We start from the raw sequence: 123,044 nt of genomic DNA on the forward strand, positions 1-123,044 counted from the left end.
CTACAATTCCCAGCTGGCTGGGGCATGTTGGGAGTTGTAGGACTTCTTTCCTGTCTAAACATGCATAGGATTGCACCTTCAACTGATTTTCCCCAATAAGAAAAAAAAAAAGATAGAAGTGGTAGGAAGGCTACAAGTGGAAGCCAACATCATCTGGACTGCCCATAAAATTCTGTGGATAATGCAGGGTGATGGCGCGATAAAAAGCCTCCTCTGGAAGCACCTGGAATCCCACTGAGCTCAGCAGGACTTCTGAGTTAACACGCGCGTACCATAAAGGCCGTGAGTATAAAGGTAAATCCACCACCTCAAACTTTCCGCTATAATCAACAGTCTCAAAGAACAAGGTCTCCTGACTTGTGCGATGCATACCGTGGACAATACGTTCACAATTTATTTATTTACAAAATTTATAGGCGGCTCCGTATCTCGCCAGATTCCTGAGCGGTGACCAATAACGAGCGCACAAGAATCCAGACGCAGGATAACAACGTTCAAAGCCAGGCGATAGCCATCCTTGGCCGTGTGCCGATGTATGATCTCGCTGATCTTTCCGATTCTTTTCTTTCCCTTCAAGCTGTCAGAATCGTTCTAGGCGTAACTGGATTATCGTTTTTGTTGTTGTTCAGTCGTTCAGTCGTGTCCGACTCTTCGTGACCCCACGGACCATAGCACGCCAGGCCTTCCTGGCCTCCGCTCTCTCCCGGAGTGTGCTCAAGTTCATATTCATTGCATCGGTGATGCTATCTAGCCATCTCATCCTCTGCCGTCCCCTTCTCCTTTTGCCTTCAGTCTTTCCCAGCATCAGGGTCTTTTCCAGGGAGTTTTCTCTTCGCATTAGGTGGCCAAAATATTTGAGCTTCAGTTTCAGTATCTGTCCTTCCAATGAGCACTCAGGGTTGATTTCCTTTTGTTGTTGTTGTTGTTCAGTCGTGTCCGACTCTTCGTGACCCCATGGACCATAGCACGCCAGGCCTTCCTGTCCTGCGCTCTCTCCCGGAGTGTGCTCAAGTTCATATTCATTGCATCGGTGATGCTATCTAGCCATCTCATCCTCTGCCGTCCCCTTCTCCTTTTGCCTTCAGTCTTTCCCAGCATCAGGGTCTTTTCCAGGGAGTTTTCTCTTCGCCAAAGTATTGGAGCTTCAGCTTCAGGATCTGTCCTTCCAATGAGCACTCAGGGTGGACTTCCTTTAGGACGGACTGAGTGGACCTCCTTGCAGTCCAGGGGACTCTCAAGAGTCTTCTCCGGCACCGCAGCTCGCCGTTCTTCGGCGCTCAAGGCAATGCAAAAGCAAGGCAAGACACACCACCTCATCTCTTTTGGTTTCCAAGTCTCCCCGCGGGGTCTCCGCCGCCGCGCCGCCCCGTCCACGTGTGAATGGGTCGGGCCTTGCCCTCGCATGCTGACGGGCTTCCATGGGAAACGGGGCCTTGGGCCGCCCCGGGCCCGGTCTGTTTCGGCCTCGTCCAGCCGGGGCGGAGGGCCGGGAGGCCGCGCGGAGGAGGCGGGGGCGGGGGCCGGCCGGCGGCCCGCCTGTGGCGCCTCGCTGGGGAGGGGAGCCGGGCTGCTGGGCCGCGGCGAGGGCTGCGCGGAGACGCGGGAGGACGGGCCGCTCTGTGGCCTCGAGCCCGGCCCGGCGGCGAGCGGGAGCGATTGCGACGGCCGGCGGCCCCGCCCGTTGCAGCGGCGGGAGGAGGGCGGACGGGAGCTGCCGGCCGGAGGGCTCTCCGGAGGGCTGCCCGAGCCCCCGGGCGGGGTGCGGAGCCACGGCGGGATAGCCCCGAAGCCAGGGGCTGCAGCCCGCGCGGACCCCGTGGAGCTTGAGCTCTCGGAGCTCTAGGTGGCTGCTCGGGCGCTCCTGGGGGAAGCGCCCCCGTCGCGCCTCCCAGCCAGGGGGCCCCCCTTTCGGTAAGAAATGTCGTGTCTTGGGGGCGACCCTCTGCGCGCGTCGGCGGAAAACGCCCTGTAAGGCACAGCGCTGGAGGCTGCCGGGCTCGTTCCCGTATAAACGGGTTTGTATTTTATTGGTTGGGTTTCTGAATCGCCCATCTGGCCGGTCACCCGGCCGCTCTGGGCGACGCGCGCCGATGCAACAGTTTTGCAACAGTAAGATTCGACGTTGGAACGTCGCGTTTGTAAAAATGCCCGGCCCCCACCCCCACCCCCACCCCAAAGGCCTGCCTGAACAACCGAGGGGGCATGGCGGAGTTCCCTAGGGAGGGAGTTCCACAGAGTGGGGGCCACCACAGAGAAGGCCCTTTCCCTCGTCCTCACCAGCCTAGCTGCCCTGGCTGATGGGACAGAGGGAAGACCATCCAAGCATTACAGAGGGGGCATGGCGGAGTTCCCTAGGGAGGGAGTTCCACAGAGTGGGGGCCACCACAGAGAAGGCCCTTTCCCTCGTCCTCACCAGCCTAGCTGCCCTGGCTGATGGGACAGAGGGAAGACCATCCAAGCATTACAGAGGGGGCATGGCGGAGTTCCCTAGGGAGGGAGTTCCACAGAGTGGGGGCCACCACAGAGAAGGCCCTTTCCCTCGTCCTCACCAGCCTAGCTGCCCTGGCTGATGGGACAGAGGGAAGACCATCCAAGCATTACAGAGGGGGCATGGCGGAGTTCCCTAGGGAGGGAGTTCCACAGAGTGGGGGCCACCACAGAGAAGGCCCTTTCCCTCGTCCTCACCAGCCTAGCTGCCCTGGCTGATGGGACAGAGGGAAGACCATCCAAGCATTATAGAGGGGGCATGGCGGAGTTCCCTAGGGAGGGAGTTCCACAGAGTGGGGCCACGACAGAGAAGGCCCTCTTCCTCGTCCTCAGCAGCCTAGCTCTCCTGGCTGATGGGACAGAGAGAAGGCCATCCAAGCGTTAAAGAGGGGGCATGGCGGAGTTCCCTAGGGAGGGAGTTCCACAGAGTGGGGCCACGACAGAGAAGGCCCTCTCCCTCGTCCTCAGCAGCCTAGCTGTCCTGGCTGATGGGACAGAGAGAAGGCCATCCAAGCATTAAAGAGGGGACATGGCGGAGTTCCCTAGGGAGGGAGTTCCACAGAGTGGGGGCCACGACAGAGAAGGCCCTCTCCGTCGTCCTCAGCAGCCTAGCTGTCCTGGCTGATGGGACAGAGAGAAGGCCATCCAAGCATTAAGGAGGGGGCATGGCGGAGTTCCCTAGGGTGGGAGTTCCACAGAGTGGGGGCCACAGCAGGTACATAGGATTGCACCCGGAGTTGCTCTTGGGCTTGGAAAGTCCCATGTCTCATTTTTTAAGGATTGTCCCATTATTAAATATTTGGATAAACTCTGTGTCTCCCCCACCCCTCTCGAAACTGCAGAAAAGATTCCTGTTCCTGTGTGGAGGCAATGGGAAAACGTCCCCCATAATTTTTTGGAGTGAGGACATTCTGAGCCCCTAACTTTGTGTTGTGATGGTGGTGTACTTAACCACTTTTTTCAAGGATAAACTCGAGCAGCCGGAACAGCTAAGTAGAATTAACCTGCCCCTGCCATGCTGAAGTGTGTTTGTTTTTTTCAGACAAGGTTTCTGTCCCTTTAATAATTGCTAGGTGGAAATCCAACAGGCGATGCCTTTCTTTTGGCCTGTGGACCTGTTGGATTTCAGCTTGCCACGCTGCTCTTCAAGGCAATGGAAACACAGCCATACAAAAGGGGAAAGGGTTCCAGGTACTTAGACCTCTATGAGTGAGATGGGGGGGGGGTTGTTTGGCAGTAGCATGAAACAGTATCAGAAGAAAATGATATTCTATAAGTTTATGTGTATTGTGAGGGAATTGGGGCTCTTTCTCCACCCCCCACCCCACATTACTTTGCCTCTATTCTCAGTGTACTCTTTCATTTGAACTCATTTTCTGCCTCAAGCTCTCACTGAGGTTGAGAGTTTATCCATTTGGCCCTCTCTCTCCTGTCTTTTCAGCGCACCCTGAGATGGGAAAATCTCTTTTGGAGCAGTAAATTGGCTCCCAGCCGCGCTTCTTAAAATCTCTTCTCTTGGTCCGTTGGTTGCCTTTCCCTCTGGAGGGGGTACAGCACAGGTAAAGTGTGTCAGCTGCCTCTCTCTACGAAGTTGGTCAGTCAGGCTTTTCTTTTTTGTCTATTCTTATTCTTCTTGTTGCATCGTGATCCCTGAAGTCATGCAGAACTTAAACTCAGCTGGTTTGCAAAGCGCCTGGTGCTGAAAAGCTGGCGTCTTGCTGCTTGTTTATTTATATGTTCTTAAGCTGCGATTTTGGATATATTTTTTCTTTGACTTATCATCAGAGTCTGGGTAGTTGTGATGTCACCATTTGGCATTCAAATACAAAAGAGCCTGGCGTGATAAATAGCCCGCTGTCATGGGTCAAAATAGCACCGCTAATGTCTTCTGTTTTTAGTTACCAAGTCAAACAGCAGTTCCTGTGACATGTCCCTTCTTAAGAAATAGGTAACAGGCTGAAGAAATGTCTGCAGGGTTTTCTGTGGTTAAAATTGTGCATGTTAAGCCTGGCTGCCAGTACCGCTGAAGTACTGACTTCAAAAAGATTACCTAGTGTAGGGCACAATCCTATTGGGATAGGCGGCCACCTCCAAACTCGGAGGCGACCACCTATCCAGTGCAGGGAGGAGAAGCGCAGAGGGGATCGTCCCCTCCACGCTTCAGCCGCCCTGCATTAACAGCTAGACAGCCGATTTTGGGCTGTCTAGCAGTGGGACCTTGGAGCGTGAGAAGCAACAGCTGGACGACACATAGGATGTGTCGTACCAGCATTTCCAACTTCCTTGCCCAGACATGCCCCGGGAACTGACCTATCAGTCTAGCCGCTGACTAGCCGCCACAGGATTGCTCCCTCCGTCAACAGAAAGATGAATTAGATTTTTGTTTGGGGTTGTTCTTTAGGATTCAAGAACAAAATGCTGGTTTGCATCTACTGGATATTGGAAGAAAAAGAATCAGTGTGATAACTTGCATGTATTTAGGTTGTTATCAGTTTGTGAACTATACATGTTAGGGAAAACTGTAAAATGAAGAATGCAACTACAGAACAATCACAAGTGGCATCTCAATCCTAAACACATTTGCATCCTTATCTTAAGATAGTTTACTCAAACATAATTCCCATTACCCATTGTTATTTAATTTTCACAGCTTCCATTTGCAGCCTCCACTAGGATTTCAGTGAATCATTCATTTTAATTTCCTTCAGCTGTGTGTGCTTAGGAATGGAGCCTAAGAATTCATAAAAAGGAGTGTGGTTTATCTTGGGAAATTAATGAGGAATTTAAGTATGACCACAAGCTATAGGTTCAGATAAAACATCCCGTGATACTTTGCCAACTTTTTTCTGGAAGAGCTTGTGGTCCTTTAACAGCAGTGTAACAAGCTGTTTCCTGGTTTGCAGACCAGTTGTAGGGGGAAATTTAGTGTTGATTTTCCTGTTGTCATGAACTTATTAAAGGCACAAGAGCCCTACTTAAAAAAATAGTAATCCTACATGACATTGATTTATAAATGTGGGGAGTTGGAACAATGGTGATAAATTCCACAGGGCAGAACAGGTACATGTCTTTTAGATTGGTTTGTATTTTTTTACCAGGTTAATATGTCCATATATTGATTTTTTAAACTGATTTAAACATTCAAATCGGATTAAGTTAACATGGTTTAGTGGTCAGATTTGCACCACTGTTTAGGAAATATATGAAGTGGCATTAATGGGTAACTGATTTACATCATTGATTTAAATCAATCCTCACCGATTGCAGCGATACTCAAACTATATTTTGGGGAAACATGCGGTTCCTTGGAAGCTAATCAGGGACTCCTCAGTGTGAAGTTCAGTAATGACAGACAAGGGTCTCTGAATGAGAACTTAATCAGTGTTCGCTGTTGCTGATCTTCTTGGAGAGTGTTGGTGGATTCAGTCTGTGTAGTGTGGGTATAAACCCTAACTGGCCTCAATGGTGCCCCCTGTAAACTGAGGGTGTGCGCTACTAGAAGATGTTTCACAATCCACTGAAACTGAAAGGGATTTTTTGGAAGGCAAAGACAGCCTTGCCAGGGTTCCTTGACAGTAGGCAGTTTGAAAACCACTGGAGCATGATGTTGCAATATTGTCACAATTTCACAGAAAGGAGTTTGCGTAACTGTCTACATGCTCCCTCCAGAATTCATGAGGAAACTGTTCAGCTTTCTGTTCTGACCAAGGTTATATTCTGATGCATGCTGCTTCAAAGGGAGTGAGTATCTGTGAGCAGAATGGCATTATCTCAGCAAATGTGTGTTCCCAAACCTGCTTCGGTTGAGACAATGGGGGGGGGCACTTCCAGGGGAGAATGGATAGTAGGAAGAGATGCTTAACTCCTCCCATGCCCCTGATTCTGAGTGTCATTTCCCCCCTTCTGAGCCTTTCAGTGTTTGGGCAAGAAAATAAATAATTGAGGTCAGCAGGGCCGGCCCTACCATTAGGCAGAGTGAGGTAGCCATTCCAACCAGTAGATGCTGGGGGTGGGGGCAGGAAGCAGCAGTGAGGTGTTGGACGGATATTGCAGCATTCAAAAGCTCTCTGTCCTCCTCTGATAGGCTAGGAATGTGTGTTTTCTCCAGAAAATGTTTTCTTGGATTTCCAGACTGAGATTGAAAATTCTTCTTTTATATTGTCAATTTGGTTTTAGATTTGTTCTGATTTCTTTCTTATAGACCATACTGTATTCCTTTGGTTTGGTTTTTCTGACTTGAAATGCCAACAATTTTCCTGGCTTCATATTTCTCTCAAAATATTTCTGCTTTGTATAAGCCAACTGATCTTTCTGTTTTAAAAACATCCAGTACATCTAATACTTTCCTTAAAATCCTAAGGGTGCAATCCAGTCTGATCCACCCTGGGTACTCGTAAGCCTCCGAACTCAGTGCTGCTCTGCATTTTAGCTAGACGGGTGATTTCACTTGTCTATTGGAAGCTTCGGGGAGTGGGAAGAGAAGGAAGCTGGCGACAGCTGGGGATACCTTGTATCTCCACATCCCCAGTCTCCTCCCCTCCCCATCCCTGGGAACACCTCCTTTTACCCCCTACAGTAGCAGCGGCTGTCTCCACGCTGGCTGTGAGGGGGCGAGGAAGGAGGCAGGGAGCATGGTTTCCTGGCTCCAAGCTCGGATACCGGAAACCAAAATATCCTGTGTCTCCCAGATGCTGTCTCGGGGGAAAGGATTGCTGTCTAAGTTGCCTCTGATTGATCCATCTTGTATTTTTTCTCTAAATAATTTAGCTGTGTCAGTATACTAACCCTGTGTTCCCTTCATTTTTTTAATTCTTAAAAAATGCCCCTTTTAAATGAACCACACAATATATTTCTGTTGTTAACTGAACATTTGGCATTTCATTTTCCTGAGAAAAGTAATATCAGCCACTAACTTTGTTCTAACATCTGGGTCTTGTAATAAAAGTGAATTTAATCTCCAGCTGAAAGTTTTATTTTTCCTAATATAACACCAGTCAGTGATCATTCGGGCATGGTTTGCCACTTCGACCAGCCCCATCCTCGCAGACTTAAGCTTGGTCTTTTTAAACAGGCTAGGAGTGCTGTTCACATGCGTCTCACCGATTCCAGCTGGGCCCGCTATGGTACCAGCTGCAGAGATGGCTGTGACCCAACAGAGGTTAGCTTTGCGGTCGAGTGGTATACCCGTGGGATTAGCCCAATTACTCAGGGCCAACTTTTTATCGGTCCAAGTTTTTAAAATTATTAAATGAGGTTAGCTAACGGGGCAGCCCTGATTAAAGCCTACTGAATCCTTGCATTATTATTTCAGAAGAGCGGGAGACATGGATTCAGCAGAAAGGACGACAAATAAAAGTGAACAAAAATCAAGGTGAAAAAAATCTTTTAAACGTTGTACTATATGAGGATTATTATCAGAGATGATTTTATATAGCACTTTAAATGTACAAAGTATCTGTCATTTATACCTTCACGACAATTCTGTGCGGTTCACTCTGGTTGCCATTTTACAGATGTCGTGGTCCATTTTGTAGCTATTTGCTTGGCTGAAAAAAATGTTCTATCGGAATACGTTTATAGATAGATGAGGCACAGTGGTGGCTTCCACACTAGAGGTCTTTCGTGCTTCTGTGGCATTGCCTTTCCGCAAGCAGCTAGAAATAGAATTAAAATGGCGGTTCCCCACAGCACCTAATATAACACTATTGTATCCATCAATACCTTCCTCACTGTCCAATATCCTTCTATAATGTTTACTCAGTCATGTTCAGCAGAGGTCTTTTCCAGTGTTAATTAAAAGCAGACTTCCCCAACCTGGTGTCCTCCAAATGGTTTGGACTAAAATTCCCATCATCCTTGGCCATTGGTTATGCTGGATGGGGCTGATGGAAGTTGTCCCCCAAATCATTTTGGGTTGGATCCAGCCATAGGTGCATGAAACTTGGCTGGCGGAAGCAGACTTCCCCACTCCCTCCTCCCCATGGCAGACCTCCACCCCCCTGAAAATGCTACACCCTGCTGAATGGGGTGAGCTGTGGTGTTTTGTGGGGGAGGGGGATCCCCCCAAATTGGGCAGAGGCACCTTATTTGACTGTTCTTCTGTTCACAGAAGGCAGATCCTGGATCTAACCTTTAGAGGGCACCAGGTTAGGGGAGGCTTTCAACGCTTCTCAGTTACTCTGTAATGTCAATTTCTGTGGTGGGCAGGGGCGGGGGCTTTCACTGATAAAAAGTTTTTAGTTTATTATTCTAATAAGTGATTAGATAACTGCATAATTACATGATCAAAATAGACTGTTTGACTTCTGCTTTCTAGGAAGTTTCTAAAAAGCCTGATACGGAAGCAGCCCCGGGAACTCCTGTTAGTAATTGGAACAGGAGTGAGTGCGGCTGTAGCACCAGGAATTCCAGCGCTGTGCTCCTGGCGGAGTTGCATTGAAGCAGTCATTGAAGCAGCTGATCAGCTGGAGGTGCTTCATCCAGGGGATGTGGCTGAATTCCACAAAAAAGTGGCCAAAGACCGAGACTTGCTTGTGGTTGCACATGACCTAATCCGGAAGATGTCGCCGGTGAGTGTTTATCTGTTTCTTTACAATGGTACTTAACAAAAGTTACTCCTGCTTTGGCAATGAGGATATAGTTGTACATGTATGCTAGGAGTCTGGCGGAGAGCTCGTCCATGCCTCTTGAGAATTGGTATGCTGTGAGATGGTAGTCCTTTGTGTATTCGTTGTCCCTTATGTGGGCTAATCTAAAGAACGTACAACAAGCAATGGCTCAGTCACGGCACAAGATAATCTAGGATTTGTGAGTGCAGATTTACTTACCTTGTGGAGCTCTAGGGATACCATCATCACCATAACTGCACTTGAGTTCTTGTCCCCTTCACAGTCTGGATCAGTTTAAAGCAGTCTTTACAAATAGTCATTTAGTAGGCGGTCAACCAATTGGTTCAAAATTGGGAAAGGAGGACGACAAGGCTGCATATTGTCGTCCTGCTTATTTAACTTATATGCAGAGTACATCATGAGAAACGCCAGGTTGGAGGAATCACAGGTCGGAATTAAGACTGCCAGGAGAATTATCAACAACCTCAGATACGCAGACGATGCCACCCTAACGGCAGAAAGCGAAGAGGATCTAAAGAGCCTTTTGTTGAGGGTGAAAGAGGAGAGTGCAAAAGCTGGTTTGAAACTCAACATTAAAAAAACGAAGATCATGGCATCTGGCCCCATCACTTCCTGGTATATAGAAGGGGAAGAAATGGAAGCAGAGACAGATTTTATTTTCTTGGGCTCCAAGATCACTGCAGATGGTTACTGTAGCCATGAAATTAAAAGATACTTGCTCCTTGGGAGGAAAGCTATGGCAAACCTAGACAGCATATTAAGAAGCAGAGACATCACCTTGCCGACAAAGGTCCGTCTAATCAAACCTGTGGTTTTCCCAGTACCAACATATGGCTGTGAGAGCTGGACTATAAGGAAGGCTGAGCGCCGTAGAATTGATGCTTTCGAACTGTGGTGCTGGAGAAGACTCTTACGAGTCCCCTGGACTGCAAGGAGGTCAAATCAGTCGATCCTAAAGGAAATCAACCCTGAGTGCTCATTGGAAGGACAGATACTGAAGCTGAAGCTCAAATATTTTGGCTACCTACTGCGAAGAGAAAACTCCCTGGAAAAGACCCAGATGCTGGGAAAGATTGAAGGCAAAAGGAGAAGGGGACGGCAGAGGATGAGATGGCTAGATAGGATCACCGATGCAATGGAGAGAGCGGAGGACAGGAAGGCCTGGCATGCTATGGTCCGTGGGGTCATGAAGAGTCGGACAGGAATGAACAACTAACGACTGACTTCTTGCAGAAAACACTGCCCTTTTGAAGACTCTTTGAGAGCTGGTTATGTAGGGTGGGTGTTTTGTGATTTAGGCTGCAATCCTGTATCCATTCTCCTGGGAGTAAGCCCCATTGAATGCAGTGGGACTTCTGCGTAGACATATATAGGATTTTACTATTAATGTGAGGAGTGCTGTACCTTGTGGAGGAGATGTCTGATGGACAGTGTTGCATTTTATGAACTGTTGCTTTGTTATTGCAGTCCTGGAGGGCCGTTTGCACTTTCTTCCTTTCTTTGTTTTGTTCTGGATAGGGGAAGGGTGGCAGTGGACAGAATTAAGCTCCTTCATCACGTATTCAGTAAATATTATCCACTATTTATAGGGGTGAAAATCATAAAGCCCACTAAAGTCTAATTTTATTAGTGCAGCATGATTGAACTGGAAATGGTGAATGCGTTTTCCCCAGATTCTTCCTCAGCAGTTTCAGTGTTAATCGTTCAGCATGGGGAATTCCATTCAAAACCAACCCAATTTGGCACATTTGTGTCATAAACAGGGATTTTTGAAATTTTGCAGTCATTAGACATGTTGAAATGAATCAACAGCCATTCTTTCCTATCCCTGGAGGCAGAACCTGAACGTTTGTCAGAGATCACATTTCGCATTACATGTGTGCTTACTCTTTTTGCCATAGAATGAGATGTGCTCTGCTTCAGTCCTTAAGGACTTATTTGGAAGCTCAGGTTCTATTTAAAAAATGTAGAGTGAAATGCAGAGTGAACACACCTAGTCAATATATATTAAAATAATTTAAAAATATAATGGTTTGGAATGTCAGGATGTTTTTTCTTGGAGTTGCTAAACACATCCTAAACTATCAGATAAATGCATTTTGAATACCTTTGTATCTTGAACACACATTGATTTTGGGGTGCAAAGTGGGGCTGCAAAAGTGGGGCATTCTTGCCCTTCTCAGAAATTTAGCATTCCCGTATACTATGTGTCTGTGAAATGTGCTGGGTGAACTGATCACTAGTAGGTGAATCAACATAACCAAAGCCATTGCTGGATCTATTGATACACAGGAGATAATGGAAGCAGAAATGCCTGAAATGAGTTTTTTAAATGTTTGGCCATCAGTTACTGCTGTATTCTGCTTATTTTGGCATATCTACGCTACATTTCTAAAATAGACCCTAAGCTTCAAAATGAGCCCTTGATGACTGTTATAGGTATAGAACATTAGATAAGCACAGCTTTATGGCAAACGTGACCTTACACAAATTTGGCGGGGGTGTGGCCCTGCCCTCAGTGATAAAATTAAAACGTTTTTTGGTCTGAAGATACATTTCAGCGTGTATAAAGCGGCTTCAAAATTTCACGAAAAAACATGACCGTGAGGCAACCGCTGTTTGCGATTTGGAAATATTTTCACTCCTTACAATATTGAGAAAAGAGTGCTTATCTTCATGTGGAAATATCAAACCGTTGCTGAGGAAGATTCTGGTCAGAGGGTGTTTAAGAGGTTCTTTGGGTCAGTTGTGCTGCATAGGTGGAATGGGTGCTGTTGGATGGACTTAGACTTTGAATTAACTGCTTAGATGATATTCACACTAGAGATGGTGGAGCTCCCCAAATCGGGGAGTAGCTCAGTTTATTGGCAGTCTAACTCAGATTTAGCCACCTAACCCGCCAGCCCCAAGCGGTCGTTTGCAGGCAGGGATTGTGGAGACCTGCAACCAGGTTCTGTGGTCCTCGGTTCCTGTTGGCGGGAGCTGTGCTTGGCTGTGGAACTTTTGCTGTCAGTGCAAGACCATGGGTACACACAACAGCACTGATCTCAGGCTGCAAAAGAGCTCTCCTTGCTCAGGACAGTCTGACAGGGGCTGTTCCTTGCTCTGTGGGGAGCTGGCTGCCCTTTGCAGCCAGAGACTGAGGGTTTTGCATGTATGTCGGACCTCTGGCTGACTTCAGTTCAGATGCGGCCTGTGGCCATGTGAAACCTCAGCAGGCTGTGCACAGCTGTCAGAGGCAGCCTCTGTGATCCTGGCTGACTTCAGATTCTTCATCTGGCCAAGAGAAGCCCCGGTGGGATCTCTTTTGGCTGTGTGAAGTTTTCATTTGGGAGCTGAGTGTGAGGGAGGGGGTAAGCTGCGGATGCTTCTTCTGCCTGAATTTTCATCCTGTGTATATTTCTGGTTTGTTCTCTCAAAAAGGATATCCTAGAGCTCAAACGCATAGGAAGATGATTTGTACTCAGATCCTAAGAATACTTAATCAGAAGTAAGTTCAGTCACACTTGCTTCCAATAAAATGTGCATAGATTTGCACCCTAAAATGATCAAAGGCTTAGAGAACCTTCTTGTGATGAAGGCCTAAAACTTCTGAGACTTTTTAGTTTAAAAGGAAAGAGAACTGAGGGAGAGGGTTTGCTTGACGTTTTATCAAATTACTTATAGCTGTAGTATACAAAGACATTTTTCTCCCATTTTCATAATACCCGTGTCGGGGACATCCACTGAAGTTGGGCAAAATGTTGAGGCCTGACAAAAGAATTACTTCACGCGGTGTTTACGGACTCCTAAACATACAGTGATAGCCAGTAGCTTAGATGGCTTCCAAAAAGGAACAGAGAAATGCAGCCTCCATGTTCAGAGGCAGCATATCTCAGCATACCAGATGTTGAGGGTGAAACAACAGGGCTTGACTATTGCTAGAAGTATTTGACTAGCAGTTTCTGGAGCAAAAATCTTGATAGACTTTGGTCTTAACCAGCAAGCCAGTTTTTACGGTTTTATTTGCAATCTTACTGAGATGAGGTTCATTGATAAAATAATCTGTGTAGAGGCTGATAGGTTTGTGGGCCTTCCTTTGACAAATGCCTTTGGCTTCTTGGAATTCTGAAGAGTAAGTAGTTCAGGATCATAATCTGAATTAGCCAGACATTGCTGACTGAAATGTTGCATTGTTACCCTCCAGTCATCATGTGAAATAGAAATAGAAATTTTTACTTTGAAATAGAAACTTCAAAGTGGAGTACAATTCTGTTACCTTAGCTTTGTGTCTTAGCCTGCTGTGACACTTTGCAGATAAAATCGATCGTATCCATGCTAACTTGGATGCCATAGTTCATACAGGTCTAGTGGATGTAACTTTGGTTCCTGCTTGTCCCATCACAATGGATATTTTTTCAGTTTGTACAGCCTGAGGATGTTGACAGGATCCTTGGAGACGTGACGCTTACAACTTGTATGCTGGACCTTCCTGGCTTATAAAAGCAGCCAGAGGAGAACTAGCAGAGTGGGTAAGGGTAGAGGTGAACACCTCTTATGGCAAGGCGTGATTCTGTCGTGCCTAAAGGAGGTGGTGGTAAGACCTTTGTTTAAAAAAATCCCTCCCTGAACCCCGCCCTATTGGATAATTTCTGGCTGGTCTCCAGTATTCCATTCTTGGGCAAGGTGCTGGGGCGTGTAGTGGTTTCCCAGCTCCAGGGATTTCTGGATTAGATGGCTTATCTGGATACATTTTAATTTGGCTTCAGGCCGGATTATGAGACAGGGACCGATTTGGTCACCTTGATGGGAAGTGGGCAGGGGGACTGTGGCCCTGTTAGTTCTGTTGGACCTTTCGGTGGCTTCAGTACCATTGACCATGATATCCTTGTGAGGCATCTGTCTGAGGTGGGACTGGGATGCACTCATATATGGGGGCTCCGGTCCTTCTTGGAGGGGTGATCTCAGAAGGTGGTGCTGGGGGATTCCTGTTCAATGCAGGGACCTTGTAGTGCCCCTCAGGGGTCTGTCTTGTGCCCCATGCTATTTAACATATACATGAAACCGCTGGGAGAGATTCTCCCGTGTTTTGTGGCTTGGTGCCACCAGTATGCTGATGGCACTCAACTGCTTTCTAAATCCAGCCTCTCCTATCTCCATCCACAGAAGCTGTTCTGTTTCTAAATCGGTGCCTGTCATATATAATGGACCGGATGAGGGCAAACAAACTGAAGCTTAAACAAGACAGAGGTGCTTCTGGTCAGTTGAAAGGCAGATCAGGGAACAGGATTCAGCCTGTGCTGGATGGGGTGACGCTCCCCCCGAAGGCTCAGGCATTTCCGGTGTACTCTGGGACTCGGCCCTCGGCCTGGATGTGGCTAGGAGTGCATTTGCACAGCTGAAGCTAGTGTACCAACTGTGCCCGTTCCTAAAGATCTCCGATCTGACCGTGGTCACGCATGCCTTGGTTACATTCTGCTTGGACGTAACATGTTCTACATGGGCCTGCCTTGGGAAACCGTTCAGAAACTTCAGCTGGTTCAGAATGCTGCAACCAGACGGTAGACCGGGGCCGGATACAGGGAGCACACGACTCCCTCGCTACAGCAGCTTCACTGGCTACTGGTCTGTTTCTGGGCAGAATTCAAAGTGCTGGTTATGACCTACAAAGCCCTATAGGCTTGGGGCCAGGCTACTTTCTCCCATAGGAGCCTGCCTGGTTCGTAAGATCTTTGCAAGAGGCCGTTCTTCTGAGACTGCCGCCTTCAGAGGCATGTTGGGTGGCGACCTGAAAGAGGGCCCAGAGGGCCTTTTCGGTGGCTGCTCCCAGGCTGTGGAATTTGCTTCTAAGGGAGACTAGGTTTGCTCCTTCTCTGTTGTCCTTCTGCCGGCAGGCAAAGACCTTTTTATTCAAGCAGGCCTTTGGCATATGATGGCCTTGTAGGCCCCTTCCAACCCCACTATTCTATGATATCAGTGGGTCTGTTGGGTTGGGTGCTGTTCGTTTGTTTTTAAATTGTAATGCTTATGTTTTTATTGTATTTTATTGTTTTATTATTTTAATCAATTTTTATTGTGCCTGTAAGCCACCTCGAGTGCCATTTTTTTGGTGGAAAGGCAAGGGTAAAATAAAATCAAATAAATAATGTAATTTGTCTGAGAGAAGCAATTTGCAGCTGGAGTATTAGTAAATACTAATATGAGTATTAGTAAATGCATGAGATGGGAGAACTCATTCCAGAATTCTTTCTTCTCTTGTTCTCCAGTGGTTACTTGGGAAACATAGTTTCCTTTGCTTGCCTTTCTACTGGTGGGGAGAGAGAGACCCTTCCATACTGCCTCCAGCTGAACCCCCCTGGTTCTGAGCTTCTAATTATTGGGTCACTCATTTTGAACCTTTAACAGTTTTACTCCAGGTTCAAGAGATTTTTGATTTGAGTTTCAGTTGTTTCACCAACCATCTAAGGTGGTGGTGGTGGTGGGGGGGGGGGTTGGTTCAGGTTAGATTCTACTCCCTACTTCCAGGTGCTTCCCCCCTCCCCTCTTGCATTTCTAGGCTAAGGCTGTTGAAAAATGCCTTTCCCCAGTTTGCTACCCCATTTGCAGGGGGTGAATTGGGAGCAGGCTTGTTGCCAATTTCCGGGGTGGGGTGGGGAAATATTTGAAGTGGCTCAGGAGGGAAAGGTTGTGCTTTCACCTTAGGTCAACCTTCTCCAACCTGGTGCCCTCCAGAAGTTTTTGACCACAACTCCCAGCGTTCCTGACCATTGGCCATACTGGCTGGGGCTGATGAGAGTTGAAGTCTGAAATCTCTGGCGAGCACCAAGCTGGGGCAGGCTGCCTTAGGTGTATGTAGCATGGCAAATGGCAGCTGTACCTTAAATGCTATATATATTGGTGGTTCCAGGGTTCAATGTACCATGCTACCAAAGGCCCCTGGTATATTCTTGTCTCTTTGATGTTCTTTTCTTTCCTCCCTCAGCGCACAGGAGATGCCAAGCCCAACTTTTTCCAGGATTGTCTGATGGAGGTTTTTGATAACTTGGAGCAACATATTCAGAATCCTGTTGTTCTGCAGTCAATCCTCCGACTAATGGAAAGAGGCACAATAGTGCTGACCACAAATTATGACAACTTACTTGAAATCTTTGGCCAGCAACAGAGTAAACCTATGGAGTCTCTTGACTTGAAAGATAAGGACAAGGTATGGTAAGACCACTACATATGCTTTCAGAAGCTGTCCACCCCCACTGTGTTTACAGAATGTGAAACGTTTCACGCTAGTAACAGAAGGGCACAATGCCCCAGAGGCCTGTCCTGGACAAACTTTATTGAAATGAATGGGAGTGGTGCGAGAAACCCATTTCAGTGTGACTTGTATGGGAAGAAATAGCCGATGGATTGTGTTCAGGACTGTGTTTCTTTTGTTTTGAACACTGCATTCTTATGATAGTGGGCGGTAGATTCCTCATGTAAGAAAATATTCCTTAGATATACAATGTTTCTTACAATACAGAAATGTTGTTTAGTCTAGTGATGCTGGATGGTTTTATCTAAAGCTGTGTGGTTTTCTGTATTTTTGTACTACAGTCATTTTATTGGCCTTTCTAGTTTGAAAGGGCACAAATCATTTTAAGATCCTATTTTATAAGCATCTAGAGAAGGTGGCACTGTTGGGTTTGTGTCCTGGTTGTAGGCTTTCTAGAAACGTCTGGTTGGCCACTGTGGGGACAGAATGCTGGACTAGAAAGGCCTTCGGTCTAAATCCCACACAGCTGTTATGTTCTGAAGTCTGTTCCTTTGCAGTGACAAGGCTCTGAGATAGTTCCGTGGGTTAGCACCGTCACGGTATTATACAACAGCTTGTCCTGTAAATACTTAGGATGTGCATCGGATTTGAGCCACTTCTTTCCAGAACGACCAAAACTCAACCTGGACCCTGCATGAGGCTTTGTTCTGGATCTGAGTTTCAAAAGGCAGACAGCATGTCTCCGGAATAGTCTTTTGCTTTCTTTTCTCTAAAGCTGATGGAGGGGGATTGAGTAACTGCAGACCTATCTTCTAATCATAGGGCATGCTTTACCAGGAGCTCTTCAGCCACAGGAGGGCAGGAGTGGGACGATGAGATGGCCATTTGTCCAACAGCACCAGCTTTTACTATGAAAAAAGCTCTAACTTTGCATGTTTCTCACCTGGAAACACCTCGACGTAGTATGCTGTTTTCATACAAATCCCCCCCCCCAAAAAAAAACCCACAAGGGGAGGGAAAGGGGTGTTGCAGAGTAAATTTTGTCAGATCACACTTGAGACAGAAGACAACTACCAGCTTTAAACAGGACCTTTACTTAATATCAACAGGTATCTTTTTACAACTAAAAACAGCAAAGTAAGATAGGCAGTGGTGAAACCAAAACCAACAACTCCTCAACTCCCTGCATGCATTAACTATTTAGTGGCTTTTCAACCAGTCATCTCCCCCTCCATATGGTGAGTTTAATTAATGACTTGCTTATTCCAACAAGGGGAAGCGAATAACACAGACACAGTTGAGGGCTCCTCTTCCACATAAAGTGCTACATCTACAACTTTGTAGGTTTCCTGCTTATAGCCACCTGTGTGCTGTCTGTCATTTTCAGAAGAATGGTCCACAAGGAACGTAGGGGATAAATACCTCCTTGTGCTGTCCTTGCACAAACATCCATGCATCTGTTCATCTGAATCATGGCAGGCTTGATCCCATAAGAAGGAGCAATTATCCCTGCAAATTTCATCCAATTTTGCCTAGAAATAGAGCAGTTACTGGCAGTTTCTCTTAAAAAAACAACACCAAAATATAAAAGCACATAGCACATGGCCTTCTCTCTGTCCCATCAGCCAGGACAGCTAGACTGATGGGGACGAGGGAGAGGACCTTCTCTGTAGTGGCCCCCACTCTCTGGAACTCCCTCCCTAGGGAACTCCGCCATGCCCCCTCTTTAATGAGCTTCCGTCGTGCATTAAAAACGTGGTTGTTCAGGCAGGCATTTGGGGTGGGTTAGGGTATTTTAGAAAATGCTTTTACTGTAGAATTTTATTGTTTTAAACTGTTTTGTTATATGCTTTGTACATCACCCAGAGTGGCTGGGTGACCAGCCAGATGTGCAATTAATAAATTTAATAAATAAATAACCACTGCACCTATTTTTCTGGCATTTGGCAGGCGTAATCCCCTCATAAGGGTCCAAATTGGGAGTCCAAGTCAAATTTTGTGGTTGGTGCTTCTAGTAAATACATTCCAGTGTTCTTAGTTTAGGCAGGAGCTGCCTGTGGACTTGGGACTGTAGAATCAAAAGTGACTCCGTTGCCCCAAAGCAGCCAGCTCTGTGACCCAAGGTGTGCTGTGCGCCACCTCGGACAGCACAGCAGCCTGGGGGAGCAGACATGTTTTGCAATAGAAACAAAGATTCTCTGGACTGGACATCACAGAGCCTATTTCAAGCCCGAGGTAAATTGAAACAGCTGGTTAAGGAGGCAAGACACAGTTGACAACACTCCATTACCCACCTAAAGTGGATCGTTTCTGTGGGAATTTGTGTTGTGTTTATACGGGAACACCTTAGAATGTTGTTTTATATTCCCTAGATGCCCTTTCAGTAACGGCAGCTCCTCAACAAATAGGGTGGTGGTAGTCGGGGCATTGTAGCCTGCAATTGGGGCATTTCTGTTCATATTTAGATGATTAAAAAATCCTTTGTGATAATACTGTCATCAAAATGAATAAATCACTTGTCCTTTTGGGGCCTGGCCTGGCCTCTTTCTGCCTAATACGTAGTATATTAATGAATGGTTTGGCTTTCTTCAGGTTCTCCAGTGGGCGAAAGGACACATCAGATATGGAGTTCTTCACATTCATGGGTTGTACACTGATCCCTGTGGAATGGTGTTGGATCCCTCAGGATATAAAGATGTTACTCAAGACCCCGAGGTGATGGTATGTGCACCTTGAAATTGGAACGGTTGACAGAGTTGTACAGATTGTTCCTGCCTTGTCTGAGCGAAGCCATGCCTGCACGGCCCCTGCCATAGTGCACCCCTATAGCCCCCTGAGGGAGAGGCCTGTCCACTCAATTCCGGGGGTCCCACAGCAAGGGGGAGTGGGCAAGTTTAGAACTCTGTTCCCAGGCCGAATACTCTCCCCTGGCTTCAGCTGTATATGGACTGCAAAGCTCTGTGCTGGTTAGGGACGTCTGCCCCAAGTGGCTAAAGATGTACTGAGTCTTCAACTGCATGAACGCATTTAAATTAATTAATGCATTTAAAAGGCAAAATAACCCTGAGGTGCACACCCCTGGGGCCCCCTTAGAAAGCATGCCAAGTTTCAGGTGTCTAAATTTCACGGTCTTGGCACTTTGGTGCTGATGGACAGACAGACACACATCCTCTTTTATAGATTACATTCCAGCCTTCCTTGAAGGAGCTCAGGCCAGTATGTATAACTGTCCATGTTGTTTTCACAACAACCCTGTCAGGCAGGCCAGGATGGGAAATCGTGATTTGCTCAAGGCTGTTCTTTGAGCTCCATGGCTGAGTAGGGATTTGAAGCAAAGTCTGTCTGGCCCAAGTCTAATACTCTAGCCACTATAACATGCTGACCCCCATGAAATTCTGGTGAAGTGGATGGGGCAGTATTTCCATATACCTGGGCAAGTAACATCTGGTCATGCTACCAAATTCCATGGCCATAATAGCAGAAAGGGTTATATCAGCTACAGCCTTCTAATAATTCCACAAATGTTACTAGCCTGTAGAAATGTTGCTAGCCCACATTTGCCATTGTAAGTTATTTGTAGCATAGTGACAGTCTGAAAGGAGAGGAGAGGGTGGGGAGAGAAACTACTGTCTTAAAAATGTGAAAATTTCCCGATCTGGTCTCTTGTAAGCAATTTTGATTAACTACAGGCAGTCAGGCAAGTGGCTGCTTATGAACCTTGGTTCTATTAGTAATATCCCTTTACAACAGGAGTGGGGAAACTGTAGGCCTCCAGATGTTGGACTCTAATTCCCATCAGTCCCAGACAGCATGGCCCATATTCAGAGATGATGGGCATTGCAGTCTAACAACATCTGGAGGGATACATGTTCCCCACCTTTGCTTCTCCTGTGTCTGTGGCCTGAATGCCCTACTGTTGACTTATGGACTACATGTTCTTTACAGGAGGCTCTGCAGAACCTGTACCGGACAAAATCTTTTCTGTTTGTGGGCTGCGGCGAGACCTTGCGTGATCAGATATTTCAGGCCCTCTTTCTATACACTGTCAAAAACAAAGTGGATCTAGAACATTACATGTTGGTGCTTAAAGAAAACGAAGACCAGTTTTTTAAACTCCAGGCAGATATGCTTCTACATGGCATAAAAGTAGTATCCTATGGGGATTGCTTTGAAAGTTTCCCAGAGTATGTTCAGGATCTCACCACTCAGATCTGCAAACAGAGGAGTCCAGGTACTGTGTACGGTATAAATGTTGTGTCCAAACATTGTTTTCTGTTCTCCATATACCTGTAGTTCTTGGTTTCAGATCTTTCAGGACATTGCTTTAAGTCTGTGCATGGATACGTGGCATCAGAATAGAATCATAGAATAGTGGGGTTGGAAGGGGCCTACAAGACCATTGAGTCCAACCCCTGCTCAATTCAGGAATCCAAGTCAGAGCATCCCTGACAAGTGGCTCTCCAGCCTCCTCCTGAATGCCTCCAGTGTGGGGGAGCCCACCACCTCCCTAGGGAGTTGGTTCGATTGTCATTTGATGTTCAGCAGGAATCTCGCTTCCTGTAACTTCCTGTATGCCACATATATAAGATCAGTGTTATTTGCTCTGTGAATTAATTTGCAACAACTACTGTCTGTATCACCAGTCATTAATGGGTATTGTGATTTACCCACAAGCATGCTCTGATAGGAAAAATATTTTGCAGTTTTAACTGCTCTGATCTGGAGCATCCAATCTGGAGGGTGTGCGAGCCTAGTGTTCAGATGGTTGTTGCCATGTCAGATCGAGTGAATATAAGGGGTAATGCAAAAGTTTATCTTAATTGGGTATTGTCAATTAGCACATGTGCAGATCTGAAGAACCCTATTGTCCTTTCCTTCATCTCTGAAGGCACCTACAAACTCTGGCAGGGATCACCATCCTGTACTCTTAAGGAGCCTCTTATGGGCGGGAGGAAAGAAAGAAAAATGCATTATCCAAAGGCACGCTGTTATTTTGATGCACATCGATGTCTTTATGGCAACCCTTGAGGTAAATCTCCTCCTGAGTAGTACTGCTGCTCCTTAATTGTGCCTTAGCAATGGAGCCTCTGACACAGCTGCTGTCTGAGGCCAAGTCATAATCCTGAGAGTGCCGAGGGTAATGCCACCTGTATGTTAGTCTCAGAACTACTTTGGGGTGAAGTTTTAAATCCAATAAGACTTAACAGTGCCATCCTGTTTATGTCTGTTCAGAAGTAAGTCTCATTGAGTTCAATAGGTCTTACTCCCAGGTAATTGCAGCTGAAGTCAATCAGATTTCACTCTCAGGCTGAATATTGGTGCTGCCATTCCCCAGACCTGCCTTTACCACTAGGCAGTTTGGGCCTTCACAAACCGCTAAAGCTTTAGCTGATATAGATCCCTGTACCAATATATTAACTTAATTCCAATGGCGTTTCAATTTGATGCTTATCTCTCTTCTGTGTTACATCAGGCTGTCATCCAACAAGTGTAGATGGCAAGAACAATCTAGGGCAAACAATGTTTATACAGAAAACGACATGAATGAACGTATCTAAAGAAACATAAAATAGCAATCCTAGTATCAGTAGTAGTAGGAATAACTTATAGAGCCCTACACAAACTAATGAACCGATTTAGCAAAGGTGTTAAATGCCACAAGTTGAAGTATCATCCTCAGATTTACGACGACTCTGCAGGTAAACCTAGATTATGCTTGTAGAGTCCAGTCCAGTATGTATCTTAGCCGGCAGTGACTGTCCTCAAAGCAGGACACAGCATGCTTCTGTCTCCCATCATCGAAATGACATAGTTGCTCTTTGGGCAGGAGTGCATATACTCTTGTTACATGGAATTTCAATGTCTGAAGAAACCTGTGTAACTCACAAGCTTGCATTCCACTGTACCAATTTTTTTTTTAAAAAAATGTAAGTACTTTTTATATGAAATGGAAACATCGAACAGTGAGGCAAAATAAAAAAAAGAGCTGGTTGCATGGTCACTCAAACTCATTTGTCCTCATACTGTCCCTTTGCTTTTGTGGTTAGCAAATTCCATGTGGGGTTCTAAAAGGAGCACCATCTAGGTATTTAAGGAGGGGGAAATGGTTTGATTTCAGTTATGTACTGATTTCTGTATTTTTGTTAAAAGCTACGATTCAGCCTTGCTAGGAAAAAGAGACTAAGAGAATTCTCTTATTCCCAAAGTATCTCCAGTATGCTTTCATGTGCTTATAACAAATTAAAAACAACCTAGGCCACTACATCATGGGAAATGTAACTATGATACAGCAGAACCGAGTATTTTAAAGGAGACAATTGGACCAGTGAAACCATGAATTACACAAAAACCTTTGCTTGCCGTTTTCCATAGATGAAAAGCAGTCTATTATATAATACGGGAATATTGCAAGAGGTGTCTAAGCAGCATGTGAATAAACCCCCAGATAAGAAGGTTCCGCGTGTTTAAAGTGTTTCATTAGTAATTTTGAAAAGCAAATTTATAGCTTGTTTTAAATTAAACTAAATTCTATCTGGTCTGATCTGTGACTTAATCTTAATTTTTTCTCCAGATGCAGATCAGGTGGACAGCACAACACTTTTGGGTTAAGTATATTTTTATTTGCATGTATGTCCTGTAGTATTGAATTGGGGTGGTGTCTTGGGAACAACTGGATGATTTTACATTCATGAGACATTCCCCAATTCGAATGTAAACCTAGGGTGCTTCATTATGTAGCAATTCTGTCTATTTTTCCTTAATAAATTTTCTGCGGTAAGGAAAAAGTGAGAAAACATGGGAGGGTTACAAGCAGATAATGTTGTCTGGATCTTGTGTAAACTTCTGTGAATGAGGGACGGTGATGGTATCATAAAAGCCTCATCTGGAAGCACTCATATTGGGTTGGATCTAGACTGATTTAGTCACACCTTAGTCCTAGTGATTGCAATGGGACTAACATTGAAATCAATGGTGCTTAAGTTAGTCACTAACTTGTACAATTTACTTCAATAGGGCTAACGTGACTTAGCCTGGATCCAAACTATTGTGTGTAGTAATACAGAAACTTCCCTCTCCAGATCTGAAGTCTTGCACCTACTCCAAAATAGTTTGTCAGTGAATGAGCACTCTTGATGATCCTTAAATCTTTGCTCACTCGTACAGATTATTCCACATAGGTGCTCTGCAGTCATGAATGCATCACTTTCATGAAAGTAAAAACTGCTTCCAACTAGTATAGCATGCCTTTTAAAATTGAATAAAAAGTATGCTAATTGTTCACCAGAGAATTATGGTAAGAATAGTAGTGATGGTGCTGTAGATTTGGACCAAGTCCCAGTTGTTTGATGCCAGTACTTTCTTGAAAGTCCTTCGTTTAATTACATGTGCTCAGTCTGTAACACTGTTTGTTCTTGCAGGAACATCTTGTGTGGATTGTGCAAAGCGAAGGCTGGGGGAGAGTGGCAGTGACCAACCTAAGAGAGCAAGGCAACCTGATAATGGTAATCCTAATTTACAGTTATTTTTAATTTTCCAGGGGGCATGTAAGAAGTAGGTTTTATTGGGCAGTGTTCAGACCGCCATGCCTTCACCAAGCATCTTGCCAAAGTACAGCTGAATAAAAACTGAGATAACAATGAAATTATCTGATTACTCTAAATGCCAAATATTATTTAAAATGAGATAGGACACAGCAAGTGGAAAACTTTCTAAAAAACTTGTCAAGTTTATATTTACCTTGATGCTGTTATAGGTGTTTGTTTTTGTCTTAATTTTATGCCTTCCCTGTTCTTCCTTTTTAAAATGCAGGGCAGTTCCCAGAAAGCAGAATAATGAGTATTATTTACATCACTTATGGTTGTTCGCTATAGGAATAATTGTTTTACATAAATTGTGGCATGTTTGATGTTCCCTCATATCACATGTAAAGTTATTATATCTTGTGTGCTGCCCAGAGTATATTAGCATTTCCCCTGCTAGTAGTGTGGGAAGTACCAAAAACTCTGGGCAACCATGTGACATGATTAGGGTTGGGTATTTGACCAGTCAGATAATGGCATTTTTTAAAGCATCCACTGTATTAGAACAAAAAAGACACTTTGATCATCAACAGGTTTGGGTGTTTATGCCAATTCACAACAGTAGACTAATTTGTTTTTGTAAAAATGTTTTTTTTTACTGGATTGTAACTTAAACAATATTAGCTGAGAGCACTCACATCTTCGCTTGTTGCCTGCTACGCTATCAGTCTGCTGTAAAAAATACATCTGAAATTCTCCAAGGCGGTTTCCTCTCTACCCAAACTTGATTAAGGGAAACAGCTACTTTTGCCACTATTGTGCAGAATTTTCAGGTGCATACCCACAGCAACTACAATTTGACTTGTGCTGACCACACACACAACTTAAAAGAAATCTGATTTCTCATTTTTTTAAACAGAATTAACTTACTCTGAGGTTTTTCTTAAACAGGTACTGCTGAAGAAGCTGTCTCTCTGTGAATATGTGAGAACGTAACTTGAAAAGCAGCTATGTGCTATGACTGTGCCATGTACATCATGACAAAGACTCAAATAGGATTCTTTCACTTCATATGCATTGAAAGCAATTGAGGTGGGGGGCCCTTAAGAATTTTGTAGGAGTGGACTCCTACACAACACTCCTGTACATGTTTTCTGAATATAGGTTTACATTTCAGAGGTATCCTTTAACCAAGACTGACTTGCAACTACCTCAAGGATAAAATAATGCAACAAGGGATATATAGCTTCTCACCTGGCATTGTAATCTGCAAAATAGCATTTTGCTTTTTAACTTCTTTGAATCTGACTAATCTTGTTTTCACCCATTGTGAGTTAAAACAGAGGAAGGCATCTTCCTCTCACAGAAGGGCTGTTTAACATCTGACATTACAGCATTGCATGAGAGAAGTGGAACGAAATCTGAAGATGTTTTTTTGCGTGCACAAAGAAAGATGAGAACTGCGATCGAGCCTACATAGGACAGCACCATGAGTTCTTGTGTAGGCATTTGTGAACAGCACCAGTAGTTACTTTCCTTCTGCTCACAGTAGTGTAATAGGCTTTTGTACATTTTGTAAATTTTTAAGAAAAAAAGATGAATGCAATAAGGGCTCTTAATTTCTGTGTACTTTAATTTTTAAAAACCCTCAGAAGCAAATATTCTTATCATTATTAGCTCTGAACAAACATGGGCCTGAGATGAAAAGGTAACAAAACACCAAAATGTAATGAATATAAGATAGTAAGTAATAACTGCTGGTCAGTGTCATTTGTATCGATGTCACCTAGTAGAACTGCACTATTAAGACAGCATAAAGCCTACTGCACAACTCCAGCCTGGAAATAGAAGATTAGATGATTACTCCTCCATATAGAGTAGACTCAGAGCACATAGGAAACTAGAATTGAATAACATTTATTAAACTACTTTCAAATACAAATTTAGACATGTTAGACAAATTTAACGTTCAACATGAATACTGTTTTGTATAAGAAGGTATCATATTAAATTCCCAGTGAACGCAGTGTCAGTATTATAAGCTGTCTTTATAAGCTTTTTATTAGTAAATGGCATTGTCTCCAAGCTCGTCTGAGCAAGGTTAACATTCAGCTGAAAAGCACCAAAAATGACAGGACTTGTGCTATAGTAACTCAGGCCAAAAGCAGACATTACATGTAGATGGGTGTAAAGTTATTCAAATGGTCCAGTTTAAACAGGAACAGGCACTGCTGGAGGGAGAATCAGGCTTGGCAAAGTGGCCAAGGTAGTGTGCTAAACGCTTTCCACAGCTGCCTGTTCTCTGCTCTAAATTCCCTTCCCCCACCCCATGACTTCCCTCCTGTGGGGTTCCACACATTTTTGCACTTGCAAATACATATTTGAAACCTCTCAGGATAGTGGTAAAGCCATGAAGGAGGGAACGGAATGGAGAAATGGGTAATGATATTTCTCTGCCACTTCTCCAATCCTGATTGCCCCTCCGGAATTATCATTTCTATTTGGTTCTCTGATATTGCAGTTTTAGGAGTTAACTTCCATATAGAACAAGCATAAACCTCGGGGCGTGGTAAACATATTTACACAGCATAATGCTGAACAACAACCAGTTCTCATACTAAATGCTTGAAGTTAGTTTTAAACAGTGCTTCAAATAATACACATTAGGAACATTCAAACCTGTCAAATCAGTGGTTAAACTTCTCAAAACAGCAATAAATTTGCTCTACATCCTATTTCAACACGGAGCTCTTTCTCCATTTTTCTCTTCTTTCATTCTCATCAGAGTTTGGATACCGAGTAAGATCCAGCATCAGTACTTGACTAGACATAATATCACCTTTCTGAGAACAAAAATGATCAAGAGTTAGCATAGTACACCTACCTTACTGTAGAGGCATAGGTATTTAGTTTTCATTGCATTTGTGCCACCCAAACCCTCAAAATCATTAGGGATTCAGTTCTACAGAGGTACAGACATATGCCATTAAATGGGGCAGGGGGCATAACCACCCAAAGTTATATTTACCTGAGGACATACTCCAACTAAAGCATCTGCTTTAGAATAAAACTCTTCCTTTAGAGAAATAACTAGAATCTGAAACTTCTCTTGGGACTGCTGCCTAATGAAGCTTGATACCTTTTGGGGAAGAAAAAACACAAGAATTTGGAATAGGGTTTGTTAGATTTATACAAAAATACACTGATTAGAAAGGAAGCTTACTTTATAGGTTTCTAGAGGTTAGCTGTGTGAGGGCACAATTTATGGGGATGGCCGTAAGCCTTTGAACTCAGAGGCTCTTCTGTCCCCCAACCCTGTGCTTAGAATAGTCATAGAACAGTAGGGTTGGAAGGGGCCTATAAGACCGTCGAGTCCCCCATCAGTAGCAGCTTTCAAAAACTAAGAGAAGCTTAGGACATCTTTATGCCTAGATACTACCCCTGCATTCTAAGATGTGCTGTGTAGGGTTTGAGATGACATCATTCACAGACTCCTCACATCAGCAGGAGGTTATCCCTTCAGGCCTTAATTAATTTTTTTTAAACAAGGAAGACTAAGTATATTATCATAAACCATTGTGTCAAAAAGTGAACAAAAGCTGCCTTCAACTTGTCTGTATGTACAATTAGCTTGCTTCCATTTCAAACGGCTTGGTCATCTCTCTGAGAGAATTAAACGGTTTTCTATTTTTTCTTCTCTGCTTCAGCTTAAAAATATTATTCTGATATATAAGAATAAAGAACATATTTCCGGATGGCATGTGGATTGTTCCTTTTTAAGGAGAGAGACAGACAGACAGAGATGGGTAACTTACTTTGCCAATGTTTGTGTTATCTAGTGCTGCATCGACTTCATCCAAAACGAAAAAGGCAGCAGGCCTAAAACTAAAGGAACAAGGTAAAAATCAATTAAAGTAATTTAAAATATGTCCAGTTGTGCCTTTAAGATGGTCCGGAAGCTGCAGCTGGTACAGAACACGGTGGCTTGCCTGATTAAAGGCAGCTGCTGGCATGATCACATCACTCTGGTGCTGAAGGAGTTGCACTGGTTACAAGTTGTTTTCCGGGCCAAATTCAAGATGTTGGTTTTGACCTTTAAAACCCTATATGGTTCCGGCCCAGCCTATCTTAAGGAGCGCCTCCAGCAACACCAGACAGACCGCTTAACAAGATCAGCCTCGGATGGCCTTCTCTCTGTCCCATCAGCCAGGACAGCTGGTGAGGACGAGGGAGAGGGCCTTCTCTGTGGTGGCCCCCACTCTGTGGAACTCCCTCCCTAGGGAACTCCACCATGCCCCCTCTTTAATGAGCTTCCGCCACGCATTAAAAACATGGTTGTTCAGGCAGGCATTTGGGGTGGGTTAGGGTATTTTTAGAAATATGACGTTTTAAAGTAGAATTTCATTGTTTTAAAATTGTATTGCTGTACATCGCCCAGAGTGGCCAGGTGACCGGCCAGATGGGCGATCAAGAAATTAATTAATTAATTAAATAAGAAAGAATATCTTTGTAGTTATCATAGTAAACAGTACTTTTGTCTTCTTAATGTGTGTATCTTAAGTGCGTGATCTGCATATTTGGGGATGGCTTGAAATAAAAAAAAAAAGAATAAAGACAGGTTGCTATGTATAACTGTAGTTCTTCAGGTAGTCATCTGTGCATTCACACATGTGCTCTGTGCCCATGCGGAGCCTTGATTCAGGAAGCTTCTTTGTTGTTGTTCAGTCGTTCAGTCGTGTCCGACTCTTCGTGACCCCATGGACCATAGCACGCCAGGCCTTCCTGTCCTGCGCTCTCTCCCGGAGCGTGCTCAAGTTCATATTCATTGCATCCGTGATGCTATCTAGCCATCTCATCCTCTGCCGTCCCCTTCTCCTTTTGCCTTCAGTCTTTCCCAGCATCAGGGTCTTTTCCAGGGAGTTTTCTCTTCGCATTAGGTGGCCAAAGTATTGGAGCTTCAGCTTCATTATCTGTCCTTCCAATGAGCACTCAGGGCTGATTTCCTTTAGGATGGACTGATTTGACCTCCTTGCAGTCCAGGGGACTCGTAAGAGTCTTCTCCAGCACCACAGTTCGAAAGCATCAATTCTTCGGCGCTCAGCCTTCCTTATAGTCCAGCTCTCACAGCCATACATTACTACTGGGAAAACCATAGCTTTGATTAGACGGACCTTTGTCGGCAAGGTGATGTCTCTGCTTCTTACTATGCTGTCTAGGTTTGCCATAGCTTTCCTCCCAAGGAGCAAGCGTCTTTTAATTTCATGGCTACAGTCACCGTCTGCGGTGATCTTGGAGCCCAAGAAAGTAAAATCTGTCACTGCTTCCATTTCTTCCCCTTCTATATGCCAGGAAGTGATAGGGCCAGATTTCACCCTCAACAAGAGGCTCTTGAGATCCTCTTCGCTTTCTGCCATTAGGGTGGTATCGTCTGCATATCGGAGGTTGTTGATAATTCTCCCGGCAATCTTAATTCCGACCTCTGATTCATCCAACCCGGCATTTCTCATGATGTACTCTGCATATAAGTTAAATAAGCAGGGTGACAATATGCAGCCTTGTCGTACTCCTTTCCCAATTTTGAACCACTCGGTTGTTCCATGTCTGGTTCTTACTGTTGCTTCTTGACCCTCGTACAGGTTTCTCAGGAGACAGGTAAGGTGGTCTGGTACTCCCATCACTTTCAGAATTTGCCACAGTTTGTTGTGATCCACACAATCAAAGCCTTTAGCGTAGTCAATGAAGCAGAAATAGACGTTTTTCTGGAATTCTCTTGCTTTCTCCATGATGCAGTGAATGTTGGCGATTTGATCTCTAGTTCCTCTGCCTCTTCGAAACCCAGCTTGTACTTCCGGTAGTTCTCGGTTCACATACTGCTGAAGCATAGCTTGTAGGATTTTGAGCATCACCTTGCTGGCATGTGAAATGAGCGCAATTGTGCGGTAGTTTGAACACTCTTTGGCGTTGCCCTTCTTTGGAATTGGAATGTAAACTGACCTTTTCCAGTCTTGTGGCCACTGTTGAGTGTTCCAGATTTGTTGGCATATTGAATGCAGCACTTTAACAGCATCATCTTTTAGGATTTTAAATAGCTCGGCTGGAATACTGTCATCTCCTCTAGCTTTGTTGTTACTAATGCTTCCTAAGGCCCACTTGACTTCACTCTCTAGGATGTCCGGCTCAAGTTCAGTGACCGCATTATCATGGCTATCAGGGACATTCAGATCTTTCCTGTATAGTTCTTCTGTGTATTCTTGCCACCTCTTCTTAATCTCATCTGCTTCTGTTAGGTCCCTGCCTTCTTTGTCCTTTATCATGCCCATCTTTGCACAAAACGTTCCCTTGAGATCTCCAATTTTCTTGAAGAGATCTCTAGTCTTTCCCATTCTGTTGTTTTCCTCGATTTCTTTGCATTGTTCATTTAAGAAGGCCTTCTTGTCTCTCCTTGCTATTCTCTGGAACTCTGCATTCAGTTGGGTATATCTTCCCCTTTCTCCTTTGCTTTTCGCTTCCCTTCTTTCGTGAGCTACTTGTAAAGCCTCATCAGACAGCCACTTGGCTTTCTTGCATTTCTTTTTCTTTGGGACGGATTTTGTTGCTGCCTCCTGAACAATGTTACGGACCTCCGTCCATAGTTCCTCAGGCACTCTGTCTATCAGGTCTAATCCCTGAAATCTATTCCTCACCTCCACTGTATATTCAGAAGGGATATGATTTAGGTCATACCTGAAAGGTTTAGTGGCTTTCCCTACGTTCTTCAATTTAAGCCGAAATTTTGCAAGAAGCAGCTCATGATCTGAGCCACAGTCAGCTCCAGGTCTTGTTTTTACTGACTGTATGGAGCTTCTCCATCTTTGGCTGCAAAGGACATAATCAATCTGATTTCGATATTGACCATCTGGTGACGTCCATGTGTAGAGTCGCCTCTTGTGCTGTTGGAGAAGAGTGTTTGCTATGATCAGCATGTTCTCTTGGCAAAACTCTATTAGCTTTTGTCCTGCTTCATTTTGTACACCAAGGCCATGCCTGCCTGTTATCCCGGTGATTTCTTGACTTCCTACTTTAGCATTCCAATCCCCTATGATGAAGAGGACATCTTTTTTTGGTGTTAGTTCTAGAAGGTGTTGTAGGTCTTCATAGAACCGATCAACCTCAGCTTCTTCGGCCTCAGTGGTTGGGGCATAGACTTGAATTACTGTGATGTTGAATGGTTTGCCTTGGATTCGTACTGAGATCATTCTATCATTTTTAAGATTGTACCCCAGTACTGCTTTTCCCACCCTTTTGCTGACTATGAGTGCTACTCCATTTCTTCTAAGGGATTCTTGCCCACAATAGTAGATATGATGGTCACCTGAATTAAATTGGCCCATGCCTGTCCATTTGAGTTCGCTGATTCCCAAGATGTCGATGTTCAATCTTGCCATCTCATGTTTGACCACCTCCAGCTTACCTTGATTCATTGATCTGACATTCCAGGTTCCTAAACAATATTGTTCTTTACAGCATCGGATTTTCTTTTCACCGCCAGACACATCCACAGCTGAGTGTCCTTTCGGGTTTGGCCCAGCCGCTTCACTCTTTCTGGCGCTACTTGGAAATACCCTGTGCTCTTCCCCAGTAGCATATTGGACACCTTCCGACCTGAGGGGCTCATCTTCCGGCGTCATCTTTTAGCCTTGTGATACGTTCCACGGGGTTTTCTTGGCAAGAATACTGGAGTGGGTTGCCATTTCCTTCTCCAGTGGACCACATTTTGTCAGAACTCTCTGCCATGACCTGTCCGTCTTGGGTGGCCCTGCACGGCATAGCTTATGGCTTCACTGAGTTACGCAAGCCCCTTCGCCACAACAAGGCAGTGATCCATGAAGGGGCAGGAAGCTTCTACAGCTGAGGAATTTTGGCAGGAAACTCTCCCCCACCTGTCCCTAGCAAGTTCCCACTTATTCCCTCAGTTCCTTGAGACCAACATTGCGGCCTCATGACTGAGAGAAATTTACACAAAAAATACCTTCAGTACATAACATCAAACTCGAGCATGGCATTGAAGAGGGGATGGAGGGTGGGTTGTGTGAATGTATAGATGACCACTTGGAAGAACTACAATTACAGGTAGCAACCTGTCTTTCTTCTTCGTGGTCTCTATGCATCACACATGAGTGAATAGCAAAGCAGCATACAATGGAGTCGGTGTCCTACTACACTACAGAGGAGAGGATGGCATGACCAAAAGTACAGTCAGCTGTGGCCTGAACGTCCATTCTGTAATGTTTTACAAAGGTGGATGGTGTCGACCAGGTTGCAGCATGGTTCAGGGATGGCAACACCCCTGTCAAATGTGATTAATGTCACTACTGCAGATGTAGAGCGAGATCAGACTGGGGCAGATAGTTCAAGCCCAGACAGCTCCTATGACAGCTCAACAGCCTTAACAGCCCAAGATGAGAAAGCTGGTCCTTGCACTTGCCACCGTAGCAGGCAAAGAGGCGGGTGACCGTTGAAACTGCTCAGTCCTCGACTTATAAAAGGCCAGGGCATGATGAATGTCGACTGTATGCAGGGTTGACTCCAAATGTGTGGAAGGAGAAGCAAAGAAAGCAGGCAAAACAATGTTCTGATTTAAATGAAACTCAGACACAACTTTAGGTAAAAAACCAGGGTCAGATCTGAGCACTGCTTTATCTCAGTAAAAGGGGAGATGAGGCTGGTCTGCTTCGAGCACACCCAGCCCACTGGCATGGCATGCAGATGTAATGGCCACAAGAAACACAACCTTCCACGATAGGAGGCATAGGTCTGCAGTGGCCAGCAGTTGAAAAGCCTTTGATGAAAGTGCCTTAAGCACCACGGGAAGTCTCCAGCTCGGTACCATAGGACAGACCAGTGGCGCTAGATTTTTTATCCCTTTCAGAAATCTTTTTGCTGTCTGATGCAAGAACATGGAGAATCCCTTAACAGGAGGGTGAAATGCAGATACAGCAGAGAGGTAAACTTTGAGAGGTGACCATTTGAGCCCTTTCTCAAAAAGAGTCAGGAAAAACTAGAGAATTTGGTGCAAAAAGTACCCATGTTGGCTCACGAACCAAAGCAGAAAAAGCAGCTCGTTTTCTTGAGTAAGAACGCTGCGTAGAATGGCTTAGGAGCGGCATCCAGGATCCACTGGATTGCTGCCAGAGCTGGAGTGGCGTGCATCATCCAATCTTCTATGCTGTCATATGAAGAGTTGTCAGGTCTGAGTGTCAGATTCAGCCATGTGCTCTCTTGAGGAGAGAGGTACGACAGGTGCCATTGGAACCGACCCCTTGCCATCTTGAGTAGCAGGGCGAACCAAGGCTGGCACAGCCACCATGGTGTCACAATCATGCACTCTGTGTCATCAGTCGCAATCTTTGCCAGGACCCTGATCATCAGAGGAAATGGGGGGAACAGGTAGAACAGTGCCCCTGCCCATTGAAATACAAAGGCATCGCCTATCAATTACGGACTTTGGCCCGTTGTGCTGCAGAATGCAGTGCAAACAGGTTGATTTCTGACATTCCCCAAAGCTGAGACAGTGCAGAACTGTTCTGTCAAACTCTCTCTTGTGGGAGGTCAGCACGGTCCGGCTGAGCTGATGGGCCAGGACACTGTCAACACCAGCCACATGTATCGCCACAAATCTGATTTGATGGGCTATCCATCAGTAGAAGATCTGGAATGTAACAGTGAGCAACGGGAGAGATTTGGTATCTCCCTGTTCAAATACGCAACAGTTGTGTTGGCTGAAGTGACCTCGGCTACATCCAGTTCGAATGCACTAAGGGCTTTGTCCACTGCTCTTAACTCCAGAAGTTTGATATGCTTTGTTGGCTGCTCATTGTCCATGGACTGTGAGGCCTAGACAATGAGTTCCCCATCCGGAGAGCGATGCACCCATAGTTGCAACCCTGGATGCAGAAGGCTAAAGGAACAGCATGTCCTGAGTTAGAATGCTCAGTACCAACCACCATCTGACGTCCAGAGGCAGACAGAGTCTGGTTCGATACGCATCCTGATTGGTATCGAAGTTGCATATGAGCCAGTTTCGGAATCATCTCATACGCGACCAAGTGTAGTGAACGACTGCTGTCGCAGCTATAAAATCCAGAAAACATTGGACTTCAAGTGCCTTGGTAGATTTGCTCATTTTTAGTTCTAATGCCAGGGAAATCAGCACCTTTACCCTGCTGTCAGGTAAGAAGGCGTGGCCCAATTGGGAGCTCAATAACACCCCTATAAATTTGATCCACTACAAGATGCGATTTCATACAAGATGCAATTTCTCCACATTGATATAGAGTCCGAGCTCCTGAAGGAGATTGCAGATCACCTCTATTGACCGAAGAAACTGATCTTTTGTTAACGCCACCAACAGCCAATCGTCTATGTACCGATAGACCTCTACGCCTTGCAATTGCAAGTGGGAGCAGACCACTGCCGTGCACTTCGTGAATACCCTAGGGGCAGTGGCGAGACCGAAGGGTAGCACCTGGAATTGGTAGGCATCTGTACCGATAGCAAAGCGGAGGTAGCACTGGTGCAATTTGTCTATGGTGATGTGAAAATAGGCATCCTTGAGGTTGATAGATGCAAACCAATCTCCTCAAAAGAGGAGAGGCAGGATAGATGCCAGAGAAACTATGCAGAACTTCCTGGGTGAGAGGAACAGGTTCAGGTGTCAAAGGTCCATGATCAGCCAAAGCCCTCCATCCTTCTTCAGTACCATGAAGTAGGGGTGCACGAAAGTCACTTACCTGGTCTCGCAGCTTGCTTCGCGGTGGGGGGGAGGCGCTTCGCTGCTCCCCCCAAAGTTCAGGCCGGAGGGGGGAGGCTTCCCTCCTCGCCCGGCCGAAATTCAGGCCAGGGGGGAGGCTTCCCGCCTCGCCCGGCCGAAATTCAGGCCGGGGAGAAGCGCCCCATCTCCCCGGCCGCGAACTTCAAAAGAAAAACAAAACAAAACGCCCCTGTGATAGGCTACGTAACGATTAACGTAGCCTATCATGGCTAGATCTGCAAAGTCAGCCATGATAGGCTACGTTAATCATCACGTAGCCTATCACGGGTGACTTTGAAAAAAAAAAAACGCGTACGCAAATGGCGGCCCCCATAGGGAGCCGCCATTCGCGTTCCTTATTTGGTCCCTGTAGTCTACGTAAAGATTTACGTAGACTACGGCAAAAATAAGGGCAACGCTATGGGAGAGAAGTTCTCCCCGAACAACCTTCGGAGGACCGAATGCGTTGGCGCTCGGCCCCCGAAGTTTCGGGGAGAAATTCTCTCCCATCCCTACAATGAAGAACTTTGAGTAGAACTTGTCCTGAAGTTGAGTTTGAGGGACAGGCTCGATCACCCCTTTCTTGAGGTGGTCTAAACTTCGGTATGGAGGACCGGGAATGCAGCAGTCAGCAGCATGGTACCGAGAGGGGGAGGGTATTGAACTCGATCTGGTAGCCCATTGCAAGGACCCAGGAGTCTGATGTGATGTTGCACCAAGCTGGATGGTAAGTAGACAGGCACGCTCCCAAAATGGGTGGCTGGGCCACAAGGTGAGGAAGGATGGAAGGAAGCGAGTCAAAGGCACCGCTTACTCCTCCTGTTCAGTTTCCTGCGATAATTACGGAATTTTGAAGTTGGGAACAATTTCCCCGACTTCCCTGCCTATGACCATTGATGATGTTGTGCTGTAGCTGGCTGGTGAGACTGGTACTAAGTGGTAGATGACTAAAACCAGTGCTGTTGCCTGCAAAGTTGCTGTGACATAAAACCCAAACGACACACTGTGGTACAGGTCTTCTGTACTGAATTGCGTGCATCATCAGTTTTTTCAAGCCCATTGAAGGATAAGTCCTTGATACAGTTCCTGGTTTCCTGTGGAAGACTGGACAACCTTAACCAGGCGTGGCGATGTAGGGCTATGGATCCAACTAGCACCTTTGAGTCACAATCAACTTGGTGGTGTGATGTACTAATTTGCTGCCTGGATAGCTTCAGAACCGCTGATTGGAAGAGGTGACTCAGGTCCTTCTTGCCATCTGGAAGATGCTCAAGGAGATGGCCCAGTTTGTCCCACAGCAGTAGCTGGCACCGTGACATTGCCGCCTGATCATTTGATATTTTAAGGCCCATTGCTGCAGAGGAATATAATTTCCTCCCAAGTCAGTCCAGGTGTCTGCCCTCGTCAGCTGGAGAGGAGTGAGCCCTGAGGGCCTTGGCCTGTGCGGCTTTGACCACCATTGGATTTAGGGCTGGGTGTTTGAAGAGGTACTCAGAGTTAGCCTCTTCCAAATGGTACATACCCTCCAAGCACTTTGATATTGGTGGCATAGTGGAGGGCGGTTTCCATGATTGTTTGATCGTTTCCTCTAACACCGGGAGTACAGCAATGGCCATCGGTCTGAAAGACTCTGCCTTTATTGAATTGAAAATGGGGTCTTGCACTTTGGAAGCTATCTTCTGAGTCTCTAGGCCCAAAGCCTGTGCCATTCTAAGAATCTGGTTCGAAAATTGTCCCAGATCCTCCGACGGCGATATGGCTTCATTGGAGCCAACAATCGCACCTGGTGAGGAGTTAAGAGAGGGTAGGAAGATTGAGATGTAGTATCTGACTGGTAACCTTCCATTCCAGACATTGGAGACTCCCCTGAAGGGACCTAACATGGTAGGCGCTTCTCCCTTTTTTCCATAGGGAGTGATTGAGCACCGCCTATCGATCTATGCATCAAAAGGTAGTGCAGATGGTGGCTGGTTAACAGGCAAAGTGGCCTGTAACTGAACAGCTTGTGGTCATAATAAAACTGGCAAAACGTTCTATTGCTCAGTCATCTGTGGCTGAACAGACGGAAGGGCAGGCTTAATTTCTTGCTGCTGAACTGTTGGTGACAGCTGAATTGGTGGTACAAATGGTGCCAAAAGGCAAGGAATGACCGGTTGGTGTGGCGGACTTGACACCATAGCCGATGGATGTCAATGGTACTGACTTTTACCCCAATAGGGAGGGTCAGATGATGAGAGCCGTATGGGTCATTACAGTAGTCAACCCAACCTTGGGGTCTCCTGTACTGCACGTCCCATGCTGAATGGCTGTCCCACTCTGAGAGTGGCAACCTAGACCGTTCCCGATACTGGCTTCGCTCATAAAACTAGGACATGAGCTCTTGTAGTGGAGGAACGTGACCACACCAACTCCAGTGAACATTGGTGGCAATTAAGGAAACTAGTAATTAATCCCCACCCCACCTCCTGGGACACACAAACACACACACACGCACACAATGGGGAAATGGAAGTAATTAAGGAGCAATCAGTCATCAACACCACACTGTGCTGTACAAGAAGTAGAGTAAGACACTTCTAATTAAAGGCACAGTAGCCCTGAAAAGCCTCAGGAGTGCTTCAGTCCACACTGAACAGGCTCATGCTGCAATTGAGTGTTACGTGAAAAAATCACCACAAACCAGGTCTCAAAAAGGGACAGGAGGACAACACAGAAAGCACTCTCCTTATTCTGTAAAAAACAAGTGAACAAAGGATGCCAATTCTGGTTAAAATAGCTAGCATGGAAGCAACCTAGAAGATCTGTGGAACATGTATCTCATAACTTCACCGGTTTGGGGGGGGGGGGGGGCACGCAGAGAGACAGCATTACGTATTCGTGTTCTTAAAATGGGTATGAACACTACAGAAGTAACATGTTCCCTACTGACCAGCATCTACAAAAGTACCTAGCTCTGTGTGAACACAGCTAGTTACTGGAATATACGTCTTTGTTCCTTATATAGTGTTGAGTTTGTCATTCCGTGGGCATGCATGGCAGAAGATGAGAAATGAGATCAACATTAATCATATAACGTTTCATTCTTTTTCACAGACAGTTGAGCACAATGTATTAGCAAAACTGAATGCTTAGTACCTGTGTATTGCAAACAAAAGAGCCAAAGCTGCTACAGATTTTTCACCCCCGGACAGGTTATCCATTGGCATAAATCGTTTCCCAGGAGCTACACAGTTATAGCTGATGCCTTCCAAGTAAGGTTCCTCAGCATTCTCAGGACTAAGAAATGCCTGAAAAACACATGCTTATTCAATTAATAATGAAATATGCATATTAGCTTTATACTTCCACCTTTAATTAATAATAAAATGTACTGCTTTTCATAAATGCTACTTAAAATGATTTTCAAACAAGAGATGCAATCATATCTAAGCTCTGGATGCAAAGAAACAAGATGATATTCTTCAAATAAACTAGAACAGAGAGCATCTAGATGTGAAAAAAGTTTCTAAAACTGGATTTGGACCGGGTAGTGAAACCCAGCAGAAAATACTTCCAAAGCCATTTTGGATAAAAGACAGGTCATTTCTGTTTTGAGCATGAAACCTGAGACCACACCAGTTCAGTGTGCTACCACATTCCATGAGATTCTGAAACGTTGGGCAGTGCTGCTTCTTTGAAAAGTAGTGTCAGCAAAGGTGATTTTGTGGGTGGGAGAATGGGTGCTTAACATGCAGCTTCAGTCAAGACTGGGAAACCTTAAACTGCTGAAGTGATGGATGTTAAAGATGACAAAAAAAAACCTTGAAGGAATCCATAGCCCATTGATTCACTATGTGGAATTTCTTGATGCTTTCATACTTTGTTGCATTTCAGCTCTGCACAGGACAAAGGGTTGTTATCCAAGTGCTAATGTTTCACCAATTTTGCTCAATCTGTCATTTCCCCCAGTTTCTAAGTTAAGGAGGTAGAAGGCCTGGATATTTTACTGATTTCTTTGGATCATTTTATTTTTCATCCTGAATCTGGTTTCCATTTTTTTTAAAAGCTAAGTTGAGTAATTTCTTAATCATCTTTCTGATGTACTGGATTGTCTCTTCCCGTATATTGCTACCTAGATTGTGAGGTCATTGTCGGAGGCCCTTCTCCAACTGCCATCCATCAAGTGAGATCCAGTGGCTGGCTAGCTATGAGAGAGATGTTCCTTTTCTGTGACAGTGTGGTGGTAGAATTCCCTCCCCAGAAAGGCTCCTCTGGTGCCTGCTTTTCACCCTCTTCAGCACCAGAATACCTTTTTGTTCTCCCAGGCTTTTTTAGGAGGCCTTAGAAGCTTTTTAATGGATTTCAATGTTTTGCCTTTAAAAGTTTTAAGACCTGTCTGTGTTTAATTGTTTTTGCTTAACCTTTGTTATGCGTTTTACACTGTAACTGCATTTTTATTATTAATATTGTATTTCAGCAATCTTTTATGTACGCTGCCCAAAGAACTTTGTTTATGGGGCAGCACAGAAACATTGTAAATGAACAAATAAGCTTAGTTAAGAACCTGTACACTGACAACTGTTGATATTAATGAAATAACTGAAAAATTACAAACCTGAGCACTATTGTTTCTGCAGAGTTTCTTGTAGATCTGATCAATAGCTACTGACACGTGCTCAAAACACTGGCTAAACAGCTCGAATCTCCTTTTTTTCACTTTCTCAAATTCTTGCCTACATAACCTGGCTTCCCTCTTATGGGCCTCAAATGCTAAGAAAGGATAATTGAGCTGGCTTTAATAGAATACAGCAACTGTAAAATATTAGAATTAATGTTCTTATTTCCCACCTAAACATACTAGGCAAACAAAAACAGCATTCTAAAATAAAGGCGTTAATTTAAGCAGCATACATTTCGCTCTGTACAATGCCAGGTTCTTACAATTTATCATGATGTTCTGCCTGTACATTACATGAATGTAAATTGAACTCAAATTCCATTGCAACTCATAGGACCGTCAACCTGTTCATCTGTGTGGGAAAATTGAATTGTCCAAAGGGAAAGAAAGAAAAACAAACCTAAGCTGACAATACTAGTTTTTGAGCTATGAGGAGTTTTAGCTTCTTCTAAGGTAACAGAAAAAAAAACTCTTGCAGGTATCTGTTCCTTTGAAAGGAACATGGGGCGTAACATGAATGTTCTCTTTCTTTAGTACCAATATGCCCATTTTTCTGTATTAATCAAGAGCTAAAAGTGACAAATAAAAATTAATGGATAGCCTTGCAAAAAGGACAGATTCAGACATTGGCATTTTGGGACCTATATTCAGTCTTGGCTAAGCCTTTTTTGTTATTTCAGGCTGAATAGCCACACAGTGAAGTAGTCACCTGGGTGCTCAAACATATGCCTAGATCACGATTTGTTATGCCACTACCAACAATCTGAAACATTTGCAGTAACAATGGGAAATGGGGATTTAGGTACATGGTGGAGTGCTCAGACAGCTACAAGTGCACCCAGGCACCTGCAGATACATGCAAAGGCTGACTCTAAGCCCAAAACCTATTTGTGGGAATTGGGTTTCAGGGCAGAGACTGTGCATTAACTGGCAAAAGTCCAAATTTGACAATAACAGTGTGAAATATTTGTACAAAAATAATTCCTACACCTTACAAACTACAACTATTATTTAGAAAGGCTAAATATTACCATCAACTGATTCTTGGAATCTGCCTGTAACAATGTGCAATCTCTCTAGGGCTCTCAGATTTGGTGCTGCTGTTTTACATAAAATATTTTCTTTAGATGCTACTTCCTGCTGAAGTTGTTCTAGGCGAGCCTCAATCTCTTCGTGAGACTGCAAGTTCTAGTTGTAAAATGAGAGGAAGAACAATAAACACATTTCTGGTACGTTAAAGAATGCCTTGAAGTCTTCACATGTAGGGGAGGGGGGTAAAATCCATGCTAGAGCACCTCATTACAGTTTATAACAGGGTTTCCCAACCTTTTTGGATGCATGGGCACATTTGGGAATTTGAGACCATGCTCAAAATGCCTAATCAGTGGATCGCTGCTTTGGCATCTACCTGTCACGTCTCTGGATCTTAGGTTGCGTCTTATTCAGCAAAGACTTTTGTTTCATGTCCATTAGTCACCACAAAGTCTCTTTAATAAGAGATTGTCTAATTTTGCTAATTGCTGGCGGTGCAATACAGCTAATATTTCGTTTAAACATATGTTTTGGCAATGTCCAGTAGTTCCTTCGGGGGGGGGGGGGGTTATTACACTTATAAATTTTGTACTGGAACAGTCCTTAATACTCAACGATGTACACACTCTTAAATTATTTACCTGCTTCATGAAAATTAACAAATGGTCACCATAAATGGATTCTCTGTGCCCTTTTGACAACTAAAATACTGATATTACATCACTGGAAGGATAAACATTCACCTCCTATAATGCAATGGATTGATGACCTTACAACTCTTTCAGTATTTGAACAGGTGGCATATAGACACCACCTTCAGATGGATACTTATTTGGATATTTGGTCTGCTTTTGTTGAAGCCTATGTGTAATTGCTAGAAAGCTGTATGCATTTCATACAAATTCATGCATGTGTATTAAAACATGGGGAAAAGATATTTTTTTTTAATCTAAACATTTTTTCCAAGTGCCTGCAAGGACCATGTTGGGGATGCATTTACGGGCGTCACTGGTGGTGCCCATGGGCACAAAGGCACCCACGGGCACTGCATTGGGAACCCCTGGTTTATAATGTTTTGATTTGTCCCTGTAGTGCTGCATCTGAATGTTTATTCCTCTTGGGGTTATGGGCTCAGATTTTAGGTTTTGTTTAGGCAAAACTAAACGGCACAAACGTGATACAGCTGAACAGCATTAATACAGTGTGGAATTTTAGTAATGCAAAATAATTCAGAACTAACTTGCTCATGAAACAACTAGAAGTGCACTAAATCACAACAGTCAGTTGTGCTATGAAGTGTGGAGCGCACTATATATTCTTTATTTCCAAGCATACATCCTTTGAGTACCAGTTGCTCTGGGCATATCATATGTGAGCAACCCACTTTTCTGCAAGAGAAACAACTGCTCAGTTGTAAGTACCATATAGTTGTCTGGGGAGTTGAGCATCCATAGCTCCATTATCATTTTTTTTACTGAGTACTTTGTGTCTTACAAGCTTCAGCAACTTGAAATGACAGCTGAAGTAGATGTGACAATAATCATCTGACTGCAAATCAACGTATCTGGCTTTCAAAATGTAAATAACCATTGCTGCCCCTCTCCCCGCAAATCAGGGTCAGGACTGTGATGTGCTGGGAGGGATTTTAACCTTTCCCTACATGTTGCAGTGCTGATGAAAACCGCCCCCTTCCCTGAAGGAGCTATTGGCCCTGCGAGGGAAAGTTCCATTGGCACCTATGACAGTGTCCCTCCTGGGACCAATAGCACATGCACACGCATGTGTGTGTAGTGGTGAGATTCTCATCAAGACTGGATCATGGGGGAAAGGTTAACATCCTCTGCGATCATTAATGACAGCCCTAATTAATGAGCGTGTTGTTTGCACCTGAGACAGTCTAAGAAAGAATAGTAGCAAGTTATACATTTTTATCACAGTATTCGGGAAGTTAGAAAGGGAACTTCTGTTGCAATTGCATAGCTCAAAATCTAAAATAGAACAAGAGAGGTGGCTGGTGTTAACCCACACATACAAGGTGAAATCAAACCCTTCTGGAAAACTAAGCTGAGGAAAAGATGCTTTCGTATGCAGTATTATAAATGGGGACTATAGTAGATTTTTCTTACCTTTAGTTCTTCTCCAAGACTGCTATAGTCTATTTCAATTGCCTGTTCTCTTGAAAAGATATCAGCTGTCACTTCACTACTTTCCGTATCAGGTCCCAGCTGTAACAAATAGTCGAATTTAAAAATATTTTTAAAAGCTACTAAAATTAATGTTATGTAATAGTTAAGAAAACAAACCAAAACAGCAGCGGTGTTTGTTTTTCCCCTTCTACCCCATCCTTCTAATAATGCTTAATTTCTCATTCTTATTCCTACTTTCACCTCTCCTGAAAACCACAGGTGTCAATTTATCTGGTCTCGTATTCATGAGCATCTTTCTGTACTTTCCACCTTTTTGAGGGACAGGCATTATCAATGGTTATATTTTCCTCAGGCTGAAGAATTCTGCCTAACATCTGAACAGAAGTTCTTGCAATACTGGTTTTGTCTGTGTGTGCTCTCAGTGTGCAGGTGTAAGGCTGACTCTTAAAAACCTGGTACACTACATGGGATAAAGTTCTAGCTTGATGAAGTTTGGATAGGACTTAACATTTACATATACACTGCTGAAGTCTACAACTGCCTTAAATGACAATGCCACAGAACATGCTAACATACCTCTATTTCAGTAATGTCATCCAAAGATCCCAACAGAAGGTTTATCCTTAAGTCCTGAAGCTTGCAATCAAGAAGCCTATTATGCCTTTCTAATTTTTTCTGTTCCAACGAGGTCTCCATCGCTAGAGATTCTTTTTGTAATGTTACCAACTCTCTGCCAGCAAAAAGCAAAAATCACACAAAAGATGACACTGATATTTCAGCTATCAAAGCGGGAAATCATATGACAGACACATTTTAGTATATTACTCATTTAGACTGAATTCCTGGGTTGAAAAGCCTTTTGCATTAGTAGAGATATTAGTAATCTTGAAGTACTTTTGAACTACACAGGTTCTTTACACAAATATAATACAGCATCTGTCTCAATTCATTCTAGAACTTGAGCACTTTCTCCCAAACATCAGCACAATTATTGCTCACCATACAATCCTAACAATGAGATAGCTAAACTAGACAGTTTAAGAGAAAGGAGGACAACAAGGACATTTTATATAATGGCATAGTATGTTATACTGTGCCCTCTGTATTTATCCATCATGCATTCTAATCTACACCAATGTAATTCATACTTTTTATTTAAAAACAAACAAAATAAAACATGGAGAAGTCCTGCTGGTCTTATAGCTTTGCTTATCTACTATGTATTATAGTCCAGCAAAGTCTGCATTATTTCCCAAATGGAGGCGTGTCGTATCCAAACCAACAGAATGCAGCACAGGAGTCAATCTAATTTTCATTTGTGCAGTTGTCACTTTTGGTTTTCCTAGTATAAGTGGTGTCTGAAGGTGGTGTCAGATGTTACGAAGAAGCAGCACACTAGTGTTTTATCCCAGAACTGTAACAGCACGCTCATGCATACAGCACATGATGCACTCTCCAACCTGTTATCCTGATGCTAATTCTCCCCTCAATATTATGTTTTTCCCCCAAACTACTTTTATGATGTTTTTCAGTGACTGCAGTTTCCATGCACTACCAAGTGTTACAATCCAGCAGTATTTATTTATACCACCCAATGCCGAAGCATTTATAACTATTATTGGTGGGAGTGGCTTCAAACTTGTAGAACCTGTTTTCCAACATACCCCCCTCTTCCACTTCTATGCTCTTTCCTTACATTTTGATTGCATTTGCAGGCAGAAAATCTGTGGTGTGCTTTTTAAGGCTCTTTTTCACTGCAAACCTACAGAGCCATGCAGTTGTGACCAACTACAGGATAAAAAGCAACCTGAAACAGCAGCATGGCCTCCCACTATATCGTGGCTTATGAGGTGATATCGTCACAACTTCACAGTCCTACTTCTCCCACAATTACAACACTATGCACTGATGTGTGGCGCTTGATTGCATAATAAACACAGCAGATACTGTGGTATATTAATGTTTGCCCCAAGAGCAGCAGTTACATTTTTTTTTAAATACAGGCACAGCGATGCTTCACAAACAATAGCGGCTCCAGTACAGACCTTATATAAAAGTCAGTTGTGAATCTGCTTTCCTTTCTTCCACTGTAACAGTGGAAGAACTTGCGAATTGCCCTGTAGTGAGGAGTGTAGGCATTAGATGCAGACACAGCTCACTTTGGGAAGATGCAAGCACCCTCTTCAAAGATTGCAAAGATGTTGTGCGTTAGTCACTCTACAGCAGGTCTTACCACTTTCTCATAACATCCAAAGCCTCCCTGTGGTAAGGAGAACAAAATTACTTAGGCTAAGATCCAGTGAGAACCATTGGTAGACCACCGCAAAATGGCTTCTGTATCTCTTAACTCTCAGCTCCTTGCTCTGCACCAGAGACCATTCCCAAAGTTCCGCCAATTCAGGAATGGCTTGTCAAGGCTGCAATCAATACACGAGGCTTTAGACACCCTGCTGCGCATAGTATTGTACAAAATGCTCCGCTTTACTGCTCTTGTAAATTGAAAACAAAAATATACTTCCCTAAAAACTGAGTGTGGGTTTTCAATATCTGGAATTCTTTGCAAAACACTAATTTTTCTGGGTATAGCATTACCTATTTAAAGTTAGTAATGTCTTCCTTGATTCCTCAACTTTACTCTGCACTTCTGCAACATCGTTCTTATTAACATTCTGTCTTTCCCTAAGCTGCTGCAGTTCTGCCATAACTTCCTCTACCATTTGTAAAAAATTATCCTCATCCTGTACAAGAAAAATATTTGTCATTTGAAATAAAATCTGCAGATTATAAACAAAAGCGCCTCATTAAAATATTATTTAAAGAAAGGTGTCAAATACCTATTCATGGTAACAATTGTGAAATAAAGACAGTTTAACAACGATCATATTTTATAAAAACAATCCTGCCTACTGCATTTCATTCAGTTTTGTTTAACAGTTATTCTTTTGTCAGACCCAGCTCCAGCAGCCAAAGTTCTGCTTATTAGATAAGGGCCGTGTTCACACATCACGCTAGCCCATGGTGGTTGGCCAGCAAAGCAGGGTGGTTAGTACACCCAGATCTTGGGCAGGGTGGCAGACAGAAAAAGGGTCTCAAACACCCACTTACCTGTGGGTTCCCCATTCGTGTCCAGTTGGGGAGACACCCTAGGGGGGTTCCACACCTGGCCATCCACTCCCCCTCCTTTCCATTTTTTTTTTAAATCATTCTGATCTTGTGCAAGATTGGAATGAGAAAAGAAAAAAATGGTTGCCCCCCAGTTCTTCTGAAAAAGTGGGGGTGCCAGGCACCACCTCCTACCCCTTTGCTGGACGCCCCGCCTCTTGAGTAGAAACGGGGCACTTTCCCATAGGGACCACTGTCTCTGCCTTGCTTCTGACAGCTGTCAAAACTGACAGCTCACAGCAGCAAAGCAGACAGTGATTGCTATGGGGCTGGATACTGGCTCTCCCCACCTGCACCCCTTCATGCTTGGGCAACATGCAGGGGTTCAAGGGGGCAAGCTAGTATCCTTCAGTTTCTCACTGATGCGCATGTGCACAGCACAGGAAAATCGAAGGGAATTTTTTTTTAAAGCCCAATTTGTGCACATTTCCCAGTTATGAAAAAGTGCAGGAAAAAGTTCCCTGGTCCTGCTTTTGTTCAAAAATGGGACTGGGAATTTTTTTTTTTAAAAAGGGACCCGATTGCAATCGGAGCCGGGAAGGAGGGATTGGCGGGTGTGGGTGACAGCCCCTCTGAGGTGCCATTTGGGTACCACTGGAGGGGCTGTCACTGGCAAGGGGAAAGGGGCATGAGCAATGGCTTGGGCGCAATTGCAAATGGCGATCACGGCCCCACTGGGCAAGAACGGCAGGGGTTTCTGTTACTCTTGCCAAGCGGCTTGCTGCCCAGTGCCCTTTACCCATGATGGGCTGGCAGACCACAAGGCAGCCCATCACAGGTGAAATAATCCATTCTGCAGACCATGGGTTCTCAGGGTGGCTTGTCTGGGAAATGCAACCCACCCTGAGAAGCACGGTCCAGGTTCACATGACACGCTAACCGATGATGGTTTGCTCGGGAAAACAAACCATCTTTGTTTGGCATGTTGTGCAAAACCAGTCAAGGAGTCAATTACCAGAAATACTGCTCAAACACTGAGTTTATATTTATTTATTTATTTATTTAATATCTATACCGCCCCATAGCAGAAACTCTCTGGGAGGTTTACAAAAGTTAAAACATTAAAATACAATGTACAGAGTTTAAAAGCCATTTTGCAATCTAGATAAGACTGAAACAATAGCGAATGGCAGATATTGTGACTAGCAGATGGAATCCCAATATTAGTAGGGGCGATTGTTCCCAGAACATTCAAGTCTGCAGTTTTCTGAGATCTGTCACTGCACCTTGAATTTTAGGATACAACAATAGCCAAGAGTACAATTCAGCAACTCCATCTGGTAAGACATGACCTTTTCTGTTAGATACACAGCTAGTAATCGTAATGCCTGCCTTTATAATCTAAAGGACAGACAACTATAATGTGAACTATGGAGCAGCCCTTGGTGACAATTTGGGAATTTCAGTTCATACAGAACACTTTCATACCAGTATGCCATAGTGGCAAGCATATCAGACCAGGGAGGGCTAGGCTGAAATCCTTATTTAGAAATAGCTTATTGGGACAGTTACATACACTCAGCCTATGCTATCTCTCACGGTTGTCGCAAGGGAGGGTGGGAATCATGATCCCTGCTTCAAGCCTCTTGGAGGAATAATATGATCAAAAGGGAACAACCCACCTCCTGAGAGGGTGGGCTGCCTGAAGTACATTATATCCCTGTTCCAGCCTCTGAAATTACGATCAGTAGCAGTCGAACCACAAGTACAAGGTGAAACGCAAGTCAAGATGTTTGTTTTTCACTGATGGAGCCCAACTTAAAACATTCAGCACACACCACACGAGTCCTCCTCTTGCCTGTTGCAAACTGCCAGACTGACTGAACTTTGTTATATCTTCAGTGACTCAACCTCTGATTGCAAAGACACGTCAAGAGAGAATGACATGGGTTAATTAACCCATGATTAGCCCCTTCACATGCGGGGTGTGTGTGTGGCCACCATTCTGAATATGCAGCCTCCAATCAGGGCAATCTGGGATTGTGGTGTGTCGTACGAACCTGGTCATCATGGGTTAATCAAGGCTTAACCAAATCTCACACCTAACCCTCAGTAGTAGTTGGGCTAAGTGTGCTTTGTTTAACCCACGATAAGCTGCCGTGTCATGCAAACCGAGTCAATCTTTTGTACAGCATAGGTGGGCAACCCAAGGGCCATGGAGCCCCACCCACTTTTCGACACTGCCCAGCTGATCAGGCATCAGCTGGGCTGTGGAGAATAGATAGTTCGGCCAGCTTGCATGAGAGCTGAAAGCAGTAAGAGGACATGGACATGCAATCAAGCCCTGTCCCCAGTGCCTCATTTCCCAACCTTCCTGCACTGAATGGGGAGGTCTGAAGGGGGCTTCTACTCACATTCACTTGACCCTGTGGTATTTCTATACCAGTCTTTAATTTAAAGTAAGGAGAAGTGATTTCATGCTTTCTTGCAGGTTCATTCAGATATGACCTTTATATATCTCAAGACTGTAAAACCATTGGTTACCTTTTTCAGGTGAATGATATCAGCTTCATCTTTCTGAATACTCTCCTTCAGCATGTTGTTCTTTCTCACCTCCTTTTCTATCAGGCTGCGAATATACTCAACCTGAACACTCAATCGTGTTTTCTGGTTTTCAAATTCAAATCTAGCCAAATGTAGTACAGCAATATGTTAAGACAAGGTAAAAAATTATTATGTCAACAATATAGGCACTGGCTTATGCATGTATAATTAGTGTGAACTTATATGTACTAGTATGAACTTATATGTTATTCTCAGTAAATAAGCAGGTTTTATATGGTTTTTATAAGAATGTTATCCATGCATAAGCCCTTATGGCAATTTGTATTTTAGTAATGTTTTACTTATGTGTGTTGTCCTATTTGTAATTTTTGTTAACAATATAGGCAAGACATAGATACTTGACAAAACCATTAAAAAAATTTCCAGGTAGGAAACATAACACTGAGCATTTCTGAAACCTGAAGACTAGTTCTACAAGGATCACATTAACAATCCACAATAGATACCCAGGATTATCAGAAAGAAAGGGCATTTTTATTCTTCCATACATTTTAAATAAAAAACCCAAGGTGGCAATAGACATCAGTATATTTACCTTTTAACATGGATTCTAAAAACCCTATCATTTGATGCAAGTAGTATGGCTTTAAAATGTTGTTTTAAATAGCAAACCCTGTGCACTGATCAGAAACTGCTTCACAAACTCGGGTGGGTCTCAAAAACAGCTGCTGAAATTACAGGAGAGACCCTCTTAAAAAAGGCACTGAGATGCACACATCGTCCCTTCTCGGAATCCCCAAAGCCATATCACAAACTTGCTTCAGCTTCCAAGGCAGTTTATCGTGCGACGTGGAGAGGAAGGGAAGCTGCTGAAAACGTCCAGAGCCATTTGCTTTATGGAATTAGTATCTGTTTCTTTAGATCCTGGCCCATGCAAATAATCATGGAGATTCAGAGAAAGAAGTGAATACAGTTACTAGAAAGTATTCACTAGGTTCTGGCAAGGCGACTCTTGGTCATCGTTTAAGGAGGCTTACAGACAACTGTCAACTTGACTAACAACTGCAAAATATTTATTTACATGTTGTCCAATAACAGAAGTTTTCTGGGTGGTGTACATCATAAAAGAATAAAATTACAATAAAATGCAACAAATAGAAACACAACAATAGGATCAAAGAGTAAATTAAAACAGAGCGAAGAAATAAAATCACAAGAACCAGATCAATTAAAACAGATCAGAGGAATGAAAATCCTAAGTAAACTAAGTAAACAATAGTAAAACAGCAAGATAGTTTAAAATGTCTGGGAAACTAAAAAGGGCTTTGCTTGGTGCCCAAAAAAAGTTGGAGTAGGCACCAGGCAGCCCTCTATAGGGAGCACATTCCATAACCAAGGGACCACTCTTGTAGTCACCTACCATACCTCACTAGGAAAGAGAAGAGCCACAGAGGATGACTTCAGGGTTTGGGTAGGAACAGTGGGAAGAGGCAGTCCTTCAGATACTGAGGTCCCAAACTATGAAGGTCATTATAAAAGAATTTCCATGAAAAAGATTTAGAATATCACTACTTTTCAGTTCTAAATAGTTACCTCTTCTTGTCAATTTCTTCATGCTGTTGGACATGTTCTTTTTCATATACACGAATATTGTCTACACCAATCTCTTCACAAAATTCATGGAAAACATTGTCTTCCACCTGTTGCAACCACACCCCAAAAGGAAGGCAATTAAATATTTTTTTTTTAAATGCAGGGTTTTTTCTTGTAATAGGACAGATGTTCTCAATTTAACATGTATCAATGCTTTATTTCCTAAAATAAAGACTCAAAAGGCATTTTCCTTATTAATTCTTCCACAGAATAATTCAAAGAAAAATTATTTCCACATTTAACCCCCCTAAGCTAATGGAGTTGCTGTGGACCTCAGTGGCTGTTTGAAATATTTGGGACCTGAGAGGGAAAAGGAGCTATTTAGTGACCCTGCTGTCACTGTGTGTAAATGGCTCCTTTTCCACCCCCACCTCCTGGTCCCGGGAGGGAAAATGAGCCATTTGCACGCAGCGTCTGTGAGTTTGAGTGGGTAGCCCACGGTGGCTCGGGGAACAACCCAAAGGGCCAGATTTCTCCATGCCGGACATCCCTAGTAACATCACATGTCGTTTGGCTTTTAATTATCACAGAAATGGGTGTGTGGTCATATCAAGTTTGGTACTGAAGCCTTAGATCACTGTGTTTCACAGGCAGCCACAGGGGAATGGACACCAAAGTGCCACACGAGGAATGGGCAAACTGCCATATGCCATGTAGGATTCTAATAAATCTACATAGTGCCAGTGAGTGAAAAATTATACCTTATTAATTTTCTTTTGGAGCTCATTCATTTCTCCAGCTCTTTGTAGGACTCCTTCATTCAGCATGGTACGTTGCGACTGAATATTTACCAGTTCACTTTCCAACATAGATTTCTCCTAAATAAAAATACTAGCAGTATTTAAGGTTATTTAAACAAAATGGTGGACCAGTCTCACTGGTTAATTATTTATGTAGTAAGAACAACATCAGTTGCAACAATATTGAAGAATACGCCACACACAAAAATCCCACAAAATAGCATGTTTTAGTTTTTGGAACCAACTAAATGTAATGATCATGTCTAGAGTGACATGTGAAGTCTCAATGAAAACCTTTCCTCCTAAGTAGATGATGGATTTTTAAAATATGACATATGTCTCCTGAACAGGCGAAGAAAAATGAACATGTTGTAATTTAGTTATAATAGTCATAATTGAGAATTAAGCAATACATTTAGCCAGACATTAGAGAAATTAGAAAATACAAAAAAACCCCACTGATGGTTTGATGCTACCTTGTTGAAATTAGCAAGATGTTTTTTCTTAAGAACTTCTAGTTCACTTTGTGAATATTTGTGTCGTGTTTGAATTCCTTGGCACTGAGCCTGCAAATGCTTTAAATCAGTCTCCTTGCGCTTGATTTTCAGTAAGTCCTAAGGAAAGAAAGTACACTTTTTAAAAATACTGTTTTCTAACTTCCAAGTGCTTTGATACTATATTATATGCAAGACAAAGAGAAGGAGTAGTTATTGCATTTTGTACTCATACAACTGCAATTTTTACTGTGAAAGATCATAGATTTTTCAGGACAGCCTTCCCCAGTCTGGTGCCCTCCACGTGTTTTGAACTTCAGCTCTCAGCAGCCCCAGCCAGCATGGCCAATGGTCAGGAATGCTACGAGTTGTAGTCAAAAACTTCTGGAGGGTACCAGGTTGGGGAAAGCTGTTCTAGTTTTAGACCAGTTTTACTGTCACAGATTCGCACAAAGAATCCAGGTAACTGTAATTTGATAAGGATGCTGCAAAATCTCTGGCGGAGATCCCTAGCCCTCTCACAAAACTACAGTTTTCAGGGTTTCCTAGATAGTGGGAATGGATATTTCATCCATTTAAAATGTGTGATGCCTAGAATCTGAAAAGGCCAATTTTGTTAATAGTTTTACCAAATTCAAATAGAAGATTGAAATGTGGTGGGCAGGTGAGATAACCTCCTGTGAGGGATCGGTGAGGCTCGTCATCTCTTACCCAGAATCCTTCAGGCCCATCACAGCATTGCCAGGGTGCCCCTCACCCTTCCAGATGCTAGGCTCAAGGAGAGTGCCTATGCCAGGGCAGCAGCAAGCAGCGGCGGTCCAGCACCAGCTGGCACAGGCTCAAGGCTTGTGCTAATCACTGTGATAAGCTTCACCTGGAAGTGGGAGGGAGTGAAGAGGGGGAATGGGCAGACACTGGATAAAAAGCAGGAGAAAGCGATAGAGAGGGAGGAGGTGGAGAAGAGACGTGGAGACAAACAGAGACTCTGCAGACAGCAGGAAAGACAGACGCAAGCTAGGAGTGAGGAACAGCATTTTACCTGGGAAATGCCAAACTCAGCTCCTCAGGGGCTTCCTAATCTATTGGGGAGAGGTCTACCCCTTCCCTCCATTGCCCCTGTAAGAGCAAACTCCAAAAAGGCTGCACTGGACTTTCCTGCTCAAGACTGGGGGAGTCAGCGTTTTCCCCAGGAAAGGTACAAGGATGGAACAGCAGAGAAAGCTGTAGCAGCTGTGGGCGCTGCATTTGGCAGAGACAAACTGTGGGGGGATTATTGATCTACCTGGCATCAGTCCCTGCTGTAGGTGAAGGTGGAGAGAATAATCCTAATGAATGACCGATTTCCCACTTGCTTTACATTCTGTTTGAAGACTACCAGAGTTGTAACTAGGAGAGTCTATCTTATTAAACTTTTGAGTTCAAGCATATTTCTAGCTGCTTGTGTCTCTGATAGTCAATGGACCAAGGAAGTTTTGAAGCGTCTTTGCCCCCAGACCCGCTCACACACCCCATCCAGATTTTTTTTAAAAAAGAACTTAATGATAATATTGTTACTATTGCCACTGAGCACGTTTACTGGGGGGGGGGGATCATTTCCTGTCCCTTCTAAAGTTCTTTAGTTTTTGCCAGGAAAATGAACAATAAAAAAACTTCATGCATACATGCAAATAACTAGGGCTGTGCACCGCTTCATTATGAAGTTTGAATAACGAGGCGAAGTGGGCTGTTTTGGAGCATGGCCAGAAGGGAGCTACTAGAGTACTGTTGCTCCTTTTCAGATCTTTTGCAGCACTTTGGCTAAAGAGTGGAAATGGAGGAAAGGCATAGAGTTTTTCCTTCGGCCAGTTGGTGTTCAGTGTATCTACTCCTTTGGTTCTGTAACAGTGGTATCTTGAAAGAAACCTTGGCAGTTTGGATTGGGTCAGGAGGCAAATAGGTCCAGAGTTAGTGGGCCAAATGGTTTCTGGATTTCTTTGAAAATTGCCAGGTGGAGGCTCCATTCCCCTGGATCTATCTGTTGTAGACTCAGGACATCTGCAGTGTGATTCTGTATTCCCCTGATGTGTTGTGCTGTGATGGAGGCTAAGTTCTGCTCACCATCCCAATGTAGCATGGTCTGGGGTTCTAGATGAAAAGAGTGTGATTTAGTACCTCCTTGACGAATTATGTGCACCATGGCCATGGTGTTGTCTGTCCTTATAAGGATATGGGACTGTTGTAGTTGATGGGAGAAACATTTCAGGGCTAGGTGTATTGCTCTCAGTTCTAGCCAGTTGATGATGAGGCTTTTCCCCACGTACGCCATTTGCCTTGAGTCACTTGGATGTTGCAGTGGGCTTCCCCAGCCTTCAAGGCTGGCATCTTCTGTCCATATGATTCTGCTTGGTTCCTGGAAAGGGGTGCCCTTCTGTAGGTTCTGAGAAGATCGCCACCAGTGGAGGGATGTTTTGACGTGGTGAGGTAGATGTACTGAACGGCGGTCCTTTTGTGCAATCTGGGCTTGGAAGGGAAGGAGGAACCATTGCAGTGGGCGAGAATGCACCTGGCCCATGGGATGATGCCTAGGCATGATATCATTAGGCCTCGTAGGTGTGTGACTTCCATTAGATCTGTTGTTTGTTGAAGTTGGAGGTTCATTGATAAAGTTTGGAGCTTGAGTATTCTTTCTGGGGAGAGGAATAGGTGTTGATTAGCACTCCTAGGTGTAGAAGGGACAGAGCAGGAGTCGGGTGGCTCTTCTTTTCAATTATAAATCCATGACTTTCTAGGCAGGTGATGTTCAGGTCCTGCAATGCTTTGTGACTGGAGGGGGATCTGAGAGGTAGGTAGTCCCGATATGGGTAGATGTGCACTTCAGCCAAAGATGAGCTACCGGGGACACCAAGATCTCGGTAAGAACCCTGGAAGCAGGTGGTGTTCTTGTGCTGGGAGCGTGATCTGGACCAGGCTGGTTCTGGGAATCTGTAGCTTTTGGACCAAAAGGACAATCGGTTAGTATTCCTGAAAGAGCGAAAGGAAGAGTAAGTTTTGGTGAAGGGTTATTTGTCTTCTCTTTTGGAGGAAGAAGGCATGACCTGTTTTTTGTCTGTGGTCTCTATAAGGACTTCTTTTAAGGCTTTCTCTCTGAACAGATGTGCTCCCATGAAGGAGACAGAAGCTAAATGTGCTATGGAAGCATTATTTACATTCCAATGCTTGAGCCAGATGAAATGCCAAGCTACAGGAGTAGCTGCCGTACAGCAGGTAATAAATTGAAGGGTGTCTTGTGTAGCATCAGCTAAGAAGGCAAAGGCCTTAAGTGAGCTTTACTAGGCTCCTATATAAGGAAGTTAGATTTAGTTCTTTATTAGTTATTATGTCTTCTACCCATAGAATGGAATCCCTGTTTTGGACTTCCAGTCGGAGCCAATGTTGTCCTGGTGGCGTTCTGTGGAGTCCCTGCAGGACGCTATCTCAAACAGCTTTTAAAAGGTTGAAAAACCTTTTTATCTTCCCCTGGAATGAAAGGGAGAAGCAAGAGCAGCATTCTGGATGAAGCCTTGGAAAAACAGCTTTTTTTGCAACGCAGCAGAGAGGCTGGACTATGAAGAAAGTCTGCCAGAGATTAATCACCGCTCAAAGTTGTTTTGAAAACTCCTATCTAGTTAGGAGGTAAAACAGGGCTGACGTGCCCCAGTATAGTTTTTAGTGTTTATGGACTAAGGAATACCAGCAATATTTGAGGACCTACAAGATTTGTTTAAAAAGAAGGATGACAACACCAAGTGCCGTCGACCCCTTCCACACCTCCCCTGGCAAAGGCTTCGAGAAGTAATGAAAATATAGAGGAGTTACTTGCTCTGATAAAAGCTTTGTCTTTGCAATCTGCTGAACAGGCTGAGGCTGGATTTAATCCAAAATTCCATCACCACCCTGCAAGGGGCTGTGGATTTAATTAACAACTCTTGGCAAAAAATGGAGGCGAAAGTTAACGAGCTGCAAGATCGAGTGGCAGCGCAGGAGATCGTCTCGAAAGCTTTTCATAATAATTTTTCTGCAAGAATCTCGCAACTGGAGGCTTTTACATGCAGAGCAAATGTGTGTATTACTGGTATCAAAGATTTATCTACTGATATAAATTTGTTTAGAATGGAATCCCTGGCAAATAGGAGCAGATGGCTGAAGCTCTTAGTCCAATGGTGCTGCTTCATAGGCTTTCTTTAACACAGCATCAGACTTTCTCTCTCCCTGATCTTTGAGGAGGTGCCCCCGTCTTTGGGCCTTATTGCCCCTGAGAGTAGTGCTGCTACTGGGGCACCTACCAGGGGTGTTTTAAGTTCTTCCATAATGTAGTGTGGAAGTCTGTAGAGTTTTTGAGCAATATCAGCACCCTTCTTACCTTGAAGGGGTGATTTCCACTCTTCCTTTATTATCTTTTTGAACGTATTAGGAGAAAGTACTTCTCTGGTCGCAGGCTTGAGTTCAGGGAACATCACCACTCCTCTGGGTAATGTTTTTTTTATCTGTTTCTGCAGGGTTAATGGCTAGGGAAGCAATTGCTTTTGACAGTAAAGGCAAAAATAATTTTTGTTAAAGAATCAGATGAATTTTCCTCAACCAATTTTATGTTCAACCCTCTCTACCCCGCATCTGAATCAAGTTCCTGATGGGAATGCATGGATTAATCACTGTCTGGGTGATGCTCAGTAAAAGTAGTTTATGTTTTAGTATTGCAGCCCATGGCTATGGAGCATGGGTCTGGGGAATCTTCGCTTGAGTCTGCAGAGGAATGATGACTGGCCATTGTACTGACTTGGCTGTGGATCTTTATCTTTGGTTTTATCCTTTTTTATTTCTATTTCTAGTGTTTGGAGGAGGGGAGGAAGAAGACTCAGAGGTGTGTGAGTTGTGGTTACACTTTATCACCAGTCCTGTTTTTAAAGTTTGTTTGTCTAAGAGATGATCAGTTAAATAATCCAGCAAAGCTTTTGTGAGCTGGGAGAGAACTGAGTCATTTAGTTGAGAAACATCAGTAATCATGGAGGTGTTGTGTTCCTTATTCCTTTACCTGGAGGTAGAATGGGTGGGGGGAGGTGAGGTTTCATTTTGGGGGTGTGGATTGCAACTGCTACCCAAAATGGCCATCTGCTTGATTTGGTGGGAAGCTTCCCAGTGGGGAAGGGAAAGCACCCTCAGTCTCACCCTCCTGGCTGTTTCAGCGTCTAGTTGTCGATGAGCTGATTCCTCCTCCTCGGAGTCCAAGTTCAGGCTGATGGCCAGCTCCACATCTTCTTGGAAGAGGGTGGTGTGGTCCGAAGACTCAGGTGGCCTGACCCCCAACCGCTTCTTTCCTGGCTGTAACGATGCTCCTGTGATCTTTGCAAGATTCAGCAAGCAGTGTAGGCCTGCAAGCCAGTGATCTCGCTTCCCCTTCTCTCCAGCCTGGTCAGTGAAATCTGCTCTCCTGCTGTGAGGGGAGGATGCTAGGGTTTTTGTCTTTCAGTGGTCTCCTAACAATCCAGAGATGAGTGATTGTTTTGTTCTTTCTTAAAGCCTCGTGTGGTGCAGAGTGGTAGGTGGCTGTATAGCAACCAAAGTTCTCCCCACGACCTGAGTTCGATCCCAGCGGAAGCTGGGTCCCAGGTAGCCGGCTCAGGTTGACTCAGCCTTCCATCCTTCCGAGGTCGGTAAAATGAGGACCCAGCTTGCTGGGGGGAAAGGTAGTCACAACTGGGGAAGGCAATAGCAAACCACCCCGCTACAGTCTGCCACAAAAACGCTAGCGCAAGCGGCGTCCCTCTAGGGGTCAGTAATGACCTGGTGCTTGCACAGGAGGAACCTTTCCTTTTAGGGGCCGCGGTGGCTTAGTGGTTAAGACGCTGAACTGCAGACTGGAAGGTCAGCAGTTCGAGACCCGAGTGCCACATGACGGAGTGAGCTGCCGTCTTCAGTCCCAGCTCCTGCCAACCTAGCAGTTCGAAAGCAAGAAATTGCAAGTAGATAAATAGGTACCGCTTCGGCAGGAAAGGTAACAGCGTTCCGTGCACCTCGGTGTTCAGTCATGCCGGCCACATGACCACGGAAGCGTCTTTGGACAGCGCTGGCTCTTCGGCTTAGAAACGGGGATGAGCACCGCACCCTAGAGTCGGACATGACTGGTTGGGGACACCTTTACCTTTTACCTTTTTTAAAGCTTTAGAAGCCTTTTTCGCTGGAGGGGCCATGAAGACAGAGAAATAACAGAAATAATGGTGTTTTTTGGTTTTTTAAAGGGGAAGGAATTACTGAGGAGATTAAGGTTTAAGAGGTAAGAAAGATGAAAATTTAAAAGAGAGTTTGAAGACAGGAGAGGTCTTGAGTAGGAGGAGAAGAAATTAGCTCTGTCCTGGGCGAAAAGCAAGGGGGAGCCTGGTACCAATAGAAAGCTCAAAAGTTTTATTCACATGGTCCCCGCCTTTCCTGGGCGATAACGGGGAGATAAGCTACTGCAGGATGCCTTCCTCATACCAACCTGGAAAATAACTGTGTGAACCCGCCCTCTGATTACTGGGGGAAAGAGACAGTGAGGGTGCACAGCCATGATGGGAGAGCAGGCTGGATGGGGAGAGGCCTGGTGGGCCAGAGGTTCCCCACTGCTGCCCTAATGCATTGCTAACTTCATTGACTCAAATCAACTACGCCTTAATGTAAGAGTTTATTGTGAAAGAATTCAGAAGAACTATAGGACATAACTTGAAAAACCCAGTTAAAAAGGTCAGATATGGGACCAAAATAGATATTACATGGCAATGTAACCGTTTCAGCAATTTTTTTAAAATGAGAAAGCTATGGGACGTTTCAGTCAGGAGCAGAGCAAAACAGCTGGGAGGTGGATCGGAACCCTTTTCCCTTCAGCCGTTTTTCCTCTCCAAAATATCCTCAAAGTTGCTTTTCCAACCACAGGCATGCTAGAATGCTCCCCTGAAAAATTCCCTTGTCAAACTAAGAATTGTACAGACTCTTGGGGTTACATCCAGTTGTGGTCACTCCACTGTCCGAAGGCATCCACAATCAGAACGGAGAAGTGATTTTCAGCCATTCTTCCTCACCCTGCAGCCCCAGCAGAGATTTGGGGCAGGGCGGGGGTGGGACTACAGAGGGGAGGGGGAATTGTCAAAAGTCACCTCTCTCCTTGATCTGCTGACTTCTTCCATCAGCAGAGTTACCCCTACTGGATACAACTCTTAACAGATGCTATGGTGTAAGCATCTGCCTTGTGATGCTGGATACAAATTCAACAACACTTGTTAAATGCAGTTTAACCTTTATACTTAGTTTCAAAATTTGGCCTATGGAAGTTACTGAAACCAGGTCTCAAGAAAAGAGAAATCACCACAAAATATAGTTGGTCTCTAAGCCAAGCATCCATGAACAGTTTGATTCTTCATTCTCTAATCCTAGCCAGCCCAAAATAAAATACATTTACTATTTCTCATGAGGAAAGTTAACTCTACTCAAGTTCTGCACAGACAACAGCCAGCTCTTTCAAGTCATAAGATCAGAAGAACCCTGCTGGATCAGACCAAGGGTTCATCTAGTCCAGCATTCTGCTCACACAGTGGCCAACCAGCTGTTGATGGGAGACCCACAAGCAGGGCATGAGGGCAAAAGCACCCTCTAGAGCTGTGCAAGTCATCAGAATATCTAGAATTACTTGCTGCTGCTGTTCAGTCGTTAAGTTGTGTCCGACTCTTCGTGACCCCATGGACCACAACACGCCAGGCCTTCCTGTCCTGCGCTCTCTCCCGGAGCGTGCTCAAGTTCATATTCATTGCATCGGTGATGCTATCTAGCCATCTCATCCTCTGCCATCCACAACTCCCCAAATGATATTGTCGCACCAAAGGCTAAACCCTAGAACTAGCCTAGTAGTATCTAGAAGTGGTGCTTTCTTTGCAAAAAGTCTAGTGTGGAGAGGCTGGGGCACATATGCTTTTACCTTATGGGTAAGTGCAAGGAGCATGTCAGAAGACAAACACTTTCAATGGCTATGCCTCACTTGCTGTAATCCTTACAACACCCCTGTAGGGCAGGTAAGTACTGTTATCCCCACACTGTGGATGGGGGCAAAGAGAATAGCAGGTTGTGAGGTGACAGCTGAACAGTCTAGTTAGTCAATATGCTACACAAGTTCTCAATATAACAGGCAACAGTTCTATATCCCTCTTGCCTGATGTAAAGTGTACTGATCTCTGTGCTCCCACAGTTCTTCTAACAACTTTTACTTTTGGACTTAAATATAAGAACATAAGTGCCATATTGGATCAGACCAAGGGTTGATCTAGACCAGCATTCTGTTCACACAGTGGCCAACCAGCTGTTGTGGGAGACCCACAAACTGCTGTTGACCAGGAAACTACAAGCAGGACACGAGTGCAACACACCCTCCCACCCATGTCCCCTGCAACTGATGTACACAGGCTCACTGTCTCTGGTACTGGAGGCAGCACATAGCCATCAGGACTAGTAGCTATTGATAGCCTTCTCTTCCATGAATTTGTCCAGCCCCCTTTTAAAGCCATCCAAATTGGTGGCCATTACTACGACTTGTGGTAGCGAATTCTGTAGTTTAACTATGCACTGTGTGAAGAACTTCCTTTTATCAGTCCTGAAACTCCCACCAATCAGCTTCATGGGATGACCCCAGGTTCTAGTATTATGAGAGAAGGAGAAAAATGTCTCCCTATCCACATTCTCCACACCATGCGTAATTTTTTACGACTCTATCATGTCTCCCCTTACTAGCCTTTTTTCCAAGCTAAACAATCCCAGCTATTGTAACCTTCCCTCATAGAGGAGTTGATCATTTTAATTGCCCTCCTCTGCACTTTTTCCAGCTCTACAATATTTTTTTTTTTAGGTGCAGTGACCAGAACTACATGCATCATTCTAAGTGTGGTCACACCATAGATTTGTAAAAAGGCGGTATGATATTGACAGTTTTATTCTCATTTCCTTTCGTAAGTATGCCTAACATGGAGCTGCCCCCCCTTTTTTTACAGTGGGCGCACACTGGGTTGACATTTTCATCGAGTTTTACCACCACAACCACCAGATCTCTTTCTTGGTTGGTCACTGCTAGCTCAGATCCTATCAAGCTATACTTGAAGTTGGGATTTTTTGCCCCAACGTGCTTCACAAGTGCATTAAATAATGATGTGAAATTAGTACATTAATTTTGACAAACTCATCAGAATCTGAACTGTTCTTTAAAGTATCGCAGTAATTATAACATTAGGGCATATAATTTCCATTTAATTTAATTTACCTTTAGTTCATTCATCAGCTTTTCTCTCCGTCCTTTAAGTACATTCACCTCTTTTTCATCCCAGTATCTAGCCTTCATTTTTAAATAACTTGATCCTCCTGAAATTATTCCAGATTTCAAAAATAAAGTTCCATCAAGAGCCACTGTCTGAAAATTAAAGACATTTGTATTTTGTTTTTTAAAGATCAATATCACTAAAGGATAATTGCAGCATAGCAACACTTCCTGGACTGAGGTGACAGCCAAATGTGAATACAATTCCCTACCCACAAATAAATATCTATGTTCTATTGAATTTACCCTCCAGGGAGACACAGAAACCAGAGCTTACGAACAGTTCCAGAGTTTAGAATCAGGACAATTATATATTATAGGAGGCATTTCAATGTCCTGCAAATTGGCTTAAAGGTTTAAGCTAGGCATGATAGAATCAGAGGTTATCGTATACTACGGGGTGCATAAGCCACAGCCTGCATGTGGCCCTTGGCTGTGTGACCCCCTCCCACTTTTCCCCATAGCTCAGCAAATCAGCTGGACTGCAAGAAAACACTGCAGAAAGGAGGACCTCAGAAAGACTAAATGACCTTCAGCAGTAGGCTGAGAATCTCCATTCCTACCTCTAATGAGTGATCAGAGAAAAAAAAGCAATTTAATCCTTTAAATTTTAGAATTAAGCTGTGCTTTTCATGCCTGAAAGCTGTTGCACTGGGGCTTACTTCTGATTAGACATGCCTAGAATTATGCTATGGCTTGCTGGGAAAATGTCCAATCTGTAAGAACTATATTTATGTATGTGTGTGCACACGTGGCCCCTGGCCCCGAGTGTTCCGCAGATGCAGCCCTCGGAGCCAAAGCTGTTGGGCACCCCAATATACTAGATAAATAAATTTAGAGGACTGCTAGTGTTAGGTTCATAAAACTCAGCAATTCAACCAAATCCATTTGCTATGAAAAATGATGATCGCTAAAAAGAAACAACTTAAGTTGTCACAGGTGGTCACAGAGAGGAAGGCCAGGATCTCTTCTAGATCATCCCAGAATGCAGGACACGGAATAATGGGCTCAAGTTACAGGAAGCCAGATTCCGGCTGAACAAGAACAACTTCCTGACTGTTAGAGCAATACGACAATGGAACCCATTACCTAGGGTGCTGGTGGGCTCTCCCACACTGGAGGCATTCAAGATGAAGCTGGACAGCCATCTATCAGGAATGCTTTGACTTAGATTCCTGCATTGAGCAGGGGGTTGGACTTGATGGTCTTGTAGCCCCTTCCAACCCTACTATTCTATGATTCTAAGTGTTTATCTATATCTCCAGAGTCTAAAGCCCTTCCCGGAGTGTAGTACTTCAGAATGCTGGTGGGGGATTACATGGTTGAACGTTGCCCCCAATCAAAAATACCCTGCTTGAGGTAAGCTGGGAAAAGCATTCCAGTGTAGCCTTCTATAATAGCTGTGCAAGAGGTTTCTGGCACTGGCTAGCATTCAACCACACAATGTTCCATTGCATTTTGATGTGGCATAGTTCCAGGAGGTCCGCAGCATGATTCGTCCGAATATGCCTTTAAAGACCAGCCAAAAGTCATATTTTAAGACCCAGCTGTTTAGCACTTACTTTCAGTCGGTGTGGACCATCAAATGCTAATTGTTTTGCTTCTTTTACTGTTTCACAGACTAGACCATTCCCACAAACGAACTGAATTACTTTCTTCAGTGGAGGAAAGGCTGTCTGTATGACATCAATCATCATTTTAGATCCTTTTAACTCTCTTAACTGTTCATTGATAGGTTCCACCTAAATATTAAAACAACATTTAGAAAATGTAAATTAGATATTACCAAGGAGTCTGATAATACACTCAAAGAAACTATATGAGAAAAATCTGCAAAGATACTTACTAATATACCAAATTTCCTTTCAGACACAACAGAATGAAGAAAGAAATACAATGGACAAAAAAGGGGGCTGCAGAGATGGAATTACAACACACAACATATACAAAACTGGAGACTTTAATTGCTATAGAAGTACAGAACCTTCTAGGACTTGATTCACAATACACATTAACAATATTACTGAAGGAAATATAAACTACTAGGGCTTTCCTGGAAAGCTGCTTTCAAGTGAAAGTATCAGAGAACCATAAAGTTGGAAAGGGCCATTTAGGCTATCGAGTCCAACCCCCGCTCAGTGCAGGAATCCAGTTTACAGAATCCCCGATACATGCTTGTCCAGTCTCTGCTTGAATATCTCCAGCAACTGAGAGCTCACCACCTCCCACGGCAGTTGGTTCCGCTGTGTGACTGCTCTGAACATCAAGAAGTTTTTCCTGGTGTTCAACTGAAATCTGCCTCCTCGTAACTTATGTTCTCAGCTAGATTTTAAGAAAAGTCTACCTCGAGGTAATCCAAAGGAAGAAATGTTTCAGGCTCAGCTCTTTCTTCCTTGAGGAAACGAATACAATCTCTAGCTGCTTTTTCTGAAGCCACAACAATCGCAGTCATATACTTGCCAAAAACTTTGGTAACAGCAAGCTGATACTTTTTATGGATAGGATGACACAAGTCAACCAGTCTTCCAAACTAAAAAACAAGGATATGTAAATTAAAAGTTGAATTTGTGCAACACACTACATTTCATGTTAGTTCATTTTTCATACATCCTCATAAAACCAATTATATTTTTCTCTTGACAGAAGCATCAGTCGTCAAAAGGTTTCATAAAACCTTACGTCTACAATCCTTATTCCAAGGGCAAAGACAGACACAACATTTTTGGAGCAGTGGGTCCAATTTAGAAGTACACTCACCTGCATTCAACCTGAATGGACCTTTCTTCTCCAGCATCAAGCTCTGACAAAACAGTTGAGCGTGTTTTCAGCAGAAGCTGGCTGTGCTCAATGCTGATTGACTTGGAGCTAGTGATGTAATCCAAGAAACCGTCACCCAACAGTCCTTGGCACAGTCCAAGACATGCAGCCTACCCACAGTGTACAGGAAGGGGCATGACAGACAACTAAGCCTACATTGGATTCATTGGTATTTGTACACCTGTCATTTCTGTAGTGAAACCGTAGGAAGCCAGACTTGACCTGAGATTGTAGGACCCACTGACCCAGTTCAGATGTAACCACAGCCCATGGGGTTGTCAGGAGTGAGCTGCCTCCTGCCCACCCACTTGCCACTTCATTCTGCTTTTGTAAACAACCCAGGAACTGGGTTGTTCATTGTGATGTGTGAACCCAGAACTCTGGGTTGTTGCTGGGAAATCAGCCCAGAGTTTTAACCCAACAACAAACCTTGAGTTAAAACTCTGGGTTGTTTCCCTGTAAACAATCCAGAGTTCTGGGTTCACACATCACAATGAACAACCCGGAAACAGGGCATTCCTGGGTCGCTTACATAAGCAGAAACGAAGCGGAAGCAGCGAGTGGGTGTTTGCTCACTCCTGCGTGGCCCCAGCTAACCATAGGTTGTTTAACCCACGGCTGGTCATGACATGTGAATCAGGTCACCATTTGCTTTTAACACTGGAACACTTGATGAAGCAGATGTGCTGTACAAATATTCTGAGTTAAGGCAATCCCAAATGTATATTATACAGCAAAATATTCAGATAATTAGGATGGTCTTGCACATAAAATATTCAGCAGGTGGTTTCCTACTCCCTGTTCCTTTTGCTCCTGCTGCCAGTGTCGGAGAAACAGATTGCTTTGGCAGCTGCTAGTCTATTGCTCTTACAGACAAAAAGCTATACAGCCATTACACCTACAGTAGCAATTAAGGGCTCAGGGTATTCTGATGTTCAGGATCTCTTTCAAGAATGTAGACAGATATGTACCCAAACTTAGCAGAAATAGTTAATGGATGGTCAAATTTTAAAGAAAATGCCAAATGTTCCTAAGTGTTTGACCATCAATTAACTGCTGTATCTCTGCGAATTTTGGCACACGGCTGTCTCCGGTCTTGAAAGAAAGTCTCTGAGCTTCAAAATGAGCCCTTACTGACAGTACGTCTCATTCTAAAAAAGGACTACAGGCTCTAAGGGTAAACAGATTTTAAAACAAATTTTTGGAAGAGCATAGCCCTGACCCCAGCGATAGGAACTTCTAAAGTTTTTGGCTGTAGATGCATTTCAATATTTATAATAACACGGCAAAATGAAAAACAAATCCATGACTATGATGCAACCCTTATTTGATGGTTTGAAATGGAATAACCTTATAGTGCTGCTGCCCTATCCTACCCAGAGAAATACTATTAACAAAAAAAGGCTTCTCATTTGCACTTATCCCCAGAATACATGTCATCTGGAACACTTTTCAGTGTTACAGTTATCCAAGTAGATAGCATGATACAGGAATTGCCTTTTCTCAAGTGAAAATACTGTCTATTGAGTATTATCTAGTTACCACATAATCGGGATATAGTCTTTTGAGGCTGGCCAGGTTTTCAGCTCTCTTCTGCTGGCGCTTCCCTTCATAGACATCAATTTTAGCATTGTGCAAGTCGCTAACAATTTTATTCAGCTCTTCGTTTACTTCAGCGATTCGTATCTTTGAACTTTCAAGTTCATTTGTCAGCGCTGCTGCTTCTTGTTTTTTCTCCGCTAAAGATGCACTTCAAGCCAAAGCAAAATGGAAAAAAAGCAGTAGGCCAATTAGTTTAATCCCAACTAAGCAATACTGCCATAGATCCTGCGAGTCACAACCTATAGGTCTGATACATATCTGTGGTGCCAGCACAATATTTTGCACAAGACTAAAATACATTACTGTCATGTTTGTTATAATTGGAATATAATTTTTGCATCTTCAAAGACACCGAATAGAGAATTATAACTAAATTACAGAACCTAAGCCAAAATTCCAGATTATGGTAGTATTTCGATGAACTGTATCTTTATTTGCCTGATTTAGGGCGCAATCCTATACTTGTTTAGACAGAAAAGGTCCAACAGAAGTCTTTTGTGAACTGCCCAGAGAGCTTCGGCTATGGGGCAGTATAGAAATGCAATAAATAAATAAAATAAAATAAAATAAAGAACCATTTCTAGCATTGCCCAGCCAGGTAGGCTGGGAGTTATAGGACACTTTGCTATCTAAACATGCACAGGATTGCACCCTTTTTATAAGTGATTAGTAACCACCACAAATGCATCTCTGCTAGCCTTCATTCAGTTGATATCTGGTACAGAAATGGGAGAAGTCACAGATCCAGTGGTGGGCTAGCGGGTGGTCCCAGGCTCAGGATGGTGACCCAAAACAGCAGTGTTGAACTGGCTTTCTCCATGAAAAGCCCCAACAATGTCTACCCAAGTACAGTCTGAGTCGTGGGATGAACAGGATTCTGGGGATGCCTGATGCACTGGTAGGGAAGCCCTTGTCCATCTGGGGAACCTCAACCTACAGTAGGAAACAGGCAAGCAGGACCAATGGGATGTGACCCTCTTGGACCCCTTCTGCACTTGGAGCACCAGGTGACAGAGACATTGCAATTGAAGTGAACTCTCTGCTTCATTGTGGAATCTGCGGAGCTTTAAATGTTGAAGAGCTGACTGAACAGCTCATAGAGGCAGAAGCTGGGAGAATGATCTAATAAGATCATCCACGTAAGGATAGACATGGATCAGCCGTAGCCTGAGGTAGGAACCTCACAACTGCCAAAATGAAGCTGGTGAACATCCTCAGAGTAAATATGAAGCTAAAGGGCCTTCATAGAATCATAGAATAGTAGGGTTGGAAGGGGCCTACAAGGCCATCGAGTCCAACCCCCTGCTCAATGCAAGAATCCAAGTCAGAGCATCCCTGACAAATGGCTGTCCAGCCTCGTCTTGAAGGCCTCCAGTATGGGAGAGCCCACCACCTCCCCAGGTCATTGGTTCCATTGTCGTATTGCTCTTACAGTCAGGACGTTTTTATGGATGTTCAGCCGGAATCTGGCTTCCTGTAACTTGAGCCCATTATTCCATGTCCTGCACTCTGGGATGATCAAGAAGAGATCCTGGCCTTCTTCTCTGTGACAACCTTTCAAATACTTGAAGAGTGCCATCATATCTCCCCTCAGTCTTCTCTTCTCAAGGCTAAATATGCCCAGTTCTTTCAGTCTCTCCTCATAGGGCTTTGTTTCCAGTCCCCTGATCATCTTTGTTGCCCTCCTCTGAACCCTCTCCAGTTTGTCTGCATCCTTCTTCAAGTGTGGTGCCCAGAACTGGACACAGTACTCCAGATGAGGCCTAACCAGTGCTGAGTAGAGGGGAACTAGTACTTCCCGGGATTTGGAAGCTATGCTTCTATTAATGCAGCCCAAAAGAGCATTTGCCTTTTTTGCAGCCACATCACATTGTTGGCTCATCTTCAGCTTGTGATCGACAACAATTCCAAGATCCTTCTCGCTTGTAGTGTGGTTGAGCCACGTATCCCCCATCTTGTAACTGTGCCTTTGGTTTCTTTTTCCTAGGTGCAGAACTTGGCATTTATCCCTATTAAATGTCATTCTGTTGTTTTCTGCCCAGCGCTCCAGTCTATCCAGATCACTTTGAATTTTGTTTCTGTCTTCCAAAGTATGAGCTATCCCGCCCAATTTTGTGTCATCTGCAAATTTGATCAGCATTCCCTGCACCTCCTCCTCCAAGTCATTAATAAAAATGTTGAAGAGCACTGGGGCCCAGGACTGAGCCCTGTGGTACCCCACTCGTTACCTCTCCCCAGTTTGAGAAGGTCCCATTCATAAGCACTCTTTGAGTCCGATTCTGTAGCCAACTGTGGATCCATCGGATCGTTGTTTCATCTAGCCCACTTTGAGCTAGTTTGCTCATCAGGATATCATGGGGCACTTTGTCGAAAGCTTTGCTGAAGTCGAGGTATATGATGTCCACAGCATTCCCACGGTCTACAAGGGAGGTGACTTGATCAAAAAATGAGATCAGATTTGTCTGGCAGGACTTGTTTTTGACAAATCCATGTTGGCTTCGAGTAATCACGGCATTGTTGTTAAGGTGCTTCCAGATGGATTGCTTTATCATCTGCTCCAGAATTTTCCCAGGGATTGATGTCAGACTGAGTGGTCTGTACTTCCCAGGTTCCTCCTTTTTACCCTTTTTGAAGATAGGGACAACGTTAGCCCTCCTCCAGTCATCTGGCACTTCCCCCGTCCTCCATGATTTCTCAAAGAGAATAGACAGTGGTTCTGAGAGTTCTTCTGCCAGTTCCTTTATTACTCTAGGATGCAGTTCATCTGGCCCTGGAGATTTGAACTCATTCAAAGTAATTAGGTGTTCCTTGACCATATGCCTATCCATCTCAAGCTGCAATCCTGCCCCTTCAGCCTGTACTTCACCTTTGCCAGGGGGATCATAGACCCTCTTTTGGGAGAAGACTGAGGCAAAGTAGGAATTGAGCACCTCTGCCTTTTCTTTGTCATCTGTTACCATTTTGCCATCCTTATTTAATAGCTGAACCACCATTTCTTTCCTCTGCCTTTTACTATGCACGTAGCTGAAGAAAGCCTTTTTGTTGTTTTTAGCATCCCTAGCTAACCTCAGCTCATTCTCAGCTTTAGCCTTCCTGACGCCATCCCTGCAATTCTGTGCCACCTGCCTGTACTCTTCCTTTGTTACTTGGCCTTCTTTCCACTTCCTATATGTGTCCTTTTTTGTTTTCAGGACATCCCTAAGCTTTTTGTGAAGCCACATTGGCTTCTTCTGTTGTCTTCCACCTTTTCTTCTTGTTGGAATTGTTTGTGATTGTGCCTTGAGAATTTCCTTTTTTAAAAGCTCCCACCCATCTTGGACTCCTTTTCCCGTTAGCGTCGCGTACTGATAAAGCCTATTGGTACGTGAAGCAGAAAACCCTTCAGTGAACAGTAAGAATGGGGAGATAGAGATGGCCTCCCAAGATCTATCATTAAGAAGATTTTACATCTCCAGCTCCTGCAGTATGGAAGAGAATTTCCATGCGGAATTATGCATGGAATGTACTTTTTAGAAACTTGCTCAGGCCCAGAATGGTCCTCCAGTCCCAATTCTTCTTGAGCACAGAGAAAACTTGAGATGAAATGTCACGTAGAGATCAATGAACTTCAGCCAACACAGAAAACAACACACTTAAGACCACGAAAATCAATTACCTTAAACAAGCTTTAGGGCGCAATCCTATGCATGTTTAGACAGAAAAAAAAGTCCTACAACTCCCAGCATGCCCCAGCCAGCATGGCAGTCTGGGACATGCTGGGAAATATAGGCCTTTTTCTGGCTAAACATGCATAGGATTGCATCCTTACTGTTTTCAACAGTGGTCCAATATGGAGAATACCTCCATAAGTCAACTCTTACGAAATCCAGTCCACTCCAATTTGTATCTCAAAAACATGTGGAGTACACTTGCAGATCTTAGGGTATGTAAGGCTCTCCTTTAATAATCAGTTTTGCTAGCCAAAGCCCTAAATGGGAAAAACCAAACAAAACTCTAGCAAGAGATGTTAATCGAAAAGCTTCCTTTGGTGCCAAAAGTGATGAATTCCAATTTAATCAGATTTTATAAATACATACGAGCATGTCCTGCTGAATTCAGTCAGCTTCTCTACCCGTTTTTCATTATCTTCTGTCTGTTCCATAACTTGTTTTATACTTCCCTTAAAAAACATAAGATACTTTATTAAAAAAGAACTTTAGACTTACCTTAACCGCTTAGGGATTTTATTAGATTTAGTGGTATATAAATATCACTCACTTACTCACTAAATAAATGTTCATTGTCTCAAGTGGATAGAGGTTACCCTAGGTGTGGTTACTCTACTGACCTGCTTTCAGTCAGGATTATGCAAAATACTCCAAATTTGGTCTTCCTTCCAGTGGAGGCACTGACTGTTTTTATGGTACAATTTTAAAATTGCATTGGTTTTAATTTAGTTTTCAATTGCTTTTATTTTAATTTGGATTCTTTGAAAGCTGCCTTGGGAGGTCATTGAAGGATGGGGCATAAATCCCTAAAACAATGAATGAATGAATGAATGAATGAATGAAAGTTTTCCCTCAGAACTGCACTTTTGGGGAAGAACAGATATATCGTGAGGAATACAAAGGAATTCTAGACAATAATCTTCCTGAATGATTTGAATTGCCTCACTTTCTGGGAAATAAACTTTCCCACCTAGGTGAAATTTCTTAACTCTTCCTGGTAATGGCAGGATATTCAGAGCCCTATTAAGGGCTTCTGTTCCTGGTTATATTCAACGTGCATGAAGAGAGGAGTGCTCGAGCTCCACCCCTCTCCTTTGTGGCATTTGTTGCCTTCAACTCATGGACAGCGACTGTCTGAAGAGGACAGCCTCCTATATCCACTCGCCATGTGAACCTGAATGCTTTGTATTGTTTTCTGTATTATCTGATGTGATCAATATATTATGTTTTACTATGTTATTCTATTTTATGGTTTTACATTTGATCTTGTAAACCGCCAGACAACTTTGGCTAATGCGTAGTATAGAACTGAAATTAACTAACTAACCAACAAAACTCTCTTTGGTGAACTTTGGTCAGTCATTATATCTAAGCCTAACCTAAAAGGTGAAATATAAATTTAAGAAATAACAAACAAATAATTCAAGTGTGACAGATAAACCTAATAACTCCTGATACATATATTCAAGAGTACTTAACGTTTTAACATTACTCTATCATATTTCTTAGGGTGGTCAAAGATAACATAGGAATTCAACTCCATATTTGTGGTCGCCAAGCATTAAAACCAAAGCTAATGGCCTAAACGTACTTATTTAAGGCTTCCTTCCAAGGAAATTGTTAGGTCTGAACTGAAAGGGCAGAAATGACAATAACTCCCTATTCTTTCATTTCCTTATACTGTGTAGCTTGGCTTACTTGCTCAAGTCACCTGAAGCTATATGTTCTACATGCAGGGTTTTTTTGTTGGTGGTGCACCCACTCTCTGCTTGGGCTGCAGATCATACAGGTTGCTTGATGAATAGCCCTGCCTTTAGAAAGCAAGACAGTCCATGGGTTGGTAGAGGTTTTTCATACCTCTACCAACCCTAGAATACTTGGCTGTATCTAATGCCAGTCCCACGTGGAGCACATCTAATGAACTGAATGGGACTCAAGCCAATCATGACTAACTTACGTCCCATTCACCTCAATGGGTCCGTTCCAAGTAGGACGAACACTGGATACCGCCCAGTGTTTCCTCCAAAGTAAAAGAGGGTGTTGTGATCTGGGTATTAAAAAGATCTTATTTTAGCTTCTTGTCCTGCTTGGAGCTGCAATGCCACAAACATTAGCCTTGTAAGATAAGCCCCACCGGGAACAAAAAAGCAGTACTTGTTTCTAAACAAGCATGCAGAGGATGGGGCTACAAGTTCAGGCACTGAGAGACTTACAGCAGCCCAATTTAGGGATGTGCGAAAGTCACTCACCTTTTGACGAAATGTGATTCAAGGTGGGAGGGAGGCGCTCCGTCCCTCCCCCCGAAATTCTGGCCGGGAGGGAGGCGCTCCGTCCCTCCCCCCGAAATTCTGGCCGGGAGGGAGGCGCTCCGACCCTCCCCCCCGAAATTCTGGCCGGGGGGGAGGCACTCCGTCCCTCCCCCCCCCCGAATCCTGGCCGGCCAGGTGCGCAAATGGCGGCGGCCATAGCCACCGCTGTTTGCGTCCCTGCAGTCAGCCGTGATAGGCTACGTAAATGTTTACGTAGCCTATCACGGCTGAGTAAAAAAAAAAACCCCACATGTACGCAAATGTATGTACGCAAATGGGCGCCACCATTTGCGTTCCTTATTTTGGCACGTCTAATCTACGTAAACATTTACGTAGACTATGGTGAAAATAAGGGGAACGCAAATAGTGTAGCGTCTACACTATTTGCGTTCCCCTTATTTTCGCCATAGTCTACGTAAATGTTTACGTAGACTAGATGTGCCAAAATAAGGAACGCAAATGGCGGCGCCCATGGGCACCGCCATTTGCATATGTGCGGGGGTTTTTTTACTCAGCCGTGATAGGCTATGTAAACTTTTACGTAGCCTATCACGGTATTTTTTAGAAATCTAGCCGTGATAGGCTACGTAAATCTTTACGTAGCCTATCATGTTTTGTTGTTGTTTTTTTTACTGGAAATGGTGGCGGTGGCAGCTGGTCGGAAGACCGGCTGCCGCCGCCGCCGCACCACCGCCGTCAGGAGGATTCGCCCAAGGTAAGTCCCATCCCAGGGGGGGCGGGGGGGCAGACTGTTTCGCCACCGATTTCGGGGGGCCGAATGCGCTGGCATTCGGCCTCCCTGAGATTCGTGGCGAAATTCTCTGACATCCCTAAATCCAATGCATGTTTTCTCAACAGCTTAGTCTCATTCAGTTCAGTGGGGTGGACAATGGAGCAAAGATCTTGGGCTCTTGTGAAATAGCATATTGGTAGAGATGAATGAAAGAAGGAAGTTTCTCTCCCCCCACTCCCTTCACCCAATGGCTTTAGGTAGCAGCCAGCCTGGGGAGGGCTTAAGGAGCAAAGGTCCCTTCTCCTGAGGCTCCCCATTTCCTAGGATCTCCATCCCTTTTCCACTTTGGTACCAAACTGACCTGTTAAGATAGCTAAATAAAACAGTACATTACTTAAAAAAAAAAAGTCAGCCCTGCTGCCAGATGAAAGAAAGATGCTTCCTTCCTGGGATATTTATGCTTTATTGCCAGAACTAGCCCAAAGGGAAGTCGAACTCTGCTTCTCTTTGTGGCTAGTTCTGGTTTCTCCTCCCTGGAGCTAAGAGCACATAGAAACCTCCCTCATCAGAAGCAAGCAAACATATTGAATCCAGGGGCTGGCATAACAAAACAAAAAAAGTTCAGAGCTGTTATGCTTTGGGGTTCAACACATGAGGCTTTTTATTTCACAATTTACTGGGGCTTCTGTTTCCGCATTCTAAGCAAGATAAAGATCAGCTCTTTACACAGGCAAGTTCTTCACAGCCTCAGGGTGGAGAGTCTCCTGAGGGATTCAAGTATCTCTCGCTCACGCTCTCTCTCTGCAAAGCAGTGTGCGGGAGGTGGGAGTGGCTTTGTTGCTGTCAGCTGTTTACATGGGGTATTGCCATCTTCTTCCTCCTCCCGCCAGCTCTGCACTCGCTTTGAGCCTCTCCTAGCCAAGCCAAAAAAACTCTCCTCCCAGTCCAAGTCAACAGGCAGATATACTGGGGGGGGGGGGGGGGATTGTGATTTTCCTGCTCCACCGAATGGCATCTTCTTCCCAGGCTGTGGTTATAGCGAAACTGCACATTTACATATAGCCATTAAAGCGGATTTACATTTAAATAGTGGATTATCTCAGGATTTGTTTTTGTGGGATAAAGATCAAAAACAGCTGAATGTGCCCTGAAGGTTGACAGCATCATGTAAATGACCTGCATAGTTCCATGAGTGACTAATCATGAGTGCACTATAAATGCCTCATGTAAAGACAGCCTTTGATTGAGGCAGGATTGGGAAAGGCTCCTTCCACTGAAGAAGGCCAAGTAGAAAGACATTTCCCTAGCCCTGCATTCAAAGCAAGTAGGAGCAACCAATTCCTGGATAGCCTCCATCACTGAAGGTAATCGTCTGTAATGTGCAGGAAGAAGGTTGGCTCCCATCTTGTAGGCCATCATACAGCCTTCCTGACACAGCACTGTTTCCACAAGCTTAGAGATTTCCATCCTCAACACTGTGAAGCAAGCATCATTACAAGCTCCCATCTGCTGGGGTCCTCATCATTCTCTCCTTTCCCAGACTGTCTAGATGCAAAAGGGAAGGTAGAAACGAAGTCCCTTGGTGTTGTAATAGTGTAACATTAACATGCACAGAAATATGAAAAGGCCAATAATTTTAGAAGGCTCAACCCCGGCCCCCAAATTGTTTTTAGTTGGATTACATTTACAAGTACCTCGGTTTCCTTCTGTCTCTGCTGATAAAATGACATCTTTTCCTCATCTGCCTTTTGCTCCCACTGCAGTTTTTCCAGTTGCTGAGTCAATATAGCTACTTTTTTCCTCACTAGTTCTTTCAGCTCCTTATATTTATTTATCTGGACACAAGCATACAAGTATTACCAAGTAGGACAACTGATAGTTACTTGCATCAAAGCTAAAGTATTACAGTACAATCCTATCCATGTCTACTCAGAAGTCTCCCTATTTTCAATGGCGCTTATTCTCAAGTAAGTGTATAGGGATGCATCCTTTTATTCTTTCTAGGGTTTAATGCAGGGGTGGGGAACTGTTTATGCCCTGGGGCTGGCTTAGTGAGAGGCCGCAGCTCAGTCATAACATGTATGCTTTGCATGCAGAAGGCTACAGATTCTACCCCCGGCATCTCCAGGTAGGGCTCAAAAAATTCCTGCCTGAATCCCTGGAGAGCCAGTCTCAGTGTCGATAATCCTGGGCTTGATGGACCTGTGTTCTGACTCCATGTAAGGCATAGGAACATAGGAAGCTGCCTTGTACTGAGTCAGACTCTCGGTCTATCTAGCTCAGTATTGTTGACACTAACTGGCAGTGGCTCTCCGGAGCTGTAGGCAGGATTCTTCCCTAGTCCTACCTGGGGATAGTGGAGAGTGAATCTGGGACCTTCTGCATGCAAAACAGGTGACTGAACTACAGCCCCTCCTCTCTGTGTTCCTATGATTGCCTCCTGAGACATGGGCCAGATGACATCACAGGGTGAGCCCCTCCCTCCCGAACCCCTGCCCCCTTCCTCAAAGCCATAGCCATTGGTGTCATAGTTTCCCAGTTGAGCACTACAGAATGAGCTGTCTTTCTGTAGAGCTGAGCCTGGGGAAAAGCCTAGCTCTCATCTCACAGAATCATAGAATCGTATCATAGAATCATAGAATAGTAGGGTTGGAAGGGGCCTACAAGGCCATCGAGTCCAACCCCCTGCTCAATGCAGGAATCCAAGTCAGAGCATTCTTGACAGATGGCTGTCCAGCCTTGTCTTGAATGCCTCCAACGCGGGAGAGCCCACCACCTCCCTAGGGAATTGGTTCCATTGTCGTATTGCTCTAACAGTCAGGAAGTTTTTCCTGATGTTTAGCTGGAATCTGGCTTCCCATAACTTGAGCCCATTATTCCGTGTCCTGCACTCTGGCATGATTGAGAAGGGATCTTGGCCTTCCTCTCTGTGACAACCTTTCAAGTACTTGAACAGAGCTATCATATCTCCCCTCAGTCTTCTTTTCTCAAGGCTAAACATGCCCAGTTCTTTCAGTCTCTCTTCATAGGGCTCCAATTAGTGTAGGACAGAGCTGGGGAAATCCTGGCAAGGGCGGAGCTTTAGGGGGAAGGGAGTGGTGCTTGGGAGAAAAGCTGGCAGGACATATGGGGAAGTGCACAAGGCAGAGATTCCCCATCTCTAGTTTAATGAAATCTGATTTTATTGCTGCTGTGAAGTCTCTTATAATCTTTATGGCTTTTCTTCTGTTTTAAATTATATTCGAATTTTTACCATTTTATTGTGTGTATTGTTTTAAAATTTTGTCAGTCACCTTGAGAGGCACTGGCAGTATTGTTTGCCTCCAGATGCACAAGCAACAGCGAGCTGCCTCCACTTCTCCCACTCTCGATGTGCAAGAGGAGGAGATCAGAAGTTTCTATTTCTAGTTAGTGGCAAACCATAGTTTGTCTGCAAGGCATGATCCCATACAAGGATTTAATCCTGGGTTACAGGGAAACTATGGTTGCAGCAAACCATAATCTTCTGCATTTAGCCCATAGTTTGCCACTAAATAATTTCCCAGTGCACAAAGAAAGGGAGAAGGGAGCATAGGAACCCATGGCTCCCACCTGCTTGTCCGCGTAATAACAAACCATTATGTCTGAATGCAGCCTTTGACTGAGAGGCAGAATAGAAATGTTTTATGCCACCTTTTGTTCTTTTTAAGGCCAAAAGCGGGTAAAGCAATAATCTGGAAGAGGGCTGCCTTGGCCTGTGTCTAAAATCCAAGAAAGGAGGAAAGAAAACTGTTCTTTTGAGAGAGTACTTAGTGTCCATGGTGATGGCAAAGAGCTGGAATGACGGCACACAGGTGAATCTAATGAGAATCTTCTGCAAGCTCAAATTGTCAATGGTTTCCATTTGTCATGCCCCCACTGGAGGAATCCTCCTCAGAGGAAGAGCTAGAGCTCCCAGAAACTAAGGGCACTCCAGATCAGTCACTGTCTCCAGACCAGGAGGAGCCTGGCCCCTCAGGGGAGATGGGGGGGGGCGGCTCTGCCTCTGAGGCAAAGGATGAACAACTCCTTGTCCCCCAGGAACATCGTTGTCTCAAGCAGCAGGACAGTAGAGCTCCGTGAGGAGTCCTCTCTTGCAAAGGAGGACTCCTCAGAAGAAAGTGACTCCTCATGAGTAGGGCTCTGACCAGAGAGCTCTAATGTACTGCAGCTGAGTCCTGGGTGGAGCAGCAGGCTTTGGTGTTAAAAGCCTTCAGTGTCTGCCTAGCTAGTGCTAGAAACAATGTTTTTACCAGCTTCTACTGTTCTGTGTCCTGTTCTCCTGACCTTACCTTAAGACTGAACCTCTGTGCTACTGACGTTGGACTCCTGGTTGACTCTCCTTCTTGAACTGCATACGGTATCTGTGTTTTGATCTTGGCTGCTCTTCAGACTTCTCTTTTGGATTGCTCTCTTGCCTGATAAAACTGTGCTTTTGGCTACTGCCTGCTGACTGATTTGCTTTTGAGTTGCCTCTTAGCTTAACCTGAGCCTGATCCAGCCATGGCAAGACACTACTGATGTCTTATCTGAAGCTTTCCAAGCTGCTTCACTTTAGGAACAGGCTTACTAACACTCAGATTGCAACTATTTACTGGCGAAGTTTTGAGAAAGCAAACTTTACTCCTGAGGAGTCAAGATTCAACACCCTGAAGTGAGGATGTAGTGAACTAGACAGACAAAACTTTCTCTAGGGAGCATCACCAATGCAAATAATAGTAAAAATAACAGAAAACTCAGCCTTTGATGTGTTAAGTACATCTGCAGCTACCCAAGTTAAAAGTTGTTTTGCATATTACATACATACTTTTAGCTCATCTTGAAATCTACCTGATTTTCTTCCAGGAAAACATCTCTCTCTCGGTGCAGTGTCTCCACTTCAACCTTTTTTTCAAATGTTCTCCAAGCTTTATCAATATCACTCAGTTCTATTTCTAATTCTTTTTTGTTTTCTTCTCTCTTAGCCTGTTCTTTCATATGATCTCTGAAGACTTTCTTAGCCATATCTACTTTTTTTATTTGGTGAGAGGTTCTTTCTTTTGCTTTAATATACTGGGGTCTCTTTTGATTCAGCACAACTTCCATTGACCTAAAAAATGGATACATTTGCCATCTTCCAACCAAGTTGTTTTAAGGAAATTCAAGGAACAATTTTGAAAGGCTACACTAAGTCACCACCCCTTCCCCTCAACATGAGAAACTCCTAGCAACAACAACTGCAAAATGCTAGAAGGCACTTAAGTAGAACTAATTCAACAACTGTGGCAACGAACCACCTTAAAACACAGCAGATTCCGGGCCACATCAGCAAACAAGAAGAATTCCCCAGGAGAGGTCAACAGTTCCACTTTCCCCACTTGTGCTGGTCAGTAGAACTGACTTTGAAGGGTAATTGAATCAATTATTTGCTAGAGTTACTTAACATATACTTGCTGGCTGAGGCTTAGGGCATTTCTACCCCAGCCGAAAATCCTGCATTTAAAACGGTCGTTTTAAATGCAGGATCACAACTGACTCCCTTTACATGCACTCCCTTTCCCCCCTCCCCTTCCCCCCCATCTGAGTCTTCCATTGATCTCCCTCCTCTTCCTGCTTTAACTCTTTTGACAGAGAAAACTGAAGCAGAACACAATGGGGTAATTTGATAGCTCATTATCTGTGATCTATTTAAAAACAGAACAAAGGGCATTTAGTGCAGGAGGGTCACTGCATCATGGAAAGAGCCTGCAAACTTCTGTGAAGGAGCAATTTCAATCGCAGGATAAAAGCCCAGTGTGTGAAGGGGCCCTTAATCTCAACCCACTTACTAGGACAAGAGCAGACAACCTTTTTGGGTCCATGTGCACATTTGGCAATTTGGGAAACTGTCACAGCTAGTCACAAGGCACAAGTAACCTGCCCAAAAGTCTCTGTATAAGGCAGAGGTGAGGTCTGAGCCATAATATACTAAACAATTCCTTTGAACCCACAGTTTTTAGCACCAACAGGAACCTATTTTACAGAAGGTAAACTCTTTTCCTCTCCCGCTGCCCACTCCTCTGCCAGCCAATACATTCTCGCCATGGCTTTTTCTTTCTCACTCTGATCACCACCCATAGATGCTCTCTTTTGTACTTTCCTAAGAATATCTTTGAGCCCCATCATGTAGCCCAGGAGCATTCATGGGAAATGAAGCTGGAGGCAGCTGGAGGTCCTCACTTTGCTTTGAAGTGATCCCAGCTGCTGGTTAAAAAAAAAGTTGATTTTTTAAAAAATAACTGGGAGGGCTAGTGCACCTTGGAGAGCACCAAGGAAGGTGCCCGGGTACACATCAGTGCCCATGGGTGTCAAATTGTCTACTCCTGTACTAGGGAGTAAATCCCATTGAATATACTGAAGCTTACTTCTGAGTAAATATGAGCAGAACATAAAGATGCTATTCCAGTGCTCCATAAAGTAATCTCCTCCTAAAGGTTGCTTCAGTAGATGCAATACTTTCAATTTCATAATGCCTCATGAAGGCAAGGAAACATAAACCTCCCATTCCAACATTCACCATGTGTAGCAGTCTTCTGACATAGATGGATTGCAGACAGAAGTGAGCATTTCACTACTAAGTGAAATCTATGCACTTACTTTATTTCTTTTTCAATATGCTGATGGTTTCTGTTTAACATTCCAAGGACCTTTTTCTTGGCTTTCACTGTATCTTCAGCATGAGAAACAGCAATTTTCTTAGTATCAATATTCAGATTTTTTGCAGACCATTTTTTGTTGAGAATGCTTATTTTTTGTTCATTGTGATATAGCTGGAAAAGCTGACACCGCCCCCTACACTCTCGCAACTCTTTGATCAGCATCTGGTAATGTTCTGCCTGTAAACAGCCAAATTATTAGCAGTCAACTGATATGCAACACCAATAGCTATTCGTGGTTAAAAGTCAGACACAATACCCCAACCCAAAATTTGTTGCGTGTATTTCAGTTGCTTAAAGTTCATATTCATACAATATATCCATGAGCATTTTTGCTATTTATAAATATTTGTCTTTATATTTAAATGCTTAATATAACAATGATCAGTCTTAGCATCTGCTCAATATACATCAATGGCCCCCGTTTACCAGGGGCTCCAACTGCTTCCGGGGTGGGTGGGGGGTAATACTTTTCCTGGGGTGCAGCTGTATGGCTGGCCTGTCATCTGGCCAAGCTGTAGCCTAGGTCCCTCCACTGCAGTCAATTGGGCTGGTTTCTGGAGGACAGGGCCTCAGTTGAGGAGGGATAAGGAGGGAACCTCTCCCTTCTGGTCCATGACTGGGCAATAAATTAGGAGCCTAACCCAGGCCCCAGCATTGCTATCACCAGCTTCCCTGGTCTTGCAGGGCTCATTACTTTGCTATGGATAAATTCTAGCCACTAGCTGATGGGGCTAGGAAACAATTTTACCTGTATTTACCTCAAAAACTGTCTCCATGTAGATTCGGCCGAAGACAATAATAACCTGATTTTTTCCTCAGATTTGTAGCACCTCAGCTAAGGTAATTCCTATACAGCAAGCTAATTTACTTTTGTTTGATATACCACCTACACCTCATTTGCACTTGTACATTCACCAACAGGTTCTTCTAGGGCAGTTTAGTTATTCCTAGAGAGGGGTGTGTGTGTGTGTGTGTGTGTGTGTGTGTGTGTGTATATGAGTGAGAAAGGGGGGGAGACAGAGAGAGAGAGAGAGAGAGAGAGAGATTTGGTTTTGCATCTTTCTACATCTTCACTTAGATCCACCCCAATTAAAAACTGCTTGTAAGAATTGCTCATTCAAGTGTAGCAATCCATTCTACATTTGTATTTCCTACTTCACTGCTTATCTTGGAGGATCCTGAGCAGAGTTGTTTGACTGTGTGAAGTAAGAATCTAGAAAAACCAGAGCCAAAAGTCTCAGTTTTTGAGCCAGGGGAAGCAGAGAATATCAGCTGCAACCTGAGTCTTAGGATTTTTACACACACACACACAGTAAATTAAGATTAAGCAGGGAGATTTTGTCTCCTTTCCTATTACAATATTTAGCACTTTAGCAGAATACTGCACTACACAAGGATGTCATTACTACTAGCATACACTCTTATCACTGGAGCTTTGAGTCACAGAATTTACACAAGTTTACAAATATGCAAGTTAGCACTGACTTCCAGTAAGTGACTGCTTAAATTAAAACCATCTACTGTAGTACAAGAATGTAAGAATTCTAGAATAGGACTCTTTAAAAGTGTTTAGCACTTGACTTGGACCTCTAATACCCAGAATATTATTCAATGTTTTTCTCCTTTCATTGTTTAACAAACATTTTGGCCAGGGGTATATACTACCAGACAATAGTTCCTGCATTACTGCTTCATAGAGTAAAAAAGTAAAAAATAAGGGAGGGGAATCAACTGTACAGTATCTAGTATAACACAGCAAGATAATTTTGGTGTTTATGCTTATGAGCAATATCTCCATAATAGGAAATTTAGAAAACCTGATCTAAATAGTGACTTCCCAATGAAAACAAGGAAAACTCTGATTTACATATTATAGCTCACACCAACCTAAGAACCTAAAACATTCTTGCTAAGCAGTGCACAAAAACATTTAAAATGTTATATGCTGTTCTTTAAATTACCTCCTCCTTCTCTAACTTTGCACGTTTGCGCTCAGCTGCAACGTTTTTCTTCTTATTGTAACTGAACTGTGCATCTTCCCCTGCCTTGTGCATATTGTTCTTCTTTTCTGTATATTCAGCAGCAAGTTCCCCTGAATTACTAATTTGTTCAAAAAGCTGAGTTCTTTCTTTGGGTTTCTTCATTGCAATTGCTTCAACTTCACCCTACAACAAGATAGTAGAACTATAGAATCAAATGGCTACAATTAAAGCCAAACTTTGTCAGCAGAAACAAAATGGATCAGCAGCCAAAAACAAATGCACAATTCAGACATCATGCCAAACCAAGGTTAATGAAACTTAACTCTGGTTGGATGTGATGTCCAGATTGTCAAACCATAGTTTATGATAGGCTGGCAAACCAGAATTGGAGAACATGCTATAAAGTAGTTTTGTAAACCATGGTTTGGCAGGACATTTGAATTGAGAAACCATGATTATGGCTGCTGATCTTTCTCCAGACACCGCTGCACAATAGAAGTGGCACTCCTGACCAGATCGAAAACAAAAGCAGACCAAAAGTTCCAAACCGTAGTTTACATATACTTTGAAAGCTCAAATCATGTTTAAAACCAAGCCATAGTATGGTGTGATATTTGAGTTAAGGCATTTATTAAAAGAAAAAAAATTAAACCAAAAGTATTAATGCTACTTTTGCAGCAACGTGTCAAGGCTAGCTCTAGGAATCTGTAGGGTTTTTGGCAAATGATTAAGTGCCCAACTCTCAGCCCCACCCTGTTATTAGCACCCCTTCTTTTTGAGAAACAGTAGCAGAAATATTTCTGGGAAACCATTTTTGGAATATATAACAATCATCCAACCTTGTTAGTAGTCACACTATTTCCATTTTATACACTGGGACTGAATCAGGAGAAGACAGTTAACAGATGGGCTCAAGGCCATCCAACACACCTATAATATAAAATTAAGTTGAGACACAACCACAGTTTCTACACATCTGGGGTAGTTCCAAGTCAAAACAAAATGTGGAAAGGTAGTTCATAGGTACTGCTTCTGGAGTCCTTGTGTCCCTACCAACTCCACTGTTTCTCATTACAGGAGCAACCTGTAAGTCCCATGCTGGTCTCATACCACTAGGTTCCACAGCACAGGGATGGGGAATTTTTTTTGGCCTGAAGGCCATGTTCCCTTGTGACTAACCTTTCATAGCTGCATGCTAGCAGTGGGCACCCCTGCACAAAACAAACACAAAAAAATCCCCCTCTGCAGAGCATATAATCATAGAATAGTAGGGTTGGAAGGGGCCTACAAGACAATCGAGTCTAACCCCCTGCTCAATGCAAGAATCCAAGTCAGAGCATCCCCAACAGATGGCTGTCCAGCTTCATCTTGAATGCCTCCAGTGTGAGAGAGACCACAACCTCCCTAGGGAATTGGTTCCATGGTCATATTGCTCTAACATTTAGGAGGTTTTTCCTGATCTTCAGCCGGAATCTGGCTTCCTGTAACTTGAGCCCATGATTCCATCTCCTGCACTCTGGGATGATCAAGAAGAGATCCTGGTCTTCCTCTCTGTGGCAACCTTTCAAGGACTTGAAGAGCGCTATCCTATCTCCCCTCAGTCTTCTCTTCTCAAGGCTAAACATGCCCAGTTCTTTCAGTCTCTCTTCATAGGGCTTTGTTTCCAGTCCACTGATCATCTTCATTGCCCTCCTCTGAACCCTCTCCAGCTTGTCTGCATCCTTCTTCAAGTGTGGTGCCCAGAACTGGACACAGTACTCCAGATAAGCCTAACCAGTGCTGAGTAGAGGGGAACTAGTACTTCCCGGGATTTGGAAGCTATGCTTCTATTAATGCCTGCCCAAAATAGCAGTTGCCTTTTTTGGAGCCACATCACATTGTTGGCTCATATTCAGCTTGTGATCTACAACAATTCCAAGATCCTTCTCGCTTGTACTGCTGTTGAGCCAAGTTTTCCCCATCTTGTAACTCTGCATTTGGTTTCTTTTTCCTAGGTGCAGAACTTGGCACTTATTCCTATTAAATGTTATTCTGTTGTCTTCTGCCCAGCACTCCAAGCTATCAAGATCACTCTGAATTTTGTTTCTGACTTCCAAAGTATTAGCTACCCTGCCCAATTTTGTGTCATCTGCAAATTTGATCAGCATTCCCTGCACCCCCTCCTCCAAGTCATTAATAAAAATGTTGAAGAGCACAGGGCCCCGGACTGAGCCCTGCAGTACCCCGCTCGTTACCTCTCCCCAATTTGAGAAGATCCCATTGCTAAGCAGTGTTTGAGTCCGATTCTATAGCCAACTGTGGATCCACCAGATTCATCTAGCCCACTTTGAGCTAGTTTGCTCATCAGGATATCATGGGGCACTTTGTCAAAAGCTTTGCTGAAGTCGAGGTATATATGTCCACAGCATTCCCACAGTCCACATGGGAGGTTACTTGATCCAAAAATGAGATCAGATTTGTCGTCGTCTTGACAAGTCCATGTTGGCTTTGAGTAATCACTGCATTGTTTTCAAGGTGCTTCCAGATGGATTGCTTTATCATCTGCTCCAGAATTTTCCCAGGGATTGATGTCAGACTGAGTGGTCTGTAATTCCCAAGTTCCTCCTTTTTGCCCTTTTTGAAGATAGGGACAACATTAGCCCTCCTCCAGTCATCTGGCACTTCACCCGTCCTCCATGATTTCTCAAAGAGAATAGACGGTGGTTCTGAGAGCTTCTGCCAGTTCCTTTATTACTCTAGGGTGCAGTTCATCTGGCCCTGGAGATCTGAACTCATTCAAAGTAATTAGGTGTTCCTTGACCAGATGCCTATCGATCTCAAGCTGCAATCCTGCGCCTTCAGCCTGTACTTCGCCTTGGCTTGGGGGGGGTCATAGACCCTCTTTTGGGAGAAGACTGAGCCAAAGTAGGAATTGAGCACCTCTGCCTTTTCTTTGTCCTCGGTTATCATTTTGCCATCGTTAATAGCTGAACCACCATTTATTTCCTCTGTCTTTGACATTGCATGTAGCTGAAGAAAGTCTTTTTGTTGCTTTTAGCATCCCTGACCATCTTCAGCTCGTTCTCAGCTTTAGCCTTCCTGACACCATCCCTGCAATTCTGTGCTACCTGCCTGTACTCTTCCTTTGTTGCTTGGCCTTCCTTCCACTTCCTATATGTGTCCTTTTTTGTTTTCAGATCATCTCTTAGCTTTTTGTGGAGCCACATTGGCTTCTTCTGTTGTCTTCCCCCTTTTTTCATGTTGGAATTGTTTGTAATTGTGCCTTGAGAATGTCCTTTTTAAAAAACTCCCACCCATCTTGGACTCCTTTTCTCGTTAGAGTCATTTGCCATGGGACCTTACTTATCATTGTTCTGAGTTTATTAAAATCAGCTTTCCTAAAATCCAGGGTATGCATTTGGCTACACTCGGCTTTTGCTTCTTTTAGAACCAAGAACTCAAGGATAACATGGTCGCTTTCCCCCAGAGTTCCTGTAACTGCTACTTTATCCACTAAATCATCTCTGTTGGTTAGGATCAAATCAAGGATAGCTGATCCTCTAGTTCCTACCTCTATTTTCTTTAGGAGGAAGTTATCTGCCACACAAGTCACGAATTTCCTGGAGGGGCCATGTTTTGCAGAATTTGTCTCCCAACAAATGTCAGGGAAACTGAAGTCCCCCATTACTACTACATCATGCTTCCTTGAAACATTGGTGATTTGCTTTTCAAAAGTTTCATCCTTGTCTTCTCCTTGATTGGGTGGCCGGTAGTTGACTCCGACCACCATGTTCCTTTTACTCTTTTGCTCCATTTATTTTAACCCAGATGCTCTCGATAGGGCTACCAAGCTCATCCTCCTGTATTTCTGTGCAGAGGTAAGTATTTTTAACATATAATGCAACCTCACCTCCTTTTCTGTTCCTCCTGTTCTTTTAGAACAAGTTATATCCTTCAATTGCTGTATTCCATTCATCCCACCAAGTCTCAGTTGTACCTATGAAGTCATAATTTCCCTCCTGTATTAAGAGTTCAAGTTCATTCTGTTTGTTTCCCATTCTCTCGGCATTAGCATACAGACATTGAAGACCATGTGCTTCATAGTCTGGCTTTCTTCCTACATGTCTGTGAAGAGTATTATTGGGCGCTATTAGAGCTGTTCTCTCCATTGCAGTGCATGAGCCTTCATCCATTGTTACCCCCAACTTTACATCTCCCTTCCCCGTAGGATTCAGTTTAAAGCCCTCCTGATGAAGTTCTTCATGCTGTGGCCAAACACATTCTTCCCAGCCTTTGTGAGGTTCAACCTGTCCCTTGCCAACAGTCCACCTTCCAGGAAGCATAACCTGTGGTTCCAGAATCCAAATCTCTCTCGTCGGCACCATCTTTGCAGCCAGTCATTCACCCGGAGTATTTTTCTTTCCCTTTCTATCCCTCTTCTAACTATTGGAAGGATGGATGAGAAAACTGTCTGGGCCTCAACATCCTTGATAGGGATGGGCGGATTACTTACCCCATTCTGGGTGGGGATGTCCACTGTGGGGGGGGGGAGGCGATCCGTCCCTCCCCCTGGAATCCTCCCCCTGGAATCCTCCCCGGCTGGTTCTGCTCTGCAGCATGTCCACAGAGCCGCCGGCTGGGCCCGCCCGCAGCCGGACTTCCGTCCACTGGCAGGCTGCAGCCGCAAATGGCGTCTGGCATAGCGAGTGCCATTTGCGTCCCTGTGTTAGCCATGGTAGGCTACGTATATATTTACATAGCCTATCACGGCAAAGAGCGGGGACGCAAATGGCGTAGCGGCTGTCACTTGCGTCCCTGCATTAGCTGTGATAGGCTATGTATATATTTACGTAGCCTATCATGGCAGAGAGTAGTGACACAAATGGCGTAGCAGACGCCATTTGCATCCCTGCTCTTTTTGTGATAGGCTACGTAAATACTTATGTAGTCTATCACGGCTAAAGCAGGGAGGCAAATGGCAGCTGCAGATCAGGGCAGCCATTCGCAGCTGCAGACCGGGGCAGCGGACGGACCGGACCACCCAGCGCCAGGTAGGGTCCGCCCCGGGAAAATTTTACGGGGTGATAGGAGGGACTGCTCCGTTCTGCCGTGGGGGGCCAGATTCTAAAGAATCTGGCCTCATTGGAGTCCGTGGCAGAATTCTCTAGCATCCCTAGTTCTTGAGTTTCCTTCCCAAAGCTTCAAAGTCTGACATGATTTCTTCGTAGCTCTGCTTGGTGGTATCATTTGTTCCCACATGGATGAGAAGGGATACCTGTCAGTGGGCTTTATGAGTACAGGGAACCCTTCAGTCATATCTCTAATCGGTCCTCCCAGGAGACAGCATACCTGGTGAGTCCACAGGTCCTCGCCATATACTTGGGTTTCGATCTCACGCAGCAAGGAGTCTCCCACTACTGCTACTCTTCTCTTCTTGTAGCTGTAGGCCTTGGTTTCATCTCCTCTGCTTGACTGACCTTCAGCCTCTTGCTCGCTCTCATGCAGGTTCCACTGTAATTCTTCCTCTGCAGGCTGTCCTCGATTCTCATCCTCAAGTACCTGGAAAAGGTTCCTTAGTTACACTGCCTCCACTGGTGCAGAGTGTCTTCTAGTTCTTCTGCTCCAAACTGTCACGCTTTTCCAAGGAGTATCCTTTACTTCATTTTTCCTCACCTCAGCAGTTTCCTCTTCTGCCTCAGCTTGCTGTTGCTCTTCCAGCTTCTGGTCTTCCCTTTGCTGCTGTAGTTCCCCCATTCTGTCCAAGAACTCTTCGTGTTCTCTTATTCCCTGGAGGGTCGACACTTGCTGCTCCAGTCCTCTTACTTTTTCTTCCAGCAGTGTGATCAACTTGCACTTGTTGCAGGTGTAGTCCATGTTGTTCTCAGGCAAGTAAACAAACATGGTGCACACCTTGCAGGTCACCACCACTGGAGAGTCTTGTCCTTCCATAGTCTCTTTTCCCTTTTTGTGTCTAGTTTCCTGGTTGTTCTAGAGCCTGTGCCTGGTCTTCTACTCTCTTTGCCTTTGTCTCCTTTGTCTCTTCTGCCACTGCAGCTCCCCTGGCCAATTCCTGTTTGCTCCCTGTTCGCTCGCTCTGATCGCTCTCTCACTTCTGTAGTCCCTAGACCAGTTGGAGCAGCTTCCTCTGCTCTGCTCAGCTGGGAGGCGGGAAACAGCAACTAGTCTTGAAAAAAGCCTTCCACTGGCACCAATGGGAGGCTTTTTTCAAGACTACTTGCTGCACCCGGGGGGGGGGGGTATCATTTGGGGGGATCACAGCAAGTGAAGGGGGAAGCTGTAGGAGAGGCCCCACTGGCCACCAATTCCCCACCCCTTCCATAGACAACATATGGGTAGCCTAATCCTATGCATATTTACTTGGAAATAAGTCCCGTTGTGTTTAATAGGGCACTCTCCAAAGAATGCACAGAATTGCAACCAGAATCAAGTAACTCCAGCACCCCACAGTCAGACACAGAGGAGGAAGAAAACTCAAACGCTAAGACTGGCAGGCTCCTTCCCTCCCTCCAAACACATCCACGCACACAGTATGGCCAATCTGGTCTCAGTCTCCACTTACTCACTACATAGCTCCATATCCAGATGGGCTTGGCATTGCACAGCAGCTGCAGATTCTTCCTTTCTAGTTTGGTTGTTATTAAAAAAGGGGAGAGATGCAGAGCAGCAATGCAGTGCTACAACAGAAGCCATACAGCAAAAGGGAAAGGCTGCCACCACTTCCTTGTTCCCCACTTTGAAAGTGGTGCTGCCTGATATTAGCTGGCGCAAGGGCAACTAAATCAATACATCAGGAATGCACAACCTTTTTGACCCTGAAGATTGCATCCAGTTTCTGCTGGGGGTAGTTTTAGCTGCCTTGGGCTCTTGCAAGAGAAAGGATGGGATACAACCATGATAGATCAATCAATCAATCAACCTTTGTATCAATACAGTCCACAAAAGCTTTTAAGGTTTAACATATCCCCCCTTCTGTGCATATTTACTCAGAAGTAAGAAATAAATCCCACTCCCCTGCAGTGAAAGGGTTAAAGGCTAACTTTAGTAAATCGCCCTAAAGTACTCTTTCGCTTCTCCAATGCTCTCTTAAATAGCTGTGATGCTGTGCTTCTTTGATGTTCTGTAGTTTCAAGTCCTTTCTCTGTTGTGAGGTTAAGTCCCTTCTCTGCTTTATCGCAGTAACAATCTTTTGGGTTTACGGGAGCATCTCATTGCGAGCAGGGAGAAGGAGAAAGGGGGGTTGGGAGCAATAACTCTGGGGCAGAGTGCTGGAATGGGGTACAATTGAGAGGCTGAGCTGCTCTCAGGGGGACTTTCAGATGCTGCACTCAAAAATCAGGGATTTTGGCTTCTCAAGGCAAAAGTGTGCACATGGGGAAAAATGGGGTAGGAGCAATAACTCTGTGGCAGATTGCTGGAATGGGGCAAAATTGGGGTGGGGGGAAGCTCCAAGGGGGACCCTTCAGATGCTGCACTCAAGAACCGGGGATTTTGGCTTCTTCGGGGAAATCAGTTGCTCTCCATTCATAATAATGTAGTAGCGGGGGGAGCCTGGACAGGGGGTGGGGGTACAAGCCTCTCTCATTGGTTGAGCAGCCCATGCCAGTTTGATGTTCAGTTCTGCTCCCCCCACCCCACCCCACCCCACCCCACCCCACCCCACCCGGAACTATGTTCATTTCAAGCACTGTGTGACCCCTGAAAACCATATTGTAAAGGTAAGGTACACTCAGCTTATCTTGCTTTGTGTGTCCCTGATGGAGCAAAGCTGATTCCATGAAAATCCAGGTAATACTCCGTGCTTCTCATACTGTTGTCATGATGATCCCCCCCCCCCATAAGTGGGACAGGGACCAGAGACACACAGCTGTGTCTTGCCTTTTCTCAAGGGTGTAAGTATTGGGGATGGTCACATCTCTGGTATTTGGAAGAAGCTGAGAAGGTATGCATAAACCACCACATATTTCCCACTTAAATTAATTGTTGAGTGTGGTCCTGCTGGATACAAAATGTCACTGTATGGCCACTCTGCCCCCCCCCCCCCGCCCCGCGTGTTCATCCAAGCCACTGGGACACAACTTGGTGAGCTAATCATCCCCAATATGGACTTCAGAGACCACTGGCATGGTGTGGTCTAATTTTCTGATATAACATGAATATTTTACCTGAAAAACCAGGCAATTCCTTGCTCTAGCAATGATGCCAATTTGTCCAAGTTCTTCTATATATGCAGATCGGCTGACAACAATGTCATTGACAAGAAACTCAGATCCATTGCCTAATTTTTGAAGAAATGAAGAATGGAATCTGAATTAATAAACATCCGTGCATTTGGAGTGCTACATTAGTCCTCCAGCCAAACACATAGTCCAGCATTTGGGAAATTAAGGCTATATCCATTTTTACTGTAAAACACTAGCTGGACAGAATATTTGCAGCTATTTCCCCCCAGGAATTACATTTTTACAAGTCAACACCTTAGCTGCAGGCCTCTCTCTCATATTACATCCTGATGTGGTCTATAGCACTATGCATGCTTTCTAGCCATTTTAGTATACCAAGTATAAACCTCAATACAAACAAAATCTTGTACAATCTAAAATAGTATTTGATGCTATTACAACACAAAAAAATATTCACACTGGATGATGAATACTGCAGGATACTAGACTCTCAAACAGTTAAAACCGTTGAAAATGAAGATAATTGTTTTTTTGTTTTGTATGTATCTTCCATAGCTGTAACCACGGAGGCAGCAAATATATCAAGTAAATGAAAATGTAACCATATGGGAATTAGAACTCAAAATATTTAGAGAAGACATACTGACTACTTGCAAATATTGTTGGGTTTGGGCTGCTGGGTGTCAGAATGGTTATATGCCCCTGATAGCATGGCTGGAGATAGATATAGATATATATGAATTAGCAATAAAGGAACATTCCAGTTCTAAACCTGTTTACTCAAAATGTCTCACTGAAAAGTACTTCTAAGTAGGTGAACTTAAAATAGCAGTTTTAGGGTACAATCCTATTCAGATAGGCGGTTGCCTCCAAACTCAGAGGCGACCACCTATCCAATGTAGGGCAGGAGAAGCAAGGAAGGGATCGTTCCCTCCGCGCTTCTCCTGCCCTGTATTTTTGGCTATATAGCCAATTGTGGCTGTCTAGCTGCAGGAGGGCAGAGCGGGGGAGGAGGCTGCTGTACAACACATGGGATGTGTCGTACAGGCATTTCCGCCCTCCCCGGAATGCCCTCCGGGAACGCCCCTTTTCAGCCTCTCCACACTCTTCTTGTGAGCGCAGAGCACGGGGTTGTTCTGCACTGCCTCGGAGGCAGCGCGGAAGTGGGGGGAGGTCGGTTCTCCAGGATCTGACCTCGGAGCGTAGGGTCAGAGGTCACATCCTGGAAAACCAGATATCCTATGGCTGTCTAGCAGCCATAGGATTGCTCCCTCTGTCTGCAATCCTATATACACATACTTAAGGCAAGCCCTATTGAACTTACTTCTGAGTAGACATCTACAGGATTATACTGCTTACGTTATAACAACACATGGTGAGGATCCTTCCACAAATATTAAGTCATAAGCATTTTAGAAACAAATACATAAAACCCAGTTATTTCTTAAAAGGTGCTTTAAAACCAGTCATGGGAAAACTAGTCACGGTCAGCTATTCACTGGAGCTTATACAGCACAAGGGGCTAAGGAGGGTAATGTCAGGGGAAAAGGCACATAAAGATTTTGGGCAGTACCCAACGCTGCCCATATGCCAGCTGCCTGTCCCATTCTGGAAACAAGCATTTTGGCTCATTTCTGGGATTGCTCTAGGAAGAATTAGCTTCCTGTTGCACTGGCAGTGGGTCCTGCTGGCACAACATGATGAACAGAGGTGCAGGGGCAGAGTTGCATAATGCCCAAAAGAACACAACACAAGCGTAGTAACAGCATTGGAACGATACAGCAAAGTGTTAGATCTACAATATGTATTTGAGACAGAAAGATCTTGGAGACTACCCCTCAGAAATATTTTGAAAAAGGTAAAGTGGAGAAACACTTGGTATGCTAATTAGATGACAAACCAGGAAAAAAATAGTCACACATGCATTTTTTGGGAAAATTATCCAAAAAAAACCCCTCCCCACCCCGAACCCATTTGTAGAAACCATAGCTGAGTTTGTGGATTATTTTAAACTTATCAATCAGGACAATCTAGAGAGGAAAATATTGTACAGCATCTCAATGAGATACAACTTGAGTAAGGATGATACGGCTACGCTAAATGCCCCATAACTCCACAGGAAATACACCAAACTATACAAGTATTAAACCTAAAAAAAAGAGCCAGACCTTCCTGCAGAATTTTATAAAACCTTTTGACATTCTGATAGCCCCTCTAAAAATCATTTTGATGAATGCAAAATGTCAAAGATAAGTGGTTCTTGGAATGATACAAAAATATCCATGATCTATCTGTAAGAAAAGGAAGAATCCACCTTTGACTTAAACTTGCCCATCTATATAACTATTAAATCAAGATTATAAAATCCTTATACCTATTTATGCAAAAAGGCTAAACAAAATTATCATAAAATATATTCATATAGCTTAAACAGGCTTTATTGAATGATTATTGTCAGAATATTCCAGAATGGCACTCAACCTGATAAATGAATGCCTAACAAATTGGAAACTGTTCTAGTTTTCTTGATGCAGAGAAAGCATGTGGCGTTAGAGAACATAGTTTTTGCACAATGTATTAAGAAGGCTAAGGCAGCAATCCTATACACACTTACACAGGAGTAAGTCCCACTGAACTCCATGGGGCTCACTTCCTAATAGACGTGCATAGGACTGCACTTTAAATATAGGTTTGTTGTTGTTCAGTCGTGTCCGACTCTTCGTGACCCCATGGACCATAGCACGCCAGGTACTTGATTTTAAAAGTATGTAACAGCCTTAAGATAGCCCACATGCTATTATTTTCATTAACAGTCAAAATTATGTACTTTTAAAGATTTATAGAGTCATCCTCTTTCTGACCTATTTGTAATCTGCACTGAACTATTTATTTACTTCCTTGATAAGAATATCAAGTACAATTACAGGAGTTAAAAGAGGTTGATGAAGCTTCAAAATAAGTTTATGCTGATAACACATGCTTTGTCAAACAAATCCTATAATATCTCTATTATGGAATGAGGGCAAGTTCCAGGCTTTAAGGCAAACCCCTCAAAAATGGAGACCACAGGATTTAATATTTCACAACTAATTAAGAATTACATTACACCCAACTGTGGAATCTAACTGTAGAATGTTTAGGTATTTGTCCTTTGATCTGGACAAGTTTTTCCACCTACATTATGTACCATTAATTAAAACTATTCCTAAAGATCTAAATAGAGGGTCTTCAATGAGACGTTCGTGGTCAGGTAGAATAGCTATGCTAAAAATAACCATCATACCAAAGATTCTATTTTTTTTTTATATAGAAAAGGTTATGGTTGTGATCAAGCAGCACTACAAAGATGGCAGAAAATGCTAAGAAATTTTATTGGAAAGGAAAAGGATCAAGGGCAGCTGCAACAACTTTAGAAACACATCTGAAAAACGGTTTGAAGGTTCCTAATCTCAGAACATAATATATTGTTATTCGCTTACAGTTCAAGGCTACATGTTCCAAACAGTGATATGGGGCAAAAAATTTCCCATTGCTTTATTATTCCATGGAACATTTTCCTATTTCATAGGTTCATTAGTAAAAATGAATGCATGCCAATTGCAAATATAGTATTACATATATTATACTTGGCAGTTTCAAAGTTGTAATTAATGTTTTTCAGGTGATTATCCTTAGCAAGTATGTGAGCAAATACATATATGTCAGAGTGGAATGGAACTAATAGGGAAAGTGAAACTGAAGGTGCCCCAAAATAAAAGGTTCTCTGTACTCACTTATATTTCCCATATAAACCAGCCTACGTACCTCGAATAATTCTTGAAAATGTTTTCTCTTCTCCATTTTCTTCACTGTACACCATTCTGACACTTCCACTTGATGAAACCGGCTTCCCAACATGTGCCCCATGTATCAGTTCTTGAATGTGTTTCACTCGTAAATTAGATGCCTTTTCACCCATTACAAAACTAAGGGCATCCATTACGTTCGATTTCCCTTCAATTATACAAAAAAATTAAAACTGCACTTTTCAAATAGGGATTAGATTATTACACTTATCTATATTTTAATTTCAGGTTTTACCTAAGAACCTCTTAATTAAGGAACCTCCCTCTAAAACAGTGGTGCACAACCTTTTTGGCCCCGTTCAGATACACATCCCCACACACGCCAGCAATCCTGATACAGATCACTCTTTCCTCAGTGAACAAAAGGTGATCTGTGTTAGGATTGCTGGGGCAGGGAATTTGGAGCCAGCAAAGCTCAAGAAAAAAAATTGTTTGGATGTATGATGGCAATACAGCTGAGTGCATATCAAATCTATTAACAACACTAGATACTACATGGACCACAAGATAGCTTAAGTTACAGGTAGTGTGATAAATCCCCTAAGGGATTTTCATACCGTGCAAACCATAAAGAATCATGACTCATGAATCACCACAGGTATGTTTTATCTCCCAATATTTGTGAATAAGCTTACCCAAAGTTAAGATTCTTATGTTAGATTATGAGCAGGGCCAACATATTTCCATAACTTGGCACACAAAAGCCACAATCCTATGCACATCTTACTGAGTAAGCCCTATTGAACTTAATTAAATTGACTTCTGAGTAAACATGCATAAAACTAAGTTGAAACAGTTTTGCATTGTACTTTTATGAGTAAAAACCCCTAGTACAGAATGTGGCAGGTATTACAGAATTGGAAAAACTCAGCTTTTTTCTTTAGCACAGATTTTTAGCCCTCCTGCAGAAATGTTTAAAATAAGAGGGCAAGTTTCTGAAATAGTTTCCTCATGCAGCTATACCCAGAGTGTGGAGCACCATAATAGCGCAAGAGCACCGAGTACACCATGAAAAACAACTCCTCTTCTTCCAATATTGGTGGGCCTGCCCTTTGGTTAAGAGGCACCACTGGTAGATTTTAATATTCAATTGAAAGTCTTCCCCCCACCCCCTAAGAGGATCCTGAGCGTAAAGTGTACAATGTGGAATTTTAAGTTTTCAATAAACCTAAAAATAAGATGAAAGGTAAAGGCTTCCACATAGAAAATCTTGAAATCATTACCATATGCCCCAAAGGCTTACAACCACAAAAGGCATCTCTTGTACACTGCCAAATCCTATACTCAGTCTTGATAATGTATAGGGCTAACAACACTCTATTAAAAACACCTTAGACGAACTGTATCAGCTTTAATTGATTTACTGAGTGTTGGGCACCTACCACGTGTAGTTTTTTAAAGTACTTATATTTAAAAATACTTCAAGTAATGAACTGGTAACCAGTTCATTGTAGTAAACAGTCTAAATCAAAAATTGGAATTGGAATAGAATTTAACATAAGATTAAACAGTAATGGTGTACTGCCAGTCCAGTTGAAGAGAGAAGCAAAGTGGCGGACAGCATCCAAAGTCCAGCCAGCTCGTGGCAGCCAGGGCAGGGCGGCTGGCTATAGTGAACTTCTCCGTGTGCATGGGGGGAAGAGAAATTAGCTCCAGGCTTGCATAACTGAGGACCCCTCTCAACAGAAGGGCTTTGGATTTAGCAGATCGAAGGCCAGCTCCGCCCCAGAAACACCCTGTTTGGGGGCTTACCGCTGCCGGTAGATTTATCCCCACAGAGCTCTCCATAGGAATACATGGTGCTTCTGGAGAAGGTGTGCCCTCCTGCTGGCAGAGCTCTTCTCTGTCAGCAGAGGGACACATCCAGCCCTCCCTGTCTCCTCTTAGATGGCTGTCTGCGGGTGTTAAGATTACTCTGCCTATAACAGCAGCTGGTCCCTCAAAATGAGCAGCTTTTCAAGAAACTTTCCTCAGACTTAATTTAGATTAGTTTATGAGTGGCTATTTATACAGATTAGTGAATTCAGATGGGTAGAACTACACTCTACCCTACTGATTTTTAAGTGTTATTTTATTTAATAAAACCATTTATTAGCCATTTTCCAGCACTCAGGTTACGTACAGTAACAAAACAAAACAGGTTCATCAAACAAGCAAAACCAAAAAATATGTCTATAGGACTAATCAATCGATATAAGTCTTGTTTGGGATATCAAGTAACGAATGAACAGGGGGGAAGGAAATGCTAGCCACACTCCGGAGACCAGGACAGAGGCACGCGACGGATGAAACGTTCCCACGTGTTACCTGAACCATTGGGACCAATGACACAAGTAAATTTCTTGAAAGGTCCAATGCACTGTTGCCCCCTCCATGACTTGAAGTTCTCCACCATCAAAAACTTTAAGTATCCCATCTGTGGATGAGCAAGGAAATAAAGAATGGGGTGGGAGAGAACACAGCCATGAGTATGAAGATGGAGAGACAAAAGAAGGGCTTTTGGAATACAAAACGGAGATAATTCCATCTCTCGTTATTGAGCAGTAGCTACTAATCAAAGTAGTAACTAATAATCAAATGTCAATACTCTGAATATGAGTATTTATTTTAAAAGACACTAATATAATAAGTTTGATTATTAACTATTCTCCACTAGAAACCACAATACAGTTATAGAAGAGCACTGAGGTAAATTATATTCCATATAGTCCAGCATTCTGTTTCCAGCAGTGGACAGCCATATCCTAGGATGCTCAAAAGCAGGACCCAAAGGGAAGTGCCCTCTCCCAGTCTGCCCCTACTAACTGGTATTTAGAGGAATACTTTCTCTCACCATGGAGGCCCCATTATAACTTCAGCAGTAGACATCTCATCTCCATAAATTAGAGTAATCCCCCATTAATTACAAGTTCAGCAGTAGATATCTCCATAAATAGGTCCAATCCCCCATTAATTACAACTTCAGCAGTATATATCTCCATAAATCGGTCCAATCCCCCATTAATTACAAGTTCAGCAGTAGATATTATATTCCTTTCGGCACCAGGTGAAGACCTTTTTATTTTCCCAGGCATTTTAGCATTTCAGCTTTCTAAACTTTTAGCTTTGCTGTTTTAAATCTGTATTTTAAACTCCTGCACTGCTGCTAGGTTTTATTGTGGTTGTATTGTTATATTGTGGTTTTAATGTTCTATATATTTTAAATTGTTTTATTGTGTGCTGTTTGGTTTTAATTTTTGTGAACCGCCCAGAGAGCTTGTTATTGGGCGGTATAGAAATGAAATTAAATAAATAAGATATTGCCATACATTGGTCCAATCCCCCATTAATTGCAAATTCAGCAGCAGATACCCCCAGAAATTGGTCCAATCCCTCAGTAATCGCAAATTCAGCAGCAGATATCCCCAGAAATTGGTCCAATCCCTCAGGAATTGCAAATTCAGCAGCAGAGTTCCCCAGAAATTGGCCCAATCCCTCAGTAATCGCAAATTCAGCAGCAGAGTTCCCCAGAAATTGGCCCAATCCCTCAGTAATCACAAATTCAGCAGCAGATACCCCCAGAAATTGGTCCAATCCCTCAGGAATTGCAAATTCAGCAGCAGATACCCCCAGAAATTGGTCCAATCCCTCAGTAATCGCAAATTCAGCAGCAGATATCCCCAGAAATTGGTCCAATCCCTCAGTAATCGCAAATTCAGCAGCAGATATCCCCAGAAATTGGTCCAATCCCCCAGGAATTGCAAGTTCAGCAGCAGATATCCCCAGAAATTGGTCCAATCCCCCAGGAATGGCAAGTTCAGCAGCAGATATCCCCAGAAATTGGTCCAATCCCCCAGGAATGGCAAGTTCAGCAGCAGATATCCCCAGAAATTGGTCCAATCCCTCAGGAATCGCAAGTTCAGCAGCAGATACCCCCAGAAATTGGTCCAATCCCCCAGGAATCGCAAGTTCAGCAGCAGATACCCCCAGAAATTGGTCCAATCCCCCAGGAATCGCAAGTTCAGCAGCAGATACCCCCAGAAATTGGTCCAATCCCCCAGGAATCGCAAGTTCAGCAGCAGATATCCCCAGAAATTGGTCCAATCCCCCAGGAATCGCAAGTTCAGCAGCAGATATCCCCAGAAATTGGTCCAATCCCCCAGGAATCGCAAGTTCAGCAGCAGATACCCCCAGAAATTGGTCCAATCCCTCAGGAATCGCAAGTTCAGCAGCAGATACCCCCAGAAATTGGTCCAATCCCCCAGGAATCGCAAGTTCAGCAGCAGATACCCCCAGAAATTGGTCCAATCCCCCAGGAATCGCAAGTTCAGCAGCAGATACCCCCAGAAATTGGTCCAATCCCCCAGGAATCGCAAGTTCAGCAGCAGATACCCCCAGAAATTGGTCCAATCCCCCAGGAATCGCAAGTTCAGCAGCAGATACCCCCAGAAATTGGTCCAATCCCCCAGTAATCGCAAATTCAGCAGCAGATACCCCCAGAAATTGGTCCAATCCCCCAGGAATCGCAAGTTCAGCAGCAGAGACCCCCAGAAATTGGTCCAATCCCCCAGGAATCGCAAGTTCAGCAGCAGAGACCCCCAGAAATTGGTCCAATCCCCCAGGAATCGCAAATTCAGCAGCAGAGACCCCCAGAAATTGGTCCAATCCCCCAGGAATCGCAAATTCAGCAGCAGAGACCCCCAGAAATTGGCCCAATCCCCCAGGAATCGCAAATTCAGCAGCAGAGACCCCCAGAAATTGGCCCAATCCCTCAGTAATCGCAAATTCAGCAGCAGAGATCCCCAGAAATTGGCCCAATCCCTCATTAATTGCAAATTCAGCAGCAGAGACCCCCAGAAATTGGTCCAATCCCTCATTAATCGCAAATTCAGCAGCAGAGATCCCCAGAAATTGGCCCAATCCCTCATTAATTGCAAATTCAGCAGCAGAGTTCCCCAGAAATTGGCCCAATCCCTCATTAATTGCAAATTCAGCAGCAGAGACCCCCAGAAATTGGCCCAATCCCTCAGTAATCGCAAATTCAGCAGCAGAGACCCCCAGAAATTGGTCCAATCCCTCAGTAATCGCAAATTCAGCAGCAGAGATCCCCAGAAATTGGTCCAATCCCTCATTAATCGCAAATTCAGCAGCAGAGACCCCCAGAAATTGGCCCAATCCCTCATTAATTGCAAATTCAGCAGCAGAGATCTCCATAAATATGCCTAACCCCTCTTTAAAGCCATCTAAGTTTATTATTTAGCATGTTAATGAGACTTCTAAGAAATGACAGCCTGTTAAGCACCAAGCTGCTGCAGTGGGTAATAAAATAGGTGCCAAATAACATTCAGGCAAGTATTTCATAGTGTGTGCGTGTGAGTGTGCCCCCCCCCCCGCCGGGTTGGGTGTCAGGTAATCCGCTTCGACGGAAAAAGGCGGGACGTTTGTCGAATAAATCAGTGTAGCGCAGCGCCCCGGCGGCGCTGCGTGCTCGAATGCGGCCTTTCAATGGATGCCGCTTTTTTCAATTACGGCAGAAGCCAGTCAAGGAACAAGCGATTTACATACAATATGAGGCGGGGAAGGCGCGGCGCGGCGCGGCGCGGGGCTCCTTCTCGGAAGAGCCGCCGGCGAACGTCTGCCCGCCTGCCCGCCCGCCTCTGTGGGCGGCGCGTCCCCTCGAGCCGCCCCCGGGAAGAGGCCGGCAGGCGGCCGCGCGGCGCGCTCCGCCCGTCAAAATGGGCTCCGCGCGCGGCGTCCATTTTGCGGGCGGGCGGGCGGAGTCGAGCGTGCCCGCGAGCGCGGCCCCTGCCGACGTTCATTCCTTCGCGCGACGGTTAGGAAGCGCGTCGGCTGGGAGCGGGTCTGTCTCCCCGCGCCGCCGGGTTTCCGCGGAGCTCGCCTCCAAGGGCAGGTTGCTCCGTACTGCAGCCTGACAGCGGAGCTCTGCCTGTAGGACGGCCGCCTGCAGGAGCCAGCGTCAGCCTCTCCTGCTGCGCCTGGCGGCATTTCCTCTGAGGCACCCAGCAAAGGCAGCGGGGGCTCGTCCGTCTTTGCATCCAGGGCAGCCCCCAAGCGCGCTTTCGCAGCGGGATCCCCACGGAACGCTGCAGAAGTTATTGCTGAGCCGACGTGCAGGATTGCAGTATAAGGGCGCGGTTCTACGCATGTTTAGACTGGGAAAAGCCCTACAAGTCGCAGATGGCTTTGTACGACGGTTTTCCTGTCTAAACATGTATAGGATTGCGCCCTGAGGGTGCATGTTTAGACAAGGGTCCTACAGTTCCCAGCTGGCTTTTTTGTAGGATGTTTTTCCTGTCTAAACATGCATAGGATCATGCCCTGAGGGTGCATGTTTAGACAAGACAAAGGTCCTACAATTCCCAGCTGGCTTTTTTGTGGGAACATGTATAGGATTGCGCCCTGAGGGTGCATGTTTAGACAAGGGTCCTACAGTTCCCAGCTGGCTTTTTTGTAGGATGTTTTTCCTGTCTAAACATGCATAGGATCATGCCCTGAGGGTGCATGTTTAGACAAGACAAAGGTCCTACAATTCCCAGCTGGCTTTTTTGTGGGAACATGTATAGGATTGCGCCCTGAGGGTGCATGTTTAGACAAGGGTCCTACAGTTCCCAGCTGGCTTTTTTGTAGGATGTTTTTCCTGTCTAAACATGCATAGGATCATGCCCTGAGGGTGCATGTTTAGACAAGACAAAGGTCCTACAATTCCCAGCTGGCTTTTTTGTGGGAACATGTATAGGATTGCACCCTGAGGGTGCATGTTTAGACAAGGGTCCTACAGTTCCCAGCTGGCTTTTTTGTGGGATGTGTTTCCTGTCTAAACATGCATAGGATGGTGCCCTGAGGGTGCAGTCCTATGCAGGTTTAGACAGACAAAAGTCCTGCAGTTCCCAGTATTCCCCCAGCCAGCATCATTAGCTGGGCGTTGTGGGACTTCTGTCTGTCTAAACATGCATAGGATTGTGCCCTGAGGGTGCATGTTTAGACAAGACAAAGGTCCTACAATTCCCAGCTGGCTTTTTTGTGGGAACATGTATAGGATTGCGCCCTGAGGGTGCATGTTTAGACAAGGGTCCTACAGTTCCCAGCTGGCTTTTTTGTAGGATGTTTTTCCTGTCTAAACATGCATAGGATCATGCCCTGAGGGTGCATGTTTAGACAAGACAAAGGTCCTACAATTCCCAGCTGGCTTTTTTGTGGGAACATGTATAGGATTGCGCCCTGAGGGTGCATGTTTAGACAAGGGTCCTACAGTTCCCAGCTGGCTTTTTTGTAGGATGTTTTTCCTGTCTAAACATGCATAGGATCATGCCCTGAGGGTGCATGTTTAGACAAGACAAAGGTCCTACAATTCCCAGCTGGCTTTTTTGTGGGAACATGTATAGGATTGCGCCCTGAGGGTGCATGTTTAGACAAGGGTCCTACAGTTCCCAGCTGGCTTTTTTGTAGGATGTTTTTCCTGTCTAAACATGCATAGGATCATGCCCTGAGGGTGCATGTTTAGACAAGACAAAGGTCCTACAATTCCCAGCTGGCTTTTTTGTGGGAACATGTATAGGATTGCACCCTGAGGGTGCATGTTTAGACAAGGGTCCTACAGTTCCCAGCTGGCTTTTTTGTAGGATGTTTTTCCTGTCTAAACATGCATAGGATCATGCCCTGAGGGTGCATGTTTAGACAGACAAAGGTCCTACAGTTCCCAGCTGGCTTTTTTGTGGGATGTGTTTCCTGTCTAAACATGCATAGGATGGTGCCCTGAGGGTGCAGTCCTATGCAGGTTTAGACAGACAAAAGTCCTGCAGTTCCCAGTATTCCCCCAGCCAGCATCATTAGCTGGGCGTTGTGGGACTTCTGTCTGTCTAAACATGCATAGGATTGTGCCCTGAGGGTGCATGTTTAGACAAGACAAAGGTCCTACAATTCCCAGCTGGCTTTTTTGTGGGAACATGTATAGGATTGCGCCCTGAGGGTGCATGTTTAGACAAGGGTCCTACAGTTCCCAGCTGGCTTTTTTGTAGGATGTTTTTCCTGTCTAAACATGCATAGGATCATGCCCTGAGGGTGCATGTTTAGACAAGACAAAGGTCCTACAATTCCCAGCTGGCTTTTTTGTGGGAACATGTATAGGATTGCGCCCTGAGGGTGCATGTTTAGACAAGGGTCCTACAGTTCCCAGCTGGCTTTTTTGTAGGATGTTTTTCCTGTCTAAACATGCATAGGATCATGCCCTGAGGGTGCATGTTTAGACAAGACAAAGGTCCTACAATTCCCAGCTGGCTTTTTTGTGGGAACATGTATAGGATTGCACCCTGAGGGTGCATGTTTAGACAAGGGTCCTACAGTTCCCAGCTGGCTTTTTTGTAGGATGTTTTTCCTGTCTAAACATGCATAGGATCATGCCCTGAGGGTGCATGTTTAGACAGACAAAGGTCCTACAGTTCCCAGCTGGCTTTTTTGTGGGATGTGTTTCCTGTCTAAACATGCATAGGATGGTGCCCTGAGGGTGCAGTCCTATGCAGGTTTAGACAGACAAAAGTCCTGCAGTTCCCAGTATTCCCCCAGCCAGCATCATTAGCTGGGCGTTGTGGGACTTCTGTCTGTCTAAACATGCATAGGATTGTGCCCTGAGGGTGCATGTTTAGACAAGACAAAGGTCCTACAATTCCCAGCTGGCTTTTTTGTGGGAACATGTATAGGATTGCGCCCTGAGGGTGCATGTTTAGACAAGGGTCCTACAGTTCCCAGCTGGCTTTTTTGTAGGATGTTTTTCCTGTCTAAACATGCATAGGATCATGCCCTGAGGGTGCATGTTTAGACAAGACAAAGGTCCTACAATTCCCAGCTGGCTTTTTTGTGGGAACATGTATAGGATTGCGCCCTGAGGGTGCATGTTTAGACAAGGGTCCTACAGTTCCCAGCTGGCTTTTTTGTAGGATGTTTTTCCTGTCTAAACATGCATAGGATCATGCCCTGAGGGTGCATGTTTAGACAGACAAAGGTCCTACAATTCCCAGCTGGCTTTTTTGTGGGAACATGTATAGGATTGCACCCTGAGGGTGCATGTTTAGACAAGGGTCCTACAGTTCCCAGCTGGCTTTTTTGTAGGATGTTTTTCCTGTCTAAACATGCATAGGATCATGCCCTGAGGGTGCATGTTTAGACAGACAAAGGTCCTACAGTTCCCAGCTGGCTTTTTTGTGGGATGTGTTTCCTGTCTAAACATGCATAGGATGGTGCCCTGAGGGTGCAGTCCTATGCAGGTTTAGACAGACAAAAGTCCTGCAGTTCCCAGTATTCCCCCAGCCAGCATCATTAGCTGGGCGTTGTGGGACTTCTGTCTGTCTAAACATGCATAGGATTGTGCCCTAAATCATGTTATTTGGCAGTGCAATCCTAGGCTTGTCGCATCGAAAGTAAATCCTACTGAACTCAATGGGCCTTACTCCCAAATGATTGTGTTCGATTGAGGCTTTGGAAATTGTCAAATCCGTGCTGCCGGACTGAGCTACATTGAATATGGCTGAGTGCTGCTGCTGCTGCTCTTAAAGAGATGGTCCTACAAGTGCCTTGAACTCAGTTGACAAAGGCCTTTGCTCCCTCAGCAGCAGACACATAAAAATTATGGGTGCAATCCTACGCGAGTTTAGGATTTACAACTCCCAGCGTGCCCCAGTTATGCTGGCTGGAGCAGGCTGGGAACTGTAGGCCTTTTCTCTGTCTGACCTTGCTTAGGATTGCGCCCTCAGTTGTTAAACGACCATGCAGCAGCCTTCAAACAGACACAACAAAAATTAAAGCGATATCACTGAATCTGCACAGAGCAGTTACACCGTTATCATAACTACTGGTGTCCTGTGTACGAACAGTTGCGATAACGGCACAACCGCTGCGCGCGGATTCAGCACAGAGGCTGAATTCCCTTTAAAAGCGGGAAGCCCGCGCGGCTCCTCCCTGTGGGCGCAGGGCGCCGCCGCTCTAGCCTGGGCGAGTCTATGCCGAAGCCCCGCTCTGCGCCTGGCATTGGACATTGAAAGGCGGGAAACCGGTTCCGGGTTCGACCGGAAGCGCCGAGCGGAGGGCGAGGCGCGTCGCTAGGCCGAGCGGGAGCTCCGCGATTTCTATTGGGCGAGCACAGCGGGGGGGGCAAGAGGCGTGGCCAGCAGAGAGGACGGCTGAGGGGAAGGGGCGGAGCCTGTTTCTCGTGGCAACCCTGTGTTGCCGGCGTCGTGGGCAGGACGGGCCCAGGCGGCCGCTGAGGGGAGCCTCGTCCGGCCGCAGCGTCGCCTCCCTGCCCCGCTCGCCGGCCCTCACACCCGCCGCCGCCTCCTCGGGAGCCCCGCTGTCGCCCGCCGCTCGCGATGCGTAAGCGGGACCACCGGCCAGACCTGGCCGAGGCGACCGCGCTGCAGCGGAGGCGGTTCCGGGAGCTGCAGAGGCAAAGCCGGGTGCTGGACGCCAGAGCCAGGACCATCGGCGTAAGGGGGCGTCGGGGCGTGCGCGGGGGTCCCGACTTCGCGGGTGGGGAGCAGATGCATCCCGGGTGGAGTGCTTCTGAGCATGGGCAGAGTGCCCGCGTCTTGAGAGAAACGGCGCCTTTTCTTTTCTTTTTTTTACGGGCCCGCGACACCAGGGATCGACCCAGATACGCGCCTTTCTGAGACCGGAGCGATGAAACGTATTTTAATAAGGATGTCGTTTCACGTAGGCTGAATCTACACAGAGCAGTTATGCCGTTATTTTGTGTATTATTTATTTGTTGCATTTATATCCTGCCTTTTTTCCTCTCGCAAGGAACCCAAGGGGGCATGCATAGCCCTCTTCCTCTCCATTTTATCCTCACGACAACAACCCTGTGAGGTGGGTTGGGCTGAGAGTCTGTGACTGGCCCAACGTCACCCATTGAGCTTCCGGGGCTGAGCAGGGACTAGAACCCAGGTCTCCCAGCCCAACACTCTCACCACTACACCACACCGGCTTATCATACCGTTATCATAACTATTGGTACGCGTGACATATCATAACTATTGGTACACATGACACCGATGGGCACCAAGAGTTATAACGGTACAATAACGGTATAACCGCTATGTGTAGATTCAGCCGTAGGCTGATTAATAGTTATTAAAGGACCGTGCCACAACCTTCCAATGAGGGTCACGATAAGAACTTTCCTGTAGCTCGTAACTGATCTTGGAGCCTCCCTGCTGTAAATGACCAGCAGAAAGACTTGGATAACCCTGTAGAATAAAGTTAATAGCCACAAATATTTCTTCAATGATCAGGGGCTGGACGCGCCCAATCTCGTCTGATCTCGGAAGCTAAGCAGGGTCAGCCCTGGTTAGTACTTGGATAGGAGACTGCCTGGGAATAGGCTTCCTGCATGGAGCAGGGGGTTGGACTCGATGGTGTTGCAGGCCCCCTCCAGCCCTATGGTTCTATGAGTTATATGATCTATGAGGATAGCTCCTTTCTGAAATGTTCAGAATCATAGCAGCAACTACTGCGAAGAGTGCAATCCTATGTGTGTCTTCTCCAAAGTGAGTTCCTCTGCATTCAGTAGTGCTTGCTCTTGGGTAAGTGGGTATAGGACTGCACCATAAGTTTGGTAATTGCTATAGTTAATTCCAGTTTACATTCCATATGCAACAGAGTTTTAGAGTTGGTTATATATCTTCCATGCATCAAATGTATATCTTCTCAACATGTTTTGAAAGTATTTCTTTTTGAGTATTTCAAACTTTTCACACAATGGCAACAATACAGGAAATTAACAAAAAATAAGCATATATGGTAGAGAATTTTTTTTTTACTGGAGGTTAATGGAGCTTATTCTCAAGTAAGTGTGCATGATATTCCACCCCGCATGGATTACAATTATTTAATGCATTTGTATCCTCTGAGGAGTTCACCACTTCATTCACAGGGTTGTCCCATGATTCACAACAGCTCTGTGAGGTATGCTCAAAGATGGTGATCAGAGTTGTGGTGGCCACTCAGTGAGCTTGATGGCTAAGTCTGTAACTCATATCTTGTGTGTTTGCTGCATGAAACAGCAGTGTAAAATCAGTGTGCTCACAGTGAACACAATTGTAGTGTAACACACGAAGCCACTCAGCAAGGATTTGAATACAGATCTCCCTGGTACCATTCCAACATTCTGTTATACCACGCTGGCTTTCACTAGAAATGTGCAAGCCCCTGTGCCTAGATGTCTAGAATGTGTCTGTAAAGCAGATGTTACATAATTTGGATCAATACATACTTCTCAGTTCCAAGGTAATGTCTTGAGCTCACAAAATGAGTTAATATCCTTGAAACTGCTATGACATCCCGTATCTAGCACAGAAACGGATCAGGCTTGGTAAAGTTACATGGTCAGTGTGTTCCACATAATTCTTGTTCAGTGGATCACGTCTAAATGGTGTACCCTGAAGAGCAGATGTTATGTTGAAGTCAGCCCAGTGTGGTTTCAGTTTTCACTTTAAAATATGTTCAGACTTGTACATCTGAATCAGGGTTTGTTTTGTTCCTGTTTACTACAGGTTGAAAAGGAAGCTTTGGACACACAAATCAAAGACAGAAAGATTCAAGAAGCAACTCAGAGGGCATGTGATGAATCAATTGGTATATTATAAAGCCAGTCGTTTTTAATACAGTAATTTGGCGAACTACAGTCAATGTGTTCTTTTCCTCAAATTTCTTCTTCTTAAATAATAATCCTAGTAATCTATGATTTTGCTGCTATGGACATGAGTGCCTGCAGAAAGTTTTTCAGGGGTGGGAACAAAGCTATACAATAGTATGTGGTTATAATTTGTGCTCATTGCATACACTGCTATAACACATCTGTGCATAGCAGCACTAGAATCTGCAAGAAGTGTCTTTGGCAGTGGGGGGGATGGGTATGCTTGATCAGGGTTTAGGGCTCAAGAGGTGCCTGGACTACTCTATGTTTCACATTGTTATCAACCACTTTTTACATCAGGTAACATAACTTTCGTGTCATTTGAATTTTAAACTGCACAATTTATTTTTTGCAACCGCACGTTTTTTCCTGGTGCTGCACCTCTTGTATCTAGTTGCGCCAGCCCTGATAGTATTAGACAACAGGTCTACCATTTGTGGTAGATCTGGTGACTGAGTAGTAACAAGGTCTGGCACCAGGGGTGCTTCCAGATGAGACTTTTGTTGCGCCATTGCCTTGCCTCTTTCACAAAATTTTATGGATGGTCCAGACAACATTCTCTTCCACTCGTAAGTGTCCTGTATTTTCTTGTCACTTCTGTGTTTTTTCTTTCCAGAAAAAAATCTGTTAGAGGAAAAGATGGAATAGCTGCACAATGCCTTTCAATTATTAGTGCTAGGAGCCCTCTGTCTGGAAGTTCCTCAGGATTATTTGGGATGATGTAATGACAATTGACTATATAAAACAGAAAGGACAAGGTCCTCAGTAACCATTTCAGTACAAACACTCTAGGTGTAGGAGACCTACACAACTGCACCAGACCAGTTAATTACAAAAATTATAGCGATTAGTGGTACAATTATGCCAATTGATTTTACAAAACAATAATTATAAAGTCAGTCAAAATTTCAAAACAACATCGGTTATACTCGTCAGTCTACGGAATCCCGGTGTGTTTCCATTTCGACTCTGTAAAATCTTCATCAGGTACTCCTGTAGATATAACATGTTCAATAATAAATTGCAGTAACTGGTAACATTGAAGAAAAAATTTCACTTCCTGAGTGGACAAATACTTTCCGTGGTATACTGGTCAATGAAGGCAAAATAGCCTCCTTTATTTGTGGGTTAAGAGTGGGGTAATCCCTCTGATTTTTTTCCAGCTCACCCTTCCCAGAATGTGTAGATATTCTCAAGACCAGTCACCAAACAGACAGTAGACACTGCCTCACTCTTAACCCACAAATAAAGGAGGCTATTTTGCCTTCATTGCAAGTTGAAACGGAAACACACTGGGGTTCTGTAGACTGGCGAGCATAACTGAAACTGTAATGACAGTTGAACCAGTATAGATCTACTATGTTTGAACATAGATTATGCCCTATTTTGCACCAATGTAAGGGTCTAGCTATATGTTGCACACGATCATGGCTGTTTTTAAAAAGAAAAACAGTTTCAGGACAGGTGCTTAACCCTTATTGCGCCTTCTGGTTTTCCACTCCAAAGTAAGTATGCCCCCCCCAATGGGTTCCAGACACACCCATATATACCCTTCCTAATGTCTGTTTGAAAACTCAGAGTAAAAAGTGGTGGGGGTAGTTTAGAGAAGAAAGCAGATGGGAAAGGGGTTAATCTCCGTCTCCTCCTCCTCGGGTCCATATCATTGCCCCCAAGCTGCTTATCTTCAAAATCAAAAAACAATGGTCAGGGTTATGTTACGCACCCTTACATGTAACATGTAGTTAGCCCCTCAGTTTTGTAATACATCAGAGGAGTGTATTATAAACCCTGGTGGGGGCAGCCAAGCATTGTAGCCTATCGTTCACACATGCTTTGTTGTTGTTCAGTCGTGTCCGACTCTTCGTGACCCCATGGACCATAGCACGCCAGACCTTCCTGTCCTGCGCTCTCTCCCGGAGCATGCTCAAGTCCATATTCATTGCATCGGTGATGCTATCTAGCCATCTCATCCTCTGCCGTCCCCTTCTCCTTTTGCCTTCAGTCTTTCCCAGCATCAGGGTCTTTTCCAGAGAGTTTTCTCTTCGCATTAGGTGGCCAAAATATTTCAGCTTCAGTATCTGTCCTTCCAATGAGCAGTCAGGGTTGATTTCCTTTAGGATGGACTGATTTGACCTCCTTGCAGTCCAGGGGACTCGTAAGAGTCTTCTCCAGCACCACAGTTCGAAGGCATCAGTTCTTCGGCGCTCAGCCTTCCTTATAGTCCAGCTCTCACAGCCATACGTTACTACTGGGAAATACTACTGGGCTTTAGCAGTCTTTTGCAATAACATCGCTTTTTCAGCTTTTCAGCCTTCTCATGAAGGAAAGAAGCAGGTAGAAGCATTTCTGAGTAGAAGTTCTGTTGTATTGTCTTTGCACACAAAACACGCACGCACACACCACTCAAAGGCAGTATTTACAGCACATACGGGTAATCTGCATCCCGTGGGCCATTAGTCCACAGAGCCCTGGGCAGCCTGCCCACTTTTCCCCACCATCCAGCTGATCAGGTGTCAACTGGGGGCAGAAAACAGTGATCTAGATTAGGATGGCTAGATCAGGAGGGGTTTTAACCTCACCCCCCTGTCAGTGATCCTGATGCAGAGATTGCTGTTTCCTTGCTGCTATTAACAGGGTCAGGATCACTGTGGGTGGAGAGAGACTTAAATTTCCCATCCAGCAATTCCATCCCCTGCGTGCTGAGATTTGGGTGAGTAGGAGGGAGGGAAGTGTGTGCGTGCATGCGTGACCCCAGCCCACCACCAGGCACTGCATGCCACCCTGGGAGCCAAAAAGGTTGCTCAGCCCTGATTTACAGGGTCATTTCCCTTGTGAAGAGAGTACTGAAAGCATATGGGATTTTTGTAATGTCTTTTTGTTTATAAATACTCAAGCATGGGGAAACAGGCAAACACCCGGTGCTAGTCTCTTAAAACAGCATTGGCTCCCCCAAACCAAACAGAATATGTACCTTCTTATATCAGTGAGATTTAAGCAGACATAGAAATGTATAAAGGGTTGTGCCTAATGAAGTAAAAAGAGATCTTAGTTTTTTGCCTTTTACAATAGGCTGAAACCCCTTGTTTGATGCTTCTGTAGTTGTAAACTGAATTTATGAAAATTACTGTGTTTATAACCAGCTTTGCTTTCTTTCTAGCTATGTTAATCTTCAGTCTTTCTATGCTGCCTGTTTACTGTGTTACTTAAATGTTTGCATGTTTCTACCAACATAAGTTCATTCAATAAAAATATATTCCTTTGCATCTCTTCAGCTTTTTGAGAGCAGTGACCTGGTTTGCACAATCAAAACAAGCCAAGTGGACTTGTTTAAATAAGCCACGGTGACTTGTTTGAGTTGTGGAGCGTGCTCGGTGCAATTTGTATAGTTACTGCCCGTCCGCAGTTCACGTCATGTGAACCTAGGGGGCGAGGCTTGTTGGAGGGTTAAACAGCCCTCAGATAAACAACCCTCCCATTGGCTGTTGTAGGGTTATTTGAGGGTTGTTTAATCCTCCAGCAAGCCACGCTGCCTGGGTTCAAACAACATGTTAAGCCGTGGCTGAGTGGTGACTATACAAATCTTGCCCGGCATGTACCACAGCGCATAACAAGCCCAGTGTTACCCAAAAAGTAGCCCCCACAGCCACCTATGATACAGTAGTGTGAGAAACTGCATTTGACAGAGGAAATTAGAAGAAGCTATATACAGAATTGGCGATAGCCCAAGACATTTTGGTACCAGAGAGTGCCTCCTTCCCCTGCATGGTAGTAAAAACATAATAAATAATTGACCATCTGCCATCCACAAATTCACTTGCCTAAGGCCAGCCACGTTCATCTGAAATATAGGGCTAGCCCTGCACAGAATCACTGGATATGTAGTTTGGATGTAGTTGTTAATACCCATAGTATTACGTTTTTTAATTATTTTCCTGATAAGTTAGTAGATGATTTAAAAACGGGTGGGCAACTTGAGGCCAAAACATCTTGAGAGCCACAAGTTGCCTACCCCTGGTTTAAAAAATAAACATTACTTTTGGATTTTGAATCACACATTTGTTAAAATCTAGCTGCAGAAATGAAACAAAATGACAAGATCCTCTGCATGCTGGATGAACGACAGAAAAGAGACATGCAAATTCTAAACAAAGCTCTTAATGAATTTCGCCAACATTATCAGCGACCAGAAACACGCCGTGAATTTGACTTGTCTGACCCTCAAGCCCTAAAGAAAGATACTCCTGCTCGTCTCGCAGACAGTGACCCTCGATGTACTGTATCTGGTTTGCAGAAGTTTATGGGGGAAGATTTAAACAATGAGAATAGGCAGAAATTCCAGAAGGAGCAGACAAGAGAATGGCTTTTGCAACAAAACAGAGACTGGAAGAATGCACTGGCAGACAAAAAATTTGCAGGTAAGTGAACATGGAACTGTGAATTTGATTGTGCAGCTGGCCACATGTCAGTTATTGAATCCTCCTCCACACCAAAAACATCACACTTGGAAAACTAGAACACTTCTCCCTGACATGCTAGTTTTATATGTGGAAGGAGGTTTTATTTGGAGGAGAATTCAGTTTTGTGAGGCCCCACCTGCTGTCTGAAGTAGTACAGTCCAGGCACAGTTTTGCCCCCTTGGGGAGAACATGATCTTAGTTAAATAAAATTTAGAGTTAAGCATATGGATTAGCTTAGTAGTTGTCAAGCTTCTCAAGCAGAGGCTCACCTTTATTTTTATTTTTCCTACCATACCTGCCCTTGTGTCGCAAGGGTAGGGATGGGAGAGAATTTCTCCCCGAAACTTCGGGGGGCCGAGCGCCAACGCATTCGGTCCTCTGAAGGTTGTTCGGGGAGAAATTCTCTCCCCCCCCCCCCCCCCCCGGGATGGAACTTAACCTTTCACGAATGTCCCTCCCAGCGGCGGGTCCTGGCGGCGGTTCGGCAGGTCTTCGTCAGGGGCGGGGGCGGCAGCCGGTCTTTTGACCGGCTGCCGCCGCCGCCATTACAAGCAAAGTAAACAAAAACAAAAACGCCCCTGTGATAGGCTACGTAACGATTAACGTAGCCTATCACGGCTAGATTTGCAAAGTCATTCGTGATAGGCTACGTTAATCGTCATGTAGCCTATCACGGGTGACTTTGAAAAAGAAAAAAGCGCGTACGGCTAATGGCGGCCCCCATAGGGAGCCGCCATTCACGTTCCTTATTTGGTCCCTGTAGTCTACGTAAAGATTTACGTAGACTACGGCGAAAATAAGGACAACGCAAATAGCGTTGCCCTTATTTTCGCCGTAGTCTACATAAATCTTTACATAGACTACAGGGACCAAATAAGGAACGCAAATGGCGGCTCCCTATGGGGGCCGCCATTTGCGTACGCGCTTTTTTTTTTCCTTTTTCAAAGTCACCCATGATAGGCTACGTGACGATTAACGTAGCCTATCATGGCTGACTTTGTAGATCTAGCCATGATAGGCTACGTTAATCGTTACGTAGCCTATCACAGGGGCGTTGTTTGTTTTTTTTCTTTTGAAGTTCGCAGCCGGGGAGACGGGGCGCTTCTCCCCAGCCTGAATTTCGGCCGGGCGAGGCAGGAAGCCTCCCCCCCGGCCTGAATTTCGGCTGGGCGAGGAGGGAAGCCTCCCCGCCCGGCCTGAACTTCGGGGGGAGCAGCGAAGCGCCTCCCCCCCCACCGCAAAGCAAGCTGTGAGACCAGGTAAGTGACTTTCGTGCACCCCTACTCAAGGGTCACTAGAATCATGAAGAGATAATTTTGGAAGGTACCGCTTATTATATAGGGGTGAAAAAACTATACCCCCTGAAATTAATTATACTGCATAACGATTAAATATAAATGAGTACTGTCCTCCGTTGCATCTGGTCATCCTTTCTCTCATTTTCTCTGTTTTTACTACATTTATTTAAAATATTTATAAGCCACCTTTAAGTGTAAAAACCCTCTTAAGGCAGTTTCCAGTAATCAATAAAAACATCAATAGCACAGAGTTTCAAAGCAAAAAATAACAAGAACCAACAGATTAAAACTAACACTTCCGGCCTAATACAGATATTAAAATCCAGTAACACAAATTTCCATTCAGGAGTCTAATAAAATGATAAAACTAACTTAAGATAAAGCCACCCAAAACAGGGTGCAATCCTATCTAGATAGGTGGCCGCCTCCGAACTCGGAGGCCGCTGCCTATCCAAAGCAAGGCAGGAGAAGCACAGGGGGGATCATTCCCTCCATGCTCCTCCTGCTCTGCTTTTTCTGCTAGACAGCTGTTTTCAGCTGTCTAGCTGTGGGGGGGCCAAGTGGGAGAGGAGGCTGCTGTACAACATGTAGGATGTGTCGTACAGGCTGATCTGCTCTCCCTGCCCTGGAACGCCCCCAGCCCTGCCCCTTTTCAGCTGCTCCGCGCTCCTATTCCGAGCGCGGAGGATGGGGCTTCTCCGTGCTGCCTCCGAGGTCAGTTCCCGGAAAACGGCATATCCTATGGCCATCTAGCCACTGTCTAGCGGCCATAGGATTGCTCCCTAAGGATCACTTAAAGACCTACAGCAACGGAGCTTGGTGCACCCAGTTGTAGTGTCTTCCACAGATGTGTGGCCATCCGTCCCCTGTGTCCACCAACTTCGTTGTTGTCCGGGGTGCAGATGACCTCAAGAGTGTGGGCAGGCTGTCATGGCCAAAGTCCTCAAACAGTCACAGTTTTAAGGGTTAAAAGAAGCACTTCAAATTGGGCCTGGAAACATGCCAGCTGCTGGTGCGGTATAGGTGTCCCTGTCCCCCTCCAGCACTCAAGGGGGACAACGGTGATGGTGAGGCTTCTTATCTTCCTCCCCTTTTTAGTAACTTTGAAAAGCTTCTGTGGCACAACGTCAGCAGTAGAGCTCTGGTTGTCGCCGCCACCACTATCCTTCCCAGAATGAGGAGAGCATCTGCCAGAGTTGGTGTGTATCCGGCAGGTGTTGCTTAGTCACACTGATGGTGGAGGAGAGGATACGTTACGATTGACAAAACCCATCAGTGCTTTTGTTCTCGTCCTACGGCATTCAGATACATGGAGCATGAACACTCATGTATCATGGAAGGAGTAAGCCAGGGCTAAGAATGGGAGGGATTACTAGTTAATTGGGAGTTGGGCAAATGAGTCAAGAACTGAGGAACAGACAGAAACAACAGAAGAGAGGACAAGTAATAAATAGTGGGGTGGTTTCCCCCCCACAGTGAAACGGATTTACAGTATGACATTTGGATGCATATCTGATTCTGTTTCACTAATTTAGATGATCTCCATGACAAACACAGAATGGAACTTGATCAAAAAGCTATGAACCTTCAGAGAATAGATGAAGAAACAAGACGAGCCATTTGTGTCACTACTAAGGAATTCAATAAAGCTCTAGTAAGTTAATATTAATTACTGGGGGAAAGAAGACAAAGATGCATTATTATTTTCCAAGTTTTCTATAATACAGTCCAACAAATAAGACATTGGAAAAAGCGTTAAGAGCAGTGCAGTTCAAAGAAGGGTTTTTTATGTCCTCTGTAGATATGCTTTATCCCAGGATATTTGCCTGTATAACACCACTAAGGTGATATATTGAGTTTGAGTTATTAAAGTCTAGTTGACAGAGTATTGGACTTGGATCAAGAAAACCCAAGTTCTTGTCTTTTTTCAGCCTTGAAGGTCACTGGATGGATTTTAGCAAGCCTCAGCCTAACTTACCCTTACGGGGTTACTGTGATGGCGTAATAGGATAGCTCTAGTTTATATGGCTCTGCGATCCCCAGAGGATGAGCAGAATACTAATATGCTGAATAAAGTCTATTTGATACAACAGATATACACAATTGTGGATCTGTTATATTTGGCTGGGCCTTACTATATTGCACTAGATTTCCAGCCTTTTTTTTAGGTCTAAATCACATATGATATTCTCCCTTTCATTTTGGAACATATCTGTATGATACTTGATTTTAATTGATAGGGCAGCAGAAGTTAGCTTTTCCATACAACATTTATTTCAAAGTGCTGAGATAGTATTTGGTGGGCATGCAGATAGTGCAACATTTGTTTGCTCTCCACTCTGTGACCTTCTTGCGTAGGGCAAGCAAAATTAGACCTGCCTTGTATCTCTGAAAATGCTGGGAGGTGCAAGTTTAGTGACTATGCTCTGCTTGGCACTACCACCAGTAAAATGTTTTATTACAGACACCTAAATTGCAGAGTTTGAATGATTTGCGATAGTTCAGGAGGGAAGACGTTTTTGGATGAAACAGACTATAGTTATGAAATGTTTTCGGAACTGTTCCAGGACTAAACAATCCCCCATTATTATCTGGCTATTTAGTTTCACTCAAAGTATTATCCTTCAAACATAGAAATAATTGTTTTTTCCATTTTTTCTTAGAAATGATCAATCTTTTGTTCCAGGAATAAAAAAACAGGATTTTTTAGGGTAGTGGAGGGGATCATTTTTAGATAGCACATTTGGGATAAAATCCTTCCAAGCTTGTAGGAAAACTCCAGTTCCAGTGGACTCCTGCAAAACTTAAAAATTGGCTTGTATTTTCTGGTAAATGATTCCAGTAAGAGAGAGAACCAACAACAGTGAAGTTTGATATTTGATTTGCTTGACCTTTTGATGTTTAAGTCATTGGTTTATTCTGGCTAAACTTCGGGAATTCCCTCCAAAATAAAATGGGGTTTAATGAATTATGAGCAGTGTGACAAAGAGACTCAAGTTAAAGTATTAGAAATCTGCTTGTGACAAAAACCATAGTTCCAAGCCTCCCACCTTCCTTGTGAGGTAGAATAGGCTGAGAGGCGGTGCCTTCTTTTTTTTTACTTATGAGTAGAGCTCATATTTTTACCCTTAGACTGAACATGTGGGAATTCAGACTTCCAATATTTCAGAGGAAAAGAGCTGTGCACACCTCCCATGGGCCCATCTGATTACTTCTGATTCTCATTTATCTCATGTTTGCTTCTTCTTTCTGCCCTGCATAACATTGGCTCCCCCTTTCTTTAGCTCCTTTAATCTGGTTTCTAAATGTTTGCATTCTTTAGCTCTTCCTTATCTATCTTTATTCTGCAAAACATGGCCCCTCCAGGAAATTCCTGACTTGTGTGGCGGATAACTTCCTCCTACAGAAAGTAGAGGAAGGAACTAGAGGATCGGCTATCCTTGACTTGATCCTAACCAACAGAGATGACTTAGTGGATAAAGTAGCAGTTACAGGAACTCTGGGGGAAAGCGACCATGTTGTACTTGAGTTCTTGGTTCTAAGGGAAGCAAAAGCCGAGTGTACTCAAACGCGTACCCTGGATTTTAGGAAAGCTGATTTTAATAAACTCAGAACAATGATCAGTAAGGTCCCATGGCAAGCAATGCTAGCGAGAAAAGGAGTCCAAGATGGGTGGGAACTTTTAAAAAAGGAAATTCTCAAGGCACAATCACAAACAATTCCAACAAGAAGAAAAGGTGGAAGACAACAGAAGAAGCCAATGTGGCTTCACAAAAAGCTTAGGGATGACCTGAAAACAAAAAAGGACACATATAGGAAGTGGAAAGAAGGCCAAGTAACAAAGGAAGAGTACAGGCAGGTAGCACAGAATTGCAGGGATGGCGTCAGGAAGGCTAAAGCGGAGAACGAGGTGAGGTTAGCGAGGGATGCTAAAAACAACAAAAAGGCTTTCTTCAGCTACGTGCATAGTAAAAGGCAGAGGAAAGAAATGGTTGTTCAGCTATTAAATAAGGATGGCAAAATGATAACAGATGACAAAGAAAAGGCAGAGGTGCTCAATTCCTACTTTGGCTCAGTCTTCTCCCAAAAGAGGGTCTATGACCCCCCTGGCAAAGGCGAAGTACAGGCTGAAGGGGCAGGATTGCAGCTTGAGATCGACAGGCATATGGTCAAGGAACACCTCATTACTTTGAATGAGTTCAAATCTCCAGGGCCAGATGAACTGCATCCTAGAGTCATAAAGGAACTGGCAGAAGAGCTCTCAGAACCGCTGTCTATTCTCTTTGAGAAATCATGGAGGACCGGGGAAGTGCCAGATGACTGGAGGAGGGCTAACGTTGTCCCTATCTTCAAAAAGGGTAAAAAGGAGGAACCTGGGAACTACAGACCAGTCAGTCTGACATCAATCCCTGGGAAAATTCTGGAGCAGATCATAAAGCAATCCATCTGGAAACACCTTGACAACAATGCAGTGATTACTCGAAGCCAACATGGATTTGTCAAAAACAAGTCCTGCCAGACAAATCTGATCTCATTTTTTGATCAAGTCACCTCCCTTGTAGACCGTGGGAATGCTGTAGACATCATATACCTCGACTTCAGCAAAGCTTTCGACAAAGTGCCCCATGATATCCTGATGAGCAAACTAGCTCGAAGTGGGCTAGATGAAACAACGATCATGTGGATCCACAGTTGGCTACAGAATCGGACTCAAAGAGTGCTTATCAATGGGACCTTCTCAAGCTGGGGAGAGGTAACGAGTGGGGTACCGCAGGGCTCAGTCCTGGGCCCAGTGCTCTTCAATATTTTTATTAATGACTTGGAGGAGGAGGTGCAGGGAATGCTGATCAAATTTGCAGATGACACAAAATTGGGAGGGATAGCTAATACTTTGGAAGACAGAAACAAAATTCAAAGTGATCTGGATAGACTGGAGTGCTGGGCAGAAAACAACAGAATGGCATTTAATAGGGACAAATGCCAAGTTCTGCACCTAGGAAAAAGAAACCAAATGCACAGTTACAAGATGGGGGATACGTGGCTCAACCACACTACGAGCGAGAAGGATCTTGGAATTGTCGTCGATCACAAGCTGAATATGAGCCAACAATGTGATGTGGCTGCAAAAAAGGCAAATGCTATTTTGGGCTGCATTCATAGAAGCATCGCTTCCAAATCCCGGGAAGTACTAGTTCCCCTCTACTCAGCACTGGTTAGGCCTCATCTGGAGTACTGTGTCCAGTTCTGGGCACCACACTTTAAGAAGGATGCAGACAAGCTGGAGAGGGTTCAAAGGAGGGCAACAAAGATGATCAGGGGACTGGAAACAAAGCCCTATGAAGAGAGACTGAAAGAACTGGGCATGTTTAGCCTTGAGAAGAGAAGACTGAGGGGAGATATGATAGCGCTCTTCAAGTACTTGAAAGGTTGTCACAGAGAAGAAGGCCAGGATCTCTTCTTGATTATCCCAGAGTGCAGGACACGGAATAATGGGCTCAAGTTACAGGAAGCCAGATTCCGACTGAACATCAGGAAAAACTTCCTGAGTGTCAGAGCAATACGGCAATGGAACCAATTACCTGGGGAGGTGGTGGGCTCTCCCACACTGGAGGCCTTCAAGACGAGGCTGGACAGCCATTTGTCAGGGATGCTCTGACTTGGATTCCTGCATTGAGCAGGGGGTTGGACTCGATGGCCTTGTAGGCCCCTTCCAACCCTACTATTCTATGATTCTATGATTCTATGCTCACTATGTTCTAGGCTTCTTACTTTAAAACCTAAGGTTTGCTGTTCTGTTCCTTGTCTTTGTTCTCTCATTCTGCAGTTCGTGATCCTGACATATGCGCTATTCCATCCATGTTTGAATTTTACTTGAAAATCCATCATTTAAAATTGTCTTCTTAAGTTGGATCCTTTGGCCTCCAGTTTTCCATTCCCTTCATTACCTATTCTCCTTTTCGTCTTTGCCTCTATTTAGACTGTGGGCAGGGCTTGTCTCTTTTTAACTTTTATACAGTACTTAGTTTGTCAGTCCTATCAAAATAAGTAATAATACGCAGTAAAAAATAAAATGTAAAGACTAAGTAATTTTCCCTAAACAGTAAAATTATTTGAACAAATGGTGTTTTGTGATATTGGGTGTATACAGCTGGCCCCAACCACTGTCATAGAAGAAGCAGCTGTAGAAAGTTTGCATCCTGGGACTGTAGAAAGAAAGGGAAACATACTCTAGCCCCATCCATTGGCCACAGGGCTAAGGGGTGCTGGGTTGTGTGAATATGTGTGGGCTTTATTGCTGTTTTTATTATTTGTTTTGTATTATTGCCATCTGCTGAAAGCCTCCTTGAGGGTCATGCAATCAAAAGGCAGGATATAAATCCTCAAATTAAATAATATATTTTAAATAATACATTGATAAATATTTAAAATTAGAATAACAGCATAATTCAGTTATTACAATAAATGAAAATGTCTCTCATTCAAGCAGTTTTATGTTTAAGAGCAAATTATTTACTTTTTAATTTTTAAAAAAACCCAGCTATTATTGTGATTTATTTAGCGCAATCAGTGTTCCTCACAGTTTACAGAGTAATGTATAAGAAAAGACTGGGTTCGCACAACATGCCAAGCAAAGCTGGGCTGTTCTTCTGGAACAACCTACTGTTGCTTAGTGTGTCGTCTGCAGGTGGACTGTGTCCCCACAGTGGATTATTAACCCTCCCTGAGAACCACCGCTCTGTAGCAGGGGTTGTTTTACCTATGGTGGGTTAACATGTCGTATGCCAACCCACTGTGGGTAAAGGGCATCGGGCAGCAGAAACCCCTGCCGCTGTTCTGAAGCAGGGCCACAATCGTCGTTTGCAGGCCCGGCCAAGCCACTGCCCGGGGGTTGAGCAACCCCTAGAACAAGCCATGGGTTCTCAGGTTGGCTTGTTGTCCAAAAATAAGCCACCTTGCAGGAAGCGGTCTGGGTTCGGACGACACAACAACCCACCGTGGCTAGTTACCTGCGATGGATTGTCATATTGTGCGAACCCAGTCAGAGTGTGACAGAGTGAATAACGTTAATAACCCAGATGGGGTTTCGAGAGTGGACGTGGCCTGAGTCGAGTCCAGACATCCAGATGAAGAGTCTTGAAGGTCTGCATTTGGCCTGGTGGCCAGAGGTTCTCCACCCCTGGTGTAGCAGGCAATATAAACATGTATTGCCATGCTCATTAAGAATTACAGACTACATAAGACAAGATACATTTCCCCCAGAATAACAAATGATTGTCTGGTGCTCTTACAAGTTTTGCCTTCATCACTGTCAATTTTAAGGCTGCTGAATCTGAAGAAAAAAGAAGACTAGAAAGGCAGCAAGAAGAAGAAGATAATGTAGCAGAGATCTCAAATCTGCTTAAAGGAGACCTGCTGTCTGAAAACCCACAGCAAGCTGTCAGCTCTTTTGGTGCGGGTCGAGTGATTACTGACCGATGGAAAGGGATGAGCCAAGATCAACTGAAAGAAATACGTGATATTCAGATGCAACAAGTTCTAGAAAAGCTGGTATTCAATTTTATATCATCACTGAGAAACATAGCAGAGTCTTATTAAGGCTGTTCTTTACTGGGATTTAAAAAAAACACCTAAATAATTATAATTGTTTTGCATCGGTCTTCCTAATCTCTTAAGAAAGGGCTAGTTCACACGTAACACCTTGTGCCACTCTGATCCCACAACTTCCTTGGGAGTGCACAGGGTCACTGCCAGACTTTAAAAAAAAATAACATATTAAGATATATAATTGCTTAATTTCTTAAGTAATAATTACCAATAATTTACAGTATCTAACAACTGATAGAGAAAAAATACTATATAATTAATTATATTGTATATCCATGTCAGTCTGACAATTTCAGTATTCTGTTAACAGTCTTAAATACAAATGAATCTTTCATCAGCTCAGTCCAGTTCAAAAAGCAATCCTACAGTCCCTAGACATTGTCCGAGAGGCCATAGGATATTAGGGATTTCCCTCTCCAAGGATGTAAACAAAGCTATGACTCTGGGGGGGGGGGATCCCCATTTGAATTTTTGGCCCCCACCTCTCCCAGCCTTTGTGGAAAACTTCTGCGGTGGCTCCCCCTCCTTGAGATTGGTGTCACGGAGGGGAGGAAATTGGCATTTTGGGCTGTGACTGTGGCATGGAGAAGAGAGGGTGTGGATCAACCAGATCCACAAGTCTCTCAGCCTCCACTCAGAAACTTCTCCTCTAGCAGAAGCTGAAGGAAAGGAGGACAGAGTGACTAAAAGGCCTCCATCGCTTCCCTCGCTCCTCCTGAGCTGCATAGGCTGGACAGAGATTGGAGCCCCCTGTCCATCTCGTGTCAATTCGATAGGATGGCTCTCTCAATCTCATTAATTTAGTACATTGACTACAGTGTTAAATAAAATCTAAACAATTAATTCTTTCACACACCAGTGCAGTATAGTGGTTAGGATGTTGGACTAGGGCTGGGGAAGCCTAGACTCAAGTCCCTGCTCAGCCACGGAGTTCACTGGAATACCTCAGGGCAGGCACTGTCTGTTAGCGTAACCTACCTTACAAGATTGCTGCGAGAATAAAGTATGGGGTGGGGGGACAACCATGTACACCACCTTGAAGGAAAGGTGGGATATAAATGTAATAAATAAATAACTCCCTTCCCTTAATTTTTATCCAGTTAGTCAATTTAATACATTAGTTAAACACTAACTCTTAATTTCCCATTCCACAGTTGTAGGTGTGTTTGCTTTTCCTGAATATTAAGCTATTAAAGTCCATGCAGTCATCAATATATAGTTTCTATTTCTTGTTCTGATCTTACCTCTTCTAAATATCCTAAGAGAATAATTATGGGATTTAATACAGTTTCCAGTTCTGTTATCTCTTTAATTTTTTGTCCTTATTTTTGTACAAAATCTCTACATCAATGGACATTCCCACCAAACATTCAGCATGTCAGCTGCAACAGCAACAATTAGGAAATAATATGTTAAGTCTCCATGGAGTCCTCTACTGTCTGGCAAATATTTTGGGTTAAGCTGACATTTGACGTCAGTTGCGTGCCTGTCTTCCAAATATATTTCCATGTTCTGTCTGGCTGCCAGGCCACCTCTGCCACTATCAGGTGGGCAAGTAAACTGACTGACTGACTGCCTGCAGCAGGGACTCTGGGAGAAGTCCAGAGGTGGCACTGCTCTGAACTGTAGGCCCTGTGGCCAAATTCCCCATAGGTATATCAGGGTGGGGCTGCCAATTCCAGGCATGCAGACCCAGCTCTAAACACCACTGCCACCATCATTATTGGCTTTTTTCCAAGAAAAACAAACATTGTATAAGATATTTATGCTGGTTGTCAAAATGAAAATCTGTTTTGGAATCAAAACATATATATCCTAAAACTTCCAATGTCATCAGCTGTAATGATTTAATAGGATCTGACACTCAGCATTACATTATTTCTTGTGTCCCAAGCTTTTACTTTTACTTTTAGGATTCTCTCCTTGATAATTTCGAATAGCCATAGCTAGATATTCAATAAAGATTGCAAGCAAAACTGATGAAAAGAGTAACCCTGGCATGTTCTCTTTCCAACCAGATGTCTAGTTTTGCTGTTGCTTTATGTAGAACCCCAGGGGTAGAATTTTCCTTCCATAGCATTTTTTCCCACACCTAGACCCAGAAATGCTCTCTCTGCTTAGACACATTTTCTGCATCCAGAAAGGCTAAAGTTTCTACTGCATTAACTTCATTTATTACTTTTATAACTTAGCCCTTCTTATATTATTCTTTACAATACCATTCATGAATCTGGAAGTTCCTTTCCTCCAAAAATCACTGGATAACCGCACTCAGCAGTTTTAGGTAGATATTGAATAACATGGGGGACAAGATGGCAGAACCTCATAGGCCACTGGCCAAGGGGAGGAGCAGGCTTCCCCCACACCACCTTCTAAGTCCTACCTGTCAAGAATGAATGGAGCCATTCAGTACAGTACCACCAGTCCTCAGCCCAGAAGTATACCACTGCTGAATGCTGCTGAGAGGTCCAGGAGAATCAACAGGGTTGCACTCCCACTGTCTGTCTTCTGGCACAAGCCATCCACTAAGTGTCAGGGTGGACACTGAGCCCATAGAATTCCAGAGTAGTTCTGATTCTGAGGAAGAGGAGTCGCTCCTGGGAGAGGAGCGCGCTCCTCTTTCCCAGGGCCAACAGCTGACGGAGATTCCTCCCACCGGCATTCCTAGCTTAGATAGCAGTCCTGGGAGTGACAGCGCGGGAAGCAGACTTGATGGACGCCGACGCAGAGAGCGGCGCCAATTGCCAAATGGAGGGCGCGGAAAGGAGGCGTAGTGCCCATATGGCGCGCAAACAATGGTTGCGCCCAGAGGATCCAAGGGAAAAGGGGAGGGACTCTCCCTAGCCTTTATGTTCAGGGTCTGCCAGTGATTCCCTTTCAAACGGGGACCAACTGTTCCAACTTAGGGCACAGGTACTCTGCTGCTCGTATCTAGTTACTAACAGTAGAGTTGTTAAGTTGTAAAAGAGGAATAAAGCTTTGAAAAGAATCCCTTTGTCTGTGTCTGGACTTGGCTACTGGATTAGACTGAGAGAGGCCTCCAAGGAGCCCTTGACACTAAGGTGACCAAGGCAGTTCTTGTTCCAAAACCAGGCTGAAAGCCAGACTGGAAAGGATCAGTCTGTATCTGGAGGTGCACTATAATGGCATGCTCCCTCACAAAAAAAAATTCTTACACCTACAAAACAACTATGTCAGGGAGAAGGGTAGGCTATAACCTTTCTCCCTGACATGCTAGCTTTCTGTATGCAGGGATTTTATTTGTTTTCTGTATTGAGTATTCAGTCATTTGAGCCCCCACCTACAGTCATAGGTTTACCTCCACTGTGAGAACTAGGCCTAAGAAGAGAGAAAACATGAGGGTCTCACAGAAATGACTCTGTGGGTTATGTGTGTGTGATCTGTTTTGAGAGCTGAACTTGGGAGTGGAGGACAGGATTCAGTCCTCCCTGCTCCTTCCCCGGCCTGCCCTGCACTTCCCTCCAGATGGTTGGCGCTATTGCGGAGAATGTGATTTCCGGAGTAGCTTTCCAGCCCAGGAGAAGGCACCCAAAGCATCATTTACACATATGTCCCCTCATTCGGCCAGGAAGCCCTAGTTCAATTGGGGCGATTGTATTAGTTGCTGGCTATGAAGAAATAACAAATATTCCCTTTTTGCCATAGAGGCTGGAAGAAGAAGAAAGTCAGAGAAATGCAGAATGGGACAGAAAGCGCATTCAGGAAGCCAGGGCAGCATTGCTTTATGAACGTCACCAGCAGCGTCAGAATCGAGAGCTCCGGAGAGCATTAGATAATATGAATGCACATCTCTCCCAGGAGCAGAAAGCAAGGTAGGAAGTATCAGGGACTTTGGGGCTTTTACCAGGAACCTCATGGGCTGAGTCTGAAACTCAGTCTGATGAGCTACTGTGCATTCTGTGTGTACTCCAACCCCTCTTCAGGCTCACAAAGGTATAGGGGTGTTCCACATCAGCACCTGTGATTGGCAGGCAAGTATAAAACCTCTGGATTGGTCAGGCTTGGACAGGGACTAGGACCCTGTCTCCATAACAATGGAAGGAGAAGCGAAGGGAGGCTCACCCAGATTTTTCTTAAGTAATTGGCCTTTGTGTGCTTTGGTCCACACAGGGCTCGATGAGTGAGTGCACCGCTCCAGTAAAAGTTGCTTCACAGAACATACTTCCGGGTGGGGAGATTGGAGTAAATGTCATCAGACTGGCAGGGGCTGCTCAACCAATAAGAAAGCCTCCTCATCCAGGCTGTCTTTTTTCCTTCTCCTGATACTCCCATAAAGTGATGGATGGACACTTAGCCTCATTGACCACAATGGGAGTTACTTCTGAGGAGACCACTTCCCCAAGCTATGCCCAATTGTTTTTTTATTTCTCCCCTTCTAAAACCACTATCTCACTTTGTCACTGTCACACAATAGCGCTAATGCATGATAGTGACATAGTGAGAGATAGGGGGCATAGCTGTTGCTAGACAAATGCGAGAGAGTGACCTAGTGACATTAAAAACTGCTTTGTAGGTGTAATTTTTTTAACCTTCCTTTCTGGTTGAGTGATTTCTTTCATGTCTCTGTGGCTCTATCACGGAAGTGCTCTATCATGCAAGTGCACAATCGTGTGATAGTGCAGTTGCATGATAGACCAAATGTGTGATAGAGACATGAAAGAAATCACCCATCCAGAAAGGAAGATGTTTTTAAAAAGTAACACCTGCAAGGGGTTTTCAGTGTCACTA

The 123,044-nt window shown here is 44.3% G+C and overlaps 3 protein-coding genes across 15 annotated transcripts in view; 2 read left to right on the plus strand and 1 right to left on the minus strand.

The window, feature by feature from the left end:
• The first annotated feature begins 928 nt into the window (after positions 1 to 928).
• On the plus strand, positions 929 to 27,618 carry SIRAL2 (SIR2 antiphage like 2). 7 transcript variants are annotated; one of them, XR_014784503.1, is made up of 11 exons: positions 1,565 to 1,911; positions 3,929 to 4,046; positions 7,799 to 7,858; positions 8,804 to 9,056; positions 16,078 to 16,299; positions 18,937 to 19,065; positions 20,290 to 20,575; positions 21,233 to 21,373; positions 22,916 to 22,948; positions 23,763 to 23,846; positions 24,816 to 27,618. XR_014784503.1 is itself a non-coding variant. In XM_084811299.1 (10 exons), the coding sequence occupies exons 3-10, from the start codon at positions 7,812 to 7,814 to the stop codon at positions 24,842 to 24,844; spliced, it is 1,083 nt and encodes a 360-aa protein (XP_084667425.1). In that variant the 5' UTR covers positions 1,556 to 1,911; positions 3,929 to 4,046; positions 7,799 to 7,811; the 3' UTR covers positions 24,845 to 27,618. The 7 variants fall into 7 exon arrangements, 6 of the variants coding, with proteins under 6 accessions (XP_084667426.1, XP_084667424.1, XP_084667425.1 ...); XM_084811299.1 differs by lacking the exon at positions 21,233 to 21,373 and having other exon boundaries at positions 1,556 to 1,911; XM_084811302.1 differs by lacking the exon at positions 21,233 to 21,373 and having other exon boundaries at positions 1,573 to 2,015.
• On the minus strand, positions 25,475 to 97,897 carry SMC1B (structural maintenance of chromosomes 1B). 3 transcript variants are annotated; one of them, XM_084811294.1, is made up of 26 exons: positions 97,798 to 97,897; positions 94,561 to 94,669; positions 92,213 to 92,401; positions 88,391 to 88,503; positions 80,208 to 80,411; positions 78,185 to 78,423; positions 76,400 to 76,658; positions 73,246 to 73,386; positions 68,879 to 68,961; positions 64,743 to 64,950; positions 62,728 to 62,913; positions 61,946 to 62,125; positions 60,330 to 60,476; positions 51,026 to 51,163; positions 50,511 to 50,627; positions 49,750 to 49,856; positions 48,136 to 48,277; positions 45,082 to 45,227; positions 43,066 to 43,219; positions 42,469 to 42,567; positions 40,342 to 40,498; positions 39,248 to 39,402; positions 37,789 to 37,940; positions 27,680 to 27,749; positions 26,893 to 27,003; positions 25,475 to 26,707 (listed from the first exon to the last, which is right to left on the minus strand). In XM_084811294.1, exons 2-26 carry the CDS (start codon positions 94,667 to 94,669, stop codon positions 26,597 to 26,599), a joined length of 3,717 nt encoding a protein of 1,238 aa, XP_084667420.1. In that variant the 5' UTR covers positions 97,798 to 97,897; the 3' UTR covers positions 25,475 to 26,596. The 3 variants fall into 3 exon arrangements, with proteins under 3 accessions (XP_084667420.1, XP_084667419.1, XP_084667421.1); XM_084811293.1 differs by lacking the exon at positions 97,798 to 97,897 and having other exon boundaries at positions 94,561 to 94,845; XM_084811295.1 differs by lacking the exon at positions 73,246 to 73,386 and having other exon boundaries at positions 25,482 to 26,707.
• Positions 97,898 to 102,451: 4,554 nt separating this feature from the next.
• Positions 102,452 to 123,044, plus strand: part of RIBC2 (RIB43A domain with coiled-coils 2) — a 22,042-nt gene continuing 1,449 nt past the window's right edge. Inside the window, exons 1-6 of one of the 5 annotated variants that reach the window (XM_084811304.1) lie at positions 102,452 to 102,974; positions 104,793 to 104,874; positions 109,006 to 109,350; positions 112,226 to 112,344; positions 118,011 to 118,238; positions 121,962 to 122,128. In XM_084811304.1, coding sequence (XP_084667430.1) covers positions 109,014 to 109,350; positions 112,226 to 112,344; positions 118,011 to 118,238; positions 121,962 to 122,128 — 851 coding nt within the window. In that variant the 5' untranslated portion in view covers positions 102,452 to 102,974; positions 104,793 to 104,874; positions 109,006 to 109,013. The remainder of the gene's footprint in view (positions 102,975 to 104,792; positions 104,875 to 109,005; positions 109,351 to 112,225; positions 112,345 to 118,010; positions 118,239 to 121,961; positions 122,129 to 123,044) is intronic. The other 4 variants (XM_084811303.1, XM_084811306.1, XM_084811305.1 and 1 more) reach the window with 4 other exon arrangements.

This window comes from Heloderma suspectum, chromosome 7 (assembly GCF_057233095.1).
Source record: "Heloderma suspectum isolate Gila_16-S chromosome 7, 16-S_ref, whole genome shotgun sequence".
NCBI lineage: Eukaryota > Metazoa > Chordata > Lepidosauria > Squamata > Helodermatidae > Heloderma > Heloderma suspectum.

Bases quoted from the DNA above. Each gene is read 5' to 3' on its own strand.
- SIRAL2 (XM_084811296.1), top strand. The intron at 16,300-18,936 runs GTATGGTAAGAC...GGCTTTCTTCAG, and splicing joins ACTTGAAAGATAAGGACAAG to GTTCTCCAGTGGGCGAAAGG. The intron at 19,066-20,289 runs GTATGTGCACCT...TGTTCTTTACAG, and splicing joins CTCAAGACCCCGAGGTGATG to GAGGCTCTGCAGAACCTGTA.
- SMC1B (XM_084811293.1), bottom strand. From the start codon at position 94,780: ATGGAATTATCTCCGTTTTGTATTCCAAAAGCCCTTCTTTTGTCTCTC. The intron at 62,914-64,742 runs GTAACTAGATAA...CTTGTTTTTTAG, and splicing joins GACTATATCCCGATTATGTG to TTTGGAAGACTGGTTGACTT. The intron at 27,750-37,788 runs GTACTAAGCATT...TTGTTCCTTTAG, and splicing joins CTTTTGTTTGCAATACACAG to TTTTAGGCCTGCTGCCTTTT.